General features: G+C 48.2%; 2 protein-coding genes across 2 annotated transcripts; both read right to left on the bottom strand.

Moving 5' to 3' along the window:
• Positions 1 to 51,938: 51,938 nt before the first annotated feature.
• Positions 51,939 to 88,641, bottom strand: LOC144139618 (uncharacterized). Its single transcript, XM_077671914.1, has 3 exons — positions 87,811 to 88,641; positions 67,374 to 67,510; positions 51,939 to 56,167 (listed from the first exon to the last, which is right to left on the bottom strand). The coding sequence occupies exons 1-3, from the start codon at positions 88,534 to 88,536 to the stop codon at positions 54,691 to 54,693; spliced, it is 2,340 nt and encodes a 779-aa protein (XP_077528040.1). The 5' UTR covers positions 88,537 to 88,641; the 3' UTR covers positions 51,939 to 54,690.
• Positions 88,642 to 97,435: 8,794 nt separating this feature from the next.
• On the bottom strand, positions 97,436 to 134,097 carry LOC144137988 (uncharacterized). The gene is made up of 3 exons (XM_077670019.1): positions 133,843 to 134,097; positions 117,772 to 118,071; positions 97,436 to 99,200 (listed from the first exon to the last, which is right to left on the bottom strand). The coding sequence occupies exons 1-3, from the start codon at positions 133,975 to 133,977 to the stop codon at positions 98,055 to 98,057; spliced, it is 1,581 nt and encodes a 526-aa protein (XP_077526145.1). The 5' UTR covers positions 133,978 to 134,097; the 3' UTR covers positions 97,436 to 98,054.
• Between the last annotated feature and the right edge of the window lie 10,082 nt (positions 134,098 to 144,179).

The following is a 144,179-nucleotide window of genomic DNA, read 5'->3' as shown; positions in this document are numbered from 1 at the left end:
CCCACATGCACCTTTGATTCTGCTTGTAGCGAAAGGCGGAAAATTTGAAAAAAAAAATCGAGTCTGAAACAACGCCTGCCGCTTTTGGTAACACCAGTTTTTTTAATGTTCGCCATCTGAAGATTGCCTATGAGAATATGCACGAACTCTTCAAAAGCATCTGTATCCAATCTCACTCGGGATTATCCTTTCTGTTACAACCGCTTTGGATGTGTCGAGGTCCCGGTTAGTGAGCACCGTACCACTGAGAAGGAATGGTGTCATCCACCCAGTCGATCTTTTGGAGGTGACGGAACTCCGAGAAGAGACGTTCTTCCAAAACAAGATCAGCGCCCCTCTAGTGAGCGCCCTCTGCCGGGGTCGAACTGACACTTGGTGACTCTATGGGGCCACTGGCTGCAAATTCCCGGTCGGTACAAAGAGTCTGTTGATGTGACCCACGGCAAGCAATGTATCCTCAGGTTCAGAAGGGAATGAAGCATCCCACTAACGCACTAGACCACCGAGAGTTGGCGTGATGTGCGCAAAACCATAAATGGCGCACACACAAGCCAAATGTCTGCGCTTTCTTGGCTGGGCGTACATTCGATGCGTTCTGTAACATCGCAAACAAATAACGGCGCCGCGAGGGTCACACTCCACCAAGTTATAAGGTTAAACGAGGTATCTGCAGAAGCCTCTATCGCCTTCGTCCATCAGACTTCTCACGCGCCTAGAACCACGCACACTCGGGACGATACGTCTGCCGTCGAGGAAGCTTACGAAGTCCTCCAGGTAAGGACTGAATCACAGCATACAATAGAGCGCGCTAACACTGGTAGCAGGCTAACGGCTGACAATCTCATTTTCGCCCATCCGTGAAACCTCCAGACTAACCGCAAACAAGTAGTTCTTCATGAAACCGAACCAAACTAGGACAGTGGAGAGGTACGCACCATCTCGAAGTCCTCGGTCATAAAACCAATGCTCAACCTAAGCAAGCTGCCCCACTTTCGGCCCAAGTTTCGACCAATTCGCCTCGGCATCGTGCATGTCAAGAGTCATGAACATCATAATAAACTTGGTATCCGGAAGAATACCAGCCATTGCCACCGACAAAGTACAGTCGGCAAATGGGTTGTCTATAACGCTCGAGCGGCGTGCTCCGGACTGCGCGGGATACTCCTAGTGATATAGGTAGAATGTGAGCATGCGCGACCTGCACCAGCGCGATGGCTGTTTTCCTTGTCGTTGTGCCCGTCGTCTTGGCTTGCACACTTTCTATTACCGAATAAGCGCATGCCTACGCTGCCGGGCAGGGAAAAAATTACGCCCACCTCCCCTCGCGGAAACCCTGGTGTGATGCGACGCTGAAGGGCGTTCCGTTGGGTGTTTCCGTTGGGTCGATTAGTCGAATTGCGTGAAACGCGTAGTGAACGTGAATTTGCGTCTTCATCACATCGTTGGGTTCCACGCCAGGGAAAGCGGACGAAATTTGTTTCACGTTTGACCATGCATACATGCAAATGAGAGTAGTTGTTTAGGTGGCATGTTGCTGGTATTGAATCGCGGCATGCCATTAACTCAAGGAACCGTCGCAGCAGGCAATCGTCGGGTACTGCGAGAGAGCAAACGCAAGCGCAAGTGCGGACGACCGTCGACCGAAAGACTGCCGGAGCGCGGTACTCAGCTTATATATGTGCAGCGCGCCCGAAGGAGAGGATACGGCTGAGAGAGAGTACTGCACATGCGCAGGCCGCGCACAGCGCCGAGCACAGCACGGGGCGCAGCGGCGCGCGCGGCCGCAGATGTTTGGGAGAGAGGGTCGCTATCGGAGTGAAGAGAGGAGGCGAGTGGAGGGGAGAGGAGCAGCTGTGCGGACAACGACGGACGCAGGAAGGACAGGGCCGCCGGCAATAGATGCTCCTCTCAGCGTCGCATCTAAAAAAAGCTGAGATTACCCACCTTAGCGCGCGCTGTTTTTTCCGCCTCCTCGGCGCACAGCTGTTCATTGCGTCATCGTGATGTCAATACGCTGCATGAGTACCGCATGCACCACTATCCGGTTTCTGCACTCGGCTTCGCATGTCACTGCTGACGGGCTACCGCCAGGATGCTCAACGCACTGTGCAAGCGATTGCGGACCGACATCTATTGACTCAACACGAGCAGCGGGCCGTTTTCGGTGATGGTTGTTCGTTTTCTCGCATACAGAAAAAGAAAACTGCCTAAATTGCATTGGGCGCCGCGAAAATGTACCATTGCACGTAATTAAACGCAGCCAACGCTGTTCTAATAATCACTTATGTGCACAATTGTTCCCAACCAGCCAGCGCAGGTAGCGCTTCTCATGGCGAAACAAGGCGCGGAAGCCAAGACGACGGGCGCAGCGACAAGGAAAAAAAATTGGCCGCGTATCTGCTTCTTTCGTTGCAAATGTCGTCAAAAGACGATAGTCTTTATCGACTTTTGCCAAGTAAATGCCTCCCTTCGCTTTCCCGATCACCTCTCATGTTGTTCCTCTTGCGTCGCGCTAGTCCCAAGGTAAAGACGCCAAATGTTTGCTTAAATGATTTTAAATTTCCCGCGTTCCACTGATCCAAACCGGGTGTCTCGATGCCAAAGGTGCCGTACGGCGAAGACGCGCGTGAATCGAGGCGCCCTACTTCAACGTTTGTAGAACCGCGTTTACCTACTCCACGTGCGTTGCAAGCAGAACGTGGAACTTATCTAGTGGAACCTTTCGAAACTGCTTCCGGTTAATTCCTTAAAATGCCGCAAGAAGCTATAGTGGCGCGGGCGACAGCAGGCGACGGCGGAGGGATTTTTTTTTCTGCAGTTGATGAAGCATTTAATCTCGCAGAAATCGAACATGTACGATTTTTTATAAAGGAACGCTGCAAATATCACTTCTGTATTACTTTGTTGTCTTATATTTGCGTAATGTCTTGTTCTTCTTCAACAATGTTGACAAGTATGAACATTACACCGGACTTAGACGGGCACATTTAGCTGTGGCTATATAAGACTATTGCGCAGGCATTGTTTTGCTTTGACCGGGTGGCTGAATCGAGTCACAGACAGACAGACGGACAGACAGACATACAGACAGACCAAAATTTCTGGGTTTAAGTAGCCCAAGAAAGACTATCGTCTTTAATAGCCATCGCGCTGATGCGGGTCGGCATGCTCACATTCTACCGGTCTCAAACCAGGCGTTATCACTACATGTCTCCCGCGCACCCCGAAGCACGCTGCTCGCGAGTTATAGACAAGCGTTTTGCCGACTGTATTACTTCCACTCTGGACACAAAATGCAATACATGCTTGTGTTTGACAATAATTTTAACTATAGCCTCGTGCTGCGGTTGATATTGCGTTAGAAAGGCGTTAAGCTCTGTTCCGCATGTCCCGGCAAAACCTGTCAGCTTCGCATAAGCAGTTGCAGCATTTTAGCAGCCGTGTTGGAAGGCCGCACGTATCAAACCGGGTTGGCCAACCGACCAGCACATCCCATCAGAAGGACGTCGGAGTGCCTTGATCAATTCTCGCTTATTGCGCTAACGGTCTTGAACCCTGCCATACGAGGCCTTCCGTGAACGTTGGAAGTATGTAGTAGCTGGGCTTTAGTAGGCCATTTCTGGGGACGACGTCACCGCGGGGCACATCAAGCTACACCTGAGGTTCGAGACGCATCGACCTAAAGGCCTCGGCATTAATTTCGACGACACAGGGTCTTCGACGGTATCCGTTGCAGATCGCGACCTCATGCAGCGAAATCTTGACACACAAGCGTTTCCGATTTCCGCCTCAACAAGAAAAGCGTCCGCGGCGGCAAGGATCGAACTGGAATCCTTGCGCTCAGCAGCACAACGCCTTAGTAAGCCAGCCACCCCGGTGGGTTCGAGGCCAATTTCAGTAATTTTAACCACGTCCTCTCTCGATGATACATGAACGTGTACCTGCAATATGATAAGCCAGTTGAATTGAATAACTGACGCTCGTCCGTCTACTCCTGCCTAACAACGCTCGCTGTGCTGATGTCTTTGAGTTCCAGCGGCTAAAACGCCTGCGAAAGACAACCGCCATAAAGGAAACCTCAAATTTTCGGCAGGTAATTACAACTCGCGGAAGACAGAAGGCAAACTTGCATTATTTTACAAAAACACAAAATTTATGCGAGGCGTGTAATCTGGCGTTATTAACGCCGGTGGTAAGAAGTATAAGCTAAATGATTCATTGGCATGTGTAAACGCCTTATCCTTTCTCCAATTTCTCGGAATGGCATGTGAATACGCACCAGCTGCTTAACTTCAGCACGTTGCAAGACAGCATCAAGTCAGTAAGGATAAACAGCGAAAGCGACTAGGCTCCACGCATCGTGGATATGAATAAGTTCGCTTTCGACGCCCCAAACAAAGGTATTCGAAAAAAGGCATTTATCCATAAGGCACACCTATCTCCGAACAGTCGAGGGTAAAGCCGCTCTATGGATATGCTTACTTTTCGTTTGAGCACGTCTTCGGCTGGATATTCCTTTCTGGTGACATCAGCTGGTGCACAAACCTCATCATCCAGTGGACAGGCACAGTCAGACGTGGTCGCGCAGTTCTCGTAGCATGGTTCACACAGGAAGTGCCCACATAGGAGAGAATACGTCAATCTCGGAACGATGCCACACGCACTGCAAATTCTGGACGGAGGGATGGGCGCCACGAACTTGAGGGGCCTTCTTTCGAGGTCGTTCGAATACCCGACTAGTGCAAACTCCTGTCGGGCATGAGCCATAGTCAACGACGTGCAGAGTCGGGGGGCACAGGCTGGCACCCTGCTTCTTGTAACACTGTGACCTCGACGACAATCGCTTTTTGCTAGGTCTGGATGCGACGTGGGTTCCTTGTGTTCCGATGTGAGCGACCCGATCCGTTCCGTCGCGGTATGGTACGCAGACAACGCCTGCTAGATATGATGAAGTGTAGGCCACATTTTGATAAGTCTAGATTGTAGACCGACACGAGGATGACCTATCAAGAGAAATCACCGAGGCCGACCAGATAGTTTATTTGGAAGACAAATGTGTTAGCACAGCTTCTATAATAGCATTGACAAAAAAGAACCGCAATTATCATCCAGTCATTAGATTTTACCTTGCAAAACTTCCTTTGTAACGCGGGCGTTTGAACTGTTATCCTTCACTTTTTTTGGTTTTGTCTATTTATTTGTGCTCCTCCCCTTTCCTTCTTTCTTTCATTCGCTGTGTATCCCGTATCTTCCCGTATAAAATCGGACATCATAGTGAAAATAAAACTAGTTGATAGTAGCGCCGCGTCCCGTCCACTTCGTTCGTCCTTGTTCCTTTCGCCCTTACACGATGAATGGCCAACTCGCCCAAGAAACCACTCTTATGATGAAGGATTCTGAAAAGTGTCTGTGCGCATGACGCCACCACATCCCTTTTCGATGCACTGCTCTTGGCTTTTTCAACGCTGTTCGAGGTAAAAGCGGCTGATATGTTCACAGACTTCCCTCGGCAATGTGTGCACGCCAACCGGCTTCATAGCCCAGTTGCGCTGCTGCTTGGTTGATTGATTGATTGATTGTAGGGTTTACGCGCCGACGCAGCGCAGGCGATGAGGCGTGCCGTAGTGGAGGGCTCCGGATTAATTTTGACCACCTGGGGATCTTTAACGTGCGCCGAAATCTCGTACATACGGGCGTTTTTGCTTTTCACCTCCATCAGAAAAGCGGCCGCCGCGGCCGGGAATCGAACCCGCGACCTTGTGTTCAGCAGCGCAACGCCTTAGCCACTGAGCCACCGCGGCGGGTCGCTGCTGCTTGGTGTTCCATATCCTGGTGGTTCGGGGGTCACCTCTGTTGCGAAAAATGCCACGCATATTACGGGCTCGGTTGGTAGCCTTCTTATTACGTAAGTGTCGGCGCTCTGTCCCAGACACCAACAGCCGGTATTATCACTAGTCGCGCATGGGCGCCCACACAAAGAAGGTATCTAAGGTAACGTCATGATAACAAGGCCGAGAAGAACGAACAGCTTAAGTGGCGCTGACGAAAATACGCAAGTCGCTGCTATTGTAGCCGGCCAGTCAGATTGCAGGTAATACAAAGGGCATGGAGGAACCGATGCATTCATCAAGGCCGTTTTTTTACCCCGTGTCTCAGTGTCAGCCGCATAGATTGTTGGCACGGCACGCTGCAGGCAGTGGGTGATACCTGCTCGAGAAATCGCCGCTACTTTATCGATGCCTTAGCGTGCGCTGCCGACAACTTTAGTAGGAAAAGTGCTGCGCTCACAGCGGCCTCTGTGCGGTGCAACGTGCCTATAGATAGCAACCTCCCCATCACCACCGGCGACAATGACAGCCAGCACGACAAAACATTGCCGTATAGTCCGGAGAGCGCGTTCCGTCAGGTGGGGCTAAGTTTAATACTGAAACTCGCGAGCTTCGCTTCGGTTGCCGTGGGGACTGCGACTGCTCGAATTAAAATATGCGGTCGTAGCAATCAATGCCGATTATACGGATCATTACCTATAATGCCGGCCAGGAACGAGAATTTACGGTTAAATCTAGAACCGTTTCTTCGATTTGAAAAACGAAAACGTGCACAAGTAAACCACACTGCTGCTATTTGCGCGTGCTCAATTAGCATTCTTTATTTTCGAACATTTTCTTTATTACGGACGGAGCCCCTTAGGGTCTGGGGCTGTAGACGTCTCCTGTCGTCGTCGGTGTCGTCGTAATCGTCGTTCGTTTCATGTAGTCACGGTAATAAAACACCGGGAAACTCGTTTACGGGACCGCGGCTAAAGGGCCGAACGGAGCTGGTCGACCTCACCATGGCTCCGTAGTTTTTTTTGAACTAGTGGCCGTTTTATTTGTCAAAGACGCTTGTTCTTTACTCGTTCGCGTCGTCAACGTGTTCCGCACTTTTGGGGACCAACATCTGGACCCTACGACCATCGGACTGCGAGATACCGCCTCCTTTTGGTGACCCCCCCCCCCCCCCCGGAGCCGCCTCGCTAAGCCTGAGCGAGGCAGCGCCGTCGCCGAGTCGCTCCCCGGCATGGAGAAACGGCTGGGTGCTAAGACTGCTGGTGCAGCTGGTGCCGTAGCGGCCATCGCCTCTTCTCCTGAGCAACGCGCGGCCGAAGTTTCCACCCAGCGTGCCGGTGCCACCGTGAAGATGGTCACCGTGGTCGAAGGCGAAGCCATCTCTCCCCAAGAACATGCTGACCCGACAGGATGGCTACCTTTCTACCGCCGAGCCTTCGGTCGCGCCCAGCAAAGTTACCTAGCCCCCGTCACCGCTACCGGTTCAGCCCACCAAGTTACGGCATCGGCATCCTCAGCACCGTCCGCCGTGTCGTCCCGTACTGGCGCAATGTCCGGAACACCGCCGCCGCCTAAAACCGTGCCGAAATATCAACCGGCTCCTCTTCCCAAAGGCGACATAAAAATTATCATCCGCCCTACAGATGGGCTCAACGTCGCCAATCACTCGGGGACGACCCTCTTCAACGCCCTACGGCAGACCGCTTGTCTTATGCTTGAGGAGTCTCTGGGAGACCACCTCAGCGTGAACCTGGGGCAGAACCTTCTCGTCCTGAGCTTTCCGAACCCCGACAGAGCGGAAAAGTACGCTCACATCACCTCCCTCACCTTAGAAGACGCAGTGTTTTCCGCTCGTGGCTACATTGATTGCCCAGAGAACACTGTCAAGGGAGTGATCCACGGCATCCCGCCTAACCAGTCTGCAGCAGACATCCACGCTGCAGTGGTGCAGCCCTGCAACCCCACCACTCTGCACGCTCGCCGGATGGGCCAGACCAACATGGTGTTCGTCTCTCTTTCGGCAGCCGGGTACCCCACTACATCGATTACCAGGGTACCGTGACTCGGTGCTACACCCACAAGCGAAAACACGAGTTTGCTCGGCCTGTGGCAAGCTGGGCCATCGAGCCGATGTGTGCCCGTATCCTGACAGAGCTTACTGCGCTGCCTGCGGCCTGGCCAACCCCATGGACGAACATGAGTGCATCATCAAGTGCGCACTCTGCGGCATAGCTCATCCAACTGGAGATGCCGTCTGCCAGCAGAGGAACCGCACCCCCTTCGTTCTTCGACAGCGACAGCAACGGAGGGCCCGCAGCCGAAGCCGCAATCGCAAGGGCGACCGGCACCACAACTGTGATCGGAATGGCTCCTTTCCAAGGCTCCCAAGTGACTCATCTGTGCCTCAAAGCAAGCCTACCACCCAGTCGACTGTGCAGCGGCGTCGATCCCGGTCGAACTCCAAGCGCCATGGTTCCCAGCCACCCCCTCCGGCTACGGGTGCATCCAGTGGCCGGCGACCGTCGTCTCAGGTGAGCTGGGCAGCAGTAGCCTCCCCTAACCATGAGCAGCCTTCCCGCTCCCCTGCTTTGCCAGTCCGTCATAGCTCATCCTACCCCCACCCTCCGCCACCCCCTCCTAGCTTAGAACTTGCCTACCTTCGCACGTTGCTTGAGAGTGTGGTCGCCGCTCAACGTCAGCTTCAGGCCGACGTAAAACAATTGCAACAGGCCATCCGTACTCCTCCCCCCTCCCAATGCTCCTCTCAACTCACTGCTCCCACTGTAATGAGCGCATATTAGCCTCCCCTCCTGCACCTCCTAAACGTCGATCTGGTGACACCACCACTGAAACTTACTCAACGGTATCCGATCTTCGGGCTCTTGAGAAAAAATTTGATGCTTCCAACACTGCCCGTTGTAAGGAGCATACTGCGCTCGCCAGTCAATTCGCGGACATTAAAGCATCCATTGCAACCACCCAAATTATGATTGCCACCATGAATACGCAGTTAGCCAATGTCTTTCCCAAAGACGCACCTGTCCGCACCAAAACTGCAGCGCCAGGCCCTACGCGCCACACTCCGTACACTCGCATTCCAGCCACCTTAGTTTCTGTTAATAATGGCGACTATTCTGCAGTTTCATCCTCCCCGGCTACCCCCTCGCCCTCCAAGCCCGTTTAGGGTCTGGCAGTGGAATAGTCGCGGTTTTCGGTCGAAGCACGGCAATCTCCAACAGCTTCTTAATCATTTGCGCCACCGATCCCTCCAAACCCCTGACGTGATTGCCCTGCAAGAGACAGATGTCCCTGCAAAGTTACCCGGCTATCGAGCTTTTCACTGCCAAGTCACAGAAACAGATGCCCCAGCCATAGAGTTTCATACAAATAACTAGAGGGGAAACTGGCGCCGCGATCGTACGCCTCAATGGGCGTGATGGGTAGTTGTGGATTCGGATTGGCGCTCAATGGCTTGCGGAAGTTACTATGGATTGCAGGCAGTTTCGTTTTCGTTTTGGATTTCCATGAACGCATTTGCCTATGCGGTGTGTTGGAAGAAGCTATCAAAAATGCGTTTCTGCTTGAACTGCATGCCGCGCGCGCACTGACGTCACCCTGAGTAGAAAGTTTTATAACTAGAGTTGCGAATTGGGTGGGTTATCAATTCGTTCCCGGCACAGCGAGCACGAAAACACAAATGACGGCGCTCTGTGCGGCGAAGTTGCCTGCGAATAAGGAGTTGCGGCGCTGCTTATTTGGCAGAGCAATGTATTGTCGAAGCTAACGACGGTTGCGAATCGCTTGTAACAGCCACACCTACCGTGCGAACGCCGGCTCCTACAACGTAGACCAGCAGTATCGGCGGTTGATAGGACCTGCCCTTCAGGAGAGGAATTAACCAACCTCTTGGGCGGGTGAGGAGCATCGCTAGGCGGATGTGACGTCACGTTTGCTCGCAGCGTTCCCGCGCGGTATGTTTACATTTTTCCGAGTGCTGCCTACACGGCGTACGTGCCGTAGCGATTCAAGTAGTCGCGTTCGACTTATGCGGTCAACGCAAGAATTCATAAACTGGCGATGGTTGTCGCCCTGTCAGTCGTCGTTCAACAGCTCCAGCGTCTTCTGGCACAACAGCTTTGCAGTTATCTGTTACCATCGGCCGACCAGGTGAGTGTTTTTTGGCGGGTTTGCAATCAGTTCGCATATCTCATACTGCAAAGCGTGCTTTCTGCTTGCGGCAGTTATATTAGCGACGTTTACGAAATTGTTAACGGCGCGTTTCCACCGTCTTGCATTATTGTTGCTGTTTATGCTGCTCTGTTCGCGTCTGTCGGCGATCGCAAGCTGTTGGCGGTTTGTTGCACGGCGCGGGAACCCGTCTCGCCCGTGGCGCTTCTTTGTCTCTTCTTCAATGTGGCGTCATTAACATCGCTTGTTATCCTTGGGCTAACCTATCTTAATGTTGTAACGAAAATGAACTTGCTGTGCGAACTGAGCGTGAACGCTGTTGGCAAGGTTTTCGTGTGCGCGTGTGGTTCGTGAGGGCGTTGTAACACGCTGCTTTGGCCTCTTGCACCTCTTTCCTGCATCTAGTACTCTTGCTTGCCAGGAGTGCCTGCCAAGGGATGGTTACTTCGTTATGTGTTTTCATATTTAATAGTGAACCACTCAGCGTTCTATAACTGATGCAAATGCAGGCGGAACGACCCCGATAACAACGGAGGGCAGGGGCAGTGCTTGTGTGGTCTTCTCTGTCGTTTTCCCTTCTTTTCAGTCGTCGTAGATTATTTACTGTTGCGTGAACGTTGTTTGATTCTTCACGTTTCATTTTTCTCTTGCAGCATTTCCTGACTGCAGTCACGGTGCCCCTAGCATGCGTGCGGCACTCATCCTGCCATTCTAGTGGGAACTGATGTTCGCAGGCCACTTGTCACGACCTAACGGGTTCCCACCCTTGCCTGGCTTATAATTGATGGTATACTTCAGATACACTGCTGCGTTCTCTCTCTGCATACATTTAAAGCGAGTGTTTACACTAACACAGCAGTGGATAGCCATGAAGACAGCAGCGTGTGTACTGGAAATGCCAGTGAAAACAAAACCAAACGATCTACAGATCTATGCCAGCTTGACCATTACAAGTCTTTCACCGAGTATCAAAGCAGTGGACAGCTGGGGATATCTCGTGTGCTAAATTGTGTTCGTCCTTCTGTTTGTTTTCTATTTGCTGGTATAAATTTACGAATTGATAGTATGAGTAAGGTAGACAGGGAACAAAGTGATTGCGTTGCTCTTGGAAATGCCTTACACGAAATAAAACTGCTTCCTGCGAGTTCGCACTGCTTAGTGCGGGGAAAAAAGGTTCCGTATAACAAATAATTTGGTGCACCCAAACCCATCTGTGATGAACATATGTCATGCATGGATTATTTAAGGGCATGTTATTAGCTTTGGCAAAACAAGAAAGTGACCTCTTTCTTGTGCAGAAAACTAGTTTAGTTGTAATTTTGGCTCTTATCTGTCCAGTGTCAACAGGAATAGTAGCCTTGATGTGCGACTTTGCGGACACTTTCCTGTCACCTTCCTTCAATGTCACCACAGTGGTGGTGAAGACTCCTGGGCAGTCGAAATCGCATGATGACAGGCAGTTATATTCTACCACGAGAAGCACCCTCCACAAGCCATGAGGCCTTGCTCTGTTTTCAGCTGGGGCTCCTTTCGTTGTGCCTTGGTCTTTTGGGGTAAAGCTCCCAAAACAGGGTGGTCTTGTCCCTGTTGGAATTGTTATGTTGATCATACTTTTCACCCACAGCTTTCCAGTTCATTTCACTTGTCTAACCAAATTCTAATGTTATTAGTGCAGGGAAATCTGGTGTCCAGCAGCTTGCGTTTCAAAGGGAATAGATGTAGCAACTACATCAAGCACTAGCTGATTCTGATGCTTAGTGGACTTTGCTGTGAGCCGTCCAAAGCACCACAAGGGGAAGCAGTGCTGGTCTTATGTAGTGTACTACTTTGGAGCTGCAAAATTACAATGCACCTTTTATGCACCTTTTATTACAATGCACCTTTTTTACCTCAATTTTTTTATGCTGCAGTGGAAATCATGCGAATACATGTTTGTAAATGTCCATTCCACCAACAAATTCACGGCATGCCTTGACAGTAGGCGCAGTTTTATGCATCTAGATAATCACCTGTACCCATTTATCACAGGCCTGCAATTTGCACATGGTCGGATTTAAGCACCCTAAATGTGGCAAGTGTAACCGACCGTAACACACAATCTTGAAAACTCTACCTTATCAACGCGAAAGCAATAAGTGGCCCATTGACTAAGAAGCCACTATCCGCTGTCTGTACTAGCACAACAGCTCCTAAACCGGCCGGCAGTGCAAAGAGAGCAAAGAGTGGATTGAGTTCAAAACTTTGGGAAGAGTTCAAACCACATGGGAATCAAACCCGGGACATCCCTAGTGCAAGTCCAGCACCACATCCTTGACACCACTATAGCTCAGTGGGTCTAGCTGACTAAAGGTGGACCCAGGGAGCGCATTATGACCTTAAACTGAAAAAAAGTCCACAGGTACAAGCAACCCGACATACAATGAGTTTTAAATTTCTTGGCAATTCATTAGGCCAGCACATAGCCGTAACATCCCCACTCAGGTGAATTGGCCAGTCACGATGATAGCTGCTGTCAGAAGCTCATGGCTGTTTCACCAATTCCCGTTTGTCTTAAAACAATGCTGCTTAAATTACACACTGGCCAACTGCACCTCATCGAGTATATTTTACGCTCCTAGCATTCTGCAGTAGCCTTGTTTAGTGTTAAAGAACTACGTATTTGATCACATGTGAAGACTGCGATTTCTGTTAGAGCATTTTGTGCTTTCAACCTGAATTGGTTGACGCTCGTCAATTCAACACTGGCTGCAAACTTTTATTGTGGTGTAATAAACATAAAACCTGGATAGAGTAAAAATACTGAAGAGTAAATTATGCTAGGCTTATACATTGCACAGCGTAGCTGTAAACATCAAAATTCAACTTTTTAGGTTTCACGAGGAAAAGCTCAGCATAACTTGCTTTGGACTTTGGCGAAATGTTTTGTACGGGTTAAACTGCACAATGCAATTGCAAATAAGAATTGAACAAACGTCTGTTGTGTCCATTCGAGAATCCAGTGCATGCCTAATATCGAAAATTGCATCCAGCAATCGATTCAAGAAATGTACTTGTATGTCCAAGAGACAAGCTCAAATAAAAAGTTACCCTACTTCAACTGCATTCCTTGCATATTTATTTATTTGAAAATATTTAGCACGAAAACAACAGAATGGTACCAACAGGCAGTGCTGTCACTTTTCATGCTCTCTCTCTCGTGCTGTGTTGTTTTTCCAGTTTATTAATTTTAAAAATATGCCACATTTGCCATTTTAGTTGGTTTTATTTGTTTTGATGTTATGCTGTGTTGCCAACGAAACTTTGTAAATGTCTTCCTAAGAAAAAAATAAGAATACCTAGCATTTGTAAGTGTATGCTTCTTGATGGATAGCAACTCTCACTATATGAAAGTGAAGCCCAGAAAACACCAAAGTCATCACAAACACTGAAGAATGTTTATTGACATGGCATCACATCACTTGCTGGACAAGCAACAAGGCACCATAATGCTGCTCACACAAGAGTGCGAAGTATGCGCCGTGGCTAAAACCACTTGATAAAAATACAAGCAGGCGCTTATCTGCCCCAAGGTGACCCTGAATGAAAATGTGACATGCGCAACACTGGAAATCAACAAAAGTTATTGGGTCAGGCATAAGTGAAAAGTGCGGGCAAAAGTCGAGGGCACTTTCATGTGTTGGATGACGAGACTGCTGGCACAAGACAGGAAGGATCGAAGGGTGCTAACTCAGTATTGTATGGTTACAAATACGTGCAGATTGCTACTCACTGGACCAAAAGTGCTTGAAGACCCTGATTTTAAAGCAAAACTTTCTATGTCTCACCAGTGGAATATGCCATGCCAAAAAGGCATTACAGAAAAGCCAACTTTCTCTGACAATGATAATGATCGTGGGTAAAGAAGTGCAGAAAAAAAAACGCTTCCTGCAGTCAGAAACAAATCAGGACCCTCGCGGTGTGAAACCAACATCTATTCCGTGACACCATTGCAACATGGTCGAAGTAGTTTGAATCTGGATAGCGGTGCATCGAGATGCAAAATTAGACAAAAATGGTGCACCTCACATTCTAATGACGACGACAGTTTGAACGCGAAGCTTTCGTCGAGCAAAATCAAGCGGCGAAGTTTCAAAGCCACTGCAATCAAAAGTCCAAACAGCATGCAAGTAAGTGATAGCTGAAACAGGCAACGTCCAAGCTCAGATCACAATCTAGCAAGAAATCCCTCGCGAGAAAACTGAGTTAAACTGAAAGACAATTTCTCCTAGACACCCTTCCCACTAACTTACAACCAAATTCCTTAAATGATCTCTTGCGTCCCTCCTACCCACCTAATTTAGCGGAGGCAGTGTGGGACACACTCCTGCATTTCGGTATTACCGACCCACTATTTTTCCCTTGCTATTTCCCACCCATACCCGTCGTGAACTTTAACTAATCGCTACTTCTAAGGGGGTCTGATGCACTAGCAAGAGGCCCCCGGGTGTTTTTTTTTAACAGTTCAAGAAACGTTAAAAAAAAAGCCATTATTGTCGTAAGACAAAAGCGTGCACGTTTTTTTCCTTGCAATTAATTACAGCAACTAATGAACACATGACAGAACAAGTAACAGAGAGCAATGATGAAACTGACAACCACAGATTTGCACATAACTGTGGAGAGGAACTCTCTGGATAGGAGACTGAGCAATAGAAGAGCACAGCAGCTGCGGCTGAACCTTCCCACGCAGCTGAACAGAGACGAAGAATACGGCAAATGGACAAAATTAAGGGTTGGGAGTCTTAGTAGCCACTGTACTTTCTTATCAACCAGGCGTGTGGCTGGATGGTATAGATGAACAGCAACGTGGGAGCTAGAGGACTGCTTGCTGGCGACACTACTACCACCCAGTAGTGTGTACTCCACAGTACACAGTAGGAGGAAACAAACTGGAAGTGGGACTGCGAATTGACATGATGTTACAAATGAAAAAAGTGCTGCGTGGCTGTCACAAGTCAAGGTCAATCACCCTTAAGGGGAAGTGCCAAAACCCCTTAGAGAGAGGATGAAGACATGACATTTGAATCTAGTGGCTAAAAATGAACCATTCATGTAGCACCCCACCGTAAAAGGGGATTGATCTTCACTCATTTCCTGAAATAAAGTTTAAAAGCAGTTCATCCAGGGCAGTTGCCACCAGCACCCTAGAGTAGTATGGTGGAAACACACCACAATCTTTGCTTTTGGGAGGTCTTTTACCGGGCTGTCTACCAAAAAACTCAAATTCTTTTTTTCTAAGTGGGCACCTGGTCTTAAAAAAAACAAAAAAAAAAACATGGTTTTTACAGTTAGGACGATAAAAATTGGGTGATGCATGTGGTTTTTCATTGAAATTGTAGATATGAAGTTTGTTTCTGTGTAAAACAACTACATTAAACTTTATTTGGCTTTTATGTTTCATTTTTTGACAGCCTTTGTAAAAAAACTGATGGAGGGATGCAGCTGAACAAGGTACCGGTGAACTGTGCACAAATCAAGGACTGACTGCCATAAGACTAACATTATTATATATGGTCTGTAGCAGAAGTGACAGCTGTTTGAAGTTTGGGCCTGGACGGCAACACCAGTTTTCCTGGTTCCCATTTTCTAGGCCCAAACTTCACATGGCTGTAACTTCTGCTACAGACCAGATAGAATGATAATGCTAGTATTATTGCACTCCTTGACTTGTGCACAGTTAACTGGTACTTTATTCAGCTGCGCCCCTCCAGCAGTTTTTTTATAAAGGCTGTCGTAAAATCAAACATAAAAATCCAAATAAATGTGAATAGAGTCGTATTACACAGAAACAAATTTCATATCTACAGTTTCAATGAAAAACCACATGCATCCCCCGATTCTTATCATCATAACTGTAAAAATAAAGTTCTTGATCAAAAACTGATGTTCCTTTCTAACTCGAAGTTTTCTGGCCAGCTCCGGCCTCGAAGGTCAGCTGCGCCTGATCAAAAGGACTGTCAACGTGGTTTGAGCTCAAGGCATCCTGGAATGAGGACACCTCTCTGAAGCATTTTGCGCATTTAATTTAAGTTTATTCTCTCTCTCTCTCCATCTTGCAACTTGAGTCAAAGTCCAAAATCTACACTGCTTCGACCGTATCAGAAGGGCGCAGTCTGACAGACAATGGTTTCATAATGCAAGGGACACTGGTTCCATTATGACCATGGAAAGCGTTTTTTCTTGAGGTGCATGTGCTTTTGCTTATCATCCTCATCGCTTTGTGAAAATCACTGTGTAAAGTTAGCTTTCCTGCAGTGCATTATGTAGCCACATTGAATGCAATCATAAGGTCCTGAAAGCTTCACTTTAACAACAGGAGTTACGTGCTCGTCAAGACCCTCGTCTCACAGCAAACTTCTCTTCACCAGCAGGCACAGGCTAGAGCCCAGTCAGCAGGTGCTGCAAAGACATGATGAGAGTATTTAAGCACGAACCTCAAGATGGAAAGGAGGCGGAGCAAAGAGCAAGCTAGGTGTGGTGCTGTCAGGACACTGATGTCGCAACCCAAGCCTGGGAACAAGCGGAGCCAATAGCGCGGTTGTTCCAGCCTCCTCTGGAACAGTGTTTCAGCTGATACGCCAACAGTGACACGCCAATTTATAGCTATATTCTATATTTATATTAAATGAAGCCAGTGCATGTGATGCCATCTCCCGAGTTGTGCCATGCTTGCACCGCTCACCCCCTTGCTGGTAGCCATGTGCTCGTACCGTGGTCAACCTCAAGTCTTCACCCCTTTCCTTTGAAATCCTTTGTGTGCACGCACAACTCACCACATGCTGTCGAAAAAGAAGAAATAAAAACGTGCATCACTAGAAAGCATAGCTGCTACCCCAGCAACAAGTGGAGGGGGCACCCTTTTGTTTGTTTTGCCCGAGACGACTGTCCAGAATGGCGGATTACCAGCCCGCGCATGTGCAGATTGCTAATAGAAAAAGGTCCATTACCGCAATCTCATGGAGTCCGACGTATCACAGACGCTGCGGCACATACATGGCGGCGCACACACAGGGTCGCCCACTTGTGGGCCACACCAGTGAATACAACCTATGAAGTGCTATACCCACCACCGATATAGCATTATCTAGCTGAAGTCAGCAACACTTTTTTATATGTTTACACGTACTTTCAAGCGTTCGGAGGGTCAAAATGGCTGCTTGTCACTGCTTCTGACCGATCATCCATGGGTCGATCCCACCAATCTGGCTGCCACAAATCACAGTAATAACGCGGAAGTCTTCAATTGTGGGCCGGACTAACACACACGATTCGCGCCAGGGCTGTCAAACTTGCGTGGCAACTTTCTGATCGCGGCGTTAACACGCCACAGTGGTTCGAACACTTGCCCAGTATGAAGGTAGCTATTTCTGTCGTCGTTGGTTTGTCGCATAATGCATGCTTTACTGATGTTTAAGTGCAAGACCTGGCAAGCTTCTCTAGCTCGCCCAGGATTTCTCGATACGCAACTCTGAGCTGACATGTGAGCACGTCTATTTGTCGTGTGGTTCCTTGTTAATGAGCCAGACCATGCAACTGAACGGCGCGAATGCAGATTTGATGCTTTCAGCGCATTTCACTCCTTTCTTCGATCAACAAGAGAGAAACTGTCAGTAATGCTCGTAGAAAGACGGGGTGAGTCAGAAATGCTGCTTAAACACTTCCTAGTACCATATAAATAGTGTACTTAATCTTACCGAGAGCCAAAGCACCATTTTAGGTTGTAGTGAAGCAGACCAGAAAACACCCCTGCCATTTGTCTTGTCCTTTCTCTTTGAAGCACTCCTTTGTTTATGTATTGAAAACCAATTTGTGCAGCGGCACACTTCATTAGTTATTTGTGTATATGGCTAATTTTTTTACATTTTAACATTTATATGTTCTCATTGTAGTATGATACTAATCTTGATCAGTGCATTTTTGAAGCAGAGGTGGTTTTCTTCAGGTGGCAGTTCCTTTTCTCTAAAAAGGGCTTGCTGTAAACAGGATCAAACAACAAAAAAGGAAATCTGTTTTAAGTAAGGAGGAAAAAGGTTCACGTCAATTTATAAGGCTGAGACAAAGATTATGGCAGTCACTACAAGTGCTGCGGTTCCCGTAGGGCTAACAAGCGATTTGTAAAAAACTGGACAACACTTCCCATGGTGCGGAAACCGAAAATGTACTCCTGCAATTAAAACCAATATTATCGCTGCCCCTTCAAAGGTAGATAATTGAGCCATTTTGGCACTTGATCTTTAGAAAGCTTTGATCGCGTATCACACCAGGCTATTTTGTGTAACGTTGCCACTTTCACTCCGTGTCGCCGCACATACAACTATATCCGTAACTTCCTTTCGAACCGCACGGCTGTTATTCAGCTTGGTGACCTACAATCCGACACTATCCATTTCCCAACCATTGGCACGCCTCAAGGTGCAGTATTATCCCCACTCCTATTTAACATTGCCCTAATCCACCTTCCCAGTAAGCTCGCCGCGATCCCTCGCTTACTCCACAGCATATACGCTGATAATATTACGCTGTGGACCACCAGAGGCAGCGACTTTCAAATCGAGGAGGTTCTTTAACAGGGAGCTGACTTAGTTACCGCCGCCGCGCAAGTTGGGCTTGGATGCTCACCTGAAAAATCTGAGCTTTTAATCCACCCCGCCAAATCAACCGGCAACCCGGCCCAGACACCCACCATTGAGGTCCGCATTGATGGTAGGGATGTTCGCCAAGTGGAAGTCCTGAAAATACTTGGGCTCTGCATACAGCGCAATTTCGCAAACATTTACCTAGCACAGCTGAATTCTCAGGTGAATCAGACGATCGCCCTCATCCGCAGGATTGCTGCCCGCAACAAGGGGCTCAAAGAAACGGAGCGTATCCGGCTGATACAGGCATTTGGGCTCTGCCTTCTCACTTACTCCCTCCCGTATCTCTTGTCCTCGCGTACCGAACTTTCTAAAGTCAACTGCCTCATTCGAAAGACCTAAAAAACGGCGCTACAAATCCCTCAGAGCACTACCACTGCCAGACTCGAGAAACTCGGCATTTACAATACTGCGGAGGAACTCATTGAAGCCCACCTTATCGGTCAGCTAAATAGGCTCTCATCCACCCCCACCGGTCACACTCTCCTTGTTACTCTTAACCTTAAAGCCCCTATCCTCTGTGATGACAGGCTCCCGGTACCAGCCGACATTCATGGCTCCCTCACTATCCACCCTTTACCGCGCAATATCACCCTGTTTTCAACAAGCAGCCTAGGGAACTACGAGCACAAGCACTTACAGAGAAATACCCCGTCCACCCCACTACGGTTTACGTGGACGCAGCTTGCTATCGATGGCAGGATGCATACGCTGTCGCAGTAGTAATCAACCATCCCAACACTCCTCCTCTTAAATCCCTAACAGACCGCACCAACTGACCGCTGAGGCGGAAGAGGCGGCAATAGATGATCGGTAAAAAGTGCAAATGCTCATGGGTGCATTGTCAGCTCCCGCGGAGTTCTGTTACTTCCAGTTCGAGAGCTCTCCTGGCCTCCCGTATGCCGACGGCTTTCACGCACGCTTGTGCTTGTTGTTTATCTGTTTCCACTGAAAAAAAAAACCGCTCAGACATCGCACATTCAATGTGTAACAACAATGAATTCTACTAGGGGCTTCTCTGAAAGGTTCGCATTCTGTGACAAATAAACAACACGCACACGCGCGTGAAAGCCGCCGGCGTACGGGAGGCCAGGCGAGATCTCGAACCGAAAGTGGCTGGAGCAGACAACGTACCCATGAGCCTTTGCACTTTTTACCGGTCACCTATCGCGCTAGCCCTTACACATAGGCCGCCCCCTATCACTATCATCTCGGATTCGAAAACGGCCATTCGAAATTACGCCAGAGGCATGATCTCGCCCCTGGCGCTCAAAATTCTCCTCAAAAATCCTCCTACCATACAAATAAAGCTGATCTGGACTCCGGCCCACATGGGCATGGGGGGAAATGAGGCAGCACATAGGGCCACTCGAGAGCATACCGTCCAAGCAGGCCCTAGCCTCGAACCCTTTCATGGAGCCCTATCAGCTTGGGACAGTCTCTTGACCTTCCAAGACATTACGGCACATTACCGCCTCTCACGCCGCCAGCTCCCCCCCGCACACCCGGATTTATCCAACAGGGAAGAACGGCTATGGCGACTGGTGCAAACCCATACCCTCCCATGTCGCTACCACCTGCACCGTATTTATCCTTCCGTCTGCCCCTCCACCAACTGCACGGCCTGTGGAGCAGTGGAAACACTGGACCATCTTCTTTGGAACTGCCCCCACAACCCCTATCCTCTCTTAGCAGATGGTGGGCACTGGGCTGAGGCACTGGGCAGCTTCGACCTGTCTACCCAACGGGTGGTGACGGCGAGGGCTGCTGCGGACACCGGTACGCCGGTCACCACGTCCCCTAAGGGGCCTTTAAAGGCTCAATAAAATGTTTGTCCTCCTCCTCCCATGGTGCGGTCACATGCAGTTCTGCACAGATGGCATCTGGCCCCATTTTGTCTGACTGGCAATGAAAACTGCCTGCTTCAAAATAACTAAGACATTTTTTAGCCACATTTATATTCAGGCAGAAAGTGCTGTGCAGCCATTGCATGTAATGTTGCCTAGTATGAAAAATTGTGCTCAATAGGTTTCTGAGGAAAGCTGGTTTCGAGAATTGCATTGTGCCATAGGACAAAACAAAATTAACTATAAATGAAAAACAACACAACAAAAGTCCCGAGTTTTGCCATGCATATTTTTGTGCTCCTTTTCTATCATGTTTACAACCAACATGACCATACTGTTAATTACATTGCACCTTTGGTCTCATAGGTCACCCAGAAAGGAAAACAACTGAAGTCGATTAAGTAGTGTAAGGAAAATTCACTTTATATTGTAAAACAACAACAGTATTAATGTATTCTTGAAAGCGTAAGAAACAACAGCCTCGCCTGGACCTTTTGCAAATGTAAAGTAGTTTCTTCTTGTCTTCTTTTTATTTTATGGTGAAGGAATGGGGCTGCTTCTTTTCCTGCAGCTTGTTAAGTTGGCCAATTTTTATGTGATCAGGTATCTAAGCATTCAGGAGTAGACATGTCCTGATCAGGTATATCTTGAGTCCAACTGAGTAAAGCGTATTCTGATTTTTATCATGCTAAGGGTCATATTCCGAATGCTCCCCATGAGCACAAACGAGTTGCAGTGAATGAATGAAGATAGCACGGAATTCTTTTATCAACACGTAAATGCCTAAGACTAGTTCACATACTTGAGCAAATCACAAGCACGGCATAAACTTAATGCGGTTGCCCAGCAGTTGGGCAACACGCCACTATTTAAACTAAATGCATATGCTACTCGATAGTTTCCCTCCAGCTTAGAGACTGCCTTTTCCATGTATTTTCTAGTTCATAAATATACCATAGAATGCTTGGCTGCAGCAGCTCTCATAAATTACAAAAGGACAAGAATAAGATGGGCATTGCTTCCACAGATGATCCCTTTGTATCATTCCTGACATGAAATAGCCAAGTGAATCTTTGGACCTTGGTAACAAACTGTTTCAAAGCACAGTGCAAACCGTGATGAACAAACAGCATTGCATCAGGTGCATAGCCTGCGACACTGTGCAGCTGAAAAAAATATCTATGTCTTTCTGCTTCATTTTCCTGTGTCTACATATGCAAAGTGCCTTTATTAACAATAAAAGCAGGGCGGTAGGAGGGGTGTAAAACGTTTAAAGAGCTTACGGCAAAATAATGTGACACGCTTTTTTTAAACATTATGTATGAGCTGCCTCACGTAAGAGGCATTTCTTACAACATTCTTAGCCCTGTATGGCTTTCTCACACAGCTTAGATGTCGTGCGAAAAAGGCAACTTAGTCTAACAGCTCAAGGCGAGGTAGGTGCATCTTCTCCCGTTTGCACTCAAGAGTTTACATGAGAAGGCATTAAGTAATTGCATCATAATCGAGTAAACTGAGGTCACTTCGCACTATGATGCACAGGGCAGTGTGGTAGACCTCTCACTCAAGGATCTTTAGCGTAAACCAAGACATTGTGTACAGAAGGTTATTTTTTTTGGCTTTATAAATTCAATGCAGCCCCGGCAGCCAAGAATCGAACCCAAGACATTGTACATCCCTGCAGCCATAGGAAACCATGTGAGATCTGAGCAATCTGGCACCTGAGAAATCTCAGTACGATGAATAAAGCTACCGTGCGATATTACTTAGTGTTTACAAAAACCAAGGATAGACAGCATAGGGGCACTAGATACATCCTTGCTTACACAAAACTGAAGAGTAAAATTTAAATATATATATATATATATGACGCGGCCATCCGAGGCACGGTATATCTATGGTGTTGACTAACACCATGTACTGTGCCCTGGCCGACGACGTAATTTATGTTCCTGCCTCCACTGGAAGCTGGAAAGCACTGTAAACGGCCCTGCGGTCAGCCATAACCCATTAAACGCCCAAGACTACAGTGCAAACTTTGCCGTGACGGAAACCACGTACGGTGCTGTTTGCACGAAGGTCACGCCAGCCCACCTCATAGATTGTGCTATATCGGTAGTGCATATAACAATTTCTGGTGGGACTTCACTAGGTGGTACATATAGCATCATCCATAAATTTTCAACAGTAAAAAAATGAAGGTAGTAATTAAGCAGTGCATGAGCTATCCCTACCTCTTCATTGTTTCACTAGCTACTGAAAGACTTGTATTTGAAAATGTCAGGCTGGAATGGATGCATAGACCAGGTTGGTTTTTTGACATCGGCATAAATAACAAACTTGATTTTTAGTACACATGCTGCTGTCTTCATGACTATCAACTACCGTGTTACTGTAAACCCTCGCTTGAAATGTACATGGAGTGAGAACGCACTGGTGGATCTAAAGTATACCATCAAATAGAAGCCAGGAAAAGTCGGGAACCCGTTTGGTTGTGACAAGTGGCCTGCACTAGAATGGCAGTTCCCACTAGAATGGCAGGATGAGTGCTGCAGGCAGGCTAGGGGCACCGTGACTGCAGTCAGGAGATGCTGCAAGAGAAATAAATGGAACATGAGGAATGAAGCACCGTTGAGGCAGCAGTAAATAAACAATCTAGGATGACTAAAAAAAGGGCAAACGAAAGCGAAGACCACACAAGCAGTGCTCTTGCCCGCCCTGCGTTATCCGGGTCGTTCCCGCTGAATTTCCATCGGTTATTGAACGCCGATTGATGAGATGAAAACACATAACGACGTAAGCATTCCTTGGCAGGCACTCCTGACAGCAAAAGTGCTGGATGCAGCAACGAGTGCAACAGGCTAAAGTAGCGTGTTACAACGCCCTCACGAACCACAGGCACACACGAAAACCTTGCCAACAGGGACCTGTCACGCTCCTAACTTCACCAACAGATCGTACTGCAAGTTCATTTTCGTTACAATATTAAGATCGGTTAGCACAAGGCACGTTGTCTAGAAAAAGCGTCGAGGAAAACAAGTGATGTTAATGACGCCACATTAAAGAGACAATGAAACGTCATGGGCGAGACGGGTTTGCTAGAGTCACTAAATAGGGTTTGCAATGCGAGCAAGTTTCCGCGCCGTGCAACAAACCGTCAACAGCTCGCGATCGCCGACAGACGCGAACGAGCAGCATAAACAGCGACAATAATGCAAGACGGGGAGAACGCGCCGTTAAAGGGACCCTGCAACACTTGCCATCGACTACTAGTAATGTATTTTGGGATAAAGTCTATTGTCCCAGAAATCTCCTCCCGCAAGAATTATGAAAATCCGTTCACAATTAACGAAACTACGCGCGATAATAAATCGCGCATAATCGTTCCCTCTCAACTCGACCGCGGGCAACGCGACGAAAGCTGCGCGCTCTCTCCCGGAGAGCGGGGCGGCTCGCGGCGTTCTCTTCGGCGGCCTTCGATATATCACATGCCGGGTAGTTTTCTCCTTTTCTCCGCAACGCGGAGGGGCCTATTTCCGGTCTGGTGCCACAAAAAAGCAGGCATGGGTGCCTGCTCGCAAGTGCGCGCTCGGGCTCGTGGGGCGTTTTTGAAGCAATAAACGTTTGTAGTCGAGTGGTCCCGTTGAAAGGGAAGTACTGAGCTCATCACTCAAACTCCGCGCGCACTCAAAACACAAAAGAAACGGCAGAACTGTGCCTACAGGTTAAGGCATAGAAGAGGTTCGTACAAAGCGATGACGACGACGGAAATGGGAGAATCTACCCGCGAAGTTGACCAGTGACAGCCGATCGGGCAGCCATGGCCTATGTGACGTCCCTCAGGCCATGCATAATGAGGACAACTGAAGAGAGAGCGGTTTGTTTTTCCGCGTCTTTCACATCGATTTGCGCGCTCACCGCTTCACGTGCACGTGTAATATTTGGCTCAGGTATTCCTGGCAGTGTAATCTAAACGTTGCGCAGGTTTACTTGCACTGCTCAAAGAGTGTTGCAGGGTCCCTTTAAGAATTTCGTAAACGTCGCTAATATAACTGCCGCGAGCAGAAAGCAAGCTTTGCAGTAGGAGATATGCGAACTGATTGCAAACCCGCCAAAAAACACTCACCTGGTCGGCCGATGGTGGACAGTTGAACCAGTTGAACGCCCACAGATAACTGCATAGCTGTAGTGCCAGAAGACGCTGGAGCTGTTGAACGACGACTGACAGGGCGACAACCATCGCCAGTTTATGAATTCTTGCGTCGACCGCATAAGTCGAACGCGACTACTTGAATCGCTACGGCACGTACGCCGTGTAGGCAGCACTCGGAAAAATGTAAACATACCGCGCGGGAACGCTGCGAGCAAACGTGACGTCACATCCGCCTAACGATGCTCCTCACCCGCCCAGAAGGTTGGTTAATTCCTCTCCTGAAGGGCAGGTGTTGATAGGAACGCAGCTTGATGAATGTCACTAATTCAGGCAAGAATAACTTCTCCAAAAGTAATCGGTTTCTTTTTTTTTTATGAGCACAAAACTTTTCGCTTCCTATTACAAACCACCAGCGCCGAAACTTTTTACAAGTAGATTTTAAAGAAGTCCGCGTCCTGCTGTATTTGGCGGCAAATGGCAAACCTGCTCCGCAAACCTCCTCGACTCCACGTCTGCTTTTTATTTAACGCGGCGTTTTATTTCGTACCAAACCAGTTTTTTGTCACTAACTTTTTTGTTTGCCATGTAATTTGTAAACGGAAAACCCGAAAATAAGAGTTTTTTGTCAAAAAACACAATTTCCGCAGCCAGAAGCTTGTTTCGATCCTACGCAATCCGGTTCCACAACTATCCATCATTCCCATTGAAGCGTAAGCGCCGCTGGCATGTTCGCGTTGACACTAGCGCCAGTTTCCCCTCTAGTTATTATTGTATGACACTCTATGGCCCCAGCATGGAGAGGTGTGACTACCCTGGTGCGACGTAACATCCCGGCATGCCAAGAAAACCTAATCACTTTGGGCCCGGAATATGTTTTCGTCAAAATCTTACCTGCCCCCAAGAAGAAAAAGCAACAATGCCTCCATATACTGAACATTTATAGTGCCGTCAAGCAGTCGCAGAATCTCACGTTACTTCTGCAAAAGGCCTGGTCCTACGCCCAGGGCCAGCCGCTGCTGATTGTCGGCGATTTCAACGCCCCGCACCCTGAATGGGGGTATCCGCATGTGTCACGCAAAGGCCGTGGAGTGCTCTCTACAATCCTCTCGCATCAGATGCGCCTCCTGACGGACCCGGCACACTCTACTGGACAAGGCAACCGCGTCCAGAGAGACACCACTCCTGATATGACCATCACACATAACATAGCCAACTCAGTCTGGCGCAACACTGGTCACGATTTGGGAAGTGACCACTATGTGGTTGAAACCCTCGTTCAGGACGTACCCCCACAGCCAAGCACCCGTTCCCACAAGCTGGTTGACTGGGACGTCTTCCGATCCCTCTGTGATGCTAACTTACCTGACACCTTAGAAGATTTGGATGACTGGACTGCCAAACTCCTCGAACAACGTGATGGTGCAACCAAAACTCTCCCTGTACAAGATCACCTTGATGCGGTTGATTCCCGTCTTCTCCACTTATGGGAGGCCAAGGAGGGCCTAATGCGTCGACTCCAGAGGCAGAAGCACAACCGCTTTCTCCGTCGCCGCCTGGCTAAGCTCAACCAGGACATCAGCAGGCATACAACAGACTTCACCAACCAGCATTGGATTGCTCTTTGCGACCGCATGGAGGGCAACATGAATGTTCCGGAGACCTGGAATATTCTCCGTGGCCTGCTAAATCCGGAGAACAAAAGAGAGCACACGGAGAATGAGATGATCACCCTCCTCCACAAGACGTCGGGTTCTGCGCAGGAGCTTCTTCGACAGCTTCAGGAGCTCTATATTCCGTCCGCTGCCTCCGTTCCTCCCCCGGATGACATCGGTGGCCCAACGAGACCTTAGATCGCCCCATCACGGTTGCCGAAGTAAGGGCTGCGCTTACACGTGTCAACGTTCGATCAGCCCCGGGTCCTGACGGAATCACCAACAAGCTTCTTCAGAACCTCACTGGAGCCGCAGAACAGGCGCTCACTGACCACATGAACACAGTGTGGACGTCGGGCCATCTTCCCGCCTCCTGGAAAACAGCGAAGATCTCTCTTATACCCAAACCAGGCAAGGAATTGGCTATAACAAATCTGAGACCTATTTCCCTAACCTATTGTCTGGGCAAGTTACTTGAACACGTCATCCTGGCGCGTTTCCTAGCCTCTATGGACGATCAGGGTCTGTTCCCACACACCATGCTAGGCTTTCGTCCTAAACTGTCTGCCCAAGACGTTATGCTGCAGCTTCAGCATCAAATTTTGGATAACCCCTTTATCTACCGGCAAGACACTAAAGTCATCATGGGCATCGACTTGGCTAAGGCATTCGATAATGTCACTCATCAAAGTATACTGACCGGGCTTAACCAACTTCACGTGGGACCCCGCACCTACCAGTACATCGCCAACTTTCTCACTGGTCGCATAGCATCCCTCTCGGTCCAAGGCCTTGAATCGGACCCCATGCCCTTGGGCAGTAAAGGCACATTTCAAGGGTCAGTCATTTCCCCTTTTCTATTCAACGTGGCTATGCTCCAGCTCCCTCCCCTCTTGGAATGCATCCCGGGCTTGCACCACAGCATCTACGCGGATGACATCGTCGTTTGGACAGCTAGGGGGCAGCGATGGGGAAATTCAAGATCGCCTTCAGCAAGCTGCCAACATCATCGCCACTTACACCCATGAACGGGGGCTCAGTTGCTCATCGCAGTATTCTGAGCTCTTCTTCTACCACTCGAGAAAGCGTCGCCATCGGGGTGCCTGTGCCCCTGATATTCAGGTCATGCTACAAGGCAACCTCATTCCTCATGTCCCCTCAATTCGCATTCTCGGACTCCGAATTAAAGAAAATGGGGCTTACACTGAAATTATCCGCAGTCTCGAAAACACCACCGACCTGATTGGCAGACTCATCGCCCGCATAGCCAACCGCAACCACGATCTCAAAGAAGCCAACCTCCTTCGCTTGGTACAAGCATTCATTACCAGCCGCATCACATACGCCAACCCTTTCTGAAGTTTACCCAGACCGAAATTGGACGCCTCCAATGCACCATCTGCAAAGTGGTAAAGCTGGCCATGGGTCTCCCCCGTCACACCTCTACTGAGAAGCTTCTCAACACCGGGACATACAACACCTTCGAGGAGCTTGTTGAAGCCCAGCGTGTTGGCTAACTCCACCGCCTGGCCTCTACACCGACGGGTCGCTCCATCCTAACCAAACTGGGCATCTCGTTTGCTACGCAGCACGGAGATAAGGTCAGTTTGAGTAACTCTCTACGATCCCGCTACAGTGTGGCCCCCATCCCACGGAATATGAACCCTGTCTTCCATCAAGAACGCCGCCTTGCCCGGGCCAAGGCCTTACACAAGGCCAACGCTTCGCACCCCACTACCCTGTACGTAGATGCAGCGGAATATCCCGACCGTGCAGCCTGCGCCGCTGTAGTGGTCAACTCCCGAAGAGACTCTGTAGCTTCGTGTTCGGTCTCCACGCCTCACCCTGAAGTTGGTGAAGAAGTCACCATTGCCCTGGCCCTTACAGCTGCCCCGGCCACCGCAATAATCTCCGACTCGCAGACGGCTATGCGGAACTTTGCGACGGGTAGTGTATCCCCCATTACTGCACGTATCCTGCAGACTGCACAGACTCCGCCTGCACATTGTCCACGCCTGATATGGACTCCAGCCCATTCGTCCCTTGCGGGTAACGAGCTGGCTAACGATCGAGGTAGCCCGAGATTTCTGCTGCCGGGGTGCCTCGGATGATGCCTCTCCACCTCGGGCGGGAGGGAGGGATCGCCTGGTTATGTATCAGGAAATAACGCAGCACTACCGCCTTAGTCGGATGCACTTCCCCGGCCCCGCTCCCACTTTAAAAAGCAGGCAGTCTGTTCAGTTGCGTCAACTGCAGACTAACCCCTTCCCGCATCCCGCATTGTGCCACCTCCACTTCCCCACTCGATACTGCCACACGTGCACGTGGTGCGGCACGCCTTTTGCTTCCCTCCACCACATAGTTGGCGCGTGAACCTCGACACCCCCCCTCCATCCTACGCTGTCCCTGCCCGTTACCACGGTAGGGCAATGGGAGGCTACTCTGCTCAGCCCCGACCAACAAGTTCAATAGTGTGTGATTCAGCAGGCCGAACTGGCCGCCAGGGCCCACGGGCTCCTAGCCGTCGACTAGGGGACTGTAGTGTGCGGGTGCTCCCAGCCGGTGCCTCTTTCTTAAAGCTGTGGACAAATAAAGTTTCTACCAGTGGCCCAGCACCTCACCGCCCCAGAACATAGCCTAATCTCCCCCATCGTCCACACGTTTTTCGAAATTCTTCCAACTCGGCGAAACGAACCCAGCGTTTTTGTTCTAAACGTATACAGCCCACCTCTAAGTCATCTGCAAGCAATCGACACCCTCGTGCACGACGATCCTGTCTTTCTGCTCGGCGACTTTAATGCCCCACACTACTCTTGGGGATACTCCCAGGCTACAAAAAAGGAACAGCCCTCCTTCACGACACCCAGCATCACGTTCTCGTTCTTTACAATGACCTGGCCACTCCAACCAGGCTGGGGAACAGCGGATCACGCGACACCTCCCCAGACCTTCCATTCGCAGCCAACGTAGGGCATTTGACTTGGCAAAAGACTCCAGACACCCTCGGAAGTGACCACTACCTCATTCAAATCGTGATACCTCAATTGCACACAACCCGAAAAATTGGTTTCACAAAGATCACTAATTGGCCCGCATTCCGCAAGGATCCCACCGCCCTTCCTTCCATCACCGAAAACCTAGAAGAGTGGACATCGGCCCTGGAAAATCAAGTCCAGAAGCATACCGAAACAATTCCCCTCACCGGCAAGAATCCTACCGCCGATGCCCATTTGCTCCATCTCTGGGCAGCCCGCTGAGGGCTAGTCAAACGGTGGGAACGACAAAAGCATAACCGCACCCTCAAGAAACGTATTGCGGCAATCACTTTACAAGCGACCCAGTACGCTCAAACATTGCACACACAAAACTGGCACTCCTTCTGCGACGAGCTAAGAGGCACTCTCAGCACTAAGCGCACCTGGCACATCCTCCGGAAACTTATCGGCGAAAAACCTACTCGAACAGCCACCAACCACCAAATTCATAGACTCATACATAACAGTGACCGGCCTCCCCGAGAACTCCTACATTCGATCAGAGATCACCTGTTCGGCCACCCAGCCACGCACCCACCCTCTCCGGCCACCAGCTACACGCGTCCGCCAAACGAAGCCCTTGATGCCCCGTTCATCCACGCCGAACTCCGACAAGCCGTGGGACGCCTCACTCGCAATACCACCCCGGGTAGGGATGGTATCACCAACAAGCTCATTCAGAACCTCGAAGATGAAGCCCAGGAGTCCCTTCTCACTCTTTTCAACCACCACTGGGAAGCAGGCACCTTGCCCCCTCAATGGCGTCACGCAGACATAACCCCAATTCCCAAACCGCACAAGCCTGTTACCCCCACCAATCAGCAACCAATTTCTCTAACATCGTGCCTGGGAAAACTTTCCGAACACATGGTGCATTCCCGGCTTACGTCCTACCTCGAAACTAAAGATCTATTTCCCCATACCATGTTTGGCTTCAGAAATCACCTGTATACTCAAGATGTGCTCATCCAATAAAAGAGCAAATTATCGACAACCTCAGCAACTCTTAACCCAGCACCATCCTCACCCTAGACGTCCAGGGCGCATTTGACAACGTGATGCACGACACCATATTACAAGGGCTCATTCACATGCAATGCGGTCCTCGAACCTTTGAATACGTGCGCGGCTTTCTTACTGACCGAGCTGCCACTATTCGCCTTGGCCCATACAAATCCCCTACTTGCAACACATCAGCCAAAGAGACTCCCCAAGGGTCGGTAATTTCCCCCTTGCTATTCACTCTGGCCCTCTTTGAACTACCTAAACAAGTTTCCACCACACCCGATCTACGCCACGCCTTTTACGCGGACGATATGACACTTTGGATAAACAAAGGCTCGCCAGGGTACCAACAAGATGCCTTACAACAAGCTATCGACCTCACCCTCCAGTATCTCGCACCTCGCGGCCTTACCTGTGCTCCCCAAAAGTCCGCTCTCTTGGTCCTCCGCGCCAGAACGCGTGGTCGACCCCCGAGAGCCACCCCAGACCCTCAAGTTACTATCAGAGATGCACTGGTGCCGAAAGTGAAAACCCTGCGAACTCTCGGCGTGCCTTTTTACGCTGATGGGTCTGGAGCAGCACTCCTCCCTCAACTGCAGGGCACGATATCGCAACTTGCCCACCTCATCCGGGGAATCTGCACACACCAACATGGACTGGGGGAACAGGACACGTGCCGTCTCTTCCACGCCCTACTTCTCAGTCGCCTCGCATACGGCACCCCCTATGTGTGTCTCAAACCTCAAGAACAGAGCAAGCTGGATGCGCTCATTCGCCGGGCTTACAAGATCGCTCTAGGCCTTCCAGCTTTCGCCGCCACACTGAAATTGCTTCAACTGGGGCTGCATAACACCCTCTTTGACCTCCTCGAAGCATAACAGACAAGTCAATTGGCACGCCTGTCCCTCACTCCTACCGGCCAAACTGTCCTCAGGGCACTAGGCCGCCGCACGCCGAACCCTCATAACGAGCTTCACCCCTCCCTCCCCATATCCGGACCAATATCAAGGTGGAACCAATTCCACATCACATGCATCCCGTATACAACCCAGGCCAACGCAAAGCCCGAGTGCAGCACCTTCAACGGAAGTACTCCTCAGCCCCGGATGCTCGCTATTGGCGGTGAGCGCGACCACTGGCGGCGCTGCGAAACGCGCCTCCGTGACGTCGGCTTAGGGATTCTCGCATTTGTCGTCTGCTTCACCCGGGCTCGCTCTCCCTGCTGTTTCTTTGCGCTCGGTTGACGTCTGATGCATGTCCGCACCAGATTTTGCGTGTGCGTAAGTTTTTATCATGATAATAGACTTAAAAGCGCATACACCAGCTTAAAGCGTGAGTTAACGTATAGTTTTGGATACCGCTACGGAAGAAACATTGCCGGCTTCGTCCTATTCTTTGCGAAACCGGTCCTGTGCGGAACGCGAAGAGTCAGAGCGAGGCGTCAGCTTCTATATTAAGCAATCTTTCGAATAAAGAGGACAGCCGGCTGCTAGCTACCGACAACAGCGAAAATGCAAGACCAAAACAAATTCCAGACCTTCGGGGCTGTCGGCTTCGGCAGAAGGCATTAGTACGATTGCCCGTGATCGTATGTAAAATAAAACAGTTTTAGCAACCTACTCAAACGCTCGAAAGTATTGTATCGCATCACTTTATGTTGTCATGGCATGGAAATATGCCGACATACACTAAATGCTGCAAAAACTGTAGGTTGAGTTCCAAATAACCCACCTTGTGTATAGGCGCATGCTGGTTTTATACCAGGCTTCTAACCAGTATGAAGGTTTATTGATTGAAAGGAGTCACATCTACGGTGAAGATATAGTAACACTATCTTTCTTCAGACTTGGTGGGGTATTTCGGTACATTTCCCACAGTCATATCTTCCCAATATTCAGATATGCGTTACAGGAAAACTGCACTCGAGAGGAGCAGAAGTAGGAGGAGGAGGAGGAGGAGAAAACTATATTTAACAGTAAAATCGAGCTGATTAGCGGGTCAGGTCCTCATTACAGGAAAAGACAGGAAGAGTAATTTTCTTCAATTCATAGAACGCCGTCCAGAGTAGACCAGAATTTGTTCTTTACGCCTGGAATGGTTTGAAAACATTAAAGGGGCCCTGAAAGGCATTTTGAGCACACTAAATGAACTAGCGCAATCGCTAGATTGGGTCGCCAACGTCACCTGTGCCAAGTATTACTCTTTTACGCGCAGCGGAAAGCTCACACTTTTGTTGCAAAGTTTGTCGCTTTTTTCTCACCCTTTCCTTCGTGTTTTTGGACGCCGCCATCTTCACATGTCTACATCATCGATTCCCAGATGTTCGTCATGAGCTAGACATCCTGCTATTGGGCGGCTTTTTCACGCACTTCCGGCAAAGAGATGAGTCGTCTGCTCAGCGTCGGCTCGCCGGCTGATCTGCCAGCGGAGTGCCGGAGTGCTTTGACATTTTACGACAAACGAAACAAGTGTAAACAAACGCTTAACCGTTTGTATTGAATGCAACACGGCCATAACACGACGTGGATTTTATCTTACGTGAGTACGTACCATAAAGAAAGTCCCGTGGCACTTCTTTGGTGCAATCGCAGAGAACGCCCTGAGCCGAATGCCCGGGTTTGACGCGTACATTTTATTCAACTTCAAAACAATCCAGAGATGCGTTTCGAACGAACGCAACGTCACAACATGCGTTGCAAGTCGGAACCGCGATTGACAGACGATGAGTTGCCTCCTCCTGCCCGTCGTAAATACGGCACTCACCTCACACCCGGTTGCGGGGACGAGCAGCAAGTCACAACTCTGGCGCGCAACCGAGAAGGCTTTTAGCCAGGCACACTGCACATACCCCATGCGAGGTTGAGTGGTACGTCGTTCGAGAAAGATAATCCAGACCATGGGAAGCACTATCCACCCGCAGAAGCTCAACGTCGCATTTCATCGCGAAACGAACGCGTCCACAACACACAGGAGGCGATGCACACACACACACACAGCTTCGGTCGCTGCATTGGCTTAGCTGCAAGCTTCGTTCGGACAATCAGCCATGCTACGACGATACAGAGCTGCGTGAGGACGACGTGCTAACCACTTCACGTATTTAAAAACACAGGGGCAAAGAACTAGGTTCATCGGAAGCAAAAAACCTTTCCTCCATTATAGTGCCTGAAATATACTGGCTAGTGTGCCGAGGGCGGCTCCAGGCGGGCGCCGGGAGCGATGTACGCGGCCGTCTGCCGCTTGGGGCGCTGCCGTGCGGGAGTGTGCGCGTTCATCCGGCCCGAGCAGATCGCGCGGTTACCTCCGAGCTGCGTAGCAGACGGCAGCGGCAGAACTTTCCATTCCCGCTTGCGACGAAAGCGAGCGAAAGCGACGGGAATTCTGTCGCGCAACCAAAATTCGTCCCGACCATTCGACAAAAACGATCGTCGCGCGACAAAGCGACGGAATTCCTGCCGCTCTCACTCGCTTTCGTCGCAAGTGCGAACGGGCCTTTATGCGCAATCTCAGCCCCACATAAAACAAGCTCTTGCTTGTCGCCTGAGCATACGGTTGATATCTGACTACGTTACACTGTGCTTGCCAGTGTATTTAAACGATGTCACTAGGTTTGAAACGTACGCGCTCGGCGTGCAGGTTTGTAAACGCAAGCGGTTTCACATACGCACGCTATTTTGCTGCTAATAGAGTTTTAGTACAGCGTTTGTGGCCTTTGCATACGCTAAACGCTAAATTTTTGCGTCCCGCTACGTGACACCGCGATGGGAGTTTTAGTAGATCGTCTCATCAGTTTTGCGTAGCGACACACTAATGCATACGGCGCCATCTGTCAAATGTTTTCCGAAATGTCTCGCCGGCTGATCTGCTAGCGGAGTGCCGGAGTGTTTGGACATTTTACGACTATCCAAACAAGTGCAAACAAACGCTTTCCCGTCAGTGTGGAATGCAACACATGGGTGCAGCTTGTCAGAACACGGGTTCTCGCTGATCGAGTGCAGCGTTGGTTTGCTCTTCGCCTTCACGTTCATCGCCGCTGATAAAGCGATCCGATCCGGCGCGTTTTGTGCACGGGTTCTGTGTCGGTTGAAAATGTCTTTTTTCACATGCCGCCGGTAGTAGGAATTACAACCACCGCAAAATAACACCCGGCACCAGCGGGGCCACATCTGAGACCGCGCTTTTTGGATAAACAGTGCGCGGTGCACCAAAGGGAACGATCGCACGATTCTCCCCACGCGGCTGCGAGTTCGCCGCCGATACCAACTGCAGCCCTGCAGCTACGTACACCGCGAAAGGGCAAGGCCAGGCCGCACACATGCGGCCAGGTCATTCGTTCGCTTTTCCAGCCTGTGTCCATGGTGTCTACAGAGATGAAAAAGCCGAAAGAGCTGGCCCGTAGCAGACGGCAGTCTGTGGGAGCACAATAGCGGAAGTACGTCACCGCTGAGGAGCGGAGCATCATGGGAGAGGAGGCCAACAGCGAAGAAACAGTTGAAAGGAGGAGGAAATACGGCGCGACGATAATTCGCAGTTTTTGATTTACGATTTCTCAGCTAATACTCATCGCTTTAACAAAATTCTTGCAGGAGGAGATTGCTAATACATTGCTTTATTTGGTTACATGTACATCCATGCATCGGCGGAAGGCATTTCAGGACCCCTTTAAAGAGCTAATATTTATTGGTTTCGATTCTTGTAATATATGCACGTATACTATTTATTGCGTTCATTAGCAGGTATATCAAACCTTCGACACCGTAATCATGTCATAATTATTCGCGTTGAGTCAGTTCGTTATGATAACGGTGGTGATGATAGAAATTTGGGGCACAAAAGCCACCTTCGGGTACTGTTGACAACGTTGTCTGTGGCGCGATCGCGGTGGCGTAGAACAAACCTTCTCATTGTATTTGCATGTGAATAAACAACTCACGCTGTGGATATGCCCTTTCTTGCACGCGGCCATAACTAACACCAATTAAAGAAGGGAATGTATGTCATACAGCCTGAGCAAAATATCCACACGATCTTTGTGAGCTTCCCAAACATCCTCAAAACTACTAATACGTTTGTGGTGGTGCAGAAACATGAATGCGTTGGGCACAGAAAAAAAAATCATTTGATACAAGTAAACAGCAACGAAAGAAATAGAAGATAGCCGCTTTATTTCGTGCTGTGTGAAGTGCGTGTTGCGGCCCGCTGCTTGATACGTATCATTAGACTATTGAGTCTTCATAACAGCATCTCGAAAAATACTGTACGGAAGCCTACGTATTATGAATACTTATGGAGGAGCTCTGAGCGCTGAATCAGGTAAATAAGGTAGAAATGACAAGTTACACACGATCTTCTGATCTATGTTCTGAAGAAAGTTGTTCTCTCTCTTCTTGTGTGTTGCAAACTTCTGGGGGATAACAGATTGAAATTATTCAAAATTGTCAGAAGCTAGCAAAATAACTGAATTACTAGAAACACGTTTTTAATACACTAAAACAATAAAGCGGGCGGTTTCAGCACAGGGACTGCTGCTCCTCACTAGCGGAGCGTAGCAGACGACATCGGCGCGAGTCCCTAAGCCGACGTCAGAGCCAGGGGGCGCCACTCAAACATCTCACCGCCAATAGCGACATCGCCCAAACCCCGTGACACCCCCACTCGACTCTAGCAGTCACGGATAACGAGGGCACCGTTCTCAACGCCGCTACCTTCCTTCATCTCTCTTAGACCGCTGCTGAAGCCACCGCCAGTGCCCTCGCGGCGGCCACCCACACACCCACCACCCACCTAACCATAATCATAGATTCTCAACAAGCCTGCCGACATTACCTCCAGGGAAGAGTACCCCCAGCGGCGCTCAAGCTCCTCAAAGCCATTCCCAACCTACCTACAATAACAATCGTATGGACCCCGGGACACGCCTCACTCCATGGGAATGAAGCAGCACATGCTGCGGCCCGCGAGCTTCACTTCTGCGCGTTCCCTACAGGGCCAGACGGCTCGGACTCTACGACGGCCACTATCCATCCTCTTCCACCCTGCTTCACCGGCATCCTATCACACTACCGCCACGCTCGCCGAACGCATCCTCCGCCCCACCCACGGTGTAAGAATATTCTTACACCGTGACCGATGGTGAACCCGCCAAGACCGGGCGGGTGACTTTTTGACCACGCCAGACCATGTCCCGCCAGCGCAGAATACAGGGCTGCGCTTAGTAAAACAATGTGCTACGAACGAAGTGGGCTTTCAAGCTGACGCTTCCTGCAACATGGGAAGTTGGACCTGCCCTTATCGTCATACTTGCTTCGACACAGTACGACGCGTGTTGGCTAACTGCGGCCACAGAACAGGGAGGATTTTAGAGAAGCAAAGGGTTTAACGCGCCAACGCAACGCAGGCGATGAAGCGCGCCGTAGTGGAGGGCTCCGGATTAATTTTTACCACCTGGGGATCCTTAACGTGCGCCGAAATCTCGTACACAAGGGCGTTTTTGCATTTCGCCTCCATCAGAAAAGCGGCCGCCGCGGCCGGGAATTGAACCCGCGACCTCGTGCTCAGCAGCGCAACGCCTTAGCCACTGAGCCACCGCGGCGGGTGAGAAGCAAAGGTCTAGCTTTGCCTGTACTGCCAGAAAAAGCGTAGTGGCGGCGTCGTGAACTACCGAGGACGCCCGCTTGATGGCGCTGTAAACACGGCTTTGTAAACATGGCGGATGCTTTTTACACAGGCCGCTTGAGCTCCTTAATAACATGGCTGCCCTCGCACAGCGGCCGCCGGCTCGCTGCTCTACGGCCGGACTCGACTCTCCTCCCCCGCGCGAAAGGAGCGTCGAGTCCGGCCGTGGCTGCTCCTGCTGGTTCCTGGCTGGCACGCTGGCCGCGTGTTTACTTGCGCCGCGCTAGTGAAGTGATGTAACGCCAGGTGACCAGATGGCCTCGACTGGCACAGACCACAGTGAGCAGCAAGTGCGAACAAATCGTTTATTGACATCCGCGAGTTTACAGAGGCCAGGACATTTCATTTCGATCGCTGCAATTGTACGTCGCTTTCGTGGCAACATTTTGTTTTTGCCACAACAACTCGTTCACTTGCGCTAAGGTTTCGAACGAAGGGCACAAATGAGGTATTGACGGCAACAACGGTTTCGTTTGCACCGTCTTTCTATCGGAGTGCATAACACTCACCTTCTGTTGGAAGAATAAAATATTCTGGCCTCGACAGCTGTCTTCCGATGCGGAATTTCCCACATTTGTGACTCCACAAGCACTCAATTCCCGTGTTTTGCCAGTCCTCTCAACAACTGATGGACGCAAAAGCACATAACAGCAATAACAGTCGCGAAACCAGTGCCCCGCGCACATAGAACCGGTGGGCCGTTGCAGAGGTTTCAATTTGAATTGAATAGACCTTTCCAGAAACTGCAGCGCCGCTCCTTCCCCTGGCGGGCCCGCGCAAGGCGTCATGGGAACTGCGTGCGCGGGCGGTGCGAGCGGCGACGGCGGCGACGGGGTGCATGGGCGCCGCGCGCCGCGTGCGCGGAGTGAGCCCGTCAATGAAATGCTGTGCTTTCAAAGTTATGTCACGCATCAATTAAAGCATCTTTAAACCATACAACCCAAAATAAGAAATAAACTCCCCATCCTTCTGAAACTGCTGGCACCGCGTGAGAACCTTTCGTCGTCTGCTAGCAACGTCGTCTGCTAGCTTGGAGAGTGGAACCAGCTACTGCCAGTTGAAAAGCGTCTCGCTTCTGGCTGCCCGCGGGTAAAGAGAAATTCCTCAACACGAGGAAATAGAGAACAAATGTGACACTTGAGCTACCCGAGAAAAATACAAATAACCAGCTCTTGTTTCCGGCAGCCCGCGGGGAGCCGAGTGGGAAAACGAAGAAGCCCATATCATGTGCACACGCTACTCGTGATGCATTTCCGCGTGTGCAAAGCTACACTCGTTTACAACCTGCCTTAGCGTTTGTAGTTTACGCGATACTGGCGATATGGCGCCAAGGAAGCTGCAGGAGGCGGACAAACGTCCTGTGTGCTCGGTTGGGACAACAATACGTTACGAGACCGGCATGTTTCATTGCACAAGTTTCCGAAGGACAAGACAATTAAAAAGGATTAATGGGTTCGCCGGATAAATCGCCAGGGTCGTGATGACCGATTCGCTTTGTGGGAGCCGTCCGAGCATCACAGGATATGTGGAGCCCATTTCAACGCGAGCGGACGCAAATGTTACATGGACCGTATGCGACCACTTTTACACACCAGGTCTTAGCCAAGAGGTGTCCTCCGGTAGACAGGCAAGCCCAGCATTATAACGTAAATTATGTTTTTTATACGTTTTTTTTTGTTTCCTATGCTGCCGCGAAGTGAACGAAACACCGCCTTCCTAAGCGCCCGTCCCGCTTCCAGGCATCCAAGACAAACTAGTGATATGCAGCACTGTCGAGATACTCCTGTCAGCTCAAGTAATCAACGCCCGTTTTGAAATGAATTTTACCACAAAGGGCGTAACAGGGCGATAAAGCAATGCTTTCGCTCCAGCAGACAACGATGCGGTTTATCGAGCGACAGCGACTGCCTGCAGCCTGTCTCCTGCGGCATTGTGAGTTCAGCATTTCGACTATTTCTTTTCGGTCGTTCATTGTGGAATTATTATTTGTCACTTTTAAGGTATGGTGTACTTCCTGAGTGAAAACAAAGAAGACAGCTCGTCATAGCTGACCCAGGATTTTTGATCGAAGATGAGCTCCGTGAACTTGGCGTTAAATTGAACAGACGTACCCCCCATGTTAAATGGTCGGCGTCAACTGACAGTAGCGGAGCAAACACGCACACGGCAGATCGCCACGCTGAGGAGACACGTTGAGCGAGTTATTCGAGAAGTGAATAACTTGAGAATACTACATGTGGTATGTTTTCCCAAATGCGATGGCTGACAAGCCAAACCAGATATGGAAAACTTGTTGCTACCTGAACAACTTAACACATGAACCACTTCTCAATCGATAAGTAAGCGAAATGTCAACTCGTGTTTTGTATTAGCGCCCTCTGAATAGTTTTACCTTTTAGTCGGTATTGGTTAGTTTTGCTAACCGAATAAAAGTGTGCGTGTCTTTTATTGCAATGATACCAAACTAGCTGCCTCGTCTTTTTTCGACTGAAATAAACATTTCTATTTTCATATTTACACACAGCCGAAAACAGCAAAAGAGCTCAGGATTGCTCAATGAGACTTGCCACCTCTTAGGCAGCAGTACTTGAAGCGAATACAGACATAGTGTAGCATGAATCGATGGGATACACACTGCAACTCCCCAAAATGCAGCAGTTTGTTGAAGAAATGCGGGCTGTGGTAAGAATGCGTAAGTTTGAAAAAGAAGCCCGTTATCAAAACAGCTGTCCAGGATAGCAGATGTTCTGCATGCATCACACAATGTTAAACGCCGAAGCTGCACCGTCAACAAATGCTGCCTCCACAGGCGCTGCCGCGCACGGCACGGTTTGGCACGGTAGAGCTACATGAAGAGCGGCCCGGGCGGCGGCGGCGGCGGCTGCTGCGGCGCTCACAGTTCCCAGGCTGCTTTGCGGCCGCCGTTTGGGGGCGCGCGCAACTTTCCGGAAAGGTCTATTGCGGTCCCTCCAACAGTGAGGCCGTAGCGCGTAAGGTCACGCTTTGTGAAGGCCATCGCAGCACACTTATTCCCTGAAATCACTAATCCTCTAGTTGCCAGAAATGCCGCAATAGAGTCAATTGCCCGCTGCAGTCTTGACCGTAACACTCGCCTATTGCGGCCAGAACTCCATATACAGATGTCGTCGGCGTACAGGGAGATTTCTACCGACTTTGGCACGCATTTCTCCAGGCCAACTATGGCAATGTTGAAGAGTGTAGGGCTCAGCACCCCACCCTGTGGAACACCTCGGGTCACCTGATGTAGCGATGAGTCGCCCATGTCGGTAGACATGTACACATACCTATCGGAGAGGTAGTCCGATAGCCATGCGTACATGCGGCCCCTGATGCCTAAAGACTTCAGCGCAGAGCGGATGGCTTCATGCTCGACGCAGTCATACGCTGACTTGATGTCGAGGAACACAGCGACAGCAATGTTCCGCCGACACTTTGCTTCTCTTATGCTATTTACAAGGGCGATGACGTTGTCGAGGCTGCTACGACCCTTGCGGAAACCAGACATCTGTGCCGGGTATATATTTCGGATGGTCAAATCCCAGTCCAAGCGGAGCAGCACCATCTTTTCCATCAGTTTCCCGACACAACTCAGGAGCGCTATGGGTCGGTAAGACTCGATGGCGGTTGGAACTTTACCTGGCTTTAGGACTGGGACAAGGCGAGCGTGTTTCCACCTTGGCTCTAGACGACCAGTTTCCCACGAAAGATTGAAGGCATGCAGGAGGCAACTTCTTCCCTTTTCACCTAGATGCGAGATGGTTGTGTAGGTGATGTCATCCGGGCCTGGGCAGCTGGATTTCTTGACAGAAGCCAGTGCAGCGATCAACTCTGCCATGGAGAATGGCTCGTCCATTGGGGACACCGGGCCTGAGCATCCCTCGTTGGGGGGAGAGTGTGGCGGAAGAAGAGCTGCTGGCGCTGCAGTAATTCTCCTGCAGAAGGCGTCAGCGACTTGGAGGTCACTGGTGTTCGTGCAGTCTCCATCGTACAGTGAGTCGAAGAACATATAGTCGCACACGCCATCCGACGGGAGTTCCATGGGAACAGGGTCCTTATCCGGTCCCACGGTTGCGGTGCAGAACAAAGCTTGTTTCTTGAGAGGCCGTTCTGCAAGTTTAGGCCGAATATAGTTGAAAATAAAGTGACAATGATATGGTCCCGGGCTCTTCCCCTTGTCATTATTAACTGAAGATTTAACCGTTCGTTTAGCTGCAGCCTACGCCTCTCTACTAGCACGTACCACGGTGCTCAGCCGTCCAATAGGCTGGCAGGAAGATAGAAAGATGCTCAGTGGTGCTTGTGTGCGGGCTGTTATTGGCGCTGCCGCCGGTTTGCAGTTTATACATGGCAACACCCTTCATATAATTGGTTATAACATACTCTACGCTTCCGCTTCACAATATCAATAGATGCGGAATTTCTAAGTACTTCGTAGGTGGACCTGCAATCCATCGCTTCAAGGCCGTCGATTCCAAATATTTTCAAGCATCTCGAACTTCCAGGGCGGTCAAAACATGTTTCAATTATCATGTAATCTGTGGTGTTTCGTTTAGATTCGGTTATATTTCTTGGGCAAGGTAAATCAGAAAACGTTGGTTTGTCTGTCAGCCTGCCCCTCCATTCAGCCACCCAACCAAATGTCCCCGCGCACCTCCATGTTAGCACCGCGGAGAAGGTCAGGACCGGGAAAAGTTGTGAGACGATATTCCTGAAATATCTGCATTCCTACAGGTACCCAATAGAGTAAGCTGGACAATTCGCAACTGATTCATGGTGATCACAGCCAAGCGCTGAGTCCTTCCCTGGTAGTGTTGTTCTGGCTTTTGGGCTGTAATCACCATGCTTACAGGTACTTTTCCAATGTAGGCACATAAGCCGCACTTCCTCTGATAAAAGCAAAGAAAACCTGTCTGCATTACATCAACTTTCACATCACACACAAGAAACAAGCCGCCCAATTTGATGGCTGATTAGAGTGAACCTCAGCGAAACAGGATTTGAACAGCTGCAATTTGCTCCGATGCTGCCTGTTCTCCGCTTCCCACGGTGGAGCTTTATTCACCGAGCTTTGCAAAACAAATAGTTCAGCAGTATATTTGTGGAATGTTTTCCTGTCTTCGGCTAAAATCTTTTGGGTTATATATATTGGTCACAATTGTGTCCTCGCGCAGAGAACATTGCATGACGGATATAATTATTGCATCACCTCGTTCGCTGAGCAATACTCCGTCCAGCCAGGCCCTTGAGTATCAAACTGTAGGACCGAACACTGCCCGAGGTACGGGACACAAAAAGAAAACGATGCACACACGGTTGTGGTAATTCCTGTGATCATGTAGGATCGAGCTCAAGTTTGTGGTAATAGTGCAAAACCACAATCCTCACTATTTGCGCGGTTGGCGGGTGGTTCGCCCGGAATGCTTCGACACTGGTGCATGGCTGTTGTCCGCGCGCACCTTCTACCATGGCGGCGCCGAAGGCGAGGTACGTTTCCGCCACGTGAGACGGCGCCATCCCCTCGGCACCCGCCATCTTTGTAACCCCGCTATTACCTACATGACATGGTTAGAAAGGAAGCCAGAGGGCAGTATGTCGTCGTTCGATTTATACATGAAAAACGGGCAGGCGCTGTAACGACGGGTTCCAGGACTAATGTGTGCGGGCGACATACTGTTGATAGCGGACAACAGGATAGGTATGCAATGCTTGATATATATATATGCGGTGAAGAAGCGACGCACCTGCGGGTATCGTTTAACAAAGAAAAATTGGGGATCATGGTCTTTAACGAGGGAGCCGAGCCCAAAGCAGTATCAGTGTAACAAGGAGAAATACCATGGGTGAAAGAGTATAATTATGTAGCAGTATGGCGTAACGACAACGAACATTACGCGCATGCGCATGAGGATCACCTTAAAAAGAAAGGAAGACGTAACGTGGCTCTAATGAAGCGTACAGCCCTCTGGGGCTACAACAAATGAGAGGTGGTAAGGTGAGAGAGAGAGAGAGAGACAACTTTATTACGCAATAATGCGAGAGTGGTTCCTCAGTCCAGGAGCCCATCTGTGTGTGAAACCAGAGACCCAAGCGGGCCTGGAAGTAAATAAGAAGGCGGTAGGCAGACTGGCCCTAGGGGCCCACAGTAAAACTACGAATGAAGCGGTGAAGGGTGATAAGCGATGGTCATCCTTTGAGCCAAGGGAACCGCCGAGCAACATAAAGTTTGAGGAGCGACTTTGTGACATGGAGGACGAAAAACGGGCCGCTAGAGTGTTCACGCACCTGCACAAGACGACCATGGACACGCGGTGGAGATGGAGTACCAGAGTGCTGACCAAGCAGTACGGAAAGTAGACAGGGGAAAGTGGGGTATACACAACAGTTAAAAAGAACGTCAAGATAGCAGAGATGACGGAGTGGGCACAGAGAATGCAAGCGAAAAAACCCTGGACACTTGTAAGACAGAGAAACTAGAAATCAGAAATGAAGGTTTCCATGGCAATACGAGAGGCAGTGCATTGCTCTTCGAAGCACGGGCTGGGTGCCTGAGAACCCAGGCATACGCAGGTAGTTACAGGCTGCAAGATGAGACATGTGCATGTGCGGCAGTGATCGGGAATCTATAAACCATATTGTCAGAGACAGCACAGAGATACGAACGGCGCGAGGCGAGGGGAAACGATGTTGGCGGAGGATTTGGTATTTGGGAAGAGGGGGAGCCTCAACTTCTGGGCCTTAGAGGTGACGAAGAGGCAGCTGGAATGGTCGTGGAGGATAAGTAGTCAATGGATGGGTACGCAGGCGGCGTAATCATACGGATGACAATTTAGAAAAGGGAAGGAGGGAGCGATGGGAGATTAAAGCCGGGATGAGGAAAAAGAAAAGTGTAAAGTATATATGGCTATGACACCAATTTTTTGGTGTAGCATAAATGATCGGCAGTGATCTAGAATAAAAAAAGCCACCCGTCTAGCATGTAGGAGCTGCAGCCGTGCCGCCGCGCCAGGGGCAGTGGAGAGGAGGAGCGGCCAGGAGCGGCACGCACAAATTTGTATTTCGCGCATTCGGTTTTCTGACTGCCTTGATGGTAGTTCGCGTCGCAGCTGACAGATGGCGCCACCAGTCCACGGCGCGCGCGCCGCTCGTGGGACCTTGTTCTCGGCGGTTGCACTCGGTCTTGCAAGAGGTAGCGTCAAACATCCCCCTCGCGAGGGGCACGATCAAATGCAGAGCACGACGTTAAGTAGTTTGCGTTACGTTAATGTTGTTGCACTTGTGGCAACTGCTGACGAGAGAGCGCTCGTCAGCAGTAATTTGAATGAGTCAACGTTATAAGGCGCGTTCGTAGCGTCCCATTATGTGTCGGCTTTGTGGCGCAGTGGGTAGAGCACCATGCGTTCCGCCCGCAGGGTCGAGGGATCGAAACCGGGTGCCGGATAGTATTTTCTTTTATATAGTGTAGGGGGAGGGGTGCGGACAACGACGGTGCGGACTACGACGGGACAACGCGGGTGACATCGTGAGTTACTGAAATGCTCTGCATTTAAAAGGTTGAGACAGGCAAATCTATAGGTTAGCTAGGATTAGGGCAAGTAAGTGAAATAAAACAGGCAAGCCGGTTCTGAGAACCGACGCCCCGATTCAAGGGGAGAACCACTAATGATCATCATGATCAGCGGGGTGCGCTGAGGATGGTTGGGATGGGTTGTGAAGTGGCGCTCCATGAACCCGGGCGGCTGCGACGAGCGGTTCCGCTGCCTGTGCCGACCGGCGAGCGGCCGCGGAGCGACCCGGCTCTTCGCTTCCAGCCTGGACTGACGATCGTCCACCGGTAGAGTCAAAGGACTCCGTCCGCTCAAGTAACGCCGGACACATCAAGGACGTTGAAGAGAGAGAGAGAGAGAACAGTCTTTAATGAAAACTGGCGAGGTCAGCCCAGCTAAGATGCCTGGCTTGCTACGCCAGATGAATGCGGTGACGATGATAATTATAATGATGAAGAGGAATACATATGATTTTAACTAATTACAAAGTCTGATCAAGACTTGTGTCTTTTAGGTATGCCAATAAGGCTTTCGTTGCACGAGCGGCACGTTTGGAAGAGTTCCAAGGACCTAATACGTCCCTCAGTTCTAGTTTTGCGGACAGCGGCCGGCCCAGGGACACTGCAAGAGACACTCTTTGTGTAGTAAAGCGCACACAGTCACATATTAGGTGTTGGAGGTCTTCACGCACACCACACTGTGGGCACAGAGGCGAGGAGGACTGATTGATTTTGTAGCAGTAGTATCGCGTGTAGGCGACGTTCAACCGCATGCGGTGCAGTACTGCTTCATCATGCTTGGATAGTCCCGGTGGCATCTTAAAATTACAATGCGGGTCGATAGAGTAGAGGGGCGCGTAATGGCGGGATGCGTCTGCCCAAAGCGATCGCTGCATGCTCCATGCCACACTAGATGCAAGGGCTGAAGCATCTTTGCGAGAAAATGGCACCGCTATTTTGGACGTTGAACACGGCAGCTCTACGGGAGTTCTGGGAATAGAACCCTTGGAGGCTTGCGCTGGTTGGCTTTGTGTCTTGGCTGCCCCCACGCCGTCGCTGTGGGCACGGTACCCGCGTGTGGAAGATCGTCCGAGACAGATCCACATCACATTTTGGCTCACCTAATGTGTGACCTCGCCTGCAAACGCAGTTGAGGCGAATACGGGCATGATGGCAAGCGTTGTCAGCTAGTGGAGCAACCGGAGGAGGGTGAAGGCGCGTAGGCCTACTATTAACATGGCGGCGGGCTTTCTGTCTAGCCGCAGTGTAGCCGCGCAGGCGCGGCGGCGGCACTGGCAAATTCTATCCGAGGCACCGTATGGTGCGGCGGACTGTGCCTACGACGATTCGCCGGTTGGGCATAAGCGAACGCGCACAATGAACCCGTCCTTACTGCGCTTGGAATTTGAGGCGCAGCGGTGGCTGATGCGACGTCTGACAAAGAGCGGCTTGTATGGCTTTTCGTTGCGGGTTGTACCACTGATCTCTGGTGGAGATCAGTGGGTTGTACAATTGGCGACAAAATCGTTTCCACGCTACTGGGTGCGCGCATCTTCTTGTCGGAAACGTAGACGAGGTTCTGTGCGAGATTTCGTTCAGGCAGAAAGCTTCGCGTAGCTCCGCATGGTTCTCGTTCTTGTGACGAGGTGACCGCGTGTCTTGATAACAGACGCATCTCAGGCGATTATCCTCGCAGAGCCCCGCCCGTCAGCCGCTTGTAACGTAGGGGGCGCTGGCTTTACGGCACCCTGTATTGCTACTGCCGGTGATGCATGTGTCGGTGAGCGTCACTTGGGGAGCGTGTGTATAGACACCGGACAACGCCCAGAGGGCGACACGGAGCCCTCGACACCCAGCGCCACCTTGGTAGGATACGCGCAGAACTGGGTCGTTCTCCGCAAGCAACTACGTCCCTGGCTGGGCGCGCTCCTCTCTTTGCACAACGGGTGAAGCAAATTAGTCGCCGCTATTAGGTTTAAAACGAATTACGAGATTGTGAAGTAATTATGCCACAGCGTGAGGTGAATGAAGAAGGATTTATTCGCTTGAACTCGTGTATGAAAAGGCAAATAAAGGCCGTGTGAGCGCGACGCCCAGAACAGAAACGCTTGTATAGTCTGCCGGCAGGCACAAAATTCTCAAAATCTGCATGTTTTACTCCAAAAGAAATAATTTATATTTTTCAACTCCACAAAAGAGGACGTTTTGTCTGCAGATATATCGGACGTTGCGCGATGTTTTCGTGCAGGTTATTCATCCAAGTGAGTGCACCTGAACTTGTGACTGCGTAACTAGTAACTAGACCACACGGGCATTACATATCGGTCTTTGATCCGAATATGATGCTCCATACATATAACTGTAGGAAATTCGCATTTGCTTGTGCATTGCCGAAGCACTCGCGTAAATAATTGGAATGTACAATCGAATAAGTGGAACGTACGATCGAACAAAGTCTCGAGGACTAGAAAGTGCTCGAGCCTTTGCATCCGGTTCAATGCCGAATTTTGAATTCGAGAACAACATCAGGAAAATAGTACAAGGGTGTATCAGGCTCGACGTGTTATCTCATTTTCAAGTATTGTCGTTCGGTTCTGCAGGAGCAATGTCAGACAGATAATATTCCTCTTTCCAGCCTCACGGATAAGGGAATATGGACAGCTTTCAGTCAATGTTCCACTCTCCGCCAAGAAACTTTATGGGCTTCCAGGTGTCGGCCAGCATGCCAGCGCTATAAAAACCCGTCCGAAAAAAGAAACTTTCACGAGAAAGTTATCCCAAGAACATCCATTGAGCGAAGAGGGATAGGAGAAGGGGTAAGCAGAACATGTTATGTGCGTATCGGAAGAAATCACAGAATGTTCATATTCGGTGATTTTTTTGCTCTCTACGCTAACGGGTCTGGCAGGAGGCTTCTGTTAGGAAAGAAGAGTAGCATTTTTCTTACCGTTACCTCCTCTGCAGAAAAAGTCACGGGAAAAAATTTGCTTCCGTAAGTCCGGTCCCGAGTGACCGCAATCGCAACACTTAAGATTGATAAACTTTCTTCTGGCCCTCCCTACTCAAACGCGAAAATTTCGTCCTGCATTCATATATTCCCACCTTTTATTGGTGCACGTCTTATGTGTACATTTCTAAGCTTTTCAGGGACTTAGACAAAAATTTTATTGTTTCTTTTGCAAGAAAGAGATGGCAATTTTATGCGACCCGATAACTCACGAAACATTTGGGAACATCAACACCTTTAGTGTTCCGCCCCATATGTGGCATATAATTATTACGGTTATATAGGCACATGAAATATTAGACGAAGCAGAGTAGAAGCGCTCAGTGATAAACTACGCTGTTATAACTGTGTCTGGGAGCAGTCGTTGTGAACAAATTCAAATCGACTTATGTGTATTTACCACCTGCAAACCAGCCTGCTAACAAGCTGCTCGTACATCACAGCAGCATGTAATCCGCTCGCTTAATCTGGGATTTTTCAAGATGCAGTACTCCCGGCTCCCTATCTGCAAAAGAGAAAGAAGCAAAATCCGCGGGAGAATGCAATGCCTTTAACAATGCTTGAACACGATCTTTCCAGCTGTGCCAACCTACGTATCGCCAGCAAGGCGGTAGCATCAGTGCCTAGTTTTCTTTGGAAGCGTCCCCCTACGATATAACATTTCTGCATGACTTCGTTGCCGTATTTAGTACATACGCGCGTCAATAACGTTATGGCACACGTTTTTGCAAAGGTGTGTTCACGGTTGGCTGCCGTCGTCTGCTTCAGCAACGATGGTTTCGGGCCTGTTTTGGCGCAGCTTTCTGTCCACTGCACGCTTACTTCGCACGGCTTGATTAACTTGTTCCACACCATCTCCTGGGTAACCCGGATCCGAGGGAATTGAGTGGTGGTACGGCAAAGATAAGTTAATGATTGGTTTTTAGGGCGGGACCACAAAATGTAGAGACCACTTACAGACATCTGGCAGCTAGAGAAACGCCACCTTTTGTGCACTGCATGTCACGAATTGGACTGCGGTTTCTAAATTGCAGTGTCTAGAGTGCCGTCCGACGGCACTCGAGCTGATCGCTGCAGGCATGGCTAGTGTGCTGTCCGACGACGTTCAAATACTTAACACTAGGCTATCGCAGGCCGAAGCATCTGTCGGTGTAGTGCAGATAAAATTTTTTGCGAAAATTTTATAATCTGCACTACATCACTACTTGTCATACTTAACACTAGGCTATCGCAGGCCGAAGCGTCGGTCGGTGTAGTGCAGATAAAATTTTTTGCGAAAATTTTATCATCTGCACTACATCACAACTTGTCATCACTAGTTTAGTAGGACCTCATCAAACTTGCGGTATTAGAGGTAGGAGCATTCAAACAAACATACATGTTGCCCGTTCAATATTGGAGTGTGTGTCTGATTCGGCAGAGCAGGTGGCCCTTATCCAAATTGACCTTTCAAAGGCATTTGATCGCGTTTCTCATGATTTTCTATTCGCACTATTGGCAGCGGTAAATTTAGGGGATGTGTTGTTAAAAGGCATTCAGCTTTGTTACAAACAGTGCACCACACAACTGGTCGTCAACCGCGTTCTGTCTAAGCCAGTTTCGATTAAGTCGTCTGTTAGACAGGGCTGCCCCCTTTCACCCTTGTTGTTTGCCGTATACCTCGAACCTCTGTGCCTTAGTATTCAGCAGAGTGAAAGAGTACGGGGCTTTTCATCGCTATCCTGTGAGGTTAAGGTCCTTGCTTACGCGGATGACATTGCCTATTTTTGTGCTGATAAAAAAAGCGTTCAAGAAGCCCTTAATCTCACCAGGCAGTTTTGTGGCGCGTCTGGAGCAGCTGTGAATATGGAAAAAACAAAGGGATTTTGGTTTGGTGAATGGGGTGCGAAACCGTCCTTATTTGGTGGCATTACTTGGGATAAGGACGCACTTCAATACCTAGGTGTACCTTTGCACCAAATACGAAACACCGGGCCTCATTGGTCATTGGCACTCCAAAAAGTCAAGCGAGCCTCTCAGGCATGGATGGGGCGAGAACTTTCTGTGTTTGCGCGTGCGCACGTTTGTAATGTCTTCCTTGTCGCAAAGCTTGTTTATGTGCTGCAAGTACTCCACTGTGCGCGTTCTAAAGTGCAAGCTCTACATAGAGTTTTTGCAACATTTGTGTGGGGGTCCCAATGGGAACCTATGCGTAGGGACAATTTGTTTCTTCCATTAGTGTCTGGGGGTGCTGGGCTGATACATTTGTTTGTACACCAGCTTGTATCTCGGTTTTTCTTCTATAAGGTGACGCATCATCCACTTCTGCTCAACGTTATTCAACAGCGCATAAGTTTTCATTTACCGTTTTTGCTTGTCTCCACTGGTGAAGTCAGTACGAAACCGCCATGGGGGTTTTTAAAGGAGGTGGTTGACACCTTCAATTTCCTTACTGCGAGGTTTTCCCTGCAATATCTGTTTACCCTTTCCAGGAAGGCTTTGACGAACACTTTATTAGAGAGTCTGTTCCCAGTGCCGGTTTATCGCCAGCCTTACATTGGCCACCATAAGGACAGTGTTTTGAAGCGGGTCACACGTATGTGTCTTCCTCCAAATGCAAAAACGTTTTTCTTTAAGCTGCATACATCAACACTCCCAGTGAAAACATGGTTGCGCGAGAAAGGAATGTCTATTCCTTGGTCTGACAATTGCCGTTTATGCAATCAACCTGAAACCATTGATCGTTGTTTTGTTTTGTGCCGGGATGCGGTGTTTTTCTGGGATGTGTTGCAACGAACTCTTAAAAAGGACATGGACATTACCCCTTATACAATTCGGTTCTTGCCTTTTAGAGATGTTACTGGAGTGCCCTATGATATGTTTGTTGTGATCGGATTGTATAGCTTGTGGAAGTGCCGCATGACGGACAGGCACGCGGAACCCCCTCGCCCAACGAAGTCCATTTTTCGGGAGCAAACTGCGTTGGTGCGGAGCATTTATGCGGCGCAAAGTGACCCACCAGAATGGCTGCATCTGTTGGACGCGTGCGTCTGCTTGCCAGAGTTTTAACGGACGGCTTATTTTAGCTGCAGTGATGTGCATCTTCTTGGATGACTCCTAACTTTCGTAGGCTGTATTAATGGAAGTTTTCCATGCAGTAAAGAAAAAAAAAACTGTCGGTGTAGTGCAGAGGATACGTCTTAGCTTCTTGACCCGAAGGACCATGGTTCGAGACCTGTTTTGCCTCGGCTATTTTTTTCATCTTTAAATTGAACTATAATTTTTATGGCTGAGGTTATTTTTGGTGTTCTAAGTGATTCTTTCGTGTGCGTTAGGTCATGTTATGTTATGTTTAGGTTAGGTTGCCTAGCTTTACGCTATCTAGAGCGATGTAGTGTCAGACGCGGCAATTTTGTTACAAAACGCCGGTGGACGTCGATATTGTGGAGTGCTTATAATACCGTCGGACGGCACTCTAGACACGGCCTTTCTAAATTGCTGAATACCGATTCGGTCGTGTTTTAACCGGTATTACAAAATACGAATTAAGCAACTGGTTCTGATAAATAGCGATTGTAAAAGTTCCTGTCAGTTTTCTCGTAATTCTCAAAGTTACGACACTATTTATTTAAATCTGTAAAAATGGGAATCACTAAGCTGAATTGCAGGATTGTTTCTGTGCCTGCGCTTGTGTCGCGCGGTGGTGTGGCTCCGAGCTAGCACATCAGGATGGCTAGGTTCCGCTGTTTTACCCTTCTAAACACGCTCCTCTCCGTTTTCTTTCTTCCGACGCAAGGCCGGGCTACAGCGGCGGCGTCCCCTGCTCGAGCCCGGCCATGGCCGACGCTGCTGACTTCTGGACGGCGCCCCGCGAATCCCAGGTACCGGCTGGCAGAATCTCAGGTTACACTCTTTCTAGAGCCACGTGTGTGAATTCAAGTATCTTCGCATGTGGAATTGTTGTGGGGGTCGTTCACAGCTTGGCTTTCCAACCACCGTCAGAGCGTGGATTGGAGCCAATTTTTTTAAACTATGGAAACCCGACGGCGGCGTTGGTTTGCGTCCCGTCAGAGGACGCTACCGCCTCGGCGGACGGGTTCCGCCTGCGCGCTGCACAGAGGAGGATTGGACAGCGGCGCTAGGCGTTGGTGGGCGGCTGTGCCGAGCGGGGTTCTTCCCGGTTCTTCCCTCCCGGTCCTTTCCGTCCAGCCTGGAGCGGCCATCGTCCACCGGCAGCACCGGAGTTGAACTCCTTAGGCCGCTCAATCAACGCGGGACCCATCGACGACGTAGAGAGAGAGAGAACAAGACTTTATTATCACTATCCGGCGTGTGAGGGAGTGGGTCATGCCGCGCAGGGCTTCGCCACCCCTCTGTCTCGCTAGACCTCTATGTTGCCTGACTCATCATTGGCTACTAGGAGTAGTCTCCGTTCGCCTCTGCCGGGCCAGCGCAGCATCGAGCCGCTGGATAGCTTGGAGTTGCATCGCCTGATGGGGCGACGTGACGCACTGTTCAATGTCCGGTGGAAACGAGTCCCAGGTATTCCCCTGCACGGGAACACCACACCCCCACATCAAGTGGGCTAAGGTAGCCGGTCCGTCCCCGCACGCACTGCACATTACACTCGCAAACAATCCGGGGTTCACATGTCGGGCGAGTGCCGGTGTGAGGACAGTCCTGGTTTGTAGTTGTCGTAGAAGGACACCTTCTCTTCTGCTTAAACCTGGATGAGGCGTGGGTAGTTGTCGGCGGGTCTCCCGGTACCAGCCGAGTATCTCTCCGAATTCCATGGGTGGTTCGAAGTTAGCTGTGGTCGTTTCTTCCGCTTCCGAGGGGCGGGGGGGGCGTCGTGCGGCACGCGAGCTCACGCGCGACGGCGTCCGCTTCCTCGTTACGGTTGGCGAAGCGTCCAGAGACGGTCCCCGTGTGGGCTGGAAACCATCTTAGGTGTGTGGTGGTGGTTTTGACATTGGGTAGTATCTTGGCAGCCGGGGTTCCAGTGTACCCTCTGCTGTAGTGGGTGATGGCTGAGCGAGAATCGCTGAGTATCGTGGTTACTTCCGGTCGGCATCTGAGAGCCAAGGCGATGGCGGCTTCCTCCGCCTGCTCCGCCGACGTGGCACGTATGCTGCACGCGTTGATCGTCTGGCCGTCCGTTGCCCGGATAATTGCCAGGACAAATATATCCGGTTTGCAGTGGTGTTTGGCTGCGTCGACATAGACTGCTTGCGAGTCGTCTGCGTGAGTTTCGATCAGGACCTTGGCTCTGGCCCGTCTGCGTTCCTCGTGGCGTTCTGGGTGTACGTTGCGTGGTAGCGGTAGTATGACCAGCTTACGTACTACCTCTTTGTTGATTCGTTCGTGCGCGGGAGTTTCTAGTCCGTAGGATTCGGCTTGTGGCGGTCGTAGACCGATCTTTCGGAGGATCTCCCTGCCAGCATTGGTGGTAGCTAGCCGGTTGAGTTGCGCCGTTCGCTGTGCTTCGCTTATCTCTTCCAGCGTGTTGTGTACTCCCAGTCGTGCAAGTGCGTCGTTACTAGTGCTGCCGAGTAGACCTAGTGCCGCCTTGTATGCTTTTCTGATCGCCGCGTTTATCCTGTCCCTTTCATGTCGTCTCCACTTGTGAAAAGCGCCTACATAGGATATGTGGCTTACCACAAATGACTGTACGAGACGGAGGAGGTTGGCCTCTCTCATTCCCTAACGAACTACTACAACGAGTGCTGGCGCACTGGGATCATACCCAAGCAATGGCGCACAGCAAGAACGGTACTCATACCCAAACCAAACAAGCCTCCGAACATAGGAAACCTCCGCCCAATCTCCCTGACTTCGTGCGCCGGGAAAGTACTTGAACACGTGCTCAACAATCGGTGGCAGCGATACCTAGAAGAGCACAACATCTACCCTGACACAATGCTAGGATTCCGGGCCCGCCTGAGCACACAAGACGCAATGCTGCTCATCCAACAAGACCTGCTCGAGAACCTCAGTAAGGTCGACTGCAGAGCGATTCTTGCACTGGACATCAAGAGTGCATTCGACAACGTTTCGCATGCCGCTATACTATCACAAGTCGAACAGCTCGGACTGGGAAAACGCACCTACAATTACGTACGAGCATTCCTCGACGACGTAGAAGACGGGAGCGCGAGAGTAGTTTGCGGAATAAACCCCCCTGGAGGTTCGTTTGGCTTACTTTTGCGACTTTCTTGCCTCCCACGGCGGCGCCGTAGATGCGGCAGGAGCGTGCTGACGATCGTACGAGTCAGACCCACATTACAAGTTCCAACACTATAGTAGTTTATTCGAAATTACTGCCTTACCCAGTTAGCCGAGTCAAAAGTGTCGATGCAGGATTAATGTTTTTTTATCACGATGTCACGTTCTCGTAGCAGGCCCAGCATATTTCACATCTGTGCGATGGCAGGCAATAAATATAGTTAGACTGTCAGTTTGATCTCATGCAACATCACTGGCTATTCTTTTTCAGCGTTTGTAAATAATGTTCCAAAATGTTTTTATACAAAGTTGATGTTTTCGTAAGGCCTTGGGCTCACCTATTTGTCTAGGTTCATGACTAGGTTTCTCAGACAAGGTTTCTGAGGTACATGAAAAGGTTTGTAAAGCATTTTATGATCACTAAATAGTTGCATATGGCTAGAATTATACTGTTAGGGTTGTTTTGAAAAACAAAAGAAAACATATTCTGGGCGCTCTAGTTATAAGAGGAGCTTCCACAGTTGAGTATTTACACAATGCTAGTTATGGTTATTTTGCATAAAAATTTACGCTTCACGCACGGGTACAGTTAAGCTATCCGCAAATTCTACTTATCTGAACACAGTGATTCGGAGCGATGTCTGCCACAAAGCTTAATGCGAAGTTTTTTAACCTACATTCTTGGCCTTTAGCGGTCCTTGTTCCAAATTGTGATCCCGGAAAGCTCTGTATCCCGGATTCTGCACCTTCAAAACAAGGTGTTTGAGTGCTCGGTTGGCATCGTCCTGAGATGCCACGTCAGAACCGTTCCATATTCAAATAGGAACTGACATGACTACCTCGCACTGGTATGCACCCTACTCCCCTGGTTGCGATGTCGGCTTGATTGTGGTTGCGGGCGGCTGCGGGGTCGGCTTCGGGGTAGTCGTCAGGTCGGCTTCGATGTAGTCGTCGGGGTCGGCTTCGGTGTAGTCGTCCGGTTCGGCTTCGGTGTAGTCGTCCGGTTCGGCTTCGGGGTAGTCATCGGGGTCGGCTTCGGGGTAGTCATCGGGGTCGGCTTCGGGGTAGTCTTCGGGGTCGGCTTCGGGGAAGTCGTCGGGGTCGGCTTCGGGGTAGTCGTCGGGGTCGGCTTCGGGGTAGTCGTCGGGGTCGGCTTCGGGGTAGTCGTCGGGGTCAGCTTCGGGGTAGTCGTCGGGGTCGGCTTCGGGGTAGTCGTCGGGGTCGGCTTCGGGGTAGTCATCGGGGTCGGCTTCGGGGTAGGCTTCGGGGTAGTCGTCGGGGTCGGCTTCGGGGTAGTCGTCGGGGTCGGCTTCGGGGTAGTCGTCGGGGTCGGCTTCGGGGTCGGCTTCGGGGTTGTTGTCGGGGTCGGCTTCGGGGTAGTCTTCGGGGTCGGCTTCGATGTAGTCTTCGGGGTCGGCTTCGATGTAGTCGTCGGGGTCGGCTTCGATGTAGTCGTCGGGGTCGGCTTCGATGTAGTCGTCGGGGTCGGCTTCGATGTAGTCGTCCGGTTCGGCTTCGGGGTAGTCGTCCGGTTCGGCTTCGGGGTAGTCGTCGGGGTCAGCTTCGGGGTTGTCGTCGGGGTCGGCTTCGGGGTTGTCGTCGGGGTCGGCTTCGGGGTTGTCTTCGGGGTCGGCTTCGGGGAAGTCGTCGGGGTCGGCTTCGGGGAAGTCGTCGGGGTCGGCTTCGGGGAAGTCGTCGGGGTCGGCTTCGGGGAAGTCGTCGGGGTCGGCTTCGGGGTAGTCGTCGGGGTCGGCTTCGGGGAAGTCGTCGGGGTCGGCTTCGGGGTAGTCGTCGGGGTCGGCTTCGGGGTAGTGGTCGGGGTCGGCTTCGGGGTAGTCGTCGGGGTCGGCTTCGGGGTAGGCGTCGGGGTCGGCTTCGGGGTAGGCGTCGGGGTCGGCTTCGGGGTAGGCGTCGGGGTCGGCTTCGGGGTAGTCGTCGGGGTCGGGTACGGCTACGGGGTAGTCGTCGGGGTCGGCTTCGGGGTAGTCGTTGGGGTCGGCTTCGGGGTAGTCGTTGGGGTCGGCTTCGGGGTAGTCGTTGGGGTCGGCTTCGGGGTAGTCATCGGGGTCGGCTTCGGGGTAGTCGTCGGGGTCGGCTTCGGGGTAGTCGTCGGGGTCGGCTTCGGGGTAGTCGTCGGGGTCGGCCTCGGGGTAGTCGTCGGGGTCGGCCTCGGGGTAGTCGTCGGGGTCGGCTTTGGGGTAGTCGTCGAGGTGGGCTTCGAGGTAGGCTTCGAGGTAGGCTTCGAGGTAGGCTTCGGAGTCGGCTTCGGGGTCGTGGGCGTCGTTTTGGGCGTTGAGGTCAACATTAGGATGGGTCTGCCTGAAGAAGGGCCGCCTGTGCGAGGTAGAAACGAGAAATATTGGCGATTTTCAACTTTTTACACAATGAATTGGACATCATCAGTATGATTTATGCAACATTTGTATGTCTCGCCACTTAATTCGGTATTAGCGTGTGTACTTGTAAAGGGGGAGGACAGTACGTACGTGAATGTACCAGCATTACTTCTTTCATGCTTTTTTCAATATAGAGCAGCGAACTTTTCAGTGGAGTGATTTTTTCAGTGCAGTGATGAGCCAACAGGGTTGTTTGGCAGTTTGGATCTCATTTTTAACCTTCGAAAAAAGAATTGATTTTGCGGCCGTTTGAAGAAATTTCCATAAAGAGTTAAACCTGAATATAACGAAGTTGACAAAAATTTGCAATTTTTCATCGCACGCAGGCTTCGAGTTATTGCACACGTGATTGAAGGAGAAACAAAGCCAAAATGCTATACATCAGTGACGGTTAACGCACCCTTCGAGGGTTTATTTCACAGTAAAGAACTGCGCAACTTGCGCCTGCTGATTTCCCACCAACTCAGTCCCTACACGGCGCTCAAAAGAAGCAACGGCACGCACCCCCGTATTCAGCAATGTCACTTAAGTATCACATTTACGTTTTGACACTTTTCGGTGTCTTTTGAACTGTTTCAAGCATCAAACTCATGCTGAAAGAGCTTTTCTCGAACGTGGTGATCTTTGCCCCACTGAAAATTGTTCAGAAGGTGCTACCTGAGATACTGTACCAGGCCGCGACTTTCTTTCTCTACGGCGGAGAAGGCATGTGAAATTGGGAGCTTGTATTAAAAAAACACAACTTTTCGTTTTTTGGCAGCAGAACTTCTCAGTGATTACCTGATACCACGGATAGCAGTGGAGACGCGCGACTACACGCCGACAGCAAGGCCTGGGACCTAACCGATACCGCAATCACACTGGAAACACACGGCAGTCTGCGGTGGAGGAAGTTCGCTAAATTGGTGCATTTGTCAGCCATTTGTGTAAAGAAAGAGCAAAAAATAATGGCTTATCAGCGTAGAGAATTTGTCACATCAAGGTTCACCGTCGCAACGCGTTTGTTTAAAAAAAGTCGCGAACACATCGCTTTCAATATGTTTGGCAATGGGAAATTGAAAAACTTCAATAAATCAGGAGTTCGTTACATAGACGTTTGCTACATCCAGGTTTAATTGTGCCTTAGATTTATTTTTGTAGGACATTCACTAAGGGGGCTAACAAAGACATAAGTGCGAGTTTTAGCGTGTGGCGTCTAAGAAAGAATTTTGAAGGTCATATAAAATATTACAAAAACGTACGTAACGGAAAATCAAAACTAGATATATAAATGCGCAATATACACCACGAAAACCACAAAAAGAAAACTGACAGTAAACAGCAGTTTGAAGACTTTGCAAGGAACTAAAATTGCCCACAGAATTTAATACAGTAAACTGACGTTGACGTAACAGTGCTAACACGCAATCAGGACACTTCCGGTAGACAAGGCAAACAAAGCGATAAGAAGGAACCATAGCGCAAATGAGTAACATTTTCAGACCGCATTGTACAGGACACATACGTACACAAGCAGAGAATTCAAACATAAAATCAAGTGCAATGCAACAGCGAAGAGAGAGAGAGAGGGGGAGAGATGAATCTTTATTTGTCGGGCAGAGGCCTCGCCCAGTGGAAGGCATCTCCAGCCCGGGATTCCTTCGCTTCGACTGGGTCTAATAGCTCAAGTCACCAAGTTGAGCCGCGTATACCAGTCTGGGTTGGCCAGGGAGGCCCTCCGCCGCTTGAAGGACGGGTTGACGAGTAAGATAAAATCTGGTGCCCATTGAAGCGTCCATACTATCTGGTACAACATGCCAGGCTGGGGACAGTTAGCACCGAGAGAAGTTTGTTGAATGGAGAGGATGAGATGGGTGGGTCAGGGGTAGGTATTTGTCTGGTATCGCTGCCATGTTAAAGCGCCCTCTCGGGAGAAGCGCAAGTGTGGCGGTGGAAGTTTTCCACCGAGTTTTCCCGCACTGAGCGAGAATTTCTGCGTAGCTAGTCAGTGGATGGGGCTGATCTTGATGGGGCAGGGAGAGAATGGTCACCATCGGCAAAGGCTTGGTGTTTCATATGGCGAGCCACGGCGTGAGCCGCTTTATTGACCTTGTCGCTGGCGTGTCCAGGAGTCCTGCCGATGCGAATGTCAGTGCCGTTTAACTGCTTCTGAGAATGAGAAGGGCCAATAAAGAGAGCCAACCTGGTAGTTTCGGCAGGCTGTCTACGAATCATTGAGAATAGTTACTGCTTCAGGGTTGGAAGTGGCGGCCAGGTGACGTGGGTTACGACACCTCGGTGACGTCGGTAACGTTGAGTGTGGTTGTGGTAGTTGCGACGGCGAATTCCGACTGCCCGACACGAAAAAAAGTCCACCGCCCTACACCAAAAATCTAACGCATACTGGCAAATGCGTAAGTGCAATGCAAATGTGAGTTATGCAGGAAGGAATCGAGGTCGGTGTCAGATTTGTAATTACCGTGGAGGTTATTTCACAACCTGCAGCAATCGTGCAATGCGGATTTGTTAAAAGGAATTTGTTTTGCGGTACATACGACAGAAGCAAAACCGGCCGCGTTATCGGTAGAATGATCTTTGAATAGGTCCTCGGGTAAGTTTTGTTCTAGTTACGTAATTTAAAAGCGGCATAAAGGAGAAACCATTCAGTAAGTGACTAGGAATTGAAGTATACAGTTCCTGTGAGGTTTTGCGGTGCTTTATGGCGGATGGCGTGTAAATATTTGACGGCTGTACTTCTAAGAATGCAGGTCCCCAAGCATACAAAAAGTGGGAAGCTGAGTTAGTAGGGTATTCGAAGGCAACAATGAAACGATCGAAAAGAACTTTCCAAAAAAGTTGCATAATCAATCATGTACAGCGCTCCAGAAGTTACATTTCAGAATTACAGAAAATAATGGTCAGCGGTACCTTGCTCGTTGTCACCAATGCCACCAGCATAAACGCCTTATCGTACACTCTCCAGTCCCCTTGCGGGCCGCACATTTGTAGAATGCACCGACTACTTCACACGGCATTTCCAAATATACGCTATAGTGTCCGTAAAAGCAAGAAAAGTATCGGAATTTGTTTGCACCGCATTGCGCTCCGGTGTGGTGCACCTGGCGTAATATCCATGGATAGAGAGCCACCGCTTACACCTGACGCCGTAGGTGAAGGAAGCCGGTTTTTCTGGCTCGCAGCACAGATATGAAATGCCCTAGCAGAAACAAACAAACGGCATCACGGCGGACAGGAACCGCGCGATTACAAACATGATGTCTACGCATACTGATTCAGGCCAGAATACTGGGATGATTTACGCCGCACCTTCCTACGGTTTTCTCGACGTAACCCCGCTATCTTCAGTACACCACGATTTGTCATTATCCTAGAACCCCTTTCGTGCGGAAGAATACTGCCGACTGGCTCTTTTTCGTCGCGGTATGACCGACACTGATCACCCACTTATGCTGTGGAAGGGCACGTCTCACTTCTGACCCCCATTAGAAAGCATGGCTGTGTAAGACGTTTTTTTCCGGATAAGCAGACGTCCACGTAGCCATCAAACAGCTCTGTCACCGCTTAACTTAGCTCGACCAACCATCGTTCCAGAAAGACCGCGACTCTCTCTGCCACCCTCTTAGAACGCAGCCACTCCGAGTCTGGTAAGAAAGCTCGGGGCCAAAATTCTTCTGTCCTCAAGGATCTGTGACGCTTCTGCAATGCCTTGAACCGAACTAGTTTTAATCGTGCGCTCTTCGTTATCTAGCACTTGGAGGGTGTTGCGGATACTTGTGAAGGAAGAAATAGGCGTGCTGCGTAGTAGAAAGTGGGCAGTGAATGCGAGAAGGCAAAGTAAAGAATGCTAGGACAGTGAGGAGCAGCCGCTTGGGCTCCGCTCGACGATTGGCCTGATCAGCGCACTTCACTGTAGCTTCCGCGCATCGCTTTCATCATTGAGATTACGAACTCCTGGACAAGTTCTCTCGGGCAATTCTCTGCCAGCCACAATTCTCTTCGGCAGAAAATCTCAGATAATCAACAAGTTCCACTTTTTGAAGCGAATCGTTAGCGTTCTCACTATTGTTGTCTTTAATGAAAAAACGCCGAAGTGAGACAAAATGCGCCCGGTGGCCGGAATCGAACCGGGGTCCCTTGAATTATGAAGCCAGCGTCTATCTGATTGCTCCATTTTGACATAAATTGGAAAACTTAGACGACAAGCAAAGAATCCGTCACGCGAAAGTTTCGCGTTCAACCTTCGTCGTCGTTTGACGTAATGGTGTATGATTTTGCAATACAGTCCCATTAGTGTGCACCAGCGATTCTTCCGACAAGCCACAACAGTTTAACCACAAGACAGGCTAGTTTCAAGATTCATCTTCTAATTAACAGCTTCCCGCACCACTGAAGGCTCCAGATATTGTACTCTACCAGGCATTCTCCGAGCAAAACAAAGTTACCGTTCGCCGAGTTGGTAGTCCATTTTCAAAAAAGCTCTCCCGAGCAAAACAGGGCAAAAACCCTCCATCCGAGCAGAAGCCCTTCCTGCAAGACAGAGTATGATTCCTCCATTCTACACGGGCCAGCGCCGACATCCCAATATTCTCTCAATGCCGAAACCAAGCAGTCAGAAGTCGAAATCTGAGCTGCTCAGCTGGTACAATGGAAGTGGAACCAGACCTACGTCTTCCCAGAAAAGGTGATATGCCCACTTGTCAAAAGAAAGGCATCATTATCGAAATAAATTTTAGAGTTCTCCCTCGTCCTTCACGGAAGAGCAAATATTTTCACCAGAGCGGCAAACATTTATCCGCTGGGTCTACAGCTCCTGCATTGTAGAAACTATGACATCCTACTTGACAAAGCACGAGCATATTTTTTATTGGCCTCTCAATAAAATAAGAGATTTACAGGCAAGCACTAAAGTCTTGTACTAGCATACCGTGAAACGAAAAAAAATTATCTGCCTGTCTGCTTGCTTTGCTGCCAATGTCTTCGAAAGACAATAGTGCTCGGCCGAACAGGCCCCGTGACACCTCGTCTTCTCTCTCATCCCACCCCTAATGCTGTTGCCCTCCTTTCTTCTTCCTCCTGTAATCGCAGAAAATTGCTATCCCCACTTATCAAATTTTTCAGCACTCACACTGCTCGTGCGGGATTTCTTACTTTTTATTTTTATTGTTCAGAGAACTGCTCGATGAGATGGCCCTTTCTCGTCATACCTATAGCTCGCCTCATTTCTGCAGTGTTTCGAACAAGTGCTTTTTTTTACAACCACAAAATAACCCTGCCTGCAATTTTAATGAACTATGCGGCTTCTGCAGTTTTTAGAGGCGAAGCACCTTAAGGCCAAGGCTTATCTGGCGTCCGGCCTCCGTGCCCACGGCACACCACCGTGTAAATCGAAACATCTGTGAACAAAAGGTTCACAAAAGGTTGACAAGACCAAAATAAAAGGTTGACAAAAGCTAAGAGAGAGAGAGGGGAAGAGAGGAAGACGCACAGCACCACACAAACCGAAACATCTGTGAACAAAAGGTTCACAGCAGGTGAACAAGAACAAATTAAAAGTTTCACAAAAGGTTAGAGAGGGAAATAGGGAGAGAGAGACGCACGGCACCGTGTAAATGGAAACATCTGTGAACAAAAGGTTCACAAAAGGTTAACAAGAACGAAATGAAACGTTCACAAAAGTTTAGAGAGAGAGACAGAGAGAGAGGGTGAGAGAGACGCGCAGCACCATGTAAATCAAAACATCTGTGAACAAATCGTTCCCAAAAGGTTAACAAGAACAAAATAAAAGGTTCACAGAGGTTAGAGAGAGAGAAGGCGGGAGAGAGAGACAACAGCACCGTGTAAATCGAAACATCTGCGAACAAAAGGTTCACAAGAGGTTAACAAGAACAAATTAAAAAGTTCACAAAAGGTCAGAGAGAGAGGGGGGAGACAGACGCACCGCACCGTGTGAATCGAAACATTGTGAACAAAAGGTTCACAAAAGGTTATTAAGAACAAAATAAAAGGTTCACAAAAGGGTGGAGAGAGAGACAGAGAGACGGATAGAAAGTGGTTACTGCTGCTGAGACGATTTGCAGTCCAATCCGATACAATTAAATTTATTCCAATTCAGTCCAGTTCATTTCAATCCAATCTAATGCAAATCCAAGCGTCACAGTTGACTTGATTCACGTGTCATGATTCACTTCGTGGAGATGCTTTAATTTTTTTATTTGTGTTTTTCTTGAAATGTGCCTACATTTATGTGATGCTGTAAAATGTTGATAGCGATGACGCATGTCTGTAGTAGTTTATAAAAGTCTTGCGAATATGTCTTTCTTGATTATGCATTCGTTTATCGTTGGGCTGATTGGCTGAATTGAAGGAGACACAGACAGACAGACCGATTCACTTTGATTGTAGCATTCTTGGAGTTCAGGAATCGCATGAAAAATTTCTGCAGCGCGCCACATAGTAGAATACCCGCGTGAATAATTGCCGCGCAGAAATGGTACGTTCCAGTTAGCGGTCATTCGCGGCACGTTTTCGGCACCGACTGCGTGTTTCTGAGGTCGGGTACTGCTGACAGGTAAGCTCGCGTGGTGTGGATACCTGTTATTTTGGTCGCAGATGGTGTAAATAGTGTCGAGGTAATAGTCGTCGTTAGAGTAGGTGGTGAAGTCTCTGTCATTGTCACTGTCACCGGGTCAAAGATGCCAGCTGCAAGAAAATTGCGCCATGGTAATACGAGCACGAAAGTCAGTAATGTCGTGAAAATTGGGCCACAAATCTAACCGAATTCAGGCACCACGTTCTTATTGGCAAAACGTATTTTTTATTATTGTTCGCCCACGACCGACGAGTGCTTGTGCAAGACTGGCCATTTTCGTTCACCCCGGTCTGACACAAAACGTCTGAGGCGGTTTGTCTTCAGTGTTAAGCGGAGCCTATTACTCCAGGTTAAAACTCTGAAAACACCTGGTAGAAACCCTCTGAACCTCAATCTCAGCTAAGGTCAAGGAAACGCCGAGTGCTGTTTCGCAGCACGGACGGAAGCGCCACAGACCATGCTTCCGATTCATGGCTCCTAAGGTGGCGCTACCTACCGAGCCTCAGTCGTCGGCGGAACCAATTCGCAGCGCCGCTGGACGGTTTGTGAGGGACAAAGCACAACTGTATTCATGTGAAGCTTGGCGTCACACGTCGAACTGTACTGGGGGTATTTGTGTAATTTTTTGTTCTGTTACACGTACCGGTTTAGCTCTATTTGAAATATTCTCAGTACAAGCAAGCATTAGGACGGGAAGAAAGTTTGTCGTTGCAGCTGGTATGCAAACGAAATAGAAATAGAATTGACACTTGATAAATCAGTCGCGTAGACAAAAACGACATTTTCATACACCACTGAAGGTGTGCGGATAAGCTTCAAGCGCAATATAATGGTTGTTTTGATGCATTTGCATAATAAGTTTGGAGAAGTGTTCCAAATCAATAAAAAAACGTAGTGACGTACCCTGGTATTTGTTTTTGAAAAGAAACGTAGGGGCTACCGTTCTACCAGGCTCATTGCGCATCCTACGGTTACATAGGAAATTACTGGTTTTACTTACGTACATTATATTTCTAACCGAAACATAAGCTCGCCTTGACAAGATTGTAAAAACTCGCGATACTCGCTTTTAAAACATCCGCTCACAAATATTGGTCAAGCTTTATGCTGAAAACTCAAATTGTCTTCGCCCTATTTAAGCCCTGTGTAAGTAAAAACAGAAAACCTGTTTTACATGCGAAAGTTCAGTTGTTTCTAAAACCATGACCATAAAAATATGTACCAAGCTTTTAAGCAACGACAATGTGTTCAAGTGCGACACCTACTCGTCAATTTTACCTACCCTATATCAGATTTCTCAACTTTATCATCTGAATTTGGGGGAGGGGCAACGGCGACACTAAGGTTTATTGTAGCGATGACCATCAGCTGCAGAAAAACATTAAGCGGTTGTAGCCCAACGTATCGTGTTTGGAAAAAGCGTTTTAAGTTTGCTGGTATGTTGAGGTACGGTTTTCTTTCACAAATATGTGCCAGGCAAAGCGGTTGTCTGCTAAATGGAACGCAGGTCCCTCAAATACACTTGCTAGACGCGTTGCGCATAGACTCACATATCTTGCTCAGATAGTAGAGCCCCAACGCCAATGTGGCAATGATGGCCAGAAGGATTAGGATGACTACGCATCACATCCACAAGGGCCGCTATCTCCTGCAAGGCAGGAAACTGTTGAAACATGTATTATTACATCCCTACGCACTTCTCAAGTATTTGCATACTTGGTCGCAAAATAACAGCACCTCGTTTTGTTGCCGAGATTAACTCTGATACGAAGTTGTAGGCTTGCTTTTCCTGGAAAAATTCGAACGTTTTTTGCTATAGTAGACACATTCGCGAGAACTCCACTGTCAGCCTCAAGAATGCTTCCAAGACCCCGGACACAGCTTAGAAGACGTTTTTATATTTCCGTTTGCAATAAACACACTTTGTTGTGCTTCGAAAATCTTGGTAAGAGGCACGTTAATCGAGAGTAATCATTCTTGCAGCGAATACCCAACTGCGGCACCGTGTCGTAGCAGACATACGTTGTGGTCCTATTCCTACAGTTTTGTCAGCATTAGAGAAAACTGCAACCGTAAGTATATTTTACGGGTTCAGTCTACCTAATCGGCTGCCAGAGTTTGAATTCTCCAACTCTGTTCACAAGCAGTGTATAGAGTGTTATTTATTTATTTATTTATTTAGTTTTTTTTTATTTATTTTTTTATTTATTTGTTTGTTTGTTCATTTATTTGGGCCCGGGTTCATTACATAGGGGTACCAGCTTACAACACAGAAAGAAAAACTCTTCTTTACAGAATGCTTGGACAAATAACCCATTCGAAGTAACACACACATTCTAAAAATAGAAAAATAAAGAAGCCAAGCGTCGAAACAGCAAAAATACACGAATAGAAGACCTCAACTCATCAATATGCATCTGAGGGCAATCAATCTCAGCCATAAAAAAAAATTGCACTGGCTTAGCTGGGCCATGCCATGATATGGGTAGCGTGAGCTAAGGTTCAGCTGGTGATTGGTAGCTTTCCTGATTGTCTTGGATCAGCTTGACTATCATGCTTACTGCTGCTTAAATGGCACACACACGGTATACGCATTACGTGACACATGTAGATTTATCAAGCGGCTCCGGCACAGCGTCACCAATCGCCCCAGAGCCAAGCTGGTTCCACAGGCGCACGCCAGTGTTGCTGCGACGCACGAGCCATCGGTTTCACTCCCGGCCACGCCTCGCAAGATCATCAAGTGGACCGGGCCGCCACGTGCGGAACGGAGGTTGGCGAAGACGCTGGGCGCGTGGGGTGTGTGAGAGACGTCGGGAAGCAGAGCAACGTTCTGTGCGTCGTGTGACGCCACTGTTCCTACCGCATGCGCAGCACGGCTCTAAAGCAGCGACTAGAAACTGCTCAACCTCGGGCAGTGTAGCTAACGCTACAATAACGGCGAGTGCACCTTTTGACGCCGTGGCGCGGGTGTGCGTGGTGTGTTGCGGTTAGCAACAGACCACGCACCTTCGGGAAGCTGCTAGGCTGAACAAAGCCTCGCCAAGCTATGGCGTCATCGAGCGCACCGCAACCACTCCACCTTCGAGCGCACTCTGCCCAGCGTTTGTAGCGTCACCTCACGCCTGCTTTACTCCTCGCCACTTCGCGGGCGTTCGCACCTTAAGTTGCAAGAACAGACGCCGAGTTCGCGCTACAGATGCCGAGTGACGAATCCCGTTGCTGCGGGTTCTATCGCGTGTTAACGCGGTCCACTTTGGAAGAGATGTCAAAGGCTACAGAAAAAGCGATATGGGCGTGCGAGCCATGGAGAGCTTTTGGAGGCTAGTTCAGAAATTTATATAAGGTGCAACAGCCGGGTATCTGACGAAGGAAGAGGGGCTACCAGCTGTGCTGTTTGTCCAGCCTTGCACCACTAACGCAAGCTGCGCCAGTTTCTTTTTCTACTTTAGGCAAATATATTCTTGATTTTTGTTGGTGTCTCGTTTAAAAAAAATAAATGAATAGCTCCGTTCGTTTAAATTAGGTCAGATTATTTCAAGAAGGGGGAACCAAGTGCGCCACCACGGGGTGTTCTCTTTCTTCCGTGGATTGCTGATTGCTGCGTGCGGAGCCCTGGACCCGTTTGATTATCAACACTGATCGTATTATTAAATGAAACCTCACATGCTACCAGATCACACTTTTGGGCGTAAGAGTGGAACACTAGCTGGTAATAACACGCGAGTTTCTTGATCTAGCGTCTACAACAGTTCTAAGAACGCTTCTAGAAGACGTTTCTATCATTTACGATAGTAAACTAACAAACTAGACCGAACTTGGACTGACATAGGCTAGGATACTCTGGTTTTTTTCTGCTTCTGGAAAGACGCCTTGCTGGAATGTCAACTTTTTCGCGAATGCTCTGCCAAATTAGGCAGCAACGCTTGTTTTATATATGATTCCCTAAAACAACTCTGTGACCATTTGGAAACCCGGCGACCTTCATTCCTGCTGGTTCCTGGTACTTTTCTAATTAGCCAGTTCACAGTAAGTTCCAAAGTTTGCGGAATTTCTGTCTGCACACAATACATAGGCTGCAACGTCAGGTAAAGAAACACACCCATGTTTTCAGGCTAGGATAAAGTTCTAGTCCTCCGCAGCATCATAACCCCACAGTCACTACCACTACCGAACGATGAGTGGAAGAAATACTTGCAATCGTTCGACGGTTTTGTGAGATGTTTGTTTACAAATAATGCGCCTTCAAGGCTTAATGGCTAGACATTTTTATTGGTTCATTTAATAACGACGAGTACATGTGTCCTCCTCGGAGCATATATGGTACATAGCCGTTTTCGATATCACTGTTTACTCATCATCTGGCTTCATGGTTTAATGGCTGACTGGTTCATTTATTGACGACGAGTACCTTTGGTATCACCAGAGCGTATATCCTACACAACGTACGCGTAAGAACACTGTGCTTGGAACGCGGTGGGTTACTGCCGAAAAAATGCGTTTGCCAGGACATGCGCTCACACTTTTTTTGACAGGGCCGAAGCGGCGCTCTTACCGCGTTTCTTGAGGAGCCAGAGCTACAACGTCTCCTACTTGCTCCTGGGGCGCAGCATAGACGTCGGCGTAGGCAGGTTGTACGCCGTACGCGTTGCTTGACGTGGCAGTGGTCGACCACGCTCCTACTCCGGAGCTCTGCGACAATACAGGAAACTGGTGTTTTTTTCCTCTGCGGCTTCGAAGTACAGTAAATGAAAGCGTTACGACGTTTCCTAGCGGAAACCTGGGAGAACTTTGCAGGGCGCATAAAGGCACACATCAAAATATATTTACAAGAAAACAAAGGTATGGGCAAGGGCGCTTTACGCCATTCAATCCCAGATGAAGACGTTGACATCCTGATCGTGGCATACCCAGGTATTGGCTCGTGCTATCATGGCCGCTTTATAAATGATATGTTCATTCACCTATCATGGTTTACGCCTTTCATCTTGCCGCCGCGCAAAATGTTTAGTGAAGCTGCAGAGGAAGAAATTCAGTACTTCAGAACATAGCCTGCAGAAACCCATCTGTACACGTGGTTACTCATAGCCAAAAGAAATGACGCCGGGTACCCTCACACTGAAAGCGGAAGATAGAAAATGAGGTAGACAAAGATGATCTTGCGTTCATCGCCGGCACAGTGCGTTCCGTTCCGTAAATAGAACTTCGCTTCCCGTCCTTCTTTCTGTGCCAATATCGTCGGTATCGCGCCACAGTTCGATGTGTACTCAAGCGACGCGTGCGTCGGCCCTTTGTACAGGTTTTGCGAGGACTGTTGCCGCTACTGCTTGGTGGCCTCGTTTGGTTTTATCGCATACTAGCCAGCTGGCCGGCTAGTGTCGCCCTCGCTGGACTCCGGAAAGCTACTCTCAAGGATGCGGTGCACGGTATGCACTGGATGGGGTACACGTGATTGCTGAAGGTACACGGGATAATGCTTCGCTCGTGAAACCAAGAACCACGGTCGACCGGGAAAGGGACTTGCGAGAAGTGGTGAGGGGAGTCGAGTGGGAAGAGCATGTGTATGCGTTAATCACATTCTTTGCGCTTGGAGGTGGTGGCCTCTTCTCCAGGGAAATATAAAGTTTGAAGATCTGGACCCTAATCCTCACGTCTCTCATTTTCCGAAGCACTCGGAATGGCATACCAAAACTCGGCAACAAAGCCAAACCCAATAACAGTAATATAAAGGTAACAAGACGGTTGCACCCAAACCGGACATGCATGATAAAAGCTTTTCGTTACGTCAATTCCCATCTATTATTAAGATAAACGTATTTTTCTAATGAATTGCAACACCCACACTCATGTTTGATGCTTTAAAATTCGCTTACAACACTAAGTGCAGCGAAAATGCGAGTTAAGGTTACTTGAACGCGGCAAAATCTCACATGTTAAACGGCCAGGTTTCTCCTTCCTATTCCCGCTTATCTTTCCCCAGTCACACCTTTCAATAACTGAAGGTATTATTACCACAGTAAAAATCAATAAGGATTGAATGACACTGCGGGGTCACCTGGTGTTATCAGTTTCGTTGCTGCTTCCATGTCGCACATTTGATTTCGTTTTTTGATTTGCGGGCGGCACCGTATTCAAGAATAAGTTTTACCCACAGAAACATGTGTTTACGCATCCGCACGCGGCTTCGATTTACTGCGGCGAGGTGGGATCGGGCGGACAGTTTGTTGAGCTTTGTCTGCTTAAGGTATGGTGATTTTCCCGTTCAAAAATTGTTTTATATCTATCTGCGCTTATACTTTTGCTTATACTTATCCTTTTCTGCGCTATAGTTAACGTTTTCAATTGCAGGTGAGCAATACGGCTGGTACACTTTTGTCAATATTTTCAACTGACCATGCAGCACTTCCCGGATCGCTTATTTTGGAGACGTTGTACTTCGACTTGTTGTACTGCAGTTTGAACAGTGATAATGAGACAATGTATTAACCGCGCCACCACGAAACAAGGCATAAAGGCGTTGGAGGACACCTTTATTTTATGGTTCATGTTAACAAAATAACGTTTATATTGACACGGGAAGAAGAAGACGAGAGCTATCGGCCCAACCTCTGAAGAAGAAGACCCAGCTTTGCGGCCTCCCTCATGGCCGACATCATGTAAATACGTCACTCGCATCTTCCATGGTTTATTGCCTGTGTCCTGCCGCCACGTAACAATATACTAAGATTCTGATTGCTGCAAATACCCCGCCTGTGGCATGAGGCAGCTCAGAGAGAGAGCCACTTTAGTAATGCACAGGTGGCCGATTGTCACACAAAAAATTCACGTATCTCTACATTTATGAACCGAACACAATTTCAAACATTTGCACTGAAGATTCCGCCGATGGGCACTTGTCTGATCCCTCGATGTCGCGTGAACACAACATGCCACCACTTAGCGCAACGCCCATACGAGAGTGCAATCATGCCTCTAACTAATTGCACTAACAGGCGCCTTCACGCACTCGACAGCGATTGGCCCGCTTGAATTTTTTAGGATACAAAGCATGGCCATATCTGCTGGAATAACTTCGAAAATAATAATAATGGCCTCTTACGTTTTAGGGACTTTTTCTAATGCGTAGCGTAGCGCAACCTTCCAGATATCATCGCTAAAGCTTTTTCGATTGAAAGTTACTAAAGGCTGGGCGTAAAGCGCGTTTTAAGAAATCGATTTGTTTGGACCGGTGTTTCTTTAGTAACACTGTACAGATCCTTCGACATACATTTATGCCTATTTCCAACCAGCTGCGTTGGTCTATTCTCCTCAGATCTTTTCGTTGCACCTCCTGCCTTCTTGCACATTCCGATTACAATTCGCAATGCGGTTTGTTGAAAACAGCTTCCCAACAACAGGCGAACATTTGTTCACTGACGCCGTCCAGAGTAAGACTTTGGGTAGCAGCATTTGGCAACCTACATATTATAAATATTTCATCTATCGCACCACGCCGTTTTGGATACACCACTAAAACGAACGACGTACACACCAGACAAAACAGACCAAAGAGCGCATGTAGAAAGGAGCACGATTCGTAAGCACTGAAATTGCTCACACGATCATATCTTCAGATGTCCCCTCCCTTAAAACAAGTGGCCTTGCAAATACGGTACCTCGAAGGTTAGGCTAGGTGCCTGCAAAACGACGGTTTTTACTCGCCGCGACGCGGGCCTGGCGTCAACCTAGGATTTGCTGTTACTCTGCACAGCGCCAACGCATCCCGTTGCCGGGTCGCCTGGTCTGTGTTTTTCGAGCGCACCCCGGGCCTGCTGGACAGCCCAAAGTTGAACGTCCTTTTCGTTACTGCGCACTGCTTTTTGGAGTTCCGGCGGATAATTCTTTGATTTCGCTTCGTCTGGAAACCCGACACAGTCCCAGAAGATGTGCCGCTGCTCTGCCAGACCCACTTTACACACTTTTACGGACCGCTCAAATAAAGTCCTGGGTGTAACACGTGCAGCGTTGACAGCGCGAGGATGGATCCGGTTTGGAGCTGCCGTAGCAACACGGCATGGACGAAGAAAACGTTAGGAGGGAGCATGACGTCAGGCGGCCCAGCTTTGGCAAGCCAACCTCCTCTGACGCCGCATTCTCATCTCCTCGGGCTCCTCCCGCGCAATGCATTATGGAAGATGCCCCACTCTCAGGCCCGCGGTAGCATTTAGTGGCTCCGGCTGGCTGCCGGTGTAGGTGGAGGCGAGTGGCGTTGCCGAAGGAACAGTACGAGAATTTTCGCCAGCGTTGCGCTCCCACCCTCGTATCGTGGAAGTACTGTCGCTGTTCAAAGCGACAGGAGACGTAGATCCCATGCTCAGGAAGCATTTGCACGAGCTCCGAGCCTACTTTGACGCTTACCGCTGTAACCATGACCGGCTTTGCTCGAACACGCCGCTGTAAACATTCACTAGCACGAAGCGGCCTGCGTGTGCGTGTTGTTTGCCATGTGCGCTTTGACGATTGCATTTGGAATTCTGCTGGGAGTTATCGCGCCACCTTCCTTTTACATCATAGAACTGTAACGAGTGTCCCATCAGCTGAGAGGTGGTGCAAAAAGCTTTGGTTTCGCTCGCGTGCGCATTTGCATACGTTCGCCTTATCGGTGCTCTGGCATAGTGACACGTTGTACGCGCCACAATTGTCGTGACGACGTCTGTGTTGCGTTGCTGTCTCCTTCAGTGCATTTGAAAACAAAAGGTGCAGAACCACTGATGTTGGGTACAGGCGCGGGAAGAAAAGATCATTTTCCGCCTCGCGTCAGAGGCAGAACGAGGGCTGGTTGTCCGAGTACTGCGAAATCTGTGCTGACTGCTGAATTACGCCTGGGAGGTGAAAACATAAAATGACCAGAACCAAGAAAGTGAGGTGTGTTTTGGGAAATAAAATGTAAGGCACGGATGTCGTACTCTGTCATCTACACTTTTGCACGGCGGCGGAACACAACATTTTGACTGCTGCGTGATTCGACGTATCCCAAAGCTCAATAAGTAAAGATGTTTTCTGTCTCTCCCGTCCGACCACTGTGCCTGCACGATCAGCCCGCGGCGCGTTTCGGGTTGCAGGCAGCGCTGCGTGCAACGCCCGGACGGGGACTCGTCACCGAAACCCGAATACCCGGACGGCCCGGCAACCGAACGGAACGACGCACGCAGCGCGGGCGGGCGGGCGGGCGCATGAAGCACAAAGAACTACCGCTTGCCTGTCACATGAGGGGGGCATCTCCCATCAGTTTTCCTTTTTAGTTTTTATGACAAGGCTTCACGATTGTCACGTGATGCTCCCTCCTAAACCTTTCTTTCCTCCATGCAACACGGCCTCCTCCTGGCTCAGTCCTTGGTGGGGGAGTGGCATTACCCGTCGAGCTAGGCGGTAAGTCTTGGTGATTTCGGTGTAGCCTGCTAGGCGGTCTTTGCTCTCGAACCACCACGGACGGTCGGTCTCAGGCGAGCGGAAGGTAAGTTAAGTGCACGCGCCTCAGGGTGAGCCGACTCGTTGTGGTTGGACGTAGTTGTGCACTCGCCCATGTGCGCCGGGAACCACTTGATGCGGACTTCCCTGTCTTGAAGCTTGGTCTTTCCGATGATGGCTGCCGCCTGAGCGCACACTCGACCCTTGGCGAAGTTGCGCACGGTGGTTCGTGAGTCGCTGAGCACGGTGCGACACTCAGCCTCGGAGATCGCCAGGGCGATGGCGATCTCCTCGGCGTCCGTGGCACTTGTGCACCGCACGCTGGCTGCCGCTGTCGTACAAGGCTTTCCTTCTCTACTACTCATAGGAACAAACAGATTGGCTGTGGAAAGAGGGAATAGCAGCTCAGGCCGTGTTCCTGGGAAGTGGTTCATGACTCTACCGCAGCTAACGACGATGCCGAATGGAAGAAGGAAGTTGCATCATTTTAGGGGAAATGGGAGGCAAAGCCAACTAAAATAAAATTTTGTAATAGCAGTACCAGCTTTGCTAACATTCTTCGGAAAGGTCCCAATGAAGTTGCATCCTCAGATCCGCAAAGTCCTTTAAAAATGGCGCTTAATACGTTCTTATGTGTCCCCTCCAGTTACTCCAAGTTCGAGGGGAAGTGGTACTGTCCTTGTTATTTTTCTTTCAAAACGCGTAAAATTGTATTCTTTTATAAATGCTAAATATACCGCGCTTGTTTATATTAATTTTTATGTAGCTTAGTATGCGCCCCAATGGCTCCGCGTGAGTTGAAATAGCATTGCGCATGCATTGCCAAAAGATTGCTTACGTCTTGTCAATCTTCTGTTATTCTGTTTCTTCTTCGACAGATTAGTACAATGTTTCAAGCCGGAAGTGCACCGTGCCTAGCAACGCCTCGAGGTTGTCACCTCAGTCCACATGCTCTGAGACTGCACCAAAGATCCGCACGATGCTAACTCGAAACCTTCTCTTCGCGGCTGTCTGCTGCCCTGTGCAGCCCCAGCATAGACGATCAGGTCTGGGCCGTCCACCAAGAATGTGAGGCGGTGAAGCGGCAGGATTTCGACACCCTAAACGGGCGAAGGTGGCCACCGGCGACGCTATCTAGTGGGTGACTTGGTCCCGGTCACGTGTTTCCAAACGCTTCGTTGTAGACTGAGCACTTGTAGTAACCGGCATCCGGGCAAGCGTGGAAAACGTTGCTTTATTTCCCGAGGCGCGCACTGGCAGCCTCACAACTGAAGAACGCGCACCCAAGCCGGGTGCGCCAATTTATAAACAAAGCGTCGCTGCTGCGCACGCGCTGCTGGCCAACCGCTGCGCTGATAACACGATCGCGACACGACACTCCCTCCCTGCACAATTCTAAAAACTATCGTAGGTCAAAAGGTCCGGTGGTCGTCGTTCCCTGTTTCTCCTCCGCAAAGGGACCGCTTCTTCATTGCTTGTCTGGGTGATTGGTCGATTCAACGCAGGATGGTCGCAGATGGTCAGCGTGCACGAACCTCACTTTGTTTCCGACGCACACCAAATAGGTTGACGGAGACTTGACACGCGTCACTCTGCCAAGCCACCATTCCACCACATCACCGCGCACAGAACGCACCAACACACTGTCACCCACAGCAAACACTCGGGGCCGACCTCTTCGCTTGTCAGCCAGAGTTTTCATTTTCTCCCTCCTCACAACCATTTCATTTCGAGTGTCTGGCCGTAGTAACGACAACCTGGTCCGCAGTTTCCTTCGCAGGAATAATTCCGCTGGTGTCCTTCCCGTAAAAGTGTGAGGAGTTGTGCGGTAAGAAAACAAAAAGTTGTCTAGTCTGTGTTGAAGAGACCTCGTAGTGCCTTTTTCAGAATCTTGTAGATTCTGTTTGAGTAGTGCTTTCTTGGTGGATTGCACCGCGCGCTCCGCAGCTCCGTTAGACTGCGGATGATAGGGGGGTGTCAGTGTGTGCCTAACACCATTCGATGAAAGAAAGTCTTCGAACTCTTGTGCACGAAACTGCGGACCATTGTCAGTTACCACTTCCGAAGGAAGTCCATGCGCAGCAAACCAAGATCGCACAACTTCAATCGTCTTCGCGGCAGTTGTTACACCCATAGGTTTAATTTCCAACCATTTGGAGTAGGAGTCTATGGCTAGCAGAAACATTTTTCCTTTTTCTTCTGCAAAATCAAGATGTACTCTTTCCCATGGGTTTTGGCACACTTGCCATGGTGTCAAAGATACAGGTTGAGCGTCAGGAAGGACAGATTGACAAATTTTGCACTTCCGCACAGTTTCTTCCAGGGCGCTATCCATGCCTGGCCACCATAGCATTGACCTTGCTACCACTTTCATTTTGGTTATCCCTAAGTGCTGTGCGTGCAGCAACCCCAAGACAACACTGTGCAAGGACTGCGGCACAACTACACCTGACGTTCAGGAACGGTGGACGAGCCCTACTGCGCATGCGCCAACTAGACATAAAAAAACAAAAAAAGCGACTTCTTTTTGCCGGATGTGACGTCATAATTAAAAAAAAAATGGCAGCTGTTGTACGGTTATCTCGCTGCGATCTTCTCGGCGTGATTTTTGTCTGCCGTTGCAGCGGTGCATAGGTGTTCGGCTTGCAATTGTGATAAGGGCGCTCTCGAAGAACTTCTGGAGAGCACTCACGGTGGTGTGCAGCGTGTGATTGAGACGCTGAGTGTGTGCGGCCGCCTTATTTGCGCGTAGTGCGTTACGACGGTGAACACCGGCGTTCTGCATCAGTTGTGCCGCCTCGATTTGCGAGAGTGATGAGTGCGCTCGCGACAAGCTTCTGCGCTGCACTTCATTAGAGCACCGTGTTGAGGCCGCTGGGCGTTTCGTCTCCGACGTGCGAGTGCGCGTATGCCTTCAACATCAAACGGCGGTGCTATCATGGCCAGCCGCGAACGATCGTTCGCACGAAACTCTTGTCGCTCACCACACGGTCATTGACTAAGAAATATCAAGACAAGACTATTGCGACCGGCCAGCCACGAACGATCGTTCGCACGAAAGTCTTGTCGCTCACCACACGGTCGTTGACTAAGAAATAGCAAGACTATTGCGACCTACAGGGTACAAAGGTGATTCCTGCGCGTCGCTTTGGTTCGTCGAACCCCGTGTCTTGTAATCGCTGCGTGCTGTCATAAGCTCTTGACATTATATTCAGGAGGTCATGGTCCTGCTGCATATTCTTGTTAAATCATCGCAGAGGACTCTTGGCGCGCAGAAATGAAAAGTTTGTAATTATCCGCGTTAGTTTCGTTGGTCTCCAGAGGGTTGCTTTCCTGACGAGTGTATTGATGCGTATATCGCGGTATGGGAGCTGTACAAATGTGTTGACGGATGTGGACGGGCACACTTTGTAGCTGTTCTTGGGGCGCTGGATATACGAGGAGTTCAAGGGTGTCTCGTCTGGTAGGTGGTTGAGGCGGGAGGTTTGGGAGTGATGGCAAGCTTCGTGCAGTTTATCTAAGGTATTATGTACTTCCAGTTCGACCAACTTGCACGTGGGTGTCGAGAGGGCACTGTTCGGTCTGTGAAAATATTTATTTCGCCCACCACCATATTTGGTGCCCGTTTGTGCTTCTGCGATCAGCCTTCGTCGTGTTCTGCTTGAGCGTACACAGTGACAAAGTTTGATAACCGTAGCGGGACCCCGCACGACATGCGGCAGTGGGCCAAATTAACATTCTCAAATGCTATTTCCATAACACTGTTGGACACGAATTCTTGTAACTTTGTTCCTCCTGTGGCTACACAGCCTGTCACCATGATGCACAGCATATACTGAAAGTCACGTAGTTTGTTCTTCCTATTTCAATGTATCTTGATGGTACATAGGGCAGACAAGGCCCTAACAGGCGGTGGTGGGAGCATGCCGCATTGCTGACGACTGGAACTGAAACCGATTTGGTGCTCCACTCCAAGACTCAATGCACGCCAGGCGGCTGCATGCCAGAATTTGATACGACGAGAGTGCTGAAGTTGTATGGCACAAAACAGGAACGAGAAATCTTTCAGGCCTATGTGATAAAAGTGGGAGACAGATGCACTATAGAATACTGAATAATTAGTGTGAAGTGTGCAGCAGCTGTAATTGCTTTTTATACATGTGGTGTTAAAGCAGTGTCACATGAGGGTTTTGTTTACTTCGTAATCACTCTCAGAGGGAAATGAAGCTTCGTTGATGAAGCTCATTCCTGTCTCTATCCTTTCCTTGTGTCATGCCTGACATTTGACCAAAATTTCCAAGATGAAGTCTCAACTAGCCTGCATAGCCACCTTCATTCAGTTCACTGTTTTGATGCATATTTAAGCACAAAATCCTGGGACGTCTGCCATTAATCACTCATAAGAAACCATTGATGCCCGCCACACTCACCACTACCACTTCCACAACTTTGCAAAAAACAGTTGCAAGCACAGTCATGACAGATTCCACCGTGCTTCCCAGTAAGCATGTCCCTTAATCAAGAAGGATGCATCACACCTCAAGTACACTACGACGCATACAAAAGATATATATATATATAGATCATCTACCTCATCTGGACATCACGCCTTTCTACAAGGGAATGAGCCGGCACGCACTGGTGCCCTCAGATTTACTAGCCACGGATTCGTAGAAAGCAGAAAAGACCTGCCAGATTCCCTAACCAACCTCTAAGTCCAAAGCCGTTTTACAGATGCCTACAAACCCACACATACTACTACACAACATATTACCCAACACGTGCCCCTATGAATGCCTACCCTGTAAAGGAAGGAAGGAGAGAGAGAGAGAACAAACACTTATTTCTAAGTCCAGGTCCTAATTTGAAAGTTCAATTTACCGGATCCGTGTAGTACTCCTGAATGCCTGGTCCTAATTTGAAAGTTCAATTCACCGGATCCACGTAGTACTCCAGAATGTCCGTGCGGATCCGGTGCACGTGTTTGTAGAGAGCTTCCTGGGCAGCCTGGATGTTCACTGTCGCCGGGGGAGACAGCCAGAGCTCCCAGAAAGTGATGAAAGTGGGGGATTGGGTAAGAGATGGTGGGGTGAAGTCCCAATTAGAATGAGGGATGGATGGGTAGGAAGAACACCTGGGGCAGGAAGGATGGCCAGGGCGCCGATAGATGCGGTGAAGAATGTGATGGGAGGGGAGTGAAGCGGTTTGAGCCTGTCGAATGAGGCACGCAGCCTCACGAGTTAGACAGGAACTGGGGGGTGGGTACAGGGTGCGTGATAGGCATTGGGCGTGTAATTGGTAATGGCGGGAAGCGCGGTGTTGAGTACGAACCGTCGGCGGGTGGTACAAGGTTCGCCAGGACATGGGCGGACCCGGGAAAGGTACTCGGGTGAGCGCGTCTGCTAAGGCGTTTCCGCACATGCCAGCGTGGCCAGGAACCCAAACCAGTGTGAAGCGTGGCCGAGGATTCGATGCAAGTATCGAAGTGACGAAATCAGTGGTGTGTGGGTGGGTCTCATGGTTAGCAAAATTACAAAGGGCTGACTGACAGTCGGAGAAGATATATACTGGCGTGGTGGTAGGAACATTAAGAGTAGCATGCTCTATTGCAAGGGCAAAGGCGTATTCTTCTAGGGAGGTAGAATCCGGTGGAGGAAGAAAGGAAAGCATAGCAGTGTTTAAAGAAGGGAGTAGGAGAAATGAAGCCATGCCCTTTGAGTTTGAGGGTATGTGGGAGATAGTAAAGGGAAGACAGAGCGGTTAAGCATCCAATCAACTGCACCCAATGCTTATCAGTGATTTCAAATAAATGCGTCAAACTTGCATGAAACACCTTACTGCATTTTTAACTCTCGTTCATGAAATTATTTGTGTAAATTATACACTTATACTGAAGTGACCAGGCAGTATATTTGAAGGTGTGTGAACATTCGCAACTTAGAATACTGTGCGAGTACTTTTTGATATTCGATTTGCAGCTCTGTTTCAAATATTTGAAATTTACAAATTGTAGAGGAACGAAGGTTTGGTCTATCTGAAGACGTGCAAACTTTCAAGCTTCACTACATGCGGGTTGGTTTTTCTGCATGACACCGAAGCCGTGCCAAAAGCCTAATGCAGAAGCCTTGCACCAAGCAAGTGTTCACTAACTGTGGTGTATGTTAGGTCAAGTGCAACACTACGAAAGCAAAATTTATAATCTAAAATAGCTTTCCTATAAATATAATAGCAGAAGTGGGAAATAAAACGTTATTGCTGGCTTGTTGGTGAGGTCCCACCGGCAACTAGCATGCCCAACCTCCTTTCAATCATTGAGGAGAGTGGGGGGGACTGCTGCCTATCATATTAAATATGCCTAATATGCTTACTGCGTTCACAGTATTTTGAGGAACCCATATTTCTTTATCTCAATATATGCAAAATTCTTGTTGCACTGGTTTGCATGTCTATGTTTTATTTTCTCTGTTACATAAAATTTTTTGTATGTCAAGCGCAAGTACCTGAACAGAGATGTGTCTAGTTCCGACTGCCTAAGCTGTCTTTTTTGGTGTAGTTATGTTTTATACACTCTACAAACACCAAAACAAAGATAGTGTGGTTTGAAACAATTCAATTCGCAGCCAGCTTTTACTATTCGTATTCCAGAATATTTTATTGAATTCACAGCCAAGTTTAACTTGTGTTCAATTCACAGACGCAAAGTTGATAATCACACACCTCTAAATATATATACAAAAGGTAAGTTGTCGTTTGTAGTGACAAAAAACACTCAGCTGCAGTGGCGTCGCTAAGGGGGGGCCGGGGGTCCCTGGGCTCCGGGTACCAGCCCCTCGGTAAAGGGGGGGGGTGCCACTTGTGCCCCTACAATGTGTAATGCTGACGTCGAAAACTGGAAGACAACTGTAACGAGACCACAGCTTTGGCCTGTTCAATTTACGTCCCCACCAGTCTATTCAAATTTATTTCCTGGTACAATGGAAGAAAGCGAGGAGAATTTTGGCATCCAGGAATGTCGCGGTAGTCGAGGATGGGTGCGGCTTGAGGAGTTAATTGGCTGCAGGGTGAGCGGAGGCGAACAAGGAACGATTCCTGGAGAGGGGGTGCATCGGTATACGACTGCGACGCTCGGAGGGGTGTAGCGAGCGAGCTTGCTTTCCAATGGGACAACAGGAGCCTAACAAAGCCCCTTCATCACGTCCAGGACCACTGTTGGGGCGACGGACGAGATCAGTAGGGGGGAGGAGTGAAGGGGGAGGCATCCAAGCCTACGAGACTTTGGTCATGTGTCCTCGGCGGTTATTTATGTGACTTTTTTTACGCACATGAGATGTTGTGTACGGGTCATGGTGAATGTTTAGCATTTTCTGGAGTCTTCGCAGTGACGCATCGGAGACCGTGTACCCAGGTCCGGTTGTCATATTTTCATAAGGAAACCAAGGTGAAAATGACCTGGAAAAAAAATATGGGGAAGATTGAATCTTGAGGAAGCGGGGACTGATAATTAAAACGAAATGAAAGTAAGTGTGAAACATGTAATGAAGGTGGGTGCAGGAGAGCTAACTGTACAAATTAAGCCTGTGTTGGGAGGAGGGCCGCAAGTGGAAGAGGACGGGTGGGAGCTCAGGTGTCCAACATTAGGCAAGACAAATGGGTTGTCGCGATTTCCCCTTGGTTGCACCCGATTCCTTCAGTGCTTGCACTAACCAACCAATTCGCAATTTAAGCAATTGCGAAGGATCTGATATCGGGTGTTGATAGCTCATATTTTTTATGTCATTAACTTTCCTTCATCGTGCCCAGCGACGCAGCCAGCACATGGCAATTATACGAAGATGGCATTATATGGAAGGGGCGTATCCCATGCGGCCCCGTGTAATTAAACTAAAAGAACACCGGACGAGTAGCTTGTCGAACAAATTATGCAAGAAATAGAACAGTTATGTAGGCATTTATTTTATTTACCTAACTTTTAATCAGGTAAATCTACGTTTTTTTACTTCATTCCCCTGTAAGTTAAGAGCAATATAAATGAGTATCTGCATTGTGCACATAAATAAAGCGGATAGCCGTGTGTTCGTCTTCTTTCCATTTTATTATGGTTTTCGAGTGACCGTCCCAAGGAGTTCTAGGTGAAGAAATATTTGAAGCTGATGACCTAAATATTTTGCTCTGGTAGGTTCATCATCTAGGTGGAGGGTGAGAAAAAAAAAAAAGGACAGGACAACGAAATTAAGTGCATAACAAAAAGTTAAACACCAGGTACGCCACCCACTTTCTATCATTAGGCATTCGATCCGCTGAGTGCTCCCATCCCGGAGTATGGTCGGGAGACCCCACGATAATTGAGGTGGGAGTGAGGGGCAGTTTCTGTGTTAGTGAAAGCGTTCTGCTGAGTGCTTTGTGAACATTACTAGAAAAAAAAATTTTGAAGACTGTGCGACAAAGGACAGGACGCCCGGTGTCGTATACAAGATTTTCGAGCTGAGTGCCCCTCCGCATGCATTGGGGAGGAAAAATCTACTGGAACAACTCAGGCAGCACAACGACGACGTCCGGCTGCAAAACATCAGACCGCAAAAGAGACTTCGGTGAAACGCTCCAGAAGCGTGACCAACTGGAGGAAAAGATGCAAAGAACATAAATCCTTCCCTACGAACCCTCCACTTGTGTGCATGCAGGCACCGCGCTCCACAGCGAGGCACTTTGTGAGTGACTGGCGCTACAACGCGACCCCAGTCACCCCCCGAAGGAAGAGGGAATCGAGATGGGTCCCAAACGTCTTGTTCTTGGTTATTACTTTTGGTTGGAGAGAGCGATATTATTTCCTCAGCTACTGGGAAAAGGTTGTTTCATCTAGGATCTGTCTTGAGCTAGTCGACTGTACAACGACGTCAATGAAATCGTCACCAACAAATCGGGATGGGCGCGACCGAACGGTTGTGACCCAGCGTGTGGCGCTGATACACTCGGGCCCGTACGAATCTGATATTTTACTCAAGAGTTCTTTCGTTATCGCTTCGTAACCTCCTTCGATTCAGATTTCCTCCGTTGACTAGTGGCTGCTTTACTGGTAAGCCGAAAACCTCACATTTTATACTTTATACTGTGTTCGTTTTCCCAAGACGCCAATGTCAATTCACTTATTTACAAATGTGTGGTGGAATCTTTTTACAATGTACGAAAGGAAACGACAACATTGTCGCAGACAAACATCCACACGACTAGCCGTGCACTGGCCGCTTGGACGACTCATGTACGGCCAGTCATCTCTTTCCCTGCTAAATGTTCCCTTTCTATCTGCTTCCATTCTCAGTAATCACATAACCATAGAAATAGAGACCCGACAATGTATCTATTTCAAACGTACTGAAATTCTCACTTAGAGAAATTTCCAGCAGTCGCATGCTGCCACAGAGGCTGCCTTTAGTGACAAACGGGCAGGCGCAGGCGGTTTTTCCTAATTTATGGGGCGGCCGTTTCCTTCACATTTTATACCACTTGTCCTGCACAATACTTGGAAATAGCTTTTTTTAAAGTCCGGCTGTTGTTTATTTGCTGGGACAACTTCTATTTCTCCCCCAGCCTTCTTTCACCAGGCTCCGCCTGTGGTCCTTCAAGCATAATTTGTTCAAGGTGTGTTCCTAGACACAGGAAAATTGATGCGAATGAAGCGACTATTTGTCTTGCATGTGTTGCCTTTAAACAGCCCTATCATTCTGGCCACCCTCCTCCAGGCCCGCGGGACATCTGCATGATTTAGTCGGCACAGCGGGCTGCAAAGCTTTCCGAACGCTTCTGGCGACCACCTTATAATAATTGTCGTTTTCTGACGAGGCCCGAGACTCTTTCACACCTCCATTGCTCTTGCAGGCATCCATTCGCTTGGTATCGGCTGTAAGATGTGGTACTCTCACACTGCCGCATATCAGCCTTCACTTTTCCCCTAACCTACTTTGGTTTGGCGCATTACACCCTGTGCTGCTGCAAGTAGCTCCTGGCCACTCCTTTCTCGGCTGCTAATGGTGTTTTCGTGCTCACGAGTGACACACCATAACGCTCCTTACTGTTAGGATTTTTATCGATGCCTAATTCACTGAAAAGGTCAGTGTTGTGTATAAAGATCTGCACCAGAGTCGCCGTCTGGGGTTCTCTAAGCCAAGCTCGTGTAGCTATTATTGCCTAAATAACACACGGCTTGCTGCTTACTTTTCTAATATATTGCCAGTTCTTTATAAAAAACTACACATCAAGTATCCTGTGGCTTCATTTCGCATCGCATGTCGCATATTATGCATGCTTGCATTGACGTTTCGAAGCCCATGCATTCAGTAGCTGTAAAAAGTTTTTTTTTACATTGGTATCTAAATGAAAGACACAAAATTTGTCGCGCGACGAGAGCAATGCCGAGTGACAGGTGACAGAAATCGCTTTTGGTAGCTCCAGTCGCAAGTGTGAACCAGCCTTCATATGCTAACAATAGAAGACATTAATAATATCAATAATAACAATAACACTAGTTTTATTATTAATCATTGTTTTGTATATGTGAGGGGGAGGCAAATTTTCTGGGCCCCGGGTGCAAGTTTACCCAGCAACGCCACTGCTCAGCTTCCATTGCCATCACTGCTGGAGAGAGAAAACTGACAAGCAAAACCTCATCCCTGACTAATTTCAGTTTTAAGTTGTAGTGGTACTTTTGTGCTGTTCGACAAGCAATCACTTATTTGCGGTAAGATTGCTGCAGGCAAGTCCTCAGTCACGCTAAACACAGAAGAAATGAACTTGAAAGCATTGCACATCATAAGATCTGTTCCTAAAAGTACCAACTGAAGTACAATATTGTTCTTCGGCATGTGACAGCACACATCAAGGGCATATTGGGTGAACTGTCCAGCATCTGTTGAATGCATGGCATTATACCAGCTTGAACGTGCCTTAGAAGGGATAATTTTAAAAACGGTAACTTGAGAGGGCCCACGAAAAAAAAAAATGCTTGGCACCAGGGCTAAGTGCAACTAGTTAATATTTTCTCATTCACTACTTGAGGCCTGGATGTGGATTAAGGCTTCCTACAGCCGATAACAACAACAAAAAAAAACATTTGTCCTGTGCGGAGCCCTACCTCCCACCGGGCTGCATGTCCTATTATTAGCTGGCTTAAGGATTCAGACCAACAAAGTGATTAGCAGACAGATTTTGGGAGTTACTACACCTTCGCAATGGTGAACATTACCTGCCTGCCTCACGACTCCGAACACACAATTATATCTTCGCACAGGTTAACTCCGTTGTACTGGGACAAAAACACAGCCCTGTGGTCTACGTAGAAGTGGTCTACGTTTGCAGTGGCTAGCTTGGTTACGATGGGAGTGGTCATGCGCCATCCCAGTGCCCTCGTCTGACCGGCGTTGCTGCCTCTCGCCACGGCACGTAGGCGGCGAAACGCCCAGCGGCCTCAACACGGCGCTCTAATAAAACACAGTGCAGGAATTCGACGGGAACGCACTCATCACTGTCGTAAATCGAGGCGGCAGAACTGATGCAGAGCGCCCGTCGTCACCGTCGCAACGTACTACGCGAAAATTAGGCAGTCGTACACACTCAGCGTCCCGATCACACGCTGCACACCACCGCAAGTGCTCTCCAGAAGTTCTTCGAGAGCACCTTCATCACAATCGTAAGCCAAACACCTATGCACCGCTGCAACGGCAGGCAAAAATCACGACGAGAAGAGCGCAGCGAAATAACCGCGCAACAGCTGCCATTTTTTTTAAACCATGACGTCACATCCGGCAAAAAAAAAAGTCGTTTTCTTTGTTTTTTGATGTCCAGTTGGCGCATGCGCAGTAGTGCTCGTCCACCGCTCCTGAACGTCAGGTCACAACTACGCGATTCAGCCACACAATGCATCCATTATCTACACTGAGTTCAAACCGGCGCAACCAGAACGGCTTTAACTGCTCGGGTACAGTTTTTTTCCAGCCGTGCCATATCATGTCACGAACGACACTCAACAGGTTGTCCTGTCCAGTTCCGCGCTCCGCTCAATATCTTTCGCTGTCAGCGGCAACTCATTCAGTGGCGCAAAATAAAAAATGTTTTCACTGTGGTCGTCCGTGTCCGGCAGCGGCAAGCGAGACAACGCGTCCGCATGACTGATAGCCGACCCTGGCTTATGCTTTATCTTGTAGCGATAGTTCGCCAAAAATGTGACCCATCGATGTACTCTTGCAGTTGCAACAGCGCTACCCTGCCATTTAAAGGTGTTGTGCCACCAAATTTTAAGTCTGTAAAAAGCCTGCTGTAGGCTTCCTCTGCATGCAACGACCCTCAACACGAAGTGCTGGGTACAGCAAGCGCTTAATATATATTTTAATTCGCTTCTAAAAATTACCTAAATGCTCTTCTGGAAATCGGGACCCATCGCTAGCGCCACTAACCATGACGTCAGTGAATTGCCAGCTCAGCAAAGTTTGTGACGTCATACAACGCTAGCGACTCGAGCGACGTCAACGTGAACTCCAGTTACCACAGTTTGTTTGGTCGCTTGGTCGTATCGACACACTATACCGATACGACGGCGACGACGACGCGACGCCGACGAGTCGTTAAAACATCGGCCAACTGCCGAATTGCCAGACCGCGTTGTCACACCACGCCGACGGCGACACAAACACGTCGGCCGATGGAAAGTCGCCGTAGTGTGACTGACTCGCCGACCGAAGACGCCAACAAAACCGGTCGCCTGACTGTTCGCACGACGCGTCGTCAATCGACCGAGAAGCGAAAACTGCGCCCCGACAACATTCGTGCCGCAATGAACGCGGCTCTATTTTGTTAGTTTCTGGAGGGTAATAAACTCAATAAGTTCCATGAAGCCCATGCAACTCAACACTAGCGCTAATGCGATCCGTATTTTGGCGTTCGACGCTTCGGCCGTGCTCTTCTGCGACGCCGCTACCCCGGAATGCGTGTGTGATCGGCTCGCCTGTAGAAAATATAAGGTCAGTTTCGTGCAGAAGAACAGTTACGTAGGGTAATTTGGGTAATAAGAGATCAGTATCGGCAAAGGTTTTTAACGTAAAACGTAAAACCAAAGTACGGCAAGCACTATCCCTTCAGTGCAAAATCGCAGTCGCAGCCGGGCACACTTATTTTTGCGAGCGCTTTCGCAGAAGAGCAGAGTTGATGGCGATAAGCTGTCGTGGGGGCTTCGCGGAACCTTGCTGCGCAAGCGCTATTTAAAAAATGTGAGTTTACAAGCCAGGAATTCTGTAAACTAGCTAGTAAACACCGACGTACGACTCCAAGGATGGGCCTTTGTTCGCTGGCTCAGTGGTCTCGCGCGTTCCGCCCGTCCGGTCAACGTTGCCGGTTCGATTCGCGGCGGAGGCACCTTTTTTTTTTTTTTTTTTTGAGCGTTTTTTTAGCATTTGTATGGTTTGCAAATCCATGGTTTTCATTTGTCTGCATCCGAGGATGCAGACAAAGAATCCGCGTCGGAGCTGTCGCGGCTTGACGTGACGAGTTGGCGTGTTTACTTCCGTGGTGAAGCACGTATGTGGGGGAGCAGACGCCGCAGTAAAGTCGCAACGTACCGCAGCGCCGCCGTGGCAGAGGCTCCTCGCAACAATGTGACGTCACTGCTTGAAGCGGCGCCCAGAAACCGAAACCGAATCCTGTTCACATGAATCGTGCGATAATAAATTTTTCACTCAGAATATGTGCGTGTGAGAGCATGTATCATGCTTTCTAACGAATTATAAAACGTTTGCAACAAAGAATGCACAAGCAACAAATTTGGTGGCACAACACCTTTAAGATCAAGCAGGGTTGTCAGGGGTTGGTGGTCCGTTAACACGTTGAAATCTCGCCCGTAAAGATACATGTGAAATTTCTTCACCGCGAAAACTATGCTCAGGGCTTCTTTTTCTCTTTGTTCATAGTTACGCTCGGACGGGGACAACGACCGTGAAGCAAAAGCGATGGGTTTTTCATTCCCGTTTTCAACGTGCGATAACACAGCCCCTAGCCCGTATTCCGATGCGTCACACGTGATTTGCAGTGGCTTTTTTACATCGTAGCGCTGCAAGACGCTTTTGTCGGACAGCATTTTCTTGCAAGTTGCGAACGCCTCGTCGCACTTACGCGACCAATGCCATCTGCTGTCCTTGCGGAGCAAGTCGTGCAGCGGTTCTAGAATCGTAGCCAATTTTGGCAGGAACTTTCCATAGAAATTTACTAAGCCCAAAAAGGCCTTCAGCTGCGTCACGCTAGTAGGTTTCGGCGCCTCTTTGATGGCCACGACCTTTTCGGCCGTAGGGTGCAAGCCATTTTTGTCAATGTCATGCCCCAAATACGTTATGCGCTGCTGAAAGAGCCTACACTTCTTGGCATTTACTTTGATACCATGTCCACTCAGGCGCCTTAGCCTCTCCTCCACTCTGTCGTAACACTGCTTGTAGTCTACTCCGGCTATGACAATGTCATCCAAGTAGCAGGCAGTGCCAGGCATACCTTGCAGGATTTGATCCATTACAGCTTGGAAAATTGCTGGAGCACACTCTACGCCATAAGACAAGCGACGGAACCTAAAAAGGCCCATGTGAGTGTTTATGGTGAGCAATTCTTGTGCTTGCTCATCCAGTTCCAGCTGAAGGTACACCTTCGACAGATCAATGACAGAAAACACGGTTCCGCCTTCAAGTGTGGCAAAAATATCCTCGGGCAGCGGCAAGGGGTAATGATCGACTTCAATTGCAGGATTTACTGTGATTTTGTAATCCCCACAGTGCCGAAGTTCTGTTCCGTCTTTCTTTGTAACAATCACAAGAGGCGTCGCCCACTTGCTGGGCCTTACCCGATACACTACCCCCGCTTTTTCGAGATTAGCGAAATCTTGCTCGACTCGCTCGCGCAAGGCGTATGGCACTGATCGCGCTTTGCAGAACACTGGGCATGCGTTCTCTTTAAGTACAATGCTTGCTTTGAAACCCTTGATAGCACCAAAACCAGCATTAAATACATCACGGTACTTTTCAGTGAGGGGCGTTTCCCTTTCCAATGCCTGCACGGAAAAAACTTCACGCCAGTTGAGTTTTATCTTTGAAAGCCAATTTCGGCCAAACAGCGTAGGCATCCTTGCGCCTTCAGTCTCTTTAGCAATCACCAGAGGCAATTTAAAACACTGTCTTGATACTCAACTTTTACGTCGGCTACTCCAGCAATGTTGCGTACCGTTGTACGTCATTAATTTCACATCCTCTTGCGTGAAACTGGCATTAGGAAAGTGCCTCGCCCACTCTACTTCCGAAATAATCGACACGGCCGCACCCGTATCAATTTCCATAGGAACTACCTTCCCATTTATCGTAACGTTTACTCTAAATGGGGGTGTGTCGGAACGGTTCACGTGACACAAAGTAAGCAAATCTCTATCCTCCTGCGGCTCTACACTATGCACAAGTTTCGTTTTACACATTTTCGCAATGTGACCTTTTTTTTTTACATTTGAAACAGTCACTAGTCAAAAAAGGGCAACTCACAGGAGGGTGGTGTCCTGAACACCGGTGACAGCTCGTTTTAGTCCCTTGCGACTCCTTCTTAGCAGGGCTCGTTTTTCTTCGTCCCGCTTTGCTTGGTTTTCCGTTTTGCGGAGATTTCTGCGTCCCTCGTTGCCAGTACACTTCCGTACTGTCAGAAGATGCTCCCGACTTGTTTGGTTGCAGCATCTCTTTCGTGTCCTGGCTCGCTGCTTCCATGGCGATGGCGACCTTGAACGCATGCTCCCACGTGATTTCTTCGTCCGGAAGGGCCAGTAACCTGCAGCGTACGGCTTCAGTGCGCAATCCCGCCACCAGCCGATCCCGCAGAGCGTCGTTCAGGAAATTGCCGAACTCGCATGTCGAAGCCAGCTTCTTCAATTCCACTATGAAGTCTGCCACGCTTTCATGTGGCGCTTGTTGACGTTGGTTGAACCGATAGCGTTCGGCGGCCAATGAACGTTTTGGAGTGTAATGTTTCTTCAGCACACTCACCGCTTCCACGTACGATGCCTTGGCCGGTGTCTTGGGCAGCAGTAAGCTCCGGAGCGTGACATAGGCGGTTTCCCCTATGGCCGTTAAGAAGACTTGCAGTTTCTTCTCTGCAGCGATGTCATTGGCGGCAGCGAACAATTCGAAGCGTTCCAAGTACACCTCGAAATTACCGCTGTCCGGCTGGAACTCCGGCAACGTGCCGACGGTTTTGCTGTGCACAACGGGCGCAGTCATTTTAGAAGCTCGGTGCGGATCCCATCCTCGTCGCCACTTGTAGTAACCGGCATCCGGGCAAGCGTGGAAAACGTTGCTTTATTTCCCGAGGCGCGCACTGGCAGCCTCACAACTGAAGAACGCGCACCCAAGCCGGGTGCGCCAATTTATACACAAAGCGTCGCTGCTGCGCACGCGCTGCTAGCCAACCGCTGCGCTGATAACACGATCGCGACACGACAGCACCCACGCGACGTGTGTGATGTCAGAGCGCGCGCTATTCTTTTGAGCGCCTGCGAAAACGACCCCGCCGTTCTGTAGCCTTGTCTATTCCACTTCCGGTCACCGCAGCGTGCGGACGCGGAATCATGAGCTCCGTCGGAGCGGCGTTTGCGGCCCAGTCTCGCCGCGGAAACAGGAATGCTGAAGATGCCCAGGATTACTCTGTTGTTCTGCCTCCCCTGCCAACCGGGTCTGTTGTTTTTGACACCATTTTTCTGCACGGAGACGTAAGGGCTCGACCGTACCGAATTGAAGACTTTCGAGACGCGTTAGAGCAAGACGCTGTGCTCGCCGACATTGCTGCCCTCGGCACCTACCAGATGAATCATATCTGGGCAGTCACCTTTACGAGCGAAGAAGGAAAGAAGAAAATGCTCGCGAAGAAATAAATCACCGTCAAGGGCCACAGGTGCCTGGTAATTGACCTGTGCCAGCAAGACGTCCGCGTCAAGCTTCACTGGGTCCTGCACAATGTTCCCGACGATCAGATAAAGGAAGCGTTCGCGCCGTAAGGAACTGTGGTTGAAGTGACGAAAGAAAAGTGGCGTGCGACAGGGTGTGCGAATTTCAGCACCATGACACGCATCGTTGTTCTCCGGCTGAAAGGGGGAGTTGCAAGGGACGATTTCACGCACCAGCTGCGTATCGGAACCGAGCTTGCTCTCGTCGCCGTGCCGGGAAGACCACCGCTGTGCCTTCGGTGTCAACAGACTGGGCACATTCGGAGGGAGTGTCGCGTCCCCAAGTGCAAAGTCTGCCGGCGTTTCGGACATGATGGCGCCAATTGCGTGAAAACGTATGCGGCGGCCACTGGACCCGGAGCAACAGAAGAGCATTGGAAGCACATAATGGACGAAGCGGAGGCGGAGGAGGTCGTTAAGGGTCTGGATGAGGAGCATACACCGATCCCGGTGGACACGCCAGCAGAAGAAGGGGACATTGACGAAGGTAGTGCTATTGAGGGCACGACGGGCACGGAAGAAACAGCGGCAGCTCAGGCGCCGGAGGTGCAGCCGCAAGATACCCCGCTGCCAAGTATTGACGACGGCTACCCAAGCGACGCCTCCATGGACGCCGAGGACGCCGCCACTCGTGGGAAGGATGGTGCATTCAATGAGCTCGCGGCCAAGCGGCCACGGGAGGACAGTGCTGCGGACGCTGACGCGAAGAACCTGGTGGGTATTGCCTCGACTAGGCCCACAGTGAGGAAAAAGCGCCCTGAACCTAAGACGAACATTCACGTCGGAGAGAGGAGGCCGCCAAAGCCCCCCTCGTGACGAGATTTATGTGTGCCCAAGAACGGGGCGAACGCCTCATGCCGCATTGACCTACGCCAGCGGACGCACACCCGCGCATTTGTCATATGTCCGAGGTGAGCGGCATGCGGTCTAGTTTTTCCAAATGGCTGTACGTTTAGAAGCTGCAATTAACGTTGCCACGGTTAATGTGCGAGGCCTGGCAGCGAGACGGAAGCAATGCCAGCTTAGTAGGCTGTTCGCAGACCGAGAACTGGATATAATTGCGGTGCAAGAAACTAAAGTGGAAAGCCAGGAAATGACAGACCGCATGTTGCAACCTTTTAGAGCAAATTTTAATGTGTGTGTCTCGCACGCCGTGGGAACATCGGCTGGGTGTGCCCTTTTTATCAGGCGATCACTTGGGATTGTTGAACAGACCGTTGTAGCTGATTCGAGTGGCCGCTATGTGTTTTGCGACTTTTCATTTTGCGATATTGAATGGAGAGTTATATGTATATATGCACCGAACAGACAGGGTGAGCGGGATACTTTTTTTCCAAACTATTAGTAAGCACCTTGAGTGCGAAAGGGTTATCTTGCTTGGGGATTTCAACTGTGTGTGCATGACAGAGGACAGAGCAGCCCACGAGCGGGTTATAGATAAAAGCGCCGAATGCTTAATGGACATAACTTCAAAATATTGTTTGGATGACGTAGCTCTCTGTACGACTAGAGCTCCAATCTGGTTTACACATTTTCAAGGTGCCAGTCACGCGAGGCTGGATAGAGTGTACATATCAAGTGCACTTGTGCCACTGTGTGACAGTTGTAAGGTCGAGGCCTTGTCCTACAGCGATCATTGCCTTGTGGCGTTCTGTCTGGGAAACAAACAGAAAACCACGAAATGGGATTGGAAGTTGTGGAAATTAAATAGCCGGGTACTTAAAGATGAATCTTTTACAGCTAGGGTCAGTGAACTGTTTACTAATATGCGCAGTGATGCACAGACGAGCTGGGGAGTCAAGTGGGACCTTTTTAAAGAACAAGTTAAAATAGGTGCAGTCAAAAGAAGCACAATTATCAATAAACAGAAAAGAGAGAAGGAAAAAGAACTTCGCCAACAGTTAAGGACTCTATTGTTAGAAGAAAGCGCAAACGCCGGCGAGTTCAAGCAAAAATAAGAGACACAAAAAATAAACTAGAAGTCATCGATACTGAGCGTTATAGGGGAGCTATCGTTCGAGCACGAGCAGATAAGATGTGGTTCGGTGAAATGCCTACAAAGCGTGCGTTGTCTGATGAAAAACGTTACGCGCAGAAAAACGAAATCAGGGAAATACGGTACAAAAATGGTGTTACGGCCCAAAAAGAAACGATTGAGCGGGCGTTCGTCGAGCATTACACTGAGCTGTTAGACAGGCACATTCCAATGAACGATGGCTTTGCTGATGAATTTTTATCGCTTATGCCCAAATTAGAACCAGAGCTTTGTGTAATAATGGAAGCACCAATTAGTGTGTGGGAATTAGAAAATGCAATAGATGATCTGAACACCTGTAAGTCACCCGGGCCAGACGGGTTAAGCGCGGAATTTTACAAGGCTTTCAAAAGGGAGGTAGCGGTATCTTTATATGAAGTATTGGTAGAGGCTTACAAACTACATGTTCTCCCGCAGTCTTTTAAGGAAACACACATCATCTTGATACCGAAGTGTGAAGATGCAGTAAAACTGCTGTCCGTAAAGGCGTATAGGCCAATTAGTCTAGCCAACGTTGACTACAAAATTTACATGAAAGTCTTAGCTAGACGGTTGCAAAACGTAATTCAGTTTTTGGTAGGACCGCATCAAACTTGCGGCATTAAGCATCGCACGATAAGTACCAATGTGCACGTCGCCAGAAGTGTGTTAGAGTGCTGTGATGCCTTCTCAGGTCGTGTGGCAATGGTGCAACTCGACCTTGAGAAGGCTTTTGACCGGGTGTCCCATGACATACTTTTCAGAATCTTAGAATACACGAATGTTGGGTCTGTTATCTTGGATGGTATAAAGATGGCATATGCCGGATGCAAGGCGAGCATAAATGTTAACAAAAATTTAAGTGAAGGTACAAATGTTGGTTGTTCGGTCAGGCAAGGTTGTCCGTTATCGCCTCTTCTTTTTGCGCTGTATCTCGAGCCTTTCTGTTTAAAAATAATCAAGCATGAACGAATACGGGGGTTTGCATTACAGAACACTGAAGTAAAACTGCTCGCATACGCAGATGATATAGCGGTTTTCTGTCGCGATCAAAAGAGCATAAACGAAGCAGTTAAGGTGGTTAAGTCCTTTTGTGAAAAATCTGGGACTGCAATTAACTGGGATAAATGTTAGGGATTTTGGCACGGAAACTGGTGCTCAACCCCTGCCGTTTTTGAATGCATACAATGGACCACGGCACCAACAAAATATCTAGGGGTGCCTCTGGAGCATTATAGGGATAGCCGAGACTACTGGACTAACGAGACCGAAAAGTTGAGAGACAAAACCAGAAACTGGCAAGGGCGCAATTTTTCTATGTTTGCCCGTGCCACTATCTGCAACCTTTTTTTGTTAGCCAAAGCGTGGTACGTGCTGCAAGTGTTGTGTATGTCACGTGCTAATGTCCAAAAAATTCACCGCATTTCCCCGAGGGGAAGAATGTGAAAGTGCGAATGCACGAGTTGAATTTGCGCGGTTCGGTAATGTTCGTGATAGAGAGATCACACACACACACACAACTACAAAGAAAGAAAGATGCGTTTATTCACAGACACCTATTTGTGTTGTCGTTGTACTTGATTGCTAGAGCGGATCTCAGCTTTGAAATTTCGTGTCAGTACTCCTTTAAGCGGGTGCATTAGCCCTTCTCACGCCCGATTCCTGCCAATCCCCCACGTGGGTATGTGCCATGTCAGCGGCTAGGCAGCGCGCGCCCATCTCCCCCCGTTGCTAGGGAAGACGAGGAGCGCGCGCACCCGCAGCTGTTGCTATGCGGACTACGGCGGCGGACGATTCAGGCCCGCTTAAGAAGTGCATTCGCACTTAAAAATTCACAGAGTATTTGCGGTCTTTATTTGGTCTTCCAGCTGGGAAAGAACCAGTCGCTCTAACATTTTTCGCCCAGTCATTGGTCTTTGTCATTTATTTTTACGACAAGTTGTCGCAAGGTTTTGTTTTGTGCGGATTCAAAAAGACGCCTTCTTGCGCACTGTAATTCAAGTGCGGTTGAAAAATGTGCTGCCTGACTTTGTTGTGTCTTCAAGTGATATTGTGTGCAGGGGGGTGAAAGGATATTTGCGAGAAGTGGCTCTGTCTGTTGAATTTTTGAAGGTACGGTTTTCTTTCGACTACCTGTGTAGTGTTTCCAGGAAGCGCCTGTACAAAGATTTAGTGGATGTTTGTTCACCTGTGCCACTGTATAGGTCGTTATACGGTGCGGGCACAGGGCTTGATGTTTTAAGGAGGGTTAAAAGTATGCCTGTGAAGCCTGCAATGAAGTCCCTTTTTTTTAAAACTGCACAGTGAAACCCTTCCCGTAGATACTTGGTTAGCAGAAAGAGGTATTTTTGTGCCGTGGACTACCAACTGCAGACTGTGCAAAAAGCCGGAAACTATTAATCACGTCTTCATCGACTGTTGGGACCCAGTGTTCCACTGGTACGTACTCCAACGTACGTTAAAGAAAGACTTACCCATAACGCCGCGTGGAATTCGGTTCCTACCTGAAAAAAATGAGGCCGGTGTGCCGTACGATTTGATCATGCTCCTCAGCCTTCATAGTATATGGAGGGCGAGAATGGCGGTGAGGAATGCGGGTATAAATGCCCGGCCTGTCAGGGAAAATTTCATTGAAAGCGTACAGTATATACGGGTAGTGTTTCGTGCTGAGGATGATCCCCCTGAGTGGTTGCCTGTGCTTGACGATTTAGTTTGTCTTAGAAAGTTTTCAAGCCACGTAGTCAGCCAAGTAGGGTTGACGGATCATTACATGACATGATGTGTGATGTGCTGTAGAAATGTCAAAGCAGGCAATAAAAAAAAAGTTCTGTAGCCTTGTCGTAGAGCACTGAGTACTGGCGCTGACGGCTTGTGTTCGAGCCCCAGCATGTCTATCTCTTGTTTTTTTTTTCATTCATTGCCTATTTTATTTCGACATTTCATTTTTTTTCTAAACTGAAATCTACGCGTCGTTTTTGTTACTAATGGTGATTTGGTATCTTTTATGTCGCTTTATGCTTGGGGAGCAGCCAATAACCACGTTGAATTACCGTTCTCCATCGCGCGGACAGAAATGTCACGTGGGTGCTCTGTGCAGCGAAGCGTTTGGAAATACGCCCACACAGCGAAAATCTGCAGGTATTCAATAACGTTTTTACCAGCCAATCTCTTTTCCCCGAATCCGCACAAGAAGCGACAATTTGCAAAAAAAAAAAGAAAACTTAATCTGGAGTCTGATTGCTCCAAACAACAGTACCGCTGGCGTAAGGAACATTTTCCCTTCACTCATTCGAGTCTCTGAAGCTATTTTTGTGAGTCTGAATGCTGGTTACACACTCTGAACAGAATTTAATGTTCTAAGGAGGCTATGTTCTTGATGCACGTTTTTCTTGGAAATGATTCAAATTTTAGCATGCGTAATGTAAAAAAGACAAATCAACAATTGTTGCAATTTTTGCTCAATTGTTCCGGAGAAAGCCGGAAGTATTTACAACGACCAGAAAATATTTGAGCTCGGTGCTCATAAGAATGTTTCTGAAACTGTTCCTTAAGCTGAGAAAACAAAACAGAAAACTGTAAAACGTTATTTTAAAAACAAAAAGTGTTTTCGCATGACATTTTGTGCTCAGTTAGTCATCATCATCATCATCATCCGCCTGTGTACGCCCACTGCAGGGCAAAGGCCTCTCCCATAGATCTCCAAGTATCCCGGACCAAAACTAACTGCGATCAATTTATTCGCGCAAACTTCTTGATCTAATCTGCCCACCTAACTCATTGCCACCCCCCGGCACTCGGGGCGGCAGAAAGCCAGTTGCTAAGTAAATGGTGGGACAAATTGCAAAGCACGATTACCGCACAGGACAAGCCGAGTAGAATCGTGGGCCTGAATGTTAATATGCAGAAAACTAAAGTAATGCTCAACAACCTCGGGCGACCACAGCGGTTTGAGATAGGTGGTGAGGCAGTGGAAGTGGTAAGTGAATGTGTCTACTTAGGCCAAGTAATGACTCCGGATCCCAACCAGAAGGCAGAGATAATTAGAAGGATAAGAATGAGGTGGGGTGCATTCGGCTGGCATTCCCAGATAATGAATGCAGCCAACCTTTGCCCCTGAAGAAGAGTGTGTATGACAGCTGCATCTTACCGATATTCACCTATGGGGCAGAAACCTGGAGGCTGACTCAAAGGATTCAACTTACATTGAGGAGGAGCCAGCGAGACGGGCACGGAAGATTATAGGTGCAACGTTAAATGATAAGAGAGCGGACTGGGTCAAGGAACAAACGCGTGTTAAGGACATATTAGTAAAAATTAAATGAAAGAAATGGGCGAGGGCAGGGCATGTAATGCGCAAGCAAGACAGCCGTTGGTCATTAAGGGTAACAGAGTGGATCCTTAGAGAAGGTGCGTTCAGCTAGTATTAAACTATTATAAACAGTGTGCGAAATTTTTGGTTCATTGTTCAAAGAGCAACAAAATTGGCCGCATACTTAGTTGGGCACCGACGTGCACTATCCATTTCTCCTTAAAAAGGTATGCGCAAAGTATAGCTCCATTTTTATAACAAGGGCTGCATGGTCCCTAGAAATAGGGGTTCTCCCTAATTTCTCTCTCCAACCCTTCCCCCATCTACTCTTTCTTAAAACAATTTATGATGATGATGATGGTGGCTCAATTTTGGCAAAATTTCGCCGACAGTTTTTTTTGTTTTTTTTTACGGCCCGTGAACCCAGATTTGAGTGAGAACAAAATTTATTTATTTATTTATTTATTTATTTATTTATTTATTTATTTATTTATTTATTTATTTATTTATTTATTTATTTATTTATTTATTCAAGAACATACTGCAGGTCATGGACGACGAAGCAGGAGGGGCGTAAAGTGGTAACAATATCAACAATACAATAATACAAGCAGTAAACAGCAAAAAAGCAGAAATAAGAAAAGCAAGAATAAAACAGTGTACGCTAGGCACAACAGAGCATTTGATTGTAATGAACCAAGAGAGTTTACACAATTTTCGGGTGCATTGTTCCAGCTTTACCGGCACAGAAGGCGACTATGGCTGATTAGAACGAAAGCAGTGGTGGGATAGAACACAAGGCTCAGCTCCAGGAGAATGAGAAGGGCTAGTGGGCTGATAGGACCTCGACGTAGAGGGAGAGTCTTCACTAACGTTTTTGTTTTCCTCCACGATGAGGAATATAGACTTTTTTTACGGGGGGAGGGAACGGAGGGAACACCTTTTGGCATTTCACGTTTTACGGGCCACCCATTATGGGTCTCTACCTTCACATGGCTGGAATGACTATTGGAGGCCCAAATAAGTCATAAAAGCTGTTTCTTTGCCTGAAAACGTAACACCAACGCACGCGCACGCATGCGCGACCACACGCACTCGCGATGGCGTCACTCAGAGTAGGTACAATTAAAACCCGATCTAACAAAGTTACTGGGCACAGCGAATTGTTTCGTTAATTCGAGAACTTTCTAAAATCGCCACTGCCAAGTTAGAAGCAGTTGATTTCCTTTGATGTCTAAAGGGGGGCGCATCCCGGTGGTGCCACGACATTGTAATTGCGGCGGCCGCGGCTCTCGCGGGCCCATAATTTACCAATGCGTTAAACGTCTTCACTCAAAATAACAACAATAAAACGATAGGGGTACTGGGATGAAACGCATTTATTTCATGTGAAGAAAGACTGTGATTTTTGGTGTTTTGTGCGTGCGCGTTGTTAGAATTGGATCGACAGAGTGTTCGTTTCCCGCAAGTGCGTTTACTGTGTCCTTGGTTCCTTCGTGAACACCACAAAAGCGCCTGAGCAGATCAGTAGCGTCCGTCACATGGCCTGGACCCGTCACACGATCTTCCGCGGTATCTGGTTCGTCAGCATTCTCTGACAGCTTTGTAGCGTCGGAAACTAACTTATGCCTAGATGCTTCGTAATAGATGCCTCGTTTTTCGATACTTTTTAATGTTCATGCTAGTTTGAATGGTATTGCTACTTTTGGAATGTGTATGTTTCTCGAAATACTTCGTTAAATCGGGAACGGCGCTGAATTTGTTTCGTTAGCTCGAGTTTACAAAAGTATTAGGCCTTATAGCCACCTTCGAGGAATGTGAATTTGTTCGTTAGATGAAAACATTCGGAAGATCGGGTTTTGTTAAACGGAGTTTTTATTGTATTCCTAGCCAAACCCTACCACACAATTAAACAAAATAAAAAAAAAAAGATTTAGCGCGCATTGTTTTTGTTTGCGACGATTTCGGTGAGCAATAGACGCACAGATTTAATGATATTTGATCGTTTGCCGTGCCCATCAACATTACTGTCTCCCAAGCCAAGCCAGAAAAAAAAGCTTCACCCCGGTGCCTTGCGTCGCCTGTACTGCAAACCCGTTATACAAGGTTAAAGTTTCAGTTTATTATATAAACACAACTAGCTACCGCTTAATTTCTGTATTTACTCCTTGTAAAAATTGTTAAATGTGCCTGTTGCTTGCCAAAGAAGAAAGCACACCAGGGAGAACAGAAAATTATTATGAAATTTATTATGAGCAACCCGGTTTAAGTACTTCTATTCTGACGAACATGTTCTATGTTTTGCGTGCGCATTACATACGCAGGTCGGCGTTACTAACGTACTCTGTATGCACACGTATACCAAGCACGCTGCCTTTTAAACTTGCAATTATTTCTAGAATTATCTTGTATTCCGGAATTGTGCGGCCTTATCTCGCTTTGTAGAGGAAACCTAATACGTCTTTAAATACCATCACATGAACACCTCAAACCTTACCAACAGCTGGTCTCCCTTAACGTAACCTGCGAGTTCTAGCTCACTTGTCGCAACACGTGAGGCCCCCAAGCGTATGCCTCTATTGCTGCCCCCTATTGGTCTACAAAAACAATTCCTGTTAGCCTCGGATGAATCTGGCCTGCCACAGCGGTGTAGTTCTTGTCGGGTCTCGGGGTGGATGATGCTGAGCTTCAGTCTTTTCCTAAATGGCCAGTCAAGAAACTCGTCCTCTCTACCCTCGTGCAGTTGAATCGAAAGAAGTATCTTAACGCTATCACCGTCTTTTCCAAAGTCAATTCCCCAAGACATTAGGTAGCGCCCTAGATAAACTTTTTCGCTCATGCTGTCAGACCAATTATTTTTCAGCGCCTTTTCTTTGAGCGCCGCATATCCCTTTACTACCCGCTGATGTGTTTTTCGGTCGCTTGGAACCGATGTTAATACTGAGGTTATGGCGGTCAACAATGATTCACTCTTTTGGGTGTAAAGGGCTTTTATCTCGGCTACGTTGCTATCTGAGGCTCGCTGAATTTGCTTTGTTAGGTCTTTCATCAGATGAGTAATTGTGTTGCAGACATCAATCAGTTTGGTGCCGTGAGAGCCACTGTCCGGGGAGAGTTGACCAAGATTGCCATCTAGTTCGCCAACTCGCTGTGCTATTGTTTGTGCGAACGCTACCGAGGCTTTCATCTCAGCTTCGTGACCTTCCGAACGTGCCATTGTTGGAGCTGCGGCTGGTCCAGACTGTTCTGTTAGTGTTTCCTTCAGATGATTGATGGTGTGGCAAAGCTCCGTAATTTTATCAGTCTGAGAGCCACTCTCCAAGGACAATTGGGAAAGCTTAGCATCTAGTTCACGTACACGGTGAGCTACGCTTTTTTCGAAGGCTACCAACTGTGTCCTTTCGTTGTTATCCGCGTCCTGTTGTGTCGCAGGAGCAGCATGCAATACAAGCGCACTACATCGGGACTTCAGGTGTGCGCACACGTCGCGGCTCAACACCACGGCCGAGCACTTGAAGCAGCGAGTCACGTGGTGCTTGCAGTCATGGCGAATGTGATCGGTGACATGCGAAGCCGGCAGGACGACACGGCAGCCGTTGGCTTCATTCCAGCAGTACACCTACGTGAAGGACACAATCAGAAAGCTGTAAGGAAAACGTTTTCCAGAAATTCAGAGAACTACCTAACAATGCGTAGCGCTTTTACGCCGCGAGTCTATGTTGTGAGTTCTGAACAGCCAGATATGGCAATGACTATCCCAATATGTCGGGCAATTTTTTGTTAATTAATATTTTGTTTATTTTCGCCTATGATCTACACGCACAAAATACAGCGATTCAAGGGATTTATTTGGTCAATTATGTATTTTCCAGCAGATCGAAAGCGCAGTGCCGGGTTGGTCTGTTATCGCGATTTTTTATTCGTGTTTGCTTTGTTTTCTTGGGCTTTTGATTTTGTTACTTCAATTTCGTGCTCTTTATTTTCTGTGATTTTGTATTTTTTGGTTCGCAAAGTTACTTTCGACTAATTATCGCCAATTACGCTATTCTGACTGAATGTAATTACTTTCACAAATATGAATTTGTGTACAGATTCAGGGCTTTGTATGGTGGGCTCATTTTCGCTATTTTTTCATTCGTACTTCCAGAGTCCTTCAATGCTTTACTGGTCACGAAACTTCTCCGTAACTCAATGGGAGAGCTTCATATGCTGCGTTTGGCCGCCGCGCGGTGGCGCCACCCTCTCACTGAGGTCACTCCTCGGGCACAACTCGCCGCGGCTCAACTCGCCGCGGCTCGCCGCGGCTCCGCAGCTCGCCGCAACTCGCAACTCGCCGCGGCTCCGCCGTTCGAGCCAGCGCAATTGCGCTGGCTCGAACGGCGGAGCCGCGGCGAGTTGTGTTTGTTTTGTGCGGGAAAAAAAATGTAATGTGCATTTCGCGCTCTCGCGATGCGACTTAATTAGTGCAACGACGATGCCGAACATGTGTTGCGTCCTGGGATGTCGTTCCTTGTACAACGACACCACAGAAAATGTTTCCTTGTTCTGTTGACCGAGCGACGGGCAGCTGCGTGAGAATTGGAGGCGCGCCATTCCAAGGCAAGCAACGGGAGATTTCAGCTTCGATTATAAGTGTGCGACAGTGTGTGGAAATGCACTCTGTGTGAGAATGGAAAAAGCAATGTACCATTTTGAGAGCATCGTTGACCTAGAATTGTACAAGGCTAACTTAAAGCCGGATTTTTGTCATATCAGTCAGGTTGTAGCGGTGCTTCATTACCTGTTTGCAAACTGTATTACCTTGCGCTCAGGCTCGCGTGTAAAAGAGCTTTGGGACGTCCTTGTGCTTTTACTTTTCATATTTCCACGAATTATCCCTTAGGGTTCGTTTTCTTTTTTTTTTTTTTTTTTTGTAACCGCGCGTGGCCGATTCCGGTTTCTTATGTGGCGTTTCAACCGGAGCGCCCATTTGCACTGTTTGTCGTACGGCCCGTCGGGCAATATTGTTTGATATGGGAAGAATGCCACCTTGTCGCTAACTTGATTTTTTTTGTTTCTTCGACAATGTTCTCGATCCTATTTCCATGGATCTCAAATTAATAACGTTCCGAGAGTAATGCATGCATAGCAAACGCCGCGCAACTCACTTTATCGACGTTCATCTGTGCACGTCATACTGCGGACAGCTTCTTCGACGTTTGTGTTTCATTCTAGTCTTTTGTAGTGCTGGAGATCGCTAGCTGGCTGCGTTCAGAAAAGCTTTGCTTCGTTCTTGGCTACGCGGAAACATTCTGTTTCCTCCGTGTGCTGCACATCGCAGCGCGAAAAAATAAATTTTTGTACGCTAGACCACGCTCTTTTGTCTCCCTTCGTAACATAAATTTTTTGTTGCGTGTGATAAAATCAGTTTTATTCTTTTTTCGCTTCCTGTTTTTGCAAGTATTGCAAAGCGTGGATGCAGAAAGACAAATGGTGCAATATATATCTCTTCGTGTTTTGATCCTTCGTGTTTGTTCAGCGTTTTTAGATATTCTCAAGTATGTACCCACTCATCGAAACGACAATACTATTCGGCTGCCTCTTTTAGCGTTCTGTGCATTCCAGAGCAATCAACGGATTCATGAAGCGTAGTCTGAACGACGCGTACTTGGTTTCTTTCAGTTTTTTTTTATTGTATTATCGATAGGCCCGCAGCAGTCCGTGACTAGACAGCTACCGTATATGTGGTAATTACAACTTTGCTTTAAGAAAAGAAGCAAAATAGATTTTAAAATCCGTAAACACGACGGCGCAGCGCTTGTGCCAGAACACACAGAAGCCGTTGCCGTTCGCGGCCGAAGTCTACGGTAATTTACTTCGAAAAATAAAACCCGATTGAAGGCAGGTGATATACACGATGACTGGACTATTCATCGCTAACTACTACAAAAAAAAAAAAACACTTAATCAGCGCGCAGACACCAAAAGCAGCAAGCGTGTGCACGCCAAGAGCTGGCCAATACGCCGCACGCGCGGAGGCTGGATGACCTTCGTGCGGCGGTGGCGCCTGTAGTGGCGCGCGCGGTCCCTATATGAAACGAGCGCCGAAGTTTCGTGACCAGTAAAGCATTGAAGGACTCTGGTACTTCTAACGTTCTGTTCTGGCCTTTCTAGGTCCCTTTTCGTAGTTCGGAGGAGATTTACAAGAAGGATAATTTTTATTTCTTGAGTTGATGTTTGTACATTTTTTATTTTTCTTGTTTTTTTTGTTTTTCGCTGTTTGGTATGAGCAAATATGTCCTTTACAGTATTAGGGCTCAACGTGTTACTTCCCCAAATTATGCATGTTTTTGGAATTGCAGCGTTTTATACGAGTGACGCAATTTTGTTAATTTTTCATTCGTATATATGTCGTTCTTCACGCTTTTTCTAGTTTACTGCGAGTTTTGTGCATATGCATAAAATGCCTATTCTGGCGTGGTCAGTTCACTTTCGTGAAATATTAATGTTTTCGATTCTTTAGTTTTTCGAAATTCCGTCCGCGCTATTATCTCCGTTTAGGACATTGTGATAAAATGTACTAATTTCTGCAATTATGCATTTTTGTGGAAGTTCAAAACATTGCATCGCTGGATCGTTCTCGCTTTCTTTATTCTTTTTTCTACGTTATCTTCGCGCTTTTCGAATTTATTGTTCGTTTTTCAAAAGTAAGAAAAATATTAAAAATTACGAAGAATTGAAACTTATAACGAATGTCATGTCCACATGAATGCAAATTTCCCGGAAATTTCACCTGTAATTGTTATAATAGCATAGATGGAGATAATTGGTCACACAAAATTTTGAAAAAACTAAAAAAACGAAAATATAAATTATTACTGAAACTGCCGAACCCTCAACGCCGTGCATTTCCACAATAATGCAGAATTTGCACAAGTTTCAAATGTAATTGCTATAATAACGTAAAAAGAGATAATTGGTGGGATGATATTTTTAAAAACCAAAATATAAGAGAAGTATTTAAAAAAATTACGGAAAACTGCAGAACGTGTAACGCATGCCATGTCCACAAGAATACAGGTTTCTCGAAAGTTTCACCTGTAATCGCTATAATAGCGTAAATGGAAATAATTGATGGCACGAAATTTCGAAAAACTAAAAAAAGAAAAATATAAAATATTACGGTAAAGTGCGAAACGTGTGACGCTTTGCATTTCCACAATAATGCAGATTCCGCGAATTTTACCCTTCTAAACGTTATAACATCGGGAATGGAGAGAATTGGACGGATAGGATTAAAAGAAGCAGAAAAGTTGGCTATAATAAACTAACACTGAAGACAAGTGGATTAAGAATGGTAGGCATTGGTAAATAATTTTGGTACACCATTTTGGTACATTGGTACACACATTGGTTATATTTTTTTATTTCCCTTTAGGTAGTCCCAGAAAAATTCAAGCCTCTTCAAGGACCGCAATGCGCCGAACGCAGATACGTGTCCGTGGCGGAGCAGCCCGAACCAAAGTACACCCCCCTCCCCATAAAAAAAGAAAGAAACGTCAAGAAAAGATTCAGTGAACTCATCCGAATACGGGAAATAGAAAAAAATACCGTCTGTAAATATGTTGTTGTCCCTAGCTTTTACCGATCCCCTTATAAAAAGAGCCTAACTACTACAGAAATCTACAATGATCAAACTATGCCTAAACATCAGCTGTATAGGTGTTCTCTGAAGAGTTCACAGTTCAAAGTTCAACCGAGATAGGAACCTTCGATATTTGAACTTTGACACGCATTACCACTAATTCCTCACCTCCCGTTACCTCGCAATACGAACTAAGGGCCACATTTATTTATTCCACAATAGCTACAAAATATGCGTTCTAATCTCCCACAACAAGCTTGAAACGCAGACATATTTTCGTCGAAGTCTATAATTAACACACACTGTACTTTTTCCGTAGGTACACATAACATGGCCGCCATCCCATAGAAATTTGTACGAGTATTTTTTCTGAGGGCCTTAATTGCCCATGCTAATTAAAACAGGCCCGTACAACCGAGGTCAGGCTTTGGTAGGCCTGACCTCTCTACATGTTTTCTTTCTGTTGGATATAAATTATTGTTTTTATTATTATAATTATCAGTGTCTATTATAATTATTATAACTATCAGTATCAGTGAATATTGTTGTAAACGCCGTCTAGATATGTGCGGAAAGTTTGGAAACACTGCAAGGCCATGGCAGAACACCGCTAATTATGGCGAAGATGCCCGTTGACTCATTTTTCCTCCGATGGTAAATTAGCGTGTAAGAATAAAACGTCAGCCATACAGCAGACCTCACAGGGCCGCCGTTTCTGCGAATATAAAATTTGTGAGCATTTATATCTTCAAGGCCACCAGCAGAAAACGTTCGTACTACGTCCTTGACACTTTGCTTTGGATAGTATGCTGCGCAGCCCCGGATTTTCCAACATGACATTATTCAGTTTCAGAGCAAAGCTGGGAAATACTCTATGCGCATCGTGTAATGCCTTTAGGAAGGCCAAAATCATTCACTCAGTAATTTCAGTTATTCTATACCGCAATCACACAGAGAAGTGACACACTCCCTGATAATATAAACTTGTTTAGGTATGTATAGTCCTCAAAGGCCACCGGAACACGTCCGTACAACGCCTTCCGCAGAGTCTCGCCGCTCTAACCGATACATTGTAAAAAGATTCAGGAGCCGTGAAGGTAGCGTTTCTAAAGAATTCATTCGTCCCTGGCATGACCGCAGTTTACGACGCTGACGAGCGTAAAGTACCTTTAAACAATGCCAATATCAACCACTGTACGCAAAGGTCAACACCTATCAACACCTGGCGTTCTTCCGCGCCTCACGAGAATTACGAATATGAAGCTGTTTTTTTTTTTTGGTGGCGGGGGGGTTGTAGGGGGAGCTTGTTATGACTTCTAATAAGGTCACGTAGGCCGACCAATCTGGCCTTCTGGCCTCCCGTATCTCGAATACACCGTAGTGCGCCCTGACACGTTATAGAAGCGGTTGCTTTAGTTATAAACGTAGCACACATGCACATGCGGGCGAACTATAGCACTAATCTTTTATAGGGAGAAAAACGATTACGGTTGTAGTTAGTTACGCAAGAAAGTGTTGAGCACACATTTGTCTTTTTTTTTGCTTGAGAGGTGTCCGGTGAGAAATATTCGCGTAGATTGACCGAAATTTTATTGTTTCCCGAACCTACGGAAGACAATCGTCTTCCAGGAAATGCTACAAGAGCCATTTTTTCGGCGTTTACAATCCTCCTAGCCTTCAAAGCGAATACGAATGCTCAAAATTGCGCTTCATTCGCCAGGCACACACGGAGAACAAACCGCTCCATTTGGGCATTCATTTCTGGCGCGGATTGCTAAATTTGCTGTTTCCTTGGGAAATGCGAAATCGCGCGGGAAGGAACCGTTAATTACTGCGAACTTTAGTTTCAGCACGCAGTTCCGAAGTAAGGGTGCTCCGATAAACAGGGTGTTTTGCATTCTGAGTGTGCATTACTTGTGCAAGTTGGTGGTCGTACAATGCGATGTCAGCACAACCACGTTTAACATACTGCAGTTTTAAACGCGTTATGATTCCTTAAATTATCTTCTCTGCGGGCATTCTTTACTAGCAGCTCAATATAATTAGCAAGCGTACCCGTTTCAGTAGCATCACAGGAGTACTTAAACCTTAGCAGCAGCTGATATCTCTTAGCGTAACCATCACACTCTGGGCCTCTTAATGCAACTTCTTAGGTAAAAACTTGCGGTCACCGACCAAAGGCTTATTAAAAGCGTAAAAAAAAAAAGAGACGTTTCGGCTTGCGTACGGAAGCCTTCCTCACTGAGCAAATGAGCCCGAAGCACGAACTTCGGCCCTCAGTTTGTATTGCGAGGTAACGGGAGGCGAGGAATTAGTGGTGATGCGTGTCAGAGTTTAAATAGCGAAGGTTCATTTCTCGGTTGAATTTTTAACTGCGAAATTTTTAGGGAACATCTACCTATACTGCTGATGTGTAGGCATAGTTTGAACATTGTAGATTTCTCTAGTATTTAGGCTCTTTTTCTAATGGGATCGGTAGAAGCTATGGACAATAACACCGTTAGGGTCAATATTTTTCCGATTTCCCGTATTCGGACGAGTTCACGGATATTTTGCTTTACATTTCTTTTTTTTTTTGAGGGTGAGGGGGAGGGGGGGGGGGGCGAGTATTATGGTTTCGCCTGCTGAGCCACGGACACATATCTGCGTTCGGCGCGTCGCGGTTCTGGAAGAGGCTTGACTTTTTCCATGGCTACCTAAAGGAAATTTTCAGAAACTCTGAAGAAATTCAGAGAATTATCTACAAATGCGTAGCATTCCTACGCCCCTTGTCTTTAGTGTTATTTTTTATAACCAAAATTTCTGGTTTTTCTAAATCCTATCCGACCAATCACTTCACTCTCGCTATTATAAAGATTAGAAGTGTAACATTCGCGAAATCTGTATTCCTGTGGAAATGCCATGCGTATTAGTTTTGCCATTTTCCGTATTGCTTATTATTTTTGCTATTTTTTGGTTTTTCAAAATTTCGTACCACCAATTAAATAAATTTACGTTGTTATAATGATTACATTTGGAACCTTCCCAAAATCTGCATAATTGTGGAAATGCAGGCCGTTACAGTGTTCGCCAGTCTCCGTAATTATTGTATATTTTTTCTTCTTGTTTTAGTTTTTCAGAATTTGCTTCGACCGATTTGCTCCGACCTTTTACCCGACCAGACGAGATTTCGTCGAACCTTAGATTTCATTATTCAACTTCCGTATCAACAAAATACGCTTGGGGTATTAATGCCCTCTATTGGTCTAGTATGTTTCTTGAACGTCTTTTCGGTACTTGGCATCCCACGAACCAGCCGTTCTTGTCGCGTTTTCGGATGAATGGTGCTTAGCTTCCTTTGTTTTGTAAGTGGTCAGCCAAGAAATTCGTTATTTCCACTCTCGTGCAGTTCAATGCACGCAGCAATATGCACGCTGTCACCGTCCTTCTTGAAGTGAATCCCCAAGACATTTCGTATCGCCGTAGATATATTTCGTCCCTCATACGCCAAGACCAACCATCTTTCAGTGACTTTCCTGTGAGCGTCGCATATCCCTTCGTAAACCCGGTGATGTGTTTTTGGCCATCTGGAACCGATGCCAACACTGAGGTTATGATGTATCATCAAGTATTCGCTTTTTCCAGTGTAGAGCTTTTATCTCAGCCGCGTTGCAATCGGAGGCAGGTCTAAACCGTTGTATTAGTTAATAATGTTGCCGCGAACTCCAATGACTTTGTCACTCTAAGGGCCACTGCCCGAATAGAGTTTAGCAAACTTAGAATCTAGTTCTCGTACTCACTTTTTATCGGTTTTGCAAGCTCTTAAAGGACTTTTATCAGAGCTTCATTTTGATCGAAACAATGTAGTGTTTGGAAATAGGCTGCCTCATGCTGTTATGTTTGCTCTTTTTTCAATTGATTATTGTTGTGGCATGGCTAAAATAGTTTTGCGCTCTGAAAGTTACTTTCCATTGGCAGTTCAGGAAGCCTAGCATCTAGTTCCCGTACTCGCTCGTCAACCTTTGTTTTAAATGCTATGAACTGTTCCCTTTCATTGTTATGTCTACCCTGCTGTGGTGGAGGCACCCCATGCAATGCAAGTGCAGTGCATTTCGATTTCAAGCATTTGGGGCAGCGGTACTCGTGGTGCTGGCAATCATGACGAAAGTGCTTAACGATCTGCGAAACCGGAAGAACCGCACGGCAGCCGTTGGCTCATTCCAGCAGCCGCAAAGGGAGGGAGACAGTGAGAAAAGGAGAAAACGACGTGCTGGGAGTATTTGTTTCAGGTATTTTGTCGCGTCGCATTGGGAGCCAGAAGCGCTACGGCAGGGCCATGGAGCAAGGCAAGAAATATCCAATCCCGTAGCACCTAGTGTAAAATCTCCTGAAACACCGGAGCTGTGAGTTGTTTTTACGGAGATTCTCTCTAGCTTTGATTTCGTTCTTGTGCCTAATGTTAGAGGCGCCTTAGGGGACAATTGTGATAAAATATTTGAAGGATAGTTCAGCTAGAACAACAGTTACAGCCGACTTCTGCACCTATACTTCCTTCATTGATTGCCATGTATTTCAGGGAGACAGTAATTCTGTAACGTTTACAGAACTAACTAAACTAACTAATCGTCACAAATTAATGAAATTTGGCGTAATGGTAGAGTCTTCTTGTCGTGTAATTTTTAAGTTTCATCCAATTCGCCTTGGGATTGTTTCAAACCACTACCATTCGGGCCATTTTCTAGCTATGCTCTCTCCGTAGATGTCGATGCATTGATAGTACACAGCAATTCTGTAACGTTTACAACTTCACAGTACGCTAACTACTTAAGAGAAGGAAATAAAATTCGGCGTAATGGCAGATTTGTCTAGGTGGGTTATTTTCATATACATTGTTACAGATCCTTCCAATAACACACCAGTTCGAGCGGTCTTCTGTAATCCCAATACCTAAGAAGATGGCCGTACGTCACTGTACAACAGGCATGTTGAAAAGCCAGCTTACAAATACCAGGCTTACATAGATGTCATGAAAGGCAGCTTCACTTCTTAGCCCAAGCGGAATATTTGTAAGACATTTTTTTTCAGGGGCAATATAAGCCATATGAAAGGGGGGTTATTGCTGGTAGACACAGATGTCACAGAAGCGCAGAGGGATCCAACAAACGATCAGACCCAAAGCCGCGCTGGCCGAGCTACTTGTCCTGCACGTGCGGCTGGCTGTCTGCCAGCAACATAGCTACATCTGAGGCCACATGACCATTAGAGAGCATTTTCCGCTGTTTCTTATTTATACCTCGCACCTCATTACCACTGCCCCCCCCCCCCCCCCCCGGGGAACAAAACGCCATCCTGGCTACTAACTGGGCACACGACAAACTAAGGGATCATAGTACGCTTTCAAACGCTGTGCGTGAACAGTCTCCCTCCCGTGGCGACCGAGGTCTGAGGAAGGTGTCATGGGCTTTTTGACGTAGTTAACCGGTGACGTCCGCTAGAGAATACGGTAAGTTCTGTAATACCGAGGAAGAAACTTGCTACACTATCCTGGTGTGGTGGAGGAAATCCACAGCACAACATTGATCCAGGTGAATACGTCTTGTGTGCAGATGCGTCGTCGTCCCGAGATTTTTGCTGCCACTGCTCTTGAGTCGTAAAGGACCTTGCAAGCTGACGGCATTCTTCCGCGTACTCGGCAGCTTCAGAAACTGGGAAGCACTCAGAGTAATCCGGTCGGTAGAAGACAACAGTATCAAGGGTGCATGACTGCTCCCGACCATATACGAGAAAAAAGGGCGAGAAACCTCTTGTGGCCTGTATGGGTGTTGTGTACGCGTAAGTCCCGTACTGCATCACAAGATCCCAGTCATCATGACCCGCTCAGGTGAAAATCGACAGTATATCGCCGAGGGGCGGTTGAAGCACTCAGGGAGGCCGTCTGTCTGCGGATGTTACGATGTACTTGTGCGATGGACAACACGTCACCCAGCAAAGAGGGCACGAATAACGTCGGAAAAAACACGTCCCCTGTCGCTGAGACGCTCACGAGGCGCCCCATGGCGCAGAATGAAGCGGCGTATGATGAAACAGGCGACGGCTCGTGCTGTGGCGGCCGTCTGGGAAGCAGTTTTGGCAGGGCGCGTCAGATGATCGGCGGCGACGATAACCCATCGGTTGCCGGCGACTGCATGCGCTAGGCAAAGGTCCAAACATGTCCATACCAACACGGTCGAAAGGTATCTTTTGGCACGGAGGCGGATGCAGTGGACCCACCGAGCCGGACGGCGGAGACTTGCGACGCTGGCAGTCTGTGCACAACCTAACGCACAATGTACATGCCGCGCCAGTTTTTGGGCATCGCGACTTTCACGCGAACCCCTTTCTGGCTAGCTACCCATCGCAGCCGGCGTTGCACAGTGCGCCTCGCTCGCGTGACGGGAGCCATACGGGAGGGCGCCGCGACCAGAGGGTTTGTTGTCACCTGGATGGAGTGGACCCTTTTCCCCTTTGCCTTACCCGAGAACCAGATCTTCATCGACACTAGCGGCACCGTTCGGCGAGGTCAGGTGGAATGTAGCATTACGAGGGGACAGCTGTCTTGTCTTGGGGATACGGTACCGCGCGGACGTTTTGGCGCTCTTGTCCGGACCACAAAGGACGTGTCCGGGCGAGCTCGGAGTCTGCACCCGCGCTCGCACGAGCGGCGCCCTGCTGCTCCGGTATGCAATCGGTGGGTAGAACCATCTCGATCTCTAGCGTTGTTTAGTTCCTCGCCCCCAATGTTACCGTTACGGCCTATTATGCAGTATATTTGATTTGAACGTAATAAATGCTGCCATTGATGTTTTGCCCTTGACGGCCCTGCCTTTGGCGGTCTCCGCAAACAACGGACGCGTCTGCAGCCGGCTCTCACAAGGCATGTTTGCTGAGAACGGATGGCTGCGGGGTGGGAAATAACTAGTGTGTGAAATGTAGAATCCCACATCTGCCGCCCAACGTGGGGCCTTGTTTGCGGAGGCGAGCAGGAGGCACGGCAGCATACTTTGTTCTGGCGTCGGACGATCCGGGCATAGACAACAGACTTCACGCCTAACTGATTGGAGCGAGTTATTAGCAGAGGCGTAGTTTCCTGAGGTTGAGGCGAATTATTCATTGCTGCGGCGTTCTCATTTTGTTAAGGGCCGAATTTGCAGCAATCGTGTATATGGCATTACGTCGCGGACAGTTAACAAGTTATCTCGGAATTTTTGTCGGGACGTTGTTGTTTATGGAAACGAGGGTTTCTGAGTTTGCATCCACGCTAGGCCGGGGAGCCCGCCCCGTTGTGTCAGCTCGAAGTGAGTGTGTACGGGAGCTACAATTTGGGTCCGTGTTTTTTTTTATGTTTGGTCGTCTCCGGGAGTGGAGGCTCCGGGAGCCGTGTGGCCGGGCCACGTGTGCCGCAAAAGGCTAGCTGGTATTGCAGCCTGGCACGGGCGCTCCGATACCGCTGATTGCGGTAGGCGCCGTTCGCCCATAAGCTGCTTGTGTTGCAGCGAGCGTGTAGTAAACTAAAAAGCAGATGTCTCCTCACGGCTCTACGTACGGACACGTTCAGGGTTTCTTTTCGTTTGGTCTATTTTATTTTGTTGTGTTTTTGGATGCGGGTCGTTTGCTGAAGTTAGTGACATGAAGGCTTTCGCAGCCGGTCCTCCCGGAGCAAGGCAAGCCCTTAGGAACAATCCGAGGGCAGTACGGTGCGCTCCCTCTCTTTGGTTGGCAGCCTCGCGTGAGAGAAAGGAATCTCTCCCGCCTCAGAAAGACTGTTGCTTTTACCCCTCGCTGCGCGACAAACTGCCTTCCGCAGCGTAGCTATTTTTGTTGTCGCGCCGCTCGAGCGACGGGACTGAAGGGGTGCCTCCTCCCTCCCTGTTTTCCACTGACCGAAAAGAACTACGCGGGACAAACTTTGCGCCCTGTAATTGTAACGTCGCTGGAGCCCTCTTGTTCAGCTCGAGAGACCAAGATCTGTTCACGTGAACAAAGCGCCAGTGTGCTGAAACGTATTTCACCATTTTTACGCAAACGGTGTTCATGTGTGTGAACGTAGGGCTGTCGTTGGGAGCAAATATTTCCGCGCTCATGTGTATGAATATAGTGTTACTGATGCGAGCAAGTACTGCTTTCGCATTTGTGTGGTTAAGCAGCGCGCCGGGCGGTCTATGCGATCGTTTGTGTTCTTTGTGCCCTGTACCGTATAGGGATAGAACAGGTTCTTGCTCTGTTGACATTTCCAGAGCGGTTGCATTGCTGAGAATCTTAGCAGCTGAACCATCGGATTGTGTCACGGTATTGATGCAGTCGAGTTTGTATTCACCCTAACCTAGACGCAGCAAAGTTAGGATACTTTGGCGTGCTTTGTTGACGTTGACAACCTGGCAGTTATGCCGAAGCCATGGTGATTGTGATATTCAACATCGAACCACGTGATCAATGGGATAAAGGGGCTACTATAGCCGGTTGTTCCGGCTCTATGTATGGCTTTTTTGACATTAACAGAGCAAAGGCAATGCTGACAACTTTGCAATTGTCATTACGATCGCGCCACAAAGGCGTTACGATCGGAGAGTTATTTTTCCGCCCTACGCTGAAGGTGCGGGGAGTTTCTTTGTGCAGCTGAGCCACCCAGAATTGGTCCACATGACGGAGCATGTTTATGCTGCTGACTGCTGTCCGGGACGACGGGTCGTCTGCAGCTGGCAAACCTGCTGAAGCAGCGCGGTGCAGCATGCAACCGCCAGCCTGGCTGAGGGAGTCTGCAGTCTCTGGTCGCTTTGCGGCCACGCGCCATCACGGATCCACCACCACTTGAGCAAGGCTTGGTTGGGATGGCTGGTGCGATACTTCCCGGATATACCTGCCTGCAGACATCAGCTGGTGACGACTGGGTCTGCTGGTACACTACCAGCGGTGGCATTGGACGAGCGGGAGCCGGCGTAAGCAACACGATGCAGTGACTAACGATTTAATCGACGAACGACCTTTCCATTGCCTCTAATCCTGTAGTCAGCTCTCGGCGGCGTACGCAAGGAATTAAGGAGGAAGGAATGTGGGAATCGCGACTTTCACGCGACCCCCTTTTTGGCTAGCTTCCCATCGCGGCCGGCGTTGCACAATGCGCCTCGCTCGCACGACGGGAGCCATACGGGAGGGCGCCAGCGATCGGAAGGTTTGTTGCTGCCTAGATGGAGTGGACCCTTTTCCCCTCTGCCTTACCCGAGGACGAGTTCTTCCTCGACACTAGAGGCACCGTTCGGCAAGGCCAGGTGGAATGTAGCATGACGAGGGGACAGCTCTCTTGTATTGGGGATACGGTAGCGCGCGGACGTTTTGGCGCTCTTGACCGGACCACAAAGGGACATGTCCGGGCGAGCTCAGAGAGTGCACCCACGCTCGCACGCGCGGCATCCCGCTGCTCCGGTATTCAATCGGTGAGTGCAATCATTTCGTTATCTAGCGTTGTTTAGTGCCTCGCTCCCAATGTTACCGTTAGGGTCTACGATTAGTCTGTATGCAGTATACTTGATTTGAACGCTGCAATAAATGTTGCCATTGATGTTTTGCCCTTGTCGCCCCTGCCTTTGTCTGTCTCCGCAAACAACCGACCATTCCGCAGCGTGCGCTCGCAAGGCATATTTGCTGAGCGCGGATGGCTGCGGGGTGAGACATAACTAGTGTGTGAAATGTAGAATCCCACAAGTTATATCGGAGACGGACACGCGTTGGCACGTTTTTAACAAGCAAACGTGGGTAGACATCGGATCGGGATGAAGAGATGCGCAAATGTCGGTGCGAAGACGCCGAGGAATTACGAGCAGCCATTTTCGCCCTTCGTTGAGGTAGTTCCGCTGATGCAGCAATCCGTCAAGGAGCGTGACGTGCACAGCTTGCCTGCCCCGGGCCCGAGGTCGTTCAGTACGGGAAGCGTCAGAGCGCAAGGAGATGAGCGAAGCAATTCATGGGTCCCTGCGCAGTTCAGAATGCATGTAAGGGAAATATAGGTGACACAACAGCGTCGTTAGGAAGGATGCAGGCAGGCTCTGGTGACATCGGAGAACGGTGTAGGGCATCAGCGTCGGAATGTTGGCTGCCTGACCGATGCACGACACGTATATTCAACAATTGTAGCAGTAAAGACCCGCGAGCTAGCCGCCCAAAGGGGTCTTTAGTGTGGACAACGAGCGTAGTGCATGGGGGTCTGTGACGACGTCGAATGGGCGGCCGTAGAATAAAGGTCGGAACTTCTCTAGTGCCCAATCTATGGCCAAGGACTCCTTTTCCGTGACGGAGTAGTTTGACTCAGCGTTAGTAAGGGCACGGCTGGCGTAGGCGACAATGTACTCGGCAAAGCTTGATTTACACTCAGCAAGCAGAGCCAAGACCGACCCCGCAGGCGTCAGTACGAACCCCAATGGGCGCGTTTTGGGTAAAAATACCGCAGAACAGGTGACGACGTAAGAAGCTTCCGCACCGTCACGAAGGCGTTTTCACAAGCAGGGGACCACGTGGTGAGGTCTTGAGAGGTACCAGGAAGAAGGTGCGTCAACGGTGCACGATGGTCGCAAAGTTGCCGACGAAGCGCCTGAAGTAAGAACAGAGGCCAAGAAACTCCGCAGGGCCTTCATAGATGTCGGCTTTGGGAACTCCGCAACTGCCCTAACTTTAGATGTGTCGGGTACAACTTCATCTTTCGAAACTACGGGGCCCAAAACAGTCAGCTTCCGAGTGGCGAAGCGACATTTCTTGAGATTCAGCTGCAGCTTTGCTTCGGCAAGACAAGTAAAAACTTGTTCCAGGCGGCATAAATGTGCCTCCAAATCTGGAGAAAAAACGACGATGTTGTCAAGGTAGCTCGCACATGCTTTTCATTTTAGTTTGTGCTATATACTGTCCATAATGTACTCGATAATGGCAGCCACTTACAAACGCCGAGCAGCATGACATTGAACTTATAGAGTCCGCCAGCTAATATGAAAGCCTTCTTTGCGCGATCAGCCGTATACCTGCCAGTACCCCCAACGCAAGTCGTGTGATGAGAAATATTCGACTCCCTTCAAACAGTCAAGGGCGTCATTAAAACGCGGGAGAGGGTAGACATCCTTCCTGGGTATCTTAATGAGGCGCGATAGTCGACACAAAAGCGTATTCAACCATCGTTCTTGTTCAACCATCGAACTACGTATTCAACCATCGAACTACGGGAGACGCCCAGGGACCTTACAAGGGCGGAATGACGCCTCGCGCAAGCATTTCGTCAACATTTTCATCAATAGTACGAGGTTCTTTGTGGGAAACGCGGTAAGGTCTTTGTCAGAATTGGTTTATACCACCGTTATAAGGCAATTGTGCAACCTGTAAAAGAGGCATGGGTGGTGCTGAGGGAAATTGGTTGTGAAGGAGGGGTCGGCGTTCGCGAGGGGGAGCATGTTACCCCCGCCTTGTTAAGCGGCTTCATGAAATGAAAACTGGCTAAAGGGGGGGGGGTGTTACACATATACTGCTTCATAGCAAAAATCACTCAACTTTGTAAATGAGGCACGCCTCATCATCATCATCATCACCAGCCTATCTGCGCCCACTGCAGGGCAAAGGCCTCTCCCATTATTCTACAATTACCTCGGTCCTGTGCCAACTGTGACCAATTTATCCCCGCAAACTTCTTGATCTCGTCGGCCCATCTAACGTTCTGCCGCCCCCTGCAACGCTTGCCTTCTCTAGGGGCCCACTCTGTTCCCCTAATGACCAGCGGTTATCTTGCCTTCGCATTACACGCCCTGCCCACGTCCATTTCTTCTTCTGAATTTCTAGTAATATGTCTTTAACACCAGTTCGCTCCCTGACCAACTCCGCCCTCTTCTTGTCCCTTAATGTTACACCTATCTTTTTCCGCTCCATTGCCCGCTGAGTCGTTCTCAATTTAAGTTGAACCCTCCTGGTGAGCCTCCAAGTTTCTGCCCCATAGGTGAGTACCGGTAAGATGCAGCTGTCATACACTTTCTTCTTCAGCGACGATGGTAGGGTGCTATTCATTATCTGAGAATGTCTGCCATATGCACCCCACTCCATTCTGATCCTTCTAATTATCTCTGCCTCATGGTTGGGATCTGGGGTCACAACTGGGCCTAAGTAGATATATTTGCTTACCACTTCCACTGCCTCGCCACCTATCTCAAACTGCTGTGCTGTCCCGAGGTTATTGATCATTACTTTTGTTTTCTGCATATTAATTTTCAGGCCCACGGTTCTACTCTGTTCGCCCAGTGCGGAAAGCTTGCTTTGCAATTCGTCCCCGAGTTACTTAGCAAGGCAACGTCATCAGCAAATCTGGGTTACTGAGGTATTCTCCATTAACCCTTACTCCCACCTGTTCCCAATCCAACGTTTTGAATACTTCTTGTAAGCATTCTGTGAATAACATTGGAGAGATTGTTTCCTTGAATACGCCAATTAACCCTCGGCCCTCAGTCCCCAGCGGCTGCGAAGCAACTGACCACGGCGGCGGACAGACCTGTGACGCAGCAGAAGGTGCTAAGAATCCCTGGATCCGGACAGGCTGCCAATGGAACCTGAACCTGGCAACGTTTAACGCGCGAACCTTATCTAGCAAAGCAAGTCTCGAGGTGTTGTTCGAGGAATTAGAGGGCATTAAATGGGATGTAATATGGCTTAGCGAGGTTAGGAGGGCAGGCGAAGCCTTTACGGTGCTGAAAAATGGACACGTCGTATGTTACCGTGGTCTAGAGGACAGAAGAGAACTGGGAGTGGGATTTCTAGTCAATAAAAGCATAGCTGGCATTATAGACGAATATGGCATTAACGAAAGGGCAGCAGGTCTTGTAATTAGGATCAATAAGAGGTACAAGCTCAAGTTGGTGCAGGGCTACGCGCCCACATCCAGCCACGATGACCACGTAGTGGAACGCTTCTATGAAGATGTGGAATCGGCAATGGCTAAAGTAAAAACACAGTATACCGTAGTTATGGGGGACTTCAATGCTAAAGTAGGCAAGAATCAGGCTGGAGACAAGGCAGTTGGGAACTATGGTCTGGGCTGTATAAATAGTAGGGGGGACCTACTAGTTGAGTTTGCAGAACGGAATAACCTACGCATAATGAATACCTTCTTCTGTAAACGGGAGAGTTGGAAGTGGACCTGGAGGAGCCCGAATGGGGAGCACAAAAATGAAATAGACTTGATATTATGCGTTAAGCCTGGCGTCGGGCAGGATGTGGAAGTGCTCGGAAGGGTAAGGTGTAGTGACCACCGTATGGTAAGATCTCGAATAATGCTAGATTTGAGGAGGGACCGCAACAAGCTAGTACGAAAGAAGCCAATAAATGAGCTAACAGTAAGACGTAAAGTAGAAAAATTCAGAATCGCGCTGAAGAGCCGATATTCCGCCCTTAACGAGGAAGCCGAGCTTACGACACAGGAAGCCAGCGACAACCTTACATGCATTATCACGGAGTGTGCAGTAGAAGTCGGGGGCACTATGGCCAGACAGGATACTGGTAAACTTTCACAGGAGGCGAAATATCTAATCAGGAAGCGGCAAACCATGAGAATCTCTACCGCAGCTGACAGAATAGAACTAGCCGAGCTCTCGAAGTTAATCAATAAGCGTAAGACAGCTGACGTACGGAAGTATAATATGGAGAGGATCGAATACGCTGTAAAGAACGGAGGTAGCCTGAAAGCAGTGAAGAGACGTCTTGGCGTGGGGAAAAATCAGATGTATGCACTTAAGGATAAGCAAGGCAATCTCATCAGAAATAGGGATAAAATAGTCACAGTGGCCGAGGAGTTCTATAGGGATCTGTACAGTAGCGGGGACATACAGGATAATGCCGAACGAGACAGTAGTTCAGAGGAGATCGACATCCCACCGGCAACGACCGAAGAAGTAAGGAAGGCTTCGAAAGAAATGAAAGGGGGCAAAGCACCTGGTGAGGATCAGATAACAGCAGGCCTCTTGAAGGATGGCGGAGAAATTGTACTTGAAAAACTAGGAAACCTGTATACGCAATGCTAATGACCGCAATGGTACCGGAATCTTGGAAGAACGCGAACATCATCCTAATCCATAAGAAAGGCGACATGAAGGACTTGAAAAATTACAGGCCGATCAGCTTACTCTCAGTCGTTTACAAGGTATTTACCAAGGTAATCGCTAACCGAATCTCTGCAACCTTAGATTTCAGTCAACCTAAAGAACAAGCAGAGTTCCGTAAAGGTTATTCAACAATGGAGCATATTCTCACGATCAATCAGGTTATAGAAAAGTGCGCTGAGTATACTGAACCCCTATATTTAGCCTTCATAGATTATGAGAAAGCATTTGACTCGGTCGAAACCCTAGCAGTCATTCAGGCATTACGGAACCATGTGGTAGATGAGCATTATGTAAGAATACTAGAGGATATCTACAATGGGTCTACAGCTACCATCATCCTCCATAGGGAGAGCAGTAATATACCTATAAGAAAGTGTGTCAGAGGCACGCCTATATCCTAACAATTAGTCGTGCACATGCCCTCCCTCCCGTCTCACCTTTCTTCGCAGCAGGTTCTCAACTGGATACTTCCTGTTGATGACATCGTCTATGCCAGAAACATCGCCGTCTAGTGGACAGACGCACTCAGACGTGGTAGTGCAGCTTTGGTAGCACGGTTCGCATAAGACGTGCCCACATTGAAGAGAAAACGTCTGTCTCCGAATGATGCCACATGTGCTGCAGATGATGGCCGCAGGAATGGGGTCCACGGATTTCAGCGGCTTGCTTTCAAGGTATTCGGAATATCCGACGACTACGAACTCTTGGCTGCCATGGGCCATGTTCTGTCCAGGGGCCTGCAGAGACGGAGGGCGTATGCTGCCACCCGACTCGTTGCAAGGGTGCCGGAAAATTACGGCAATGGGACGCCTTTTGAAGCCTACAGCTGACGTGAATTGTTTGCGTTCCGAGATATGCTGGTCAATATGCTTCGATGGCAGAAGGTACTTCGGGCAGCCAAATCCCGCTAGATAAGATGAATGCGTCCACATAGTATCCGAACAATTATAGAAACCGTGCGGCTTTGTGCTCATCTAGAAGCCTCAGATTGTTAACCGATGCATGCACGCACGCACGCACGCACGCACACGCACACACACACACACGCACGCACGCACGCACAACGCACACGCAACGCACACGCACGCAACGCACACGCACACGCACACACACACACATATATATATATAATATAAGGAAAGAGTCGGATACACAGCAAGAACAATAACAAAGAACGTTTACTCACGTAGCGTGCCTTCATCAGAGTGCAGTTACACACTTTTAACTGCACTCTCATAAGGCAAGTCCAGTTGCCGCTACGTGAGTAAACCTTCTTTGTTATTGTTCTGGCTGTGCATCCGACTCTTTACGTACGCTAATTCTGCGCGCTTTGTGATTTTTATCTTTCTCTAGAGTTATCCATGTATATATATATATATATATATATATATATATATATAGAAATAAGGGTTGGCAGTCGAGAAAACCTCGGAAAGCAAAGGGGAGGATGTGGTAGATCATTGAAACAGATTAAGAATTTGGAAAGAAAGAAAGAAAGTGAAGAAAGAAAGAAAGCCCCCTTTGCTTTCCGAGGTTTTCTCGACTGCCAACCCTTATTTCTGTGTTATTTTCAACGAGCCCCTCATTTCCTATTCTGATTCGCTACATGCATAGCGAGGGCCTCTGTTCTGGCAGTCTTGTTGCCAAAGGGAGCTTAAGAGGGTTCAAAGCTGGTCGACCACTCTGGACATGTCGTAGACACTCGAGTCACGACCCGGGGGTTAAAAAGAAGGTCCCCTTCACCCCGATTAGTCCGAATGGCGCTGGCTACCACCCCCAAGCATAGGAAACAAACATACCTAACATAAATACCCCAGAAAGTGAATGGGAAAATCGCCCCGCCGGTAGCGTAGTGGTTATCGCACCAGACCGGTATTCTGGAGGTCGTGGGTTCGGATCCCACCTGGCGGGCATTTTTTCTTCACTTTCTTTCTTTCTTTCCAAATTCTTAATCTGTTTCAATGATCTACCACATCCTCCCCTTGCTTTCCGAGGTTTTCTCGACTGCCAACCCTTATTTCTGTGTTATTTTCAACGAGCCCCTCATTTCCTATATATATATATATATATATAGCGAATAAGAATAGGAAATGAGGGGCTTGTTGAAAATAACTCAGAAATAAGAGTTGGCAGTCAAGAAAACGTCGGAAAGCAAAGGCACCAGACCGGTATTCTGGAGGTCGTGGGTTCGGATCCCACCTGGCGGGCATTTTTTCTCCACATTCTTTCTTTCTTTCCAGATTCCTTATCTGTTTCAATGACCTACCCTACCACATCCTCCCCTTTGCTTACCGAGGTTTTCTTGACTGCCAACTCTTATTTCTATATATATATATATATATATATATATATATATATATATATATATATATATATATATATATATATATATATATATATATATATATATATATATGCACGAGAGAGTAGGCACACGTATGAAAGCGATGATTGATCTAACGTTTCGACCGGGGTCCGGTCTTCGTCACAGTGACTCGACGAAGACCGGACCCCAATCGAAACGTTAGTTCAATCATCGTTTTCATACGTGTGTCTGCTCTCTCGTGTATTATTGAAACCAAATCCCGGATCGCATATAGTCTGGAAGCATAAAAAGTCCCACACAGCGCAAAAAATAAGGGAAGTAGAGACAGAGACACACGAGAAAGACATTAAAAATAAAAATAAAAGGTTACTGACGTTCCAGGAAGAGGGATTCCTTTCTTCAGAGCACAGAATCAGTTGGTTTCCGGGTTATATAATAGAGAAAATGTAGCAAGGGCGAGGGCACGGCAAGGGAAGCGAAAGTTTGTACAATGCGATCATGGCTGGTGGGCAGCAAAAGAATGAGAGAAGTGGAAGAGGGAGGGAAACAAAATAAAAAATCTAAAAAGGTTAACAGGAACCCACAGTCACGCGGTACGAATATTAGAAAAAAGAGCCAAACAAGATAATAAACAACCAGGCAAAAAAAAAAAAAACAAGGTAATTCCCCCTCTTCCCCCATGGCAACAGGGGTGAAAGAGGGGTCAAAACAAGATATGCCCATGCACGTGATTGACATCGGCAGAAAAATCAGTCACGAGGAATGAAGAAGGTCCAAAGAAGATAAGCCCACACACACAAAGGGCGAACATCTGCCCATACACACCCGTTCTAAGATCAGGGTCAGGTGAGTGAAACATGAGACACTTGGCTTCAGTTGGTGGGAGGCAAGGGTGGCGCCCAAAAGCAGTAGGACAGGCAGTTTCGACAGGAAATGAGTGTACATTGGTATACAAAGAGCAGAAAAAAGACACGGTCAAACAAGTCATGAAAAGAAAGAAAACAGAAGGCAGGTGCACGCGTATGACGCGGCAAAGGGCGGTATGCATCTGGCCGGCTCATGATACCAGTTCAGGGAACGGCGAGGCAGTCAACAACGAATTTTTGAAAACAGCAATAAAAAAAGGGGAGGGGAAAGCAATCACACACGATCGCGTGCACAAATTGATTACAAAGTGAGAGTGTCAAAGCTAACAATAGTACCGCAGCCTTCTACCCAGAACATAATTTCCAGTCTTGCTTGTCAAATTTGGTTTAGTGAAGCCATTGTGCTAAAAAACGCGGTGCTAGCACGATACTATAACCACCTACGGTTGGTTGCCAACTGATGGGAAAATATTATCGAAGGAAAGAAATGAACAGGAATAACACTAGATTGAGAAATGCATCTGAAATTTTATTCGGGGGAAAGACACGTCAATTTCTAATAACTTTCATTGATGCCAAACGACGCTGACTTAAGCTTATGGATGAGGTAGGACTCATGAACCTCGCGATCGTGATGCGGTTTAAAACTAAATGCAAGAGTTGTGGCCTTCAGTTGTTCAAAAGAATGACCAGGAGTGTTAACATGCTTTGACAGAGACAAAGAAGGGCAGGTTTATGCATGAGAGTGGTTATTGTTAAACCTCAAACGAAAGGGTGTTTCAGTCTGGCCGATGTATTGTTTCGTGCAGAGGGGGCATTCCAGCAGATATACGACGTTGGCGGAATCACAGTTAAAGTTCCCTTTTACATTAATAATAGTTTGAAGCTATGCGGGTTGCGAGCTGTGTGGTGGTCATTTGCGGGCATACCTTATACCGTGGTTTGTTACAGGGCATGCAACCAATAGTCTGTGGTCGGCTGATGCTGGATTTGGTGAGAACGTCGCCCAAATTTTGGCTGCGTCTATAAAAAACGCGTGGCGGCTCGGGAAATATTCTTTTTAGGCGTTCACTTCGTTAATAATATTGTGATGTTTCCTTAGTATGGATGCAACTTTCGGAGGAGAGGCCGAATGGGTCACAACGGGGTTTGTTTGTGGATTGGGTTTTGGAGATTTTTTAGGGAGAATGTCGCTGCGGTTCAACTGGTTAGCTCGTGTAATCGCGTCATCGATGACCTGCTCTGGGTATTTTTTATTCAAGCGCGCGGTTTTAAGTTCTCTGTAGCTAGAATCGAAATCCGCCTGGCTTGTGCAGATTCGACTAAAACGGTGAGATGGACTATAAGGTATTGCAGCCTTTCAGTGCCTGACATGGCTGCTGTGGAAGTGGAAATACTGGCGCGTGTCCGTAGGTTTTCTATAGAGATTAGTCTGAAGTCTTCCCTGACAAGCTGCGACAGTAACATCCAGGAAGTTTATGCTGTGCGTACAGTAGAAATGAGAGAGGGAGATAGCAGGATGCGCAAGGTTGAAAGCCTCAATAAACGCAAGAAGTTCCATTTTACCGTGCTTCCATATCATGAATCTACCATCTTATACCTTTTGTAGCACAATGGCTTCAAATTTCGGGTTGCGAGGAAGTTTGATTCTAGACATTCCATAAAGATATCCGCGTAGTTTGGCCCGATTTTGGTTCCCATTGACGTTCCTCTGACTTGCACGTAATTCACACCATCAAACTCAAAATTGTTAAGCTCAAGGATAAGGTGAAGGAAAGTTTCAAGGGTGAGAGAATCGATAGGTTTGTCACCCGCCGACCACTCATACGCACATGATACAGCGGTGATCCCATCGGCATGCGGAATGTTAGTGTATAGCGACACGACATGTAGGGTAACAAGTAAACAGTGGTTGAGGATTTCCATCTTCATGATATCCGAGAGAAAATGATTTGTATCATTAATGAAGGATGGAAAGCTGGGGGGAATGTCGCGAATGAAAGAGTCGACATAGCGCGAGAGGTTCTCGGTGACAGTACCAATGCCAGAGACAATGGGGTGACCTGGGTTGTTATTTTTATGAATCTTAGGAAGAAGGTAGAATCTAGCGGCTACTGGGCTTAAGGGGATAAGAGAACGACCAGTTGTTTCAGTTATTTCCTGATTTTGAACAAGCTCAATGAGTTTTTCTTTGACAATTAGCTTATAATCATTAGTGGGATCACTAGGGAGTACTTTGTAGAACGCAGATTCTGATAGTTGTCTATGAGCCTCGTTGACATAGTCAGCTTTGTCGAGGATCATGATGGCGCCTCCTTTATCGGCCGGTTTGATTACTATTTCGGGGCAACCTGCGAGTTCCTCCAGGGCTTTCTTTTCCTTGTTTGTGATGTTACAGCGGAAAAGGGATTTGCTTTTGGTATGCTGCTCGTACATCGCGATGAACGGCTTTAATGTACATGTCGAGGCATGTATCGCGCTGCGTGGGAGGGGTCCAGTGCTTATTGCAAGGCAATGCGGTTCGGGCTTAGTCTGTTGGAGGACGGTCATGAAAGTACTCTCGCAGGCTCATATTTCTGGCGAAGTTGTCTAAGTCCTTAAAAAGTTGAAATTCGTTGAAACCGCCAGTTGCCGGGCAAAAATTCAGACCTTTTGACAAGGCGCTCATCTGATCTGGTGACAGGGTAAGGCTAGAGAGGTTCATCTCATTTCCAGTGAGATTTTTGTTAGCTTTGATAGCCTGGGGAGAGCTGACAAAAGGGGGATAAAAATTTGGGTTTGCGTTGGCAGACCAACTAGTATCGTCGCTAATGTGAGATGGTGAATGGTCAGTATTTGGTGCGTTAATCGCGTTAAAGGGGCGATTTTTATGTGCATTTCCAGATAATGGACAGCCATTAGTAGTGGGGCTAACTTTATTCTTACGGGTGTAGTGATTGCTAGGAATATTATCTCGGGAAAATTTACGGACTCTTGTATCGGATATGGAGGATGCCTTTTTGGATTCGTAGCTGCGTAGATGGCCTGATTCTCTTTCGCTTAGCTCCTTACTAAGAATTTCCTCTTCCTGGTGGAGGGAATGGGACATAGTCTCGTAGTGATTTAGAATTATCTGCGTTAATTGCAAGGATGCGTTGTCTAGTACCTGTTGCCACTTCCTCATGTTGGATGGGGAGAGTTGGGCAGTTGCAGCTCTCAGCCTACCTCTCAAACCCAATGGAGCTACCGCGGCATACAGATATTGTGAAAGTGCGGAAACGTGCAATTGGGAACGTATGCGTTTTTCAGTAATCTTTCTTAATTTTAAGAACCGTTTTAGGTAGGAGGCTGCATTACCGGGTTTTCTGAGTCCTAGTCAGTTTGTCGGCGCAGAAGACACTTTCTTGCGAAGGTTGTACGGGGCATGGGCTGACTTCGTGGCGTCCGAAGGCAGTGAAATTGGTTGCTGGCGTTCTCTAGTGTCTCGGTTGTGGTTGGGGCTCCGGTGGCCGCTGTAGATCCCGAGGGCGGGCGCGGCAGGCTCTGGGCGCGGCGCACTATCGGGGTTGGGCTGCAGGTGATGCGTCGGTGCTCCGTGGCCGTGGCCTCAGGAGCACGTTCGGGTGGCAGGCTGCGGCAGGCATCCGGATACTCCGGGTGTAGGTCCCTGGCGCTCAGCCGAAGGTCCGTGGCCACGGTGGTCACGGGGACATGCGAGGCTGGCCGATTGGCCCCTGTTTCCGTGGACGTCATGGAGGGCGTTGGTCTAGAGAGGAGCAGAGGCAGCGGTAGGAAGTTAATGTCGTATGAGGACACTGCGGGAGCTTGGTTGGCGGTACATGCGACCTCGCGCCATCCAGGAGGGTTGCAGCGGTGTATGCAAGAGAGAGAGATTGAATTTCACAGAGGCGCTACCACGGAAGACGTACCGTAGCTGAGTGTTGCACTCAGTAAACCCGGTGTGGCGCCGCCGAGGTGCCACCCTGAGAGACAACGGCGATGACTCGTCTGGTCCGGTAGGCACTGCACGGTCACCACTTAAGCAACGGGGTGGAGCGAAGCGGGGGGAGGGGGTGAGAGGTCACCGCCATCGTGCTTTGAACACACATCTGACGTTCAGCTTCGCACGCCTTCGTTGTATCAGTAGCTTCTTGACGTAGTTTGAATGAGTCAAGGACATAAGGCGCGTTCGTAGCACTCGCTCCTGTCTCGGTTTTGTAGCGCAGTGGGAAGAGCGCCGCGTACCTCCCGTTGCGGCCAGAGAGTCGTGGCATCAAAACCGGGCGCCGCTAACTATTTCTTTTTTTTATAGTGTAGGGGGACAGGTGCGGACAACGGACGGACGCCGGACATAGCCCCGAGCAAGAGATGCTTTGCTCCTAATACTTTGTGTAATCGCAAGTTTTACGGAAATAAATTTGGTTTAATCTACCACCTAAAATCGTCGTTTAGGAGCTGGTGGTGGATATCTGAAAAGTGCAAAACTACGTGATGTCTCATTAAAATTACGTATATAACTGTAAATATTTACAAATGGTTATGGGTATGATGTTGCAAAGGAGCTTACGACGCCATAGAAGTAAAAAAGTGGGGCTTGAAATGGGCTTAGAAGAAGTCCGCCGAAAGTTTTTGAAGTAATAAATTTCGTGGTGTGCTTCCCCAGATGACATGGGGCACTTAAGTAAATTTAATATGCTGACCTCACGTTCCCCTATTTAGGGTTTACATGGGACAGCTGGTACATTTTCCTATCGGCAAAAGTTTGTCAACATAAGGTAGGTCTCGGCAATAAAGCTACATTCGCACTCCATAGCTTGAATAGACAGTTTTTCAAAATATGGTGAGGAACAGCGCAGTCTCGAAGCAGCCGCCCATGGGTCCTTAACGGCTCCTCCTATTCAGTTGAACACAAACCTACCCACTTCGCGAACTTTCAATGTGAACCATTCTTTGTCAGTAAAATATGCTGTTTTGCTAGTTGGTGCATATTGCTTCAAGAAAAAGAGCGCTAAAAAGCACTGCACGAAAAAAAAAAAACGAGAACGACGAGAGAGAGGTGCTTTGTCAGTCGAAGAAAAAAGAACGACGTGACAGACTTTTTTGTCAATCGGTCATGCCAATTTTAAAGAGCAATAATTGGTGGCTCGCTGTCTGGCTCTTACCAGAATTTGACTTGAACCGCTCATAACAGCAGTCGATAGCGTGAGCAGCGATACCCACATACATACACGCATACTCAATCCCCCCCCCCCCCCCCACTCCGCACACATACACAGGCAGGTATTCTCAATTTTATTGTAATAATGCCCTCCCGTGTAGCAGGAGATCTGGGTGATTAAAAACCACACTAATGCTGTGCGAAATCCTCCAAAACAATCATTGCTTGCACTTGAAAGCGACAATCGGAGAGAAATTCTGCTTGTAATTTCATCACAAGGACCAGTTTTAGCGGAAGACACCAAACTTACTGTAGCTTCAGTTGCACGCCTGGACGTAATCAGGACTATGAAGTACGTGAAAAGTTTAGTCGTATAGTTTTGGGCTAGATGTTTCTAAGGAATAAGGTGTGGGTCATGGGAGAATAGTACTCAATCACACCCATCATTTCGCTTGAGTAATCATGTAATAAATTGTATCATACCCTTCCAGACGTCGGGAAAATGAATTCTATATCGACGAGCGAACAATCGTTCATCCTGAAGTGCTTACCGCCCGCGATGAAAACGTGCCGCAAACGCTCAATATTCACGGATATTTTTTCTCTGCGTTTGGAAAAAGTATCGGTGCTTGCGTCCACTGTTTCAATTCGACGGGTAACCCTGGACAGCGTTTTTCACAGCTACGTAAGGTGTTTTAACCATTTGGCTATCGTACGCTGTTCGTAAATCCTTACATTTATCTCAGTGTTTTTTTTTTGTTTTTAGGTAAATGGCGTGCATATCGAGCGTCACTTTTATCGCAACACTGAACATGGTGCATCTTTTTAGTGGAGCCTGCCAAAGACAGGGTTTATCTTGTCGTAATACGCGCATTTAATACGCGTATTTAAAAGCACTCTCGGACAGTGGTTTCAATGGCGATGTCTTTTAAAGTACTGATTTCTCACATACTCAATGCACGGAATCGTAAACGCAACACATAGAATCGCTCCTGTAGAGAGCATGGAGAGGCATTCTACTGGGAGCATCTTGCACAAAGTATACAAGATAGTAGCGGATAAAGGCGGTTACGATTTGGTTACCAACCCAGGTACACAGGGTAGTATACCTTTTTCTTTCCTGTTATGCCTACCCTAAGTGTACACTATTTTACCTAATCTGTATACCATAGTAGGATTCCAAATTAATTTTCGCAGCTACGCGGACGTCTGTTTTCATAATGTGTCTCCGTGAAACCATGGGCAGCACGGTAATGAGGGCGCCGAGAAATGTGGAAGTGCAAGCATTTACTGTTATTCACATATCACAGCGGTAAAATAACTGCACCGGTATGGTAAGATTGAAAGCAGGGCTGGTTTATTTTAAAGCACATCATCCTGGTTCTTGCCCACATATCTAGCGTGTATTTGGGCTTGCTCAGGTTGATATTTTTCATGTGGTAGTATGCAGGCCTGCTTTGTAGGAGGTCAATTCGTATTGATACACTGAATTCAGCAATTGCTTTCTATCTACATTCAAACCTGGTCAAAAACCGAGTAGTCTAATCGCTAACTATATATATTCGCGTTTGCCACGGTCGCAATGAAATAATTGAGATCGTCGCATATGCGCTTTTATTTCTCAACTGGGTAAAATACATGTTTATCCAGTGCTCTGAAGTGTCAGCCAAGTATAGCATTCGCCTTATAGACAGAAGATTTGTGTAATGCGCATCCATCCCACAACACTGCCCATTTTTTTCTTGGAGTATAGGGCAAGGCATACGATGCTCTAGCCCTAGTTTATTATCAATATGCAGGGTATGGGGACGCATGTTATCCGCCTGCGGAGGTTGGGAATGGTGTCCAGTCGCCACAGTGGGCAGACTTCCGTGCAGACGAGGAGTCCCTTGAGGTCGGAACATGACCTCCAGGGCCAAGTACTTTGCGAAGGCTCCCGCTTCTCCCGTCCCTCTCTCTCCGCAGCTAGCTGTTCAGTTGCTTTGGTTTACTCACCCTTCGAACAGCGTGTGTGCATTACAGCACTCTAGATGAGGTTTGTACACAGCGCCGCCAACGACGCCGGATTGTGGGGGAAACGCGAGAGAAAAACATTTCTGCGGCTCTTTTTATAATTTTTAAGTAAGACATTTGTGTGGTGGAAAATGTATTATGAATATATCATTCTACTTCGAACGGTGCTGCATGTAGAAACTCGAAATTAACCTGCAACAGCCAATAGCACAGCTACCCCTTAATTAACGTAATTACGGCGCTGCATAACTAGGGATTTTGAAGAAAGCGTGTTTTGTTTTCCTGCATCTTTCTCAGCGATGTACGAGCTTACCGCTTCGCGTTCACGCGAAATATTTGGATCGGGTATTCCTGGCACTGCAAAATAAAGGTCCCGAAGCTTATTGGCACTGCTCAAAAAGTGTTGCAGAGTTCTCTAAAGGCAATAGCCTGCATTGCATTACACAGGCTCAAAACGTTGATCGCGCACTCGTTTGCACCGCGCGCAGTCAATCGTGTTTTGTTTCATGAGTGTGCGTCCTTTAACGAAACAAAAACAGCTTCGCCGGTTAATTCGTACAACGGGAATGGTTCGGCCCACCTGTTATTTTTCCTCGCGAGAGTGCAAGTGACAGGATATATATTTCATATCTGTATAAAAGATTACGAACACTAATGATTATTAAAATCCATCTACCCCGGCAAACCCAGTGGGTGCCCGATATTAGTCTTATGTGCTCGATTTCTTTGCAAACATCAGGCAAAAGCGGTCGCGCTAAGTGCTCTGCCTACATTAGACTCATGTCCTCATAGCAGTGACACAAGTCGGCGCTTAAGAGCTGTGCCTGCATGCCAGTCTCACGTATGAGCCGCAGGAATGAAATTGGCATGGGTTGACCGTGAGTTATCTCCTACGCACGCGCCCTCTCGCGACTTCCTGCTGAAGTATATAATGATCACAGATTAGCGGACACTTTCAGAGAACTCGTCAGCAGCACAACTCCCTTTATCCAAGGATGACGTCAACGGAATAGCCACAACTTTTGGATGGCGCATGCAATTGCAGCACTGGCGGAACCCGGACCTACAGTACGCCCCCCTTTACGCTCTCGACCCGCAGTGTACGTTTCGTATACCTCACGTGTTATCGAGGCAAACAGAGTGTGCTATACATCGCCTGCGCCTCAAACTAGCCTTTCCCAAAAGCTTTCTTAACAAAATCGGTCTGATAGCATCACCTTTGTGTCCGCTTTGCGGTGTACGAGAAGACACTGAACACCTGTTCTGTGTTTGTGCACGCTTCAACTTGGCGCGAACGACAGCACGAAGTTTATTACGGGCGATAACTCTCGGATGAAGAAATTTTTAGGCCCCTGGAACAGCGAAGGCAGTGGGGTGCGAGGTTTTAAAGCTCTTGTGCGTTTTCTCACAGACTCTGGGTTCGACTCCAGCCTGTGACTGCCTCTGCCTTTTCTTGTTTTTTTATGTGTGTGTGCGTGTGTCCGTCTGGTGGAGTTTCTTTCGTTTTGTCTTTTCTTATTTGTGTTATTGATGTAAGCATATAACCCTCATCACATCTTCACCAGCCATCTGACGTAGCAAGCCCAGCATTACGCAGGGCTGACCTCTTCGGTCTCATTAAAGAACTTTCTCTCTCTCTCTCTCTCTCTCACCAGGATTTGACTGAAATAAAGGTCCAAACATTATCAATTTGAAGGCTTTCTCTTTGCTACTCGGCCGTTCTTTTCAGGAAACCGAATTTGCTGATTAGTTTCACATTTCGGTAGCGACATATCCTGGTATTGAATATGAATGAAAATGGCACGATATATAGGATTAATCAGGTGCTTTACACGCGCGTTCATCATATCTAGCCGGAGTTGGATGCGCAAGGCAGAGCCATCGGAGCATATCGAAGCGTTTATCTCGCAACGCGAACAGCGCCCGTCAGCTTCAGATTCGAAAAGGCGTCCCGTTGTTGTCGTTCTCAGACACCCGCGAAACGATCAGGGTGACAGCATACGCCCCCCGCCTCTGCACGGGTTTTGCCATGGCCCATGGCAGCCACGACTTCGTACTACAGTCTAGTCCACTTATAACAATATCCAAGTGCCAAGAAAATACCATCCTTATAACCGAGAGTTGTTATAAGCGGGTTGCAAAATAAAAAGACGGAACAGAGCTCAAAACATTTTATTCGCATGCCAGCAAGGTCATACTAGTACTAATTTGCGGAAAAAAAGCCACAGTCGGTCACCTTTGTTTTTGCCGCGTGTTAAGCTAGCGCAAATCTTTTCTAAGAGCACCTATAGGTGCTTCACCTAGCTGAGGTAAGTGTCCTTGGCGGAAACAAAGTCCCCGGGGGACTGTGTCACGCATTGGGCCTCCTGCGAAGACACTACCTGAATAGGCTTCACAACCGCGTTATTAGAAACATCACTGTTGCACTTTTGCTGCGCAATATAACCGGATTCAATCGTTATATCCGATATCGGGGCACTGGAGCATTGTAATAAGCGGTTTATTTTACCATAGAAAGAATACAAAAGTTGATGGTGCCATAGATGTTCATCGTTATATCCGATATATTGTTATAAACGGTATCGTTATAAGTGGACTCTACTGTAGTCGGATATTCAGAGTACCTTGACAGGAGGCCGCTGAGTTTCGTGGAGCCTATTCCAGCCGCCTTAATATGCCGTGCGTGTGGCAGTATTCCAAGGCTGACGTATTATCTCTTGTGTGGGAACACCTTATGCGAACCATGCTACGAGAGCTGCGTTACCTCGTCTGGGTGTGCCGCTCCACTGGACGGCGATGTTTCAGCCGCAGATGTCAGCAGTAAAAAATATCCAGCGGAAAACCTTCTACGACGAAAGGTGAGGCATGAACAGGGGAGGGATTTACAACTCACTGTTCGGAGATAGGTAGGCGTGCCTTAAATATTAACTTGAACGAATTTTTGAGCAGCATATGTGCATTAGGCGGTAGTGTTTACAGTTATCCCTCTACGGTTCTGTGTATACTAGGCGGTATCGTGAACCTTCTCGTTCTCCTTTCCCATTTTGTGGGTGGTGCATTTGTACGTGTTCAGATGAAGCAGCTGCCGGGTTTCGCCAGTTATGAGGATGTGGGTAAAGGGGTGGAGTTTACAAATGGTAACATAACTTTTACCATATATCCTACTGCGTGGTGTTGCATAAGTCTGAAATATGCACAGTCGGCTGGAAGTAAAAAGCGAGCATTGGGCCACGGAGCTTCTCTTAAAGCTAACCTTTCGTCGTCTCACTGACATCGTCTGTAGTCCACCCGAGCGCACTACAGAGAAGCCAACTTTCGCTGATGATGGTGGTAATTGTGGGCGAAGTTAAGAAGCCCTCCCCTAAAGGTTGATGGGTAACAAAGGGAGGGGGACGCAGGCGTGCGGCGGTGCGACTTATATTGGCCTAACCACATTTTTTCAATGAACGTCGACAGCGTTTACCACGGATTTACGTGCGATCAGAATGGCATTGCACTACATGCCGTCATGTGGTTAGATGCCGGAAGTTATGCCTAAAGTGTCATTTTGAGGTTTAAGACGCTAGGCCTAACGTCACATTTTGAAGTGTAATACCTTGAACCGGCACACACTCGAAAAAGAACTCAATCCCGTAAACCCAAATGTTAGGCCAATGGAGTGCATATCCTAGAGTTGCTGCGTTTATTCTAAAAAAAATGGGCGCACGCCCCCAAAGTATCACATACTCGCATTTTAGGATTGGTCAACGGTCTCTTACTTTGTTAAATGCTGAATTATGCACCACGAAATAAGTTACTCAGCCAAAAATCACGCTCCCCTCCGTCTAACGAAGACGATGAATGAACCCGATGTTTTTTTTATTCGTGGGAAATCACATTCCCAAGGTTGACGGTAAAAAGTTCAAAGTGCGGACGGGTCAAGTGGAAAGCTGAAGGCGTGGAAAACCAAACTCAGACTACAACAAAGAAATTGCTGACGAGAAAACTTCGCGTTCAACTATCGTCGCGGTTAGACGGAGCGACGCATGGTTATTTTTATTATCGCCTCCATGCGCCACACTACTGTATATACTAGCGGCTGCGTCACTGCGTCTTTGTCTTCGTGCCCACGAAAAATCCGCCGAGGTTCACAGCGTAGAGCCATTAAAAGGATAAATCTACTAGCGATACTCGGCTTGCTTTCAAGTGCCGGCTGATTCCTTATCAGTAACCGGTTATGTGGACAGGCCGGCGTTTTAACGTATTATCGTCATAAGATGGAAGATATTGCCGAGAACAATAGGAAATAAATAATCGGGGTGCCGACACTTTTGTCCAATTGAGGCTGGGGTTTGGGCTAGTTTGCTATAGATCGTTCGAACAAACAACGCAAGGACCCGGATGACAGAACGGAAAAAATGCCGTACAAACGCTGACTAGCAACTGGGCGTACTTTATTGCGTTCTGAAATATATACGAAAACACATGCGACGTCATACCTTTACGAGCAATCAAAAAAGAAGACAAGGAAAAGGACAGGATAAGGAAACCGGTAAAAAATGAACAATGCACACAGCACTGAGAGAAACACTATGATACTGCTATCTCCGACATGATCCGACTAATTAGTCACGTTCCTTTTGTAGCAATTTAACCGAGGGCTGACTGACGTACGTGTCACCCATTTTCGCTATCGTGAAGGCCTCAAAAAAAAAGGGGGGCGACACGTGCGTCAGTCAGTCCTCGGTTAAATTGCTAAAGAAGGAACGTGACTAATTAGTCGGATCATGTCGGAGGTAGCAGCATCAAAGTGTTTCCCTCAGTGCTGTGTGCATGCTGTGTACTCACCCCCCCCCCCTCATCACTCACTCATGAGTGGTGAGGGGGGGGGGTGTGAGTGCACTCGTCAGTGAGCCTGTCGATCTATGCTACTACTGCATTGGAAGAATTGGCCACTTGTACCCGAGAAATTCGTCATTGCACGGTTAATTACGTCCTTATCTATCGTTCATTGCCGGCGGCAAAAAGGTTTTCCTGTATAGGGCCATCTACTATTGACACAAAAGAGCAGATAAAAGGAAAACGTTCTGAAAATAATACATACACTGTACAGTTCAAATGGCCTATTCTGTTTGCGAAGATAAGCCACGTTATAGGGATTCACCCATTCAGAACGTACAGATAGTTCTCCAGTGACGCTTTATGGTGCGGCGCTTGTTCGCCTTCACCACGTTGACGCTGCTCAGCTTGCACCGCTTTTCCGCCCCTTGCCACTGTTGCCTCTTGAGCTGTGCATCACGAGTAGGTCGCTGCGCACACGCTGTGATACATTCTCCATCGCCTCTTTTCCCTTACTTCCAACTCCTCTTCAACCTGGTATTTTTATGTATGACAACGGGGATGCGCACAAGTAGATTGCTACGGACACGTAACCATCCGATTTTCCTTTCCCCTGGCCACATTAAGTTCCGCTTCGAAAGTTCACGCAAAGGTGCAAACCAGGTTCACCAGGTCTTTGCCATTTGAATTCCCAGTACGAAAACCAGCATCATCAATTCAGCTTAAAAAGCTGTAGTAATGGGAGGTTTTGGTTGAGAATTGCTAGTCTGCTTGCAATACTTCTGACGAAAGTGAAACAATTTTCCGGGAAGATGGTGACGATCGAATAAACTCTGGCCCCAGAACGCTCTGGGCACTTTGTGACGTGCACTTCCACGTAAAGGAAAACAGAACGAAATAAGACAGAGTAAAGCCAGCCTAAAAGGAGTGAAGGCATCCTTTGGCGTCAAACAAAAGATTTGAAGGCTACGAATCCCACGATCTTTCAGTTAAAATTAGCCATCATACAGACTTTAGTGCCCCTATCAATTGTCCCTCTTGCGGTACTACTTTAGTAATTTGCATCTAAACCCCAAAAAGCGATACCTACCAAACCTAATGCAGTCGGTCAACCTGCGTGGTGAAAACCTGTCCTACATAACGAAACACGCCAAGGTGCAGCGCGCACACAAAACGTGCCACTCGGTGGCCGGAACGCAATGTAAGGGCCACTTCGACTCCTAAATGTATCCGGGTAACCAATCGTGAGCTTTGAAGCCGAGTCATGTTAGCTTCGCTTTTGACTTACAGCCCGGTACTACCAATAGCGCACCTGCCATTGAACATTAAATCTGCAAAAAGCGCTCACCACGTCGTTTTCTTCCTTTGCACTGTTCCTCCTGCCTTCTTCACGTAGGCGCGCTGGTGGAACAAAGCCAACGGCTGCGGTGTTGTCCTTCCAGCTTCGCTGGTCGCCGACCACGTTCGCCACGATCGCCAGCATCACCTGACCCGCTGCCCCACGTGCTCGGCGGTGGTGCTCAGCCGTGACGTGTGCGCACACCTGAAATCCCGATGTACAGCACTTGTACTGCGCGCTGCGCCTGAAGCACAACCTAGGCCGAATGGTGAGGAAAGGACACATTTGGAAGTTTTGGAAAAAAAAAAAAAACATTGAGCAGCGAGTACGCGGTCTAGATGGTCAGCTTGACCAACTTTCATGGGATACAAGGTCGCTGAGCGACAAACTCGTTGAGCTTTGCCTCAACGAAAACTATTTGAAAGAAACACGAACAGAACTAGTTGGAACAGCCTCAGTTCAAGTTCTACAACGTTTGGCTCGATGTGAAGCTGAGATGAAAGCCCTGCTTGAGTGCCAAAAAAAGTTAGAAGAATGAGTAGGCGAACTAGATAATAAAGTCGATCAACATTCCTTGGACAGTGGCTCGCGAAGGGAAAAACTCATTGAACTTTTCCGCAAGATTGAACATTTAAAACATGCGCAAACTAAAGAGCTTGGGACAGTGTCTGATCGCAACGTAGCTGACAAACGCATTTTACTCAGAACAGCGCGAATCCTTCATGACCACCATAACGTCAGTACTGAAATCACTTCCAACAACCCCGAAGGTCAGTCAAAGAGTTATGAGGGGATATGCGGCTCTCAAAAAAAAAAAAAAAAAAAAACACTGAAAAAGCGTTGGACTCAGAGAAGATGTGGCATGGGATATCTACTGCGGTACTTTCTGTCCTGGGGAATCGAATTCCACAAAGTGGGTGAGAGCGTTTGTCTTTATTTTTGCGTTCGACTTCACGAGCGTGAAGAAGACGAATTTCTTGACTGGCCCTTTACGAGAGAAATGAAGTTCAGCATCATTAACCTGAAAACGCGACAAGAACGGGTGGTCTGCGCGACGCCAGATGTGTCTGGGGAAGACAGGATGTTCTATTGTAGACCAATAGGAGACAGCAATGCTCGTGTGTGTTTTCCTTTTACCAGGGTTGACTGTAGCGACATAGAAGATGATGGTTATGTTAAGAACGATCTGTTGCTTGTAAGGCTCGAAGTGGCCATGTGATTGTGTTTAAACAGGAACGGTTGCTTAACGAATCCTGCTTTTACGAAATAACTTGCACGTATACAAAGTAATTTTCCCAATTATTCGCACATTTCTTACGGTTATGTGTTCACCATACGTTCTCATAGGTAGTACGGCAGAAACACCTATCGGCGTAAATAATGTGTGCTGTAAACACTAATCCTGCTCTCCATGAGAATAAATATACCTCGAAAAGGCTGGCTCCCCTTAATTTTGTACTAATGATCTCTTCTCTCAGGTGTTATTTATTCTGCTTCACAAACATGCAGGAAAATTACCGATGCCTGCAAGATATATACGAACTTTTGATCGCAGTGTGTTTCTCGATCAAAAATGAAAATTCCAGGATAGTATTGGCAATAAAAGCAGGGTCGAGTTTCGGAACCCAAACTATAGGGTCTTCGTTTGACCACGCTTGAAAGAGGACAGCGTTTTATGGACTGGGTGAGGAATGATATTGTACTCTCTGTGTGCGCATATTTCTGACCACCTTATTGTAAACAAAAGAGTAATTCTGTGGAAGTGCAAAATCATGGTTTGACTAGCGAAGTTACGGCGAGTAGTACGTCCGCGTGGGCTTGTGGGTGTGTACTACGTATATTCTGCAAACAACCACTGTTATACCTTTTCACGGTGCAATGTGGTGCAACCGAGCAATGGGAGGCTGAGGGCTCGGAGAGCATGCATATTAAACGTTCAAAGTAGCGAAAAAATTCCCTGCAGTAAATTGGGCTATATTCGCCGAGCCGCCACGAGCCCAGAAGCACGGAATGCGTTGATCATTAGTTAACATGGACGTATAGTGATTGACATTAACATTGGTTAACTGTTTTCGGCTCTGTAGCGTAGTAAGCTGTATTAGTGCCATCGATCACTTCACCTGCAGGTCCCTACCCCCATTAACAACAAATGTTGGGGCTACTTGAAGGACGCAAAGCGCTAGCTGTGCTGACGTTTTTTAATGGCCTGTGAAAACTAAACCATAGAGGAAGGTTACATTCAAATAGAGTATAGCGCATATAAATATTATGCGCACAAAAGATATTGCCCATGTGGGTTTCGGTCCTTCGTGTGAAACTTTTGAATGCGCGCAATAAATTATGAAGGCAGGTGGTATAAAAACTACGTAAAGTATTTCCCAAATTTCTTGTCAAACTGCGTGTGGAAAAAAAAAACAAACAAATTTCCACGAAATTGCCAGTAAGGTTTCCGGCTGCGCCTATGTTTCTCCTAGGTGATTTTAACTTCTCTAATGTTTCGTCGTTTCCCCCTTTTCCAACAATATCCAAAACTTCTGCTGACAGTGCTGCCTTTCTTGACGTGTGTTCAGACTAACCTTACCCAGCTGGTTAATGCTCCAACCCGCATTACCTTGTCTACCTCCACAGTTCTAGACATAGTGCTGACCACGCATCCCGACTTAATTAAATACCTATCAGTTATTCCGGGCGTAAGCGACCATCTAGCTATTCATTTTAACATGATTAAAACAACTAAAAGAAGTGATAGCTCAAAAGTTTTTAGGGACTACAAAAGATACTACAAAAATTATGTTTCAATCAATAATGAGCTTCAGGTTTTCCTAAACGATTACCTTTCGAATTTTCTGGAAAGATCCAAGCAATAAAACTGGAATTTGTTCAAGCAGGAGGTAGCAGAACTTACCAATCGTTATATTCCACTCCGCAGAATTAGGCAAAACGCAAAGTCCCCTTGGTTCACGCTTACACTAAAACGACTACTCAACAAAAAGAAACGAATTTTTCGAAGGGCAAAGCTAACTAACAACGCGGAAAGGTGGTCCGCTTATCTTCACGCAGCTGACGAGTACGCTCGCGCATTATCTGTCGCAAAAGAAACTATTATCAACAAACGCTTCCCTCCCTGCTTGCAACTAACCCACGGAAAGTTTGGCAGACGATTAGCGGAAAGGAAATAAAGGCGATAGAAATAATCCATGATGATAACAGCCGTGTACCAAAAGAAGCGTGTTGCGTCATTTTAAGCTCTGTGTTTTCATCGTGCTTTGTTAAATCTGCAGCCCTTTCTTTTCCGGACACCCCCCTCACCACTTTGTTCCAATGGAACCACTTATATTTGACTGTTCTGGCACACGAAAATTGATCGAAAACATGAAATTAGCCAGCGCTCCAGGTGAAGACGGTATCTGTGCAATGTTTTTGCATAATACCTCTGTTTACTCATCTGTAATTTTATGTAAGCTTTTCACGCAGTCTTTGGAATGTCATTCCCTTCCGGGCGACTGGAAAGCGGGAAAGGTGGTTCCTCTTCACAAATCAGGTGACGTTCATAACCCCCCCAATTACAGGCCCATATCGTTAACAAGTATACCGTGTAAGCTCATGGAACACGTCATCTATTCCCACATAATCACTTTTTTAGAAAACAACTCCTTCCTTAGTGATCACCAGCATGAATTCAGGAAAAAGTACTCGTGTGAGACCCAACTTCTCTGCTTTACTAATGACCTATTTCTTGCCATTGATGCTTCTTCCCTTGTTGACTGTATTTTCCTCGGCTTTGCTAAAGCTTTTGACACTGTATGCCATAAACTACTACTGCTAAAACTAAGCAAACTTAATCTTGATGCGAACATATTAAAATGGATTGAATGCTTTCTAACAGACCGCTCCCAATTTGTAACGGCTAATGAATCCAACTCCCCCCTCTCACCCGTAACCTCTGGCGTCCCACAAGGATCTGTTCTTGGCCCACTACTCTTCCTAATTTACACTAACGACTTGCCACATAACATAGTATAAAGCTTTTCGCCGATGATTGTGTTATTTACCGCGAAATTAAAACCCCTTCTTACCACCTTGCCCTTCAGTGTGACTTAGACAATGTTTCATCCTGGTGCGATACTTGGCTAAATGTGATACTAAATGCAAGATAATGAGAGTTTCCCGTCGAACATGCAATATTTCTACTAACTACGTACTTAATAATTCCCCCCTTACTAAAGTTAGCACTTACAAGTACCTTGGCGTTACAATTTCTGGCAACCTTTCCTGGCAGACTCACATTGACGTTATTATAAACAGTGCTAACCGAACTCTTGGTTACTTGCGCCGTAACTTCTCCCTTGCCCCGATGGAACTGAAACTTCTTCTCTATAAAACATTAGTGCGACCTAAGCTCGAATATTCATCATCTGTATGGGATCCACGCGTAAACGTTCATATCAGTAGCCTCGCAGCAATTCAAAATCGTGCGCTGCTGAGCACGAGGTCGCGGGTTCGATTCCCGGCCGCGGCGGCCGCTTTTGTGATGGAGGCGAAAAGCAAAAACGCCCGTGTGTACGAGATTTCGGCGCACGTTAAAGATCCCCAGGTGGTCAAAATTAATCCGGAGCCCTCCACTACGGCGCGCCTCATCGCCTGCGTTGCGTCGGCGCGTTAAACCCTACAATCAATCAATCAATTCAAAATCGCGCCGCTCGCTTCATTTTGTACAACTATTCCCGTACAGCAAGCGTAACTCATATGAAGTCAACCTTAAATCTACCTAGCCTATCACTTCGCCGCAAAATCTCGCGCCTGTGCCTCTTCCACAAGTTGTACCATACCATGCCCTCACTGAGTAACTCTTTTTTTGCCGCCATCCTACTTTTCATCCCGCAGCGATCACCACTTCAAAGTTGGAATTCCAAGCAGCCGTACAAACCTTAATTTTAATTCCTTCGTGCCCACAACAAGCTCAGACCGGAATCACCTTCCCGCTTCCATCGCATCAATCACTGACCCTGCCAACTTCAAGAGTACCATGAACGCATACCCTTTTTAAACATGCTCCATTTGTTTGTACAGATTGTTATTTTGTTTTTTCACCACTCCTCTCTGTAGCGCCTTGTGCATTGCGAGTAAATAAATGAAATGAAATGAAATGAAACACATTGCATTATGAGCAATGAAAGCGTCAACAGCAGAACTACTTCGAAACAAGAGAAAAGAACTAAGCACTGCATCTTGACGCAGAAAACCGGGCCGCAGGAATGCCGAATCACGAAAGTGCAACGAGCACACCGCAGCTGCCCCGGCGTCTTATCAAGTAGACATGGGTTTCTACAGAAGTTCACTCAGCATTCACGCCTGCAATTTCCTGGTTGCATTATTAGGCAAGTGTCGCAACAGATAAGTAAAAAGAGGAAAAAGGGATCAATTCAAACGAAAGCGACGGCAGCATGTAGAAGCACATAGCAGGAAAGATCTGGCAGCAGCGCAGCACGGAGCAGCACAACACAGTACTGCGATGGAAATAATGCTTGCGCATACAAGTGCGGGAAGCTTACTACAAGTGTTGTAATGCAATAGAGAAGACACTGAGATAGACAACTAAAGCGACTCGTTTAATTTCGAGTGTTACTACGCTGAGAAGTCCTAGAGTAATTGACACCACTTGCTCCGAGCCAGCCTGAGGTGAAATCAAGAGATAGCTGTGACATAACAAAGCTTTAGACCCATTTTTTTCGCAGCACCACCACGTCCCCTTACACAACCCCCGTGCACGTATTAACAGTACTATAGTTTCGCGTTACCTGTGGAAATGAGAGGAAAATGGTGCAGTAAAACGCTAGGCGTACGGGAGTTGCTGTTGCAACCTTTTGCAGCACATCGTTTCCGTATGTACCGAGGAAAGCGCTGCGGTCCAACCATTGGTAGCATCACGGAGCTCCGTGGGTAGCATCGTCCCGTAGTTCACCGTGCCCGCCGGGCACGGTACTAAACGTGTTCACCGACGATACAACGCACCTCGCAAGACCACGCACAGCAAAAATTAAGAGCACACCAAATTAACAAGGAAGAACGAATGCAAATGCGCACCACCAAAACACGCGAGGGGCGTTTCCCAGCAGACGAACTTTAGGAGCACCTTTACGAACACTACAAGGACTGCATCACAGAGCAATGACATGCGCCATTCTTCAGAGGGCGCTACAAAAAAGGTTTTTGAGAGTGAACAACATTTTCATAAATTATTTGCACATTGGGCCTAAATAAATGTGATTCAGAAATAAATGTCGTTGGTAAAATATAAATGTTGTTTTGTTGTAGAACAAAACTTGGTTTTTTGTTACTAGTGTATGCTCCCTCCTCACCTAGTCGCGCTTCAATCGCCACTCCCATAAGCCCCCATGCTGATGCGCTGGCAATAGGTTCCGAACCGCTTTTCGCCTGAAGCTTCGCTACCATTTATATTTACCTTGCGCCCACCGTCTCTGCACGCTATTGAACATGGCTCAAAGTAGGCAGGAGTTCGCACTCGTCGGGTATTCGGAATACCTCGAAAGGAGGCCCCTGAAGTTCTTGGATTCCATTCCTGCGTCCAGGATCTGCAGTGCGTGTGGCAACATCCCGAGACGGACGTTTATGCTTCTATGTGGCCACAGCTTCTGCGAACCGTGCTACGAGAGCTGCGCGACGACTTCGGAGTCTGTCTGTCCACTAGACGGGGATATTTGTGGCCGAGACGACGTCAGCACCAAAGAGTACCCGGCCGAGCAGCTACTGAGGAGAAAGGTGAGGCATTAAGGGGGCAGATCTACCGCTTATTGTTAGGGAGATAGCATGGCTTCTTCATCTAGCTGAACGAGGAATTTCAGCGGACCGTACATCATCTGTCGTCTGTCACGCCCACCTGCTTCCACATTTTCACTACGCTTCTAAGAGTAGTCAAAAGGCGCCTGCGGGTAAACGTGAGATCATGCCGTACAGGCGGGGACTTAATATTCCGGACCACACGAACGCGTGGCAAAAGCCACCGATGCGCAACCTGGAGGCTAGGCGCCTGTTGTCGAGACCGGCGCGGCGCGCATCCGCGTCCTTTCTAGTCGCAGGCACGCTGATTTTCTCGCTTCCTGCATCCTTAGTGCGATGGTGACTGAAGCACTGAAGAGCGACGCTTTGTAGCATTCTCTTCATGATACATTTGCGGCCTAAGGTGATGATTACGCCGGCTTCGGCGCAAATGCTCTTCGCATCCTGATAAATGCTTGCGAGTAATGTTTTGTGTGGCATTTTTTGTGCTTTATCGTTTTTACACGATGACACTAGCGGCTTCCGAATCGCAGGGTGCCGTGCTATCGACAACGAAATGCCGGCGAGATGATTCGCGATGATTCACCCTTTCTATTTTGTATGCCACTGGACCACTGTACTTGCGTTTCAGCAGGCTTTCCGCTTCCGATAAAGAAGGAATTTAGTAAGGTTTGTAAAATACACTATCTGTTTTTTGTTGTTGTTGTATACTTGCTTACTTCAAATTTACCCAATAAGATACTGCTATATATTTCCTGTTCGCTCTGCCCTTCGTTATTTATCAAAATGGCACCTAGGGTTCCTACCGAAGAACGCCGTCAGATTATTTGCTTAAGGCCTGCCGAATTTATTTGGCATAAGGAACAGGTCTTCAATCACTGCAGCGACAATCAGCTTGTCCTTCTCTTCTGTTTTCGACATTGCCCTTCAGCTCTGCTGGCCATTTGCAATCCGGCGTTCTTAATTCCTCTAGGAATTACTTGCTCGGCCAACAGCGTCCCTCAACCTATTTACCTCTGAGGAATGCCTTCTAGAAGTAGTGAATAATCTGACTGCATTCTGCGATTGGGGACGAATGCTGACGTGCAGAGTGAACAGAAAATTAAATGACTATGTCTTTGGATCCTGTTTACCCATAGAAGTAGACAGCGAAAAAAACGAAGAAACGAAGCGGAAAGCGAGATGAAACAACAGGTTCAGTGGTGGAGTAGTATACATATTAAGCAAAATAAATAGAGATTTGCGAATCATCTCGCTGGCATTTTGTTGTAGATAGCGCAGCACCCTGCGATTGTACTTAACGCACGCTTCATTTTACGACGCCTTTCGCAATTGCCGCTGCTATCAGCGTGTAACACGATACAGCACATAACAAGAAAATACTAAGCGAAAGAATCCCCGTAAACATTTATAAGGACGCGAGGAGCACTTGCGCCAAAACAGGCGCAATCGTCACATTAGGCCGCAAATGTGCCATCGGGATGAAAGGAATGCTACAAAGGCGTCACTCTACGGGGCTTCAGTCACCATCGCAGCACCGCTGCAGGAAGCAAGAAAATCAGCGTGCCTGCGAGTAAACAAGGACGCGCATGCGCGCCGCGCCGGTGTTGACAACAGGCACCAGGCCTCCAGGTTGCGCATCGGTGGCTTTTGCCACGCGTTCGCGTGGTCCGGAATATCAAGTCCCCGCCTGTACACACCTACGAGGAGCCGATTTATGCTTGTGTATACAAACAGTACCTACAAAAGGCTTAGTGTGTTTCCGCGATCCGTCAGCTGCAGATGCGGAGCGGCCGCGAACTTAACTGCTGTCTAATTTCGGCGTCTATTTTCTACTCTTGCCTTGGGGCGAAAGCAGATCATTGCGAGCGTCTCGAGTGGTGGTATACAGGGGTGGGGCTTGATGACAAACTTATCCTATCATCATCATCACCAGCCTATCTACGCCCACTGCAGCGCGAAGGCCTCTCCCATTATTCTCCAATTACCCTGGTCCTGTGCTAACTGTGACCAATTTATCCCCGCAAACTTCTTGATCTCATCGGCCAATCTAACTTTCTGCCGCCCTCTGCCACGCTTGCCTTCTCTAGGGATCCACTCCGTTACCCTTAATGACAAATGGTTATCGTGCCTTCGCTATGCATGCCCTGCCCACGTCCATTTCTTCTTCTTAATTTCTACTAATATGTCCTTAAAACGCGTTTGTTCTCTGACCAACTCCGCTTTCTTCTTGTCGCTTAATGTTACACCTATACACCTATCATTTTCCGCTCCATTGCGCGCTGAGTCGTCCTCAATTTCAGCTTAACCCCTCTTAGTGAGCCTGCAATTCCTATACGCTGCAATAATACGATGGTTTTGAAAACGCTTCATGGTTAGTTTCCAATCTTTGCGTAAAAACGGGAATCTAATGAGAACAGGCTTCCGAACCATCGAGAAAGTCGAGTCCGGCTTGCTCTGTGCGCTTCGTGACGTGCACTTCATCGCCCCAAGAACAAGAATAGAAACGGCTGAGAGGAATTGCAGACTCCATTATTTAGTTCCCAGGACACCAGAAATTGCTGGCCGTTTAACAAAAGCCGACAAACCTACTACAGGCGCTTTCTGCAGTTTAAATAGAAATTTTGCGCGGTGCCGCTGCCCCTTTTACTCAATACTAACGCTGTACACCCTGCCAAATTTTTAATTGTATAGCGGGAGCGACGACCGATCGGCATGTCAGCGCCTTGTCATGGTGTTCACCGGCAAAATAGGCGAGGGTACGCGCATGCGCATAGAACTATGTTTTAGGAGCGTCATCTGCCCCGCTTTTCTTCTCTGGGCAACACACCCTTGTTTTTATTATCTTGCAAGGCCATTTCGCTACGCCAAAGGTACCTAAGCAGCGTGGGGCACAAAGTCATTCCTATGCGGTGGCAGGGGGTGTACCACTCTGAAGGAAACAGCGTAGCAGACGACACTCATACAGCAAATAGCCCTATGCGCGTGCGCGTACTCTCGGCGGGTGAACACCGTGATAAGGCGCTGACATGCCGGTCGGTCGTCGCTCCCGGGGTCCTAGCGCCGTAAGCCGGGGCAATATTGTGCCCTATTTTGCTTGTATTTTGCGACAAAAACAGCCGCCATTTTCAAGCTGTTACGTAGCATTACGTCACTTTTACGCAGGCTGAAGTTGCCAATGCATGACGTAATCGTTCCCGCCAACTGTTTAAATTACGTCACGCCTTCTCAGCCAATCACAGAGGGGGTGTGTATTACAAGCAGTATTGTTGTTGAATAGCAAAGACAGGCTTACGTTGTCATGTCCGCTGCATTTAGTCTGGTTTTTCATTGCCGGCCAAGAATTATGCGCCTTTAGTAACGAGAAATAAGGCAAACTTTAGAACTGGTGTCCGTAGACGACATGAAACGTCAAAATGACGACAGCACACACAACCGCTTTGTCAACCGGAAGCACGTGACCAAAATTGAAAGCCAATCAGAAAAGACTTCCGGAAAATTGCCTGAATTGCCGGCAATTTGTGCAGTCGAGAATAGGGCCCCTATTC

The sequence above is a fragment of the Haemaphysalis longicornis genome, unplaced genomic scaffold, assembly GCF_048455015.1.
Source record: "Haemaphysalis longicornis isolate Haplotype H1 unplaced genomic scaffold, Haemaphysalis longicornis Haplotype H1 scaffold_5, whole genome shotgun sequence".
Classification (NCBI taxonomy): Eukaryota; Metazoa; Arthropoda; class Arachnida; order Ixodida; family Ixodidae; genus Haemaphysalis; species Haemaphysalis longicornis.
Note: the sequence above shows the minus strand (reverse complement) of the source record. Positions and strands in the feature narration are given on the sequence as shown.

Coding starts and splice junctions, on each gene's coding strand:
- LOC144139618 (XM_077671914.1), bottom strand. CDS start 88,536: ATGACTGCGCCCGTTGTGCACAGCAAAACCGTCGGCACGTTGCCGGAG. Junction 67,511..87,810: donor GTTCAGGACACCACCCTCCT/GTGAGTTGCCCT, acceptor GTATTGTCGCAG/AGCTCCGGAGTAGGAGCGTG. Junction 56,168..67,373: donor CTGGCTCCTCAAGAAACGCG/GTAAGAGCGCCG, acceptor TACCTCGCACAG/GCGGCCCTTCTTCAGGCAGA.
- LOC144137988 (XM_077670019.1), bottom strand. CDS start 133,977: ATGCTGGCGATCGTGGCGAACGTGGTCGGCGACCAGCGAAGCTGGAAG. Junction 118,072..133,842: donor CAAAGGAAGAAAACGACGTG/GTGAGCGCTTTT, acceptor CCGTCTCTGCAG/GCCCCTGGACAGAACATGGC. Junction 99,201..117,771: donor AGAACCTGCTGCGAAGAAAG/GTGAGACGGGAG, acceptor TCCTTCACGTAG/GTGTACTGCTGGAATGAAGC.